Source organism: Equus caballus, chromosome 2 (assembly GCF_041296265.1).
Source record: "Equus caballus isolate H_3958 breed thoroughbred chromosome 2, TB-T2T, whole genome shotgun sequence".
Classification (NCBI taxonomy): domain Eukaryota; kingdom Metazoa; phylum Chordata; class Mammalia; order Perissodactyla; family Equidae; genus Equus; species Equus caballus.
In genome coordinates, this window is record NC_091685.1 from 30,218,815 (window position 1) to 30,345,108 (window position 126,294).

At 55.2% G+C, this 126,294-nt stretch overlaps 1 protein-coding gene and 1 long non-coding RNA gene across 3 annotated transcripts; one reads left to right on the forward strand and one right to left on the reverse strand.

Annotated features, from left to right (window-relative positions):
- Nucleotides 1–23,374: 23,374 nt before the first annotated feature.
- RUNX3 (RUNX family transcription factor 3) lies at nucleotides 23,375–86,170 on the forward strand. Of its 2 annotated transcripts, XM_001501145.4 has the most exons (7): nucleotides 23,375–23,514; nucleotides 23,762–23,827; nucleotides 57,040–57,317; nucleotides 59,154–59,310; nucleotides 67,221–67,325; nucleotides 78,165–78,320; nucleotides 83,098–86,170. In XM_001501145.4, the coding sequence occupies exons 2-7, from the start codon at nucleotides 23,770–23,772 to the stop codon at nucleotides 83,640–83,642; spliced, it is 1,299 nt and encodes a 432-aa protein (XP_001501195.3). In that variant the 5' UTR covers nucleotides 23,375–23,514; nucleotides 23,762–23,769; the 3' UTR covers nucleotides 83,643–86,170. The 2 variants fall into 2 exon arrangements, with proteins under 2 accessions (XP_001501195.3, XP_070107334.1); XM_070251233.1 differs by lacking the exons at nucleotides 23,375–23,514; nucleotides 78,165–78,320 and having other exon boundaries at nucleotides 23,640–23,827.
- Nucleotides 86,171–104,497: 18,327 nt separating this feature from the next.
- On the reverse strand, nucleotides 104,498–111,808 carry LOC138919988 (uncharacterized). The gene is made up of 3 exons (XR_011430574.1): nucleotides 111,631–111,808; nucleotides 106,156–106,245; nucleotides 104,498–104,652 (listed from the first exon to the last, which is right to left on the reverse strand). It is a non-coding gene; the product is annotated as an uncharacterized lncRNA (long non-coding RNA).
- Nucleotides 111,809–126,294: the final 14,486 nt, after the last annotated feature.

Consider the following 126,294-nt stretch of genomic DNA (forward strand, 5'->3'; position numbering starts at 1 on the left):
CCACCTGCCCAGCCCGGGTGATGAGGACACAGAAAGACAGCACGCTCCCGTCTGTCTAGGAGCTCACAGGATGGCGTGGAGACAGGCCCAGCACAGCCAGTTTCAGTGAGATGTGGTCCCTTCTGCAGGCTGGCAGGAATCCAACAAATGGAGAAGGTCAGGAGGACACTCCAGGAGGAGGAGATGGCACAAGCAAAGGCCCGGGGGTTGGACCGGGCAGAGCATGTTCAGAAGTCCTGAGGAGCCTCAGTGGCTGGAGGGGAGCGCAGGAAGCTGGAGAGAGAAGTCAGGCCAGTGAGTACCTGAGGCAGGACATTTCTGCCTCATCCAGCAGGACCATTCCCAAGGACCGGCAGATAGAGACAGGCCGTGGAGGAGGAGGGTCCCTGGAACCCACGGTCCCTTCAGCAGAGCGGCCTTGCCCTACTCACCAGCCTGCTTGGTGGAGCTGGGCAGCCACCGCCCATCTACAGTGGACACCCGTGGTTTGAGTGCCCTCAGCATGTGGCCTCCCTTCCTTTGAGAACCATATCTGGATTTTCTCGTGTGGAACCGCCCCTCCTCCGTGCTCCTCCGTGTCGTTCTGCATCACCTGGTCGGGAGCCAGGTCAGGTCACTCCTCTGCTCAAAGTCCTCCTATGGCTCCCGCCATCCTGGAAGAGCAGACGAAACGCTCACGGGGGCCTTCCGCACGATGGGCTGCAGGCCCTGCCGGTCCGGCCCGAGTCACTCTCAGCTCCTGGCCCACCCTCCCCCTCGCTCCCCTGCTTGGTCACGCTGGGCTTTTCATTGTTCCCAGAACACGCCAAGCCTGCTCCCCACCCCAGGCCTTTGCGTGTGCTGTTCCCCTGCCTGGACGGCTCTTCCTCCGGAGGACAGTAGAGCTCACTCACTCATTTCATTCAGCCTCAGCTCACATGTCCCCTCATCAGAGAGGCCTTTCCTGACACCGGGTAACGCTCTGTCCTCTTCCCTGGCGCGTTGCTTCCTTTTTAAAGCTCCTGGCCGTCTGACCCAGTCCCTCTGCCTTTGTGCTTTGTGGTTCGTTCTCTCTCTGACTCCCCCAGCAGAGGGTTGTCCGTGAGGCCGTGTCCCCAGGGCCTAGGACAGCACCTGTGACAGCCCAGGGGAGGGGGACAGTGCTGGGGGGCAGCACTGAGTGGCCGTGAAGAACCCGGAATCAATCACGGCTTCACATCCCAGCTCAGCCACTTACTAGCGTGTGACCTTGGGCATGTCACTTAACGTCTCTGAGCCTCAGTTTCCTCATCGGTTAAGTGGGATATAATAGCACCCACCCTGCAGAGTTGCTCTAAAGACTAAAGGAAATGAGATGCTACACTAAGACTCTTAGGAAGACGCTTGACTCTGAAAGCTCAGCATGTGTGTGCCGTAATTATTATTGGAGCCGCTTGGGCTAGGGCTCCAGCCATGTCCCTCTGTAAGGGTTCAAATCTTAGCTCTGCAGGCTCTGGCTGTGTGACCTTGGGTAAGTTCCATGACCTCTCTGAGCCCCTGTGTTCCTCATCTGCCAAAGAAGAATGTACTGCCTGACTCGTGGGGCTCTTGAGAGAACAGAGGATTAAGTGAGATGGTGGATGTGGAGCATGTGGCCTGTGCTCGGCACATGGTAGGTGCTGTTATTTACCTGTAACATCAACCAGCCAGGGAGGGACCAAGCTGACAGATGCCTTAAGTGGCTGTATGTCTTAGCTGGCTGGAGCCGTGGGCTGGGCTCAATTATTCATTCAACGAACAGTCTTTGAGTGTCTTTATGGGCCAGGGGCTGTTCTAGGTGCTGGGGACACAACAGAGAACAAGACAGGAAATGACCCCGCCCTCTGTGGAGCTGTCCTTTGCGGGATACTTGTGAAAGTGCTGGACTCGGGTCCAGAGCACAGTGGGAAGAGGCTGGCCTGAGCTGCCGTGTGTGGCGCGGGGAGCCAGCGCTTGGAGATGCGTTGTCTGGGTGATGTGGCTGCTAAAGGTGACGCTGGGATTCTTGGCTGTATTACTGAAGGTAGGGCACCCAGAGGAAGGAGGTGAGAGTCACCTTCTCCCCTGCAAGGCTCACACACACCCCTATCCTGAGCAATAGGGAAAGTTTGGTTCATGAGTGGACCTCCGCATCCGTGCTGCCATCCGTTCTGGCTTCTTCTGTAAGCAGCACCTTTACTCTCCTTTGGGGAACTCCCCTGACCTCATCGCTTAGCAAACACACACGGGCTTTCGGTCCATGTGGTTTGGGTGCAAATGACACCATTCTCCGGCTCCAGAGATGGGCATGTGACTAAGGCCTGGCCAGGCAGAGCACTGGGTCCCGTATCAAGCCACTGGATTAAGGGAGAGCACCAGACTCAAGCCCAGCCAAAGAGAGTCGGTCCTGGGACTTGGCCTAGAACGACAGACAGGGGAAGCGTGTTCCCCTGGGATTGCCAAACGGATAAAAAGTAAAACTTAGGCAGCTGAAGACCACTAAGGGGAAAGGCCTGCCTGAAAATGAGGTCAAGACAGAGGATAGCATGATGGAGGGCTGCAGAAGGAGAGTATAAGAGTCTGAGTCCTGATAATGTTGTTTGAATTTCTGGATCCAGCCATGCCTGAAGCCATATCCTCGTAGTATTTTCACTTAACTATTAAGCCAGTTTGAGAGAGATTTCCATAATATGGAACTATGAGAGTCCTGACCAATACCGTCCAGTCCTGGGCGCTCCACTTGGAGAAGCTTTGATAGGATAGCAGGGGCTTCTCAGAACTGTGTTGTCTGAGGAACAGTTGAAGGCAGGGTAGCCTGGTGGTGAAGAATGTGGGCTTTGGAGTCAGAGCAGGCCTCCTGCTCAGCCCCCTATGAATTGGGTGACCTTCAGCAAGCCCCTTTGTGTCTCTGAGGCTCAGTTTCCTCCTGTAAAATGGGCACAATAACAGTGCCCCGCCTCAGAGTGAGGACGTGAGGTCACAGGAGGAGTGTGCTCAGCTCAGCGTTGGACAACAGCTGCCAGGAGAGCTGACTTAGAGGCCTGGAAGGCCGTGGGGTGGATGAGGGCTTGGCATAGTGCTGGGCAGAGGAAGGAAGGGAGGATGGGGCGGGTAGAGGGCAGAATCGGGACTGATGAGTCCAGGTCCAAAATAGGACCCCAGCTCAACATGAAGCAGCACTTTCTCCCAGTCAGAGCTAGCCCAAAATGGCCTGGGCTGCCTTGAGAGGTAATGACCTCCCTGTCATTGGAGGTATACGACCACTTGGGAATGCTGTAGGAGGGGTTCAAGCATCAGGCAGAGGTAGGAACTGAAGGACCCCTGAGCCACAGCGGGTGGAGAGGAGTCCTGAGCCAGTTCCCTGGAGATTTCAGTTCCAGCCAAACTGCTCCCCGGGGGAATATCTGAAGCTCGGCTCCAGCATCACTCTGAGGAATCCTGGGGCTCCAGCACGTCAGCACGCTTTTCCTTCAGCTCTGCAGTTCCGAGTTCAGGCTCATGCAGTTCCCTGGATCTGCCTTAAGCTGGGGAGCAAATAAATATGTAGGAGCCGTTGTCAGACCACAAAAAGGACGGCCACCCGGACCTCTGGCCAGTGACGGGCCAGCAGTTGGCTCAGGAATAGTCACATGACCTGAGCGAGGCCAGTGGGTGTCAACCCCAGAACTTTTGCTGGAAAGAGTAGAGAAGAAGCCCCCTTTCTACTGTTTGCATAGTTTAGACGATGTTAGAAGTGTTGGCAGCTTCCTTTGCGCCTCCTGGGAGGGCCAGCTCGAGAAGGAAGCCAATGCGGAGGAAAGCAGAACCGAGAGGGAGAGGTCGTGAGGAACGGGCTGGCTCTATGGTGAGGGCTGGCAAGTCTCCATCTGCAGGGTTGGCCTGCAGGCCAGAGCCCCAGGCAAGAGCTGATGTTGCAGCTCAGGTCCAGAGGCAGCCTGCCGGCAGAATTCTCCCTTCCTCCGGGGAGGGGAGTCTTTTTTCTCTTCAGGCCATCAACTGATTAGATGAGGCCCACCTACATCCTAGAGGGCAATCTGCTTTACTACTGATTTAAATGTTAGTGTCATCAAAAAACTGCCTCCCCAGCAACATCTGGACTAGTATTTGACCAAATATCTGGGTATTATGGCCTAGCCAAGTTGACGCATGATATTACCCACCACAGTTGGAAATAACCAACTGAGTCCTGACTGGAGGCAGGGAGCTGGGCCAGGTGGCCCTCTGCCCTTATCTGGCTCAGGGACTCCACCTGGCACAGAGGCAACGAAGGGAGTGTCTCAGAAAGAGTGCTGGATTTAAGGGTCAGACCTGAACACAAATTTCTTTTGTTCTAAGAAAAAAATAATAAAGAAGAAAGGGCAGGTTTGAAGCAAAGTCTGCGTGGAAACAGCAGACGCTCCTCTCTGCTTCTTCCGAGACCCTGTTCGATGGAAAAGCCACAGGGTGTTCCAGCTGGAAAGACAAAGTATGGAATAGAAACATGCAGATTCTGAACTCAGGAAGGTCTCAGAGTAATCTCAACTCTGATACTTGTTGGCTGTGTGACTATGGGGTATTCCTTAGCCTCTCTGAGCCTCTATTTCCTGTCATGGAAAATAGAGACAAGGGGTACTGACATCACCACATCAATCATGCAAATTTGAGGAGGCCAAGTAGGTGAAATTTAAGGCCTGCCTGCAGTAGGTGCATAATATACGTGAGCTAAATCTGAACAGGGTAGAAAATTCAACGAATGCAGTTACTAACATCCATGCTGCACACCGCACTGCGCCAGGCACTCAGGGGCACACACAAGCGGAAGCTGACATCTGGGCTACAGAAAGCACAGAAGAATAAACAAATGAGGTTGGCAGCTGGGGACTTCCTGGAGGAGGGGCATGGGAGCTGGGTCACGAAGGATGAGCAGGATTCCAGCAATGGCAGGAGGAGGGGGCACTTCTAGGAGGAGCAACCTGGTGAACAATGATCTGGAGGTTGAAAAGCGCAGAGCAGGTTCCTTCCTGGCCGGTGCAAGATGCACGATGAGAAACAGCAAGAGGGTTACCCGGAAGGCCTCAGACTCCAGGCCAAGGAGTGGGGAGGGGATGCTTTGGGTCCTAGGGAGCCATGGGAGGTTGTAGACCAGGAGATGATCAGGCATTTTGCATCCCCTGGGGCTGCCATGGGACTGAGGATTCCACCCCAGCCCAGGCTCCAGGAGTGAGTGGCCTCTGGCCACGCCCTCCCCAGGCTTCCCAGAGGCCCAGCGAGGGGGCGAGAACCACGGAGGGAAGCAGACAGCAGGCGGGGCCGTCTGACACCTCGACCACATACAAGACAAGAGGCTTGTCTGATGTGCCTTAACGTGCAGCGCTGACAGAGCAGGCGAGGGAAGCATCTTGATTTCTCTCTTGCTTCTGGCTAGTCTGCCTTGGAATACCGTAGCAGCCTCACTGGGGGCTGGGGGGTGGGTATTGGGCTGTCATTATTCCACCGAGAGTGGCAGGCCCCAGAATTATATCGGGGCCAGTCCCCTAATGGCCTGTGGCAGCTGGCTCTGAGACGCTGGGAAGACCTTTCTCCCTCCTCTGTCCCCCACTGCCTGGAATCTCAACCCCAGCTGCAGGCCCCTTGGCCTGAGGCCTGCGTTGTCCAGTGGCCAGCATTCGAGGGGTGGGAAGGTGGGTCTGGAGTCCAGGCTTCAGACGGAAGGCATCTCTATGGTTTTCTGGGAGCTGACTCTGATGGGGAGAGGATGGAAAAGCATGGAGATTCTGGAGAATAGGGGCAGGAAGAGTCAGGCAGGGTACAGGACAGACTGGGGCCCGGTGACTTCTGAAGCCAGTCTCTGCCTTCCTGGGCCCAGAGTTCCCCACAGGGCACTGGAGCTTCCTGTGCCTCCCCCATCTCCCCACCGCACCGGACCCCCGCCGGCCTCTGGGGCCCCAGGCCCGATTCACCAGCTCTTGGAAGACACAAGATCTTCAGGGAGCTTCTTTTCACCTCCCTCCTGCCCTGAAGGAGGACAGAGGACACCACCTCCCTGCAGCCCTCTGGGAGAGGCTGCCTCTCTGTCCACGCCCCACTACAAGGCTGCTTCCAGATGCTGCCCAGAGAGCCCCCGCCGTGTCTCCCATTGAACCCTCTGCTCCTCTAGGCTGTCCCCTTCTGGTCCCCCCTCCCCAGTCCCAGTCTCACCCTTTCAGGCCTTCGAGCCCTTGGCTCCTGGTGCGTGAGCCAGTGAATGGATGAGTGGATGACGAATATGGTCTGGCTTCTGCTGCCCTCTCCTGCCCTCCCCCACCGCCCATCTGAAATTGCACCTGATTGATCCCCAACAGCATCCTGGGCACCAAATCCTATGGCCACAGGTTCTCTCTCAGCATTTTCCCCTTTGATGACCTTCTGAGCCCTCCCCAGGAGCCCCCTACATTCCCAGTCCCCTTTCTGAGCTCCCCTTCCCCTCCCCATCCCTCAGGCTGGTGCATCCCAGCTTCCTGCCCTCGGGCTGGATCTCTTCAGGCCTCACATCTCAGGGCCCATCCTTCTCTCTTCTGCTTCAGAGCTGTGTGTCTACCAGCCTGCTGGACACCTCCTCCGGGAGACCTCCTCAGACACGGCAGGACCACCTGGACCCCTCACAGTTCTGGACCTCACAGGCTCCGCCCCACAGCCCCCAACAGGCCCCACCCCTGTGTGCCCCACCACCAGCCACCCAGTCTCCAGCCCACAAACCCAGAGTCGTTGTTGGCTCATTCAGCCCAGCTTCCTAAATGTCTTGTACCCACCTCAGCCCCTTCCACGTAGCTATTGTCCTGTTCCAGGCCCGGGTGCCCATGCCTGGCCATCACTGAAGCCTGGACATCTCCTCGCCTCCAGTTCCCCCTCACCTCCCGCCAGTAACTCTTCTCAGATGCGCTCGGAGCCCGTCGTCCCGCCCCTGCTCCATCCCCTGCACAGCTCCCTGCTGCCAGCCAGGGCCAAGTGCAGATGCTGTTGCAAGGAACACGGGCTGTCCCCTTAGAGCCGACCATTGCCGCTTCGGGGCCCACCTGTGCACGGTCCAGGCACAGGCCTGAGACTGCCGGAGAAAATGTAGATAAATTTGAATTTCAGATTCACAATGAACCATTTTTAGTATATCTCATGCAATATTTTGCCTAGTGTGTTTTTATTTGCCAAATCTGGAAACCCTAGGTCCAGAGTCAGCTCGAGCCACGCCCCCGACTACCAGTGGCCTCACCTGAGGGTGGCTAGGTTGACCCTTGGCATGCCACGCTGACCTCCTGCGGTGGGAAGGCCAGGAGGCCACCAGCCCTCCTCCTGTCCCCCCGCACAGCTTCGTTGTTGGGGTTCCCTCACCCCCTGGTTTCCTTCGGGTCTCTGTTCACACGTCATCTGTCGAGAGAGCTCCCTGACTGCCCACCTCCCTCCCTCTCTGTCCCTTTTCTGCTTTCTTCTCCCTGCAGCACAGATGCCCCTGCCACAGCGCGCAGGGCCCTGTCTGCTGTTCTCTACTGTCTGTCTCCCCGACGAGGACACACGCAGCTCCAGGATAACAGAGACCTCCCTTTGTTCGCTGTGAATCCTAGAGCTGAGATTCGTGCCTGGCACACAGTAGGTACCAAATAAATATCTGAATGGACGAAAGCAGTCCAGCCTTCCATTTCGGTTCACTGCCCCGAGGAGCCACACAGGAGGTGGCTGGACATGCCTGCCGGGCTCCAAAAGCCAGGGGGCACCTGGGGCAGCAGAGGGCTCTTCCCACACTCGAAGCCCCAGGGCTAGAGCAGAGCTGGGGGCTCTTGGGAGGGTCGTCACGCAAGGGCGGGCAGCAGCCGGGCTGCAGGGGGGTCTGTACTTTCACAAGCCCTGGTTGCAGGGGCCACAGATGGTTCCCCAGGGGACACTCGTGTAATCAGGGTCCTCATGCCAAGAGGCCGCGGGTGCAGCTGAGACCACATCGCAGGGCAGTCACGCCCCAGGGTGTCCCCAAATGGTTAGCCTTTCACAGTCACAGCTCCTGACTTGTGCTGCAAGCAGAAGAGGGGTCTTAACATTTATTGGGGTCCCAGGCTCTTTTGGGAAGTTTATGAAAATGAGGGATCCTCTTGCGGGAAACTCCTTGTTTTCCGTGATTTTGTGTGTGATTTTCCAAGGTCCCCAGACCCCTGAGGCTTGTGCACTCCAGGGAGGAATGCCCGTCGTGGAACAATATCTAGCCACATGGGAGAAGATGCGTGAACATTTAGGTCTGAGGATGACACTGTGGGAAAGGAAGAAGGAGAGAGAAAAAGACAGACGTTGACTCAAGAGAAAAGACAGACACCCAAACACTGATGGCGTCTCATTCCGGGTGATTGCACTGCTATCACGACAATTCTTTCTTTAGTCTTTTCAGATGTTCGGCCGTGAACCGGTGTCCCTTTGTGATTAGGGAGCGGAGATGAACAGAAGCACAGGGCAGGAGAAGAGCAGTGGGTGGCAGGGGTGTGGAGGGGGGACAGGGGTGGGGCTGGTTTTGTCTCCGGGCCTGAGCAGGGCGTCCGAGGGTTGGAGCCCAGCTCTGCTGGGCCCCCTGGCCATCAGGGTAGTTGACGTGCCTGGCCTGAGTCTTGGTTTTCCTACCCACTGAATGGGGACAGATGGTGAGAGAGAGCGCCTGTGGAAATCCAAGTGCACGGCACGCCGAGAACAGAGCTCGGCCCCCACCCATCAGCCCTGGGCCCCTGCCCGGGCTTCCGGGAGGCAACTCCAGGTCCTTGGTCTGTTCCCTGGAGAGGGAGACAACAGGCAGTGCTCCTGAGGGGCCGGGGCGGGTGGGAGCTGGGAACAGAGCGGGCAACTCCCCCTCAGCCCTCAGGAAATCTGGAGGGCACCTTCTACCCCGGGGACAGAACCATTTTCTGATGGTCCTAGGCCACACAAGGGGCCTCTGGGATGGGCGGATGGGCAAGTCTGAGCCTGTGCAGCTGACCCCTGGGGCCAACAGGACCTACTGAAACCGCCTGCCAATGAGTTGCCCGAATCCAATTCCCTGAGACCTTCCTGACCCTCAACTGATAATAAAACTTCAGAGAGGTTAAGACGCTGGCCCCAGGTGCACAGCTGCCACAGGCAGAGCTCCAGGTGAAACCCCATGCCGTCAGACGCCACAGGGTGATCGGATCCGGCCCCAGGTGTGGCCTCCTTAGGGCCTGGGCCCTCTCCATCTGCTGCCTCGTCGGAATCCACGCTGCCCTGCGAGATGAGTGCTGCGTCACCCCCACTTTACAGGCTCGGGAGCTGCGTCATGTGCTGTGGCTGACACAGCTGCAGTCCCTGGCAGGACGGGGGTTTGCACCCAGGCTGACAAGCCCGTGCCTTTCCACTTGCCAATTCCGTCCAGGGGACCGGGACTGAGCTGCTGCAGTGTGGTGAGCCCCGTGCTGGGCGCCCTGGAAGCGTCGCTTCAGCCAGGCCTCATGAAGGGAGGTAGGTGCTGTTGGCCCGTGGGCAGAACACCCAGCAGCCAGCCCAGGATGCCAGCAAGGGTGCTCTCAGCTCTGGAGGTCCACCGAAGCTGACGGGCTGCTTCAAACAACAGACATGCTTCCTCTCACAGGTCTGGAGGCCAGAGTCTGAAATCGGGGTGTCAGCAGGCCTGCACCTCCAAGAGGCTCTGGAGAAGGTCCTTCTTTGCCTCTTCCAGCTTCCCGTGGCCACCTTGGGCAAGTCGTGGCATTCCTCGACTTGCGGCCACGAAACTCCGGCCTCTGCCTCCTCCATCCTGTGTTACCTCCCTGGCCTCTTTCTTATGAGGACACATGTGACAGCAGTTGGGGCCCACTTGCATAATTCCAGATAATCGCCTCATCTCAAAACCCTTAATGTCATCACATCTGTTGCCGTACAAGTTCACACGCCATCTTTCACCATATGAGGCGACGTTCACAGGTTCCAGAGGCTGGGATGGGGCCGCATCTTTTGGGGGATCAGCATTTAACCCGCTAGAGCCAGGCAGGCCTGGGGGCGGGCAGCTGGGAAAGGCCGCCCCTTTCTCCAAGGATGTGGGACCACCAGGGCGGGGTCCTGGGGGGCCGGTTTAGAGGAGACACGCTTATCTCAGGGGTAGTTGGCACGGGACCCCCAGGGCTAATCTTAGCAGGAAGCCCCCAGCAGAGGGGATGGGGGAGTAGACAAGGGGGGTCTCCCTGCCCTTCTGTCTTTGGCAACAGAGGGCTGCAGACTGCGTGCATGTGTATGGACGGACGCCCCGACCCCAGTCTCAGTCCCGCTTTCAACTAGCTCTCCTGAGAAAACTTAAAAAATGCAAATCTGATTGTGTCACACGCTCACCCCAAGACTTATCAACAGTCCTCACCTCTGGTCACCTTCAACAGCCCCCACCTGCCTTGAGCTGGTCCCGCCTACCTGTTCGGCCTCTCCTGTCCCCGGGGGCCCACGACCTCCTGTCAGCTCCCAAGCCAGGCCCGCCTTGGGCCCCCCTCTGGCCCTTGGCCCATGCTTCCTCTCCACCCGGCCCACTCTGCACAGACCCCCACACTTGGGTCACCTCCACTCCGGACGCTGTAAACGTTGCTTCATGTAAACGAAGCCTTCATGAGTAAATTAAATAAGTATTTGTGATTTACTTGCTGAATGTCTGTTTTCCCATCAGACTCTAAGTCCCACGAGGGGAGAGATCATGCCTGTGGTGTTAACTGCTGTATCCTTAGCACCAAGCATAAGGTATGCACAATACAGAGCTGTTGAGTAAATGAAATGAACGCCAAGCCTGGCTACCCAAGCTCCCCCTTCTTCATTATTTCAGAAGAGCAAGAGCATTCATTCAATCTCTTCTTTCGTGATTCGATCATGTATTCATTCAACAAACATTCATGGATGCCTGTGCTGGGAGCTGCGGACATGCTTCCTGTCTTTGAAAATTCACAGAGCGGTGGAGGGACAAGACATAGGAGGGAATGTGGCTGGAAATACGGAGAGGAACGGTTTCGTGGTGGAGTAACTTCTCCTTGGACAGGGAGCAGGGGCAGGGAGGTGGCAGGGAGGGGCCAGGGAGGGGCCAGGGAGGAGGCAGGGGGAGTAACAGCAGTGGCAAGTCACAGAGACATGAAGCCGACTGGAGCGCTGGCGTCACCACACGTGGTCTGCAAGGCTGGAGCTGGGAGGAACAGGTGGAGGGGAAGACAGGGTCTTCCCCGTGGGAAATGGGAAGCTGTTGAAAGCTGAGGCAAGGGACCGACTGGGTCCGCCCGCACCTACCTGGCTGACAGGTGGAGGGTGAGCAGCTCATACCACCAGAAAAGAGGGGGCTGGGGGTTATTTTGAAGGCAAACTCAACAGTAAATGCACAGTGGAGAGCAATCCAGGATCCAGCTTGGTGACAGGGTGGATGACAGTGCCATTCACGGAAGAAGGAGAAGCTGGGCCCTGATGAGGTCGCTGCGGGAGCTGTGCATTCGCATTGTCTGGGGACCTCTGAGTTCAGGATCTAGTAGGCGGTTGGCTATTTCCACATGTGTTTGTTATTCTCCATTCCCCTCGTTCAGCTCTGCTTTTCCCCTTTCTCTCTCCTGCTCTGTGCACCTGGCGGCTGATGTCGATGGCCTGCCTGGCCTGGTCTCTGTGCCCTCTGGCCTCCCAGCTGGGCTCAGCCCGTGGGAGACCCTGCAGGAGGTGCTCCCTCGCCCCCTGGCCAGCCATGGTTTGGGCAGCGCTGCATTCTCTCACTGAGTCGCCTCCTCTCCCAGAGCTGGTGAGTTCCTGTGCCGTCTCCCCTCCCTCGCCCCCTCGGGCTGGCGTGGTGGTTTCCCGCTGCTGCTGACTCTGGGTGCATCGGCACCCCTTGCTGGCTCCCTTAACCCAGCCCACACCCCCGCAAAGAGCCGCTTCATTAGATGCTCCTCAGTTAAACCCTGCAGGGTAACATCTGTTTCCTGCCAGATCCTGGCTGATGTCCCCTTGCAGTGGTGTCAGTTTCTGGGTTCTTTATTCTGTTTCATCGGCCTGGTTGTGGTCTAATGCCAGCCCCTGTCTGACTTCATGAGTATAATGTATCCTACATCCTGGTATTTGGTGGAGTGACCCACCTCCCTTTCTCGCTCGTTTTTTACTGAATCATCTTGGCTTTTCTTGGCCTTTCTTGGCCATTTATTCTTCCACGTGAGCTTTAGGAATAGTTTATCAAGTTCTATAAAAAATCCTGTTGGGGTTTTGATTGGACTTGCTAATATAATTTATAAATTAACTTGATGGGGCCGGCCCTGTGGCCGAGTGGTTAAGTTCGCACGCTCCACTCGGCGGCCCAGGGTTTCGTGGGTTCAGATCCTGGGTGCAGACATGGCACCGCTCATCAGGCCACACTGAGGCGGCGTCCCACATGCCACAACTAGAAGGACCCACAACTGAAATATATGCAACTATGTACCGGGGGAAAAAGCAGGGGAAAACAAAAAGAAGATTGGCAACAGTTGTTAGCTCAGGTGCCAATCTTTAAAACATTTTTTAAAAATAAATTAACTTGGGGAGAATTAGCATCTTTTAAAAATGGAGTCTTCCCCAACACAAACAGGATATAGCTGGAATCCTTGTTTCAAACAAAATCTCCCCCACAACCTAGAAAACAGAAAGGAGCGGACTCAATACGTACATTACCTCTGCCTCTGTCTATAAAGTGTCGTTGATTGGTTGGTGATGATATGTTTTCTGGTTTGGGGTTTTTTTTAAGCACATGGGCCTACAGGGTCAAAGAGAACAGGAGAAGAGATAACAGCCACACGGGGTAGGGACCTGGAAAGCGTGTGTGTGAGGAGCCACTGAGGTGACAGCCCTGAGAGACCTGAATCCCCATGGACACGGCAGCGGGGACGTCGGAAAGCAGCTCAGCTTCTTACACAGCAAAACCCCCGGAGACTCAGGGACTGGGCACAAGAGACATCAGCGGAAATGGGCGGAGGGAGGGACTGAGAACTGGAGGGGTATTTGAAAGTCTGTAGGAAGCCGTTGGACCCCCAGATCCTCTCGCCTGCCCCAGGAGAATATTTGAGGTTTACTTTTTGGAGAGAGAAAAACAGGGTCTCTGGTCAGGGTGAGGCCAGCCACGTCAAAGGCAGAGGCTGCTGTGCTGGAAAGGAAGGATGGAGCGAACACAACATGTGCTTATAGCCCTCTTACCCCAGGACCTTGGCAGGCAGTCCAGTGCCCTCCACGCAGAGGAGAAGAGTCTGCCCCAGGGAATCAGGGCAGACTGTGGGGGAAAGTCTAAAGATACTGACCGCGGAAATGACCGACCAGACGCCCTCTGTCAAGCCCGGAGTCAGGCAGTCCCACACGATGACACAGAGCTTCCAATCAGAGTTCGGTACCCCACTATTAAAGAGAGGCAGACAGCCAAGGCTCATGAGCCATATGAAGGAAGCCTCCTTCAGAAAGGACCAGACAAAACAGAATGAAAAAAAAAGTAACTTGAAGGAAACAGACTATGCAGGGAGATGAAATATTCTTTTAAAAGTCTATCATTAAGGGGCCAGCCCTGCGGCATAATGGTTAAGTTCAGCACACTCTGCTTCAGCAGCCCGGATTCACGGGTTCAAATCCTGGGTGCAGACCTACACTACTCATCAGCCATGCTGTGGCAGCGTCCCATGTACAAAATAGAGGAAGATTGGCACAGATGTTAGCTCAGGGCCAATCTTCCTTAGGAAAAAAAAATTCTATCATTAATATCCTTGGAGAAATAAGAGAAGGTACTGCATCTATGAAATAAGACTAGGCAGTTATAAAATGTAATAATTAGAAAACCAAAAAGTACAAATTCAGATTGTTATAAATGAGAAACTCAATAGAGACATTGAAAGAAAGAGGTGAAGATCTTTCTCCCAAAAAAACTGCAAAAACAAAAAAATAGAAAATAAGGTTAAGAATTTTAGAGTTCATTGGAATCTTAGATTACTTAGAATTTTAAAAGGCCCAACAGAAAGAGAGAACAATGAAAAAGGAAGGGGAAAAACTATCAAAGAATTAATTCATGAAAACTACCCAGGACTGATCAACATGAATGTTCAGGTTGTAGGACCAATTGAATGTCCAGAACAATAAATGAAAATAGCACCACACAAAAGAATATGGTTATGGAATTTCAGAACACTTGGGACAAAGAAACTACCTTCAAAGCTCTCAGAGAGAAAAACATAGGCTACTTTCAGAAATTAAGAACAGAAGTCTTCAGAATTAACAGCAGCACAAGAAGCAAGAAGACTGGAAAAATACCTTTGAAGAGGGAAAATTATTTCAACCATGATTTCTATACCCAGCCAAACTACCTGTGAGTACAGCTAAAGACATCATCAAATGTAACAAGCTCAGAGGTAAATCTACCTCCCGTGCACCCTGTCTTAGGAAGCTACTGGAAGCTTTGCTCCATCAAAATAAGAGAGTAAACCAAGAAAGAGAAAGGATCCAGAAAACAAGGGCTCCAATGTAGGAGGGGGCAAAGGGAATCCCAGGACGACAGTGAGGGGAGATCCCAGGTTGACAGCTGAGCGGCAGGCCTACAGAGCAACCAGTCAGACTGGAACAGTTTAGACGGTTCCAGAAAGAAGACTCCAAAAAAGATGAAAGGAATGGAATACCTGATGTTATTGAATTTCCCACTAGGAGGTTTGGACAACTAATGGAGAGTTTGGGGATGAATTAGCAGTAAGCACACAGAAAATTATGCAAATGAAAAGTTAAAGAAATTATAACTCCAGGGAAAACAAACGGCTGTGCAATCGAGAACTTGTAATTAGAGCATACTCTCTGACTTGGCTGTGAAAAGCATTTACCAGTTGTAAACAGGTACAAACCAACAGTTAACCTGATCAGCATAACTCTCCTGGGAGATAGAAAGGGTGCAGAGTAAGGAGAGGGTCAGATAAAAGGAGCCAAATCCTCCTCCATTGTGGAAGGTCAGTAAATAATGCCTAAAACAGAAAAGTCACAATGAGCTTAGCAAGCATGTTACTTAGAGAAGTAGAGTGAATATGAAAAGGAACGGTTAAAGGAATTGGAAGTGGTTTTCTCCGAGGAGTGGGAAGGAGAGCCTTATAGAAATATTTGACTATTTAAACCATGAGCATGTATAACTTTGAGAAAAAAGTAACAAAAGCTAAAATAAAAATTAAAAGACAGACGAAACAGGTTTCTCTGGCCTAAGTGGTAAAGAGGACAGGGTCCCCTCCTCATGTTCAGCCTAATCCTAGGCACCTTCCTCCTCGGGGTGGGGGGTGAGGGGGGTCCCTGAGGCACTGCCTCCCGGGGTTCCGACAACGACACTCTTCAAAAACCAATTGCCAACATGCAGAAGCATGCATAGGGGAATCTCAGGCTCTGGGACAAGTGGCGTGGGAGCGATTGGGTACCCCACCTGCTGTGCCAACACCTCACTTCCCTGATGGCATGGCTGCTCAGAAGGACTGAGAGAGGAGATTGGTGAAGATGCATGTGAAACCATGGATCCTCACCCATCAGAGCTGAGAGACGCCCTAGGAATCATACACCCACCCGAAGAGACCCTTCCCCTGAAGGATAGGTTGGCCCGAGGAGGCTCTCGGACCTGAGTGAGCATTGCCCTGGGGGAGAGTCATCACTCCTGGAACAGGCTTCAACCCACGAGAGCTGGGAGTCGGTGGATACGAACCGCAGCTCCCTCTCCCCTGGGGAGCCGTTCTATGAGGTGCTCCACCCAGTTCCACAGAGGGGCCCAGTGGGGCTGAGCTCCAGGTGCCCACAGTGGTACACTGCTGCTGGCTCCTGCACCTCGTATGGGCTGCCTTCCCTTCCCCGTGTCACCTCCCCACTCCCCCACCCCTGCTTCCTTGGATCCCCTCCCAAATAAACTGCCTACACCTTGTTCCTCAGACTCAGAGTCTGTCTTTGGAGGAACCCAAACAAAGAAAACAATCTCACCCCTCCTTTCACAGAAGAGGAAAAGTGACCCAGAGAGGGAATAGAACTGGTCTGATTTCACACAGCAAGTTCCTTGTAGAGCCTGGTATCATGGAAAGAGCATCAGGCCTTGGGCAGGTGATGCAGATCTTGGCCTTAGCTGTGTGGCCTAGGACAAGTTCCTGTCCCTCTCTGAGCCTGGTCCCCCCAAGTGTCAGCCTCTGCCCGTAGCCTCCCCGATCAGGGCTCTTTCCCTGCTGTGGGAAGCCCCTCTTCCTACAGTGCTGCCTCTTCTGTGCAGATGCTCGAGGCGTCCTAGTTCAAAGTTGAGAACAGGCACACACACAGCGACAAGGAAGCCACAGCCCTGGATGGCGGCTAATTCTCTAATTTCCTTGAGGGCTGCTCAAATTCCTGGGATGCTAGATCGGTGGCATACGAGATGCCCCACCATTTCCCGACCACATAATGACACCCCCCCTTCCTTTTGCCTGGGTCAGCAAATTTGCTGGCCGGCACACCCCTGCAAATGGGGTCATTATGACTGAAAGAGAGAGAAAGAAGAGGGGGTGGACATGAAGACCAAGCCATTTTTTAAAAAATTACAACCAGATCCTGGTCTCTCCTGGGACCCAGCCCCCTCGAGGAAAGCAGCAGGGGCTGGGGGCAGGGCAGGAGGTGGGGATTGAGGCCGCAGCTTCCAGCAAAGGCTTCGAGGATTCCAGCAGATGGGGTTCAAATCCTGACCCCACCACTTCCTAGCTCTGTAACCTGAGTCCCTTTTTCTCTCAGGCCCTCGGTTTCCTCCTCAGTACAGTGGGAGATGGGGAGAGTAATAGTGCCCCCAACACACACACCACTTGTTGGAAGAATTGACCAAGGTCATAGGAGCCACGCCCTGGAAGCCCAGAGGTCGGGGTGAGTGTTCTAGCCAGAGGGCCCTGGGTCAGACTGCCCTGTCATGAACCCTGACCTCATCATTTGTTGTCTAGGTTATTTTGGCCAAATTCGTCAGCTTCTCTGAGCTTCTGTTTCCTTAGCTGTTAAATGAGACTAAATAACGCTGTGATAGACTGTCTGGGCTCAAATCCTGGACCCGTCCCTTCTGAGCCGAACTTGGGCAAGTCAGCTGACCTCTCCAGCCTCAGTTACCTTATCTATTAAACGATCAGATTATTGTGAGAATTGAGTGAGTTAATTGATGTCGGGCTCTTGGAAGAGTGCCTGGCACGTGGTAAGTGCTGGTTTATGATTATTGTTATCGTTATTATTATTAGGTTTGTGAGGAGAAGGCACAGAGAGGAAATGGGGGTGGAGGAACCAAGGCCTGGCCCCAAACAAAGTGCCCCCTGAATGGGAAGGGAAGGAGCCCGGGCCGGAGGCCGAGCCTGCGGCGCTTGGAGGCCCCGCTCTGCCGGCCCTGCGAGGGGCGGGGGGGCAGGGGGGCACCCTTCCTGGCCCACCCAGCTGAGGATGCCCGCCTCCGGCAGGGTTTGTGGTCACACAAAGCCGGTCCCTCAGCAGGTCTAAGCCCTGGCAGAGCTCTTTGATGCTAAAAATAGATTATTCCACCAAAAGACCCAGAGAAAGATCGTTTTATGAGCCAAAAGGGGCTGCAGCTTGGGGTTTTCTTTCTGCCTCCGAAGGGCCTGGGACTCTGAGGGAGGGGAGCGTCTTACAGGCAGGCCTTTCCACGTCTTGAAGGAACACAAGAGAGGCCTCTGGGCTGACCAGCATCTCAGTGGCCTGAGGACCTCGCCAGCGCCCTGTCCTGCAACCTGGGACCCAGGTTCAGGCAGCCCTTGGCAGGGGTTAGCCTCAGAAGCTGAGGGAGCTCAGGCCCCTCCCCAGCAGGGCCTCCATGGGACTAGGTGGGAGGGCTGGAGTCTGTGGGGGGCACCAAGGACCTGGGGGAGTTGTGGGTTGGTTCCATGACCTCCCCAACAGCCCAGCTCTGCCCTCCTCCCCTCCACGCTCACCCACCCATCTCACGCTGCAGCCTGGACCCTGTGGCCACAGGACAGTAGCAGCAGAAGAGCTAACCTGGGCCAGGGCCTGCGTGCGCCCTTCCCAGGGCTCCCTGTGCATCTGCCTGCCGGAGGAAGGGAGGGGCTCGACGTCCCGTCTCCCAGGGGAGGGCAGTGGGGTGCTAAGAGGCCCCACTGATGTCACAGGGCTGGGATGCGCCAAAGCTGGGATCTGGACTCACTGCTTGGATCCCAAGGCCCCAGCACCTCCACCAATCTGGAGGGGACTTGTGAGAGAGTGAAGGGAAGTCAAGGGTCCCCGGGACGACTGGATGTGGCAGCAGCAGGCCTGCAGTTGAATCGCTCTTACCTCATGACCACATTGAGCCCTTCCCCTCCGCCAGCCTAGTTTCCCTGGCTGTAAGATGGGAGAACCCTGTCTGTCCGGCGGCTCGGCTTATCCGTGCAGGAGGTAGTGGACGGGGAGCACGTGTCATTGTTTGAAGCAGTGGGGACGCTCTGGCCAGGGAGAGAGGCAGCGCGCCCCTCAGCGGGGGGCTGGGGTGACCCAGCCTGAGCTCTTCCCACAAGTCTCTAAACCCCCTCAGGGGCCCCGTTGCTCCTCCACCCAGTTCAGCCTGCCTTGGTAACAGAGGACTGAGGGCTGAAACGCATCCAGACCCAAACGCGCACTAACAGGGGAACTTCAGGCACGAGGAAGGGAGCTCTTGGGGTCCCTGGTGAGGTGGATGCTGTGGGTAAAGACAGTCGTAAGATTGTCCTCCGTGCCACCAAACACGTGGTGCAGGAGATGTGAAGACACGGCTACACGGGGATGGCAGGGAGGGGTCCAGCAAAGGGGGCACCCTGGAGAGCGGCTGAGGCAGGAAGCTGGAGTAGGCAAGGGAGGGGCTTGGTTCTGAAGGGGGCATCATGAGCAGTTTTTCGAAACAAACAGGAAAGAAAGAGGCTGGGGATGGAGAGGGGAGAAAGAGCCCAGAAAGCAGGTGGCAGGCAGGCTGGGTGTAAGTCCTGCCTCGTCCACCTGCAGACTGGGTGACCTTGGGCAGGTCTCTTCACCTCTCTGACTATCCCTGCAAGCTGGCGGGACAACCACTTAGAATGGATGGCTGTCCTGAGAGCCCACCGTTGGAGACACTGTGCGCAAAGCTGTCAGCATGTGCGTCCCACGTGGTAGGTCCTCAGCTAATGATCCTTTGGCTTGACCTGGGTATTCCCGTCCCTGGGCGGGCTGTGTGTCCTGCAGGGGCTCATCCTCTACCCTGAGCGATGGCCTGTCCTAGAACAGGCGGATGACCTGGCTGGGGTCCTCTGTGCTTGGGCCCAGCCCTATGATTTGCTGGTAGAAAGCCAGAATTTGAACTCCAAGGCCAGCGTCCATCCAAAATCGCTACCCGTTTGGTCCAAGCTGGCTGCGCTGACTCCTGGAGGGAAAACTTGGGGTTAATCCCTGGGATGAGCCTTTTCCTCATCAGAAAAGTGAAGAGAGCCGCAGCTATCCTGCAGGTTGTTGGGAGGGCCCCATGGGTTGAGGGGTGTGCCGTCTTTGTAAACTGTAAAGAACATAGACGGGTCTCAGATCTCCCCCATCGCAGTAATCCAAGGTTGTGGTGAAAATACGAGCTCTGCACACACAGGTGAAGAAAACACACTTCACCACCACTCACAGGGGGAGCTTTCTTAAGCGACCTCCGTTAACCAGCTCACGGGGTTCATTGGCACTTCCGGTGTAATACGCCAATCGACAGATGCCCTTGGCTGGCAGGTCCCTCGCTAGGCTCCACCCCTTCTGCTCCCACCAGCCCACGGAGACGTCAACTTGCCAAACATCAGTTGGGTTTGTTCCCAAACCTGTTTACGCCAGTTGGGTTTTGTTGGTTACAGAGCTTCATTGGGTATTACGCCAGTCCAGGGCCAGCCTGTCCTCAGATCCATTCTACCCCTTCCCCTGTTTGGCTCTGTAATGCAGGAGTCTGATTCCACCAAGCCAGCTGGTTCCAGTTCCATTCCACCCATGGGAGGCACTGGGAGGAGACTGAAGAATGAGAGGAAGAGAGAAGTCCCTTTATTCTTTGTCTCGGGGGCATCTCCATAATGGCTGAGTTATGTGGCTCCAAAGAATGCTAGACTGGTCTACCAGGCTCCTGCTTCTGCTAGGGGGGCCCTGGCAACACCCCCTCTCCCATGTCCCTCTCGCCAGAGGGTAGCAGCGGCTTCCTGCTCTGGCCAGTCTTGGGGCTCCTCACCACCCCCCTTTGGTTTCTTAGCTCTTCCATCCCCTGTGTTGCCGATAGCCCCTGAATTAACTTCCTTCAGTTTCCAACACTCAAAGCAGCTTCTGTTTTCCTGATGGGCCCCCACTGAGGGCAATGCGACGTTATCAATAACACGATGCAAAACCAGAGTGTCGGTTTGTGAAACTAGGTTGAACACCTTGAAAAGACTTGGTCAAGTCAAGTTGCTTAAATATAAATTGAATTAAGTATGGGTGGGACCTTGTGAAAGGTTGGGGGGAACAGTAAATTTGAGATGCTGCTGGATGCTGATTGCTTCGTATGCGTCTTTACATGCACGTTCCACTTTAAAGAGGCCGAAGCTGGAAATGGTAAGCGACGCCTTCTGGGCTGGCTTAAGTCTGAAGAACGAGAGGAAGGCCATTTAAGGCATATTTATGAGTTTAAAGTCAAAATAAAGGGCTTAAGGAACTCAAATACTATTTTGTCATGATTCCCTTCTTCAACCCAATTTTTGGATTAACCTGATCTGATTGGTTCAGAGGCTTCCTCGGTGTCGGATACTTTTTTCAGTGGAGAACAGAGAAAACCCGAGTGCCCGCTGCATGCCGAGGGAATGCACATTCGGAAGTTGAGGAGCGAGAGTTCGGGAACGGGGCACCTGCAGTGTGGCAGGCACGCTCATGGTCATTTCCCATGTAAGCCTCTCTGCAGTTTTGGGCAGTGGGTACCGCCTCCCTCACAGGTGAGGCAGCAGGCTCAGAAGTGAAGCCTGCTGCCCATCTCACAGCTCGTAAGGACCAAAGTCAGGCTTCAGGAATGTTCTTTCTGCTCCCCCAGGCAGCCTCCAGGGGTTCGTTCAAAGTCTGGCCCAGGCTTCTGAGGCACTGTGTGGAGATTATAAGCCTCTTGAGGGAAGGACCGAGCCTGGTGCCCACCAAGTGCTGGCCACATTGCCCCAGGAATGTATTAAACCACCCGATGTGCAGCTGCGCCCTGGTCCAACACAGCCCGCTGCGCCCCTCCTGGTCCTGGGCCTGGACTCGGCTTCCGGTGGGGAGAGGCCCTCAGGGTGACCGACTTCTGGGGGCCATGGGGGGCCCGCTCTTACGTGTGGAAATTGCGTAGGGTGGTATGTCAGAAACTGGAGGTGGTGTTGGCAGAGTGGAAAGAACTCCTGGGCTGGGAAGCAGGCGCCCAGGTTCCACTGACTCACGGGGTGAGTCCCTGCCCCCTGGGGGCCTCAGTTTCCACTTCTGTTAAAGGGGCTCTTCCCAGCTGTGTCCCTCTGTGACCTATGTCACAATGTGGCAGACTCCAAAATGCTCCGAACTCAACCAGGAGGCCAAGGCGCCTCGGCAGGTCCACCTGTGCCCCTGACCCCCACGGCCCTGCCCAGACTGGGCCAGCTGATGGTTACGGTGGGGACCGTCTGTCCTGTGTGACTGTGGGGGTTCCCTACCTGAGCTTACTCATAGTGGAGCCCAAATGACGTCACCGAGACTCAGGCAAGGAAACCAACATCGACCGTGCCCCTACCCAGTTGCCTGTCCCTCTGAGAAAGGTGTTATCCCCATTTACAGCGAAGGAAACTGAGGCCCAGAGAAGGGGAGTGGTTGTCCCACGGTCTTGCAGCTGGAGAGAGCAGAGCTGGGACTGAAACTCGAGTCTGACTCCGGGGCACTGAGGGGTTCCCCAGAAACCTGCTCTCTCCCTGGGCGAATCAGAGCCCCTCCCACCACCCACTCTCCACTCAGGGACAGAAGCCTGAGCTTCCCGGGCTCCAGAGGAGGCGCAGACAGCGGGTTTCCAAGGGCATCTGGCCCCCAGGCCACCCAGTGCAGCTGTGAGCAGAGACGAGCCGCTCCTCTTCCCGGAGGCCCCTCCGGCTCCCTGTTGGCAGCAGAGAGCACCATGCGTCCAAGGCTGCTGCTGGTCCAGCCCCAAGCCTGGGCTCCCTGGGAGAGGCCAGGGCAGTGCTCCGGCTGCAGGGGGCTTTCTGAAGCCTCAGGACTTAGTTTAGAGGGCGCTGTGGTGTCATGGCGGAGGCCCCAGCTGGTGAGTCAGAGGCTGACCTGCACAGGCTGACTCCGACGTCCTGGGCCTCAGTGGTCTGAGCAGTGAAATGGGAGAGTAGAGGTTGAGAGAGAAATGGTCAAAGCCACCGTGCTCCCCCTGACACCTGACCTGGCTTCTGGGAACACAGAAGTATAGAGTTGAGTCATCGTCTGCATCCTTTCCACTTTTGAGTCCCTCTGAGCTTGAACCCTCTGGGACGTGAAGGATTCAAAAAGGGGCTGACAAAGGGCACCTGGGAGGGGAACAGCATGAGCAAAGGTCCTGAGGCAGGAAAGCCCAGGCACGTTAGGCTGGAACAGAGAATCCCAAGGGGATGATGCACCAGAGGGCAAATGAGCAAAAAGGGCCTTGAGTGACAGGCTCAAGCCTCAGAACCCAAATTCTACAGAGGGCCCCTTGGTCGGGCTGTGCCACCCGCTTTCAGGAGGAAGGCCTTTCTTGGTGGGCAGGCCGCCGGGGGACATGAGCGCTGGCGATGCCGCTTCATGTGTTTCCCATTTGTCCTTAATCCCAACTCCCATAAAATCCCCCTGAAGTGCCACCCAGCCACACATGTGGACGCCTCTCCTGGCAACGGTAGTGGTGGACAATGGCAGGGTGTCCGCCACAGCCCGGGGCTGGGGCATGGAGGGGAGCCCTCCGCCCGCTGGTGGCCCTGGGCTCGGGGCAGGGAGAGGGCCCTGTGGGGCTCCCAGCCTGCCCAGGCCAGCAGTGGCCTGAATTCAGGACTCTTCCCCAGCATCCAAACCACCGCCCGGGCCCCTCCAGACACACTGCTTTCAGTTCTGCTTCTGGGCCGCGTGCTGAGGCCAGCCCCACAAATAAAAGCCATCACTTTTCTTCGCTCTCTTTCTTTTTTTTTCCGAAAAAGAGAGAGAGGCAGCCACAAGATCTTCTAAGAGGCCGTGACATCACGGCCCAGGTGACCGCAGCCCAGCCAATGGGCCAAGGCCGCGAGCTGGCTTCTTGCATCCTGTGAGCTGAGGTTGGGTTGACACTGTGAAGGCCTAGTCCCTCAACCACAGAACCACAAGGCCAGGCCCTCACCGCCTTCGGGCCCCGCGCGGGAGCTGGTTGGCTCCCGATCCTCCCCACCCCCGGGGCCGCCCTCGCACCCACTGGGGCCTGGGCTCCGCCGGGGGGTGAGCCTCATTCATTCATTCCCGGTGGCTCTGATGCTGGGCCTGGCTTTGCTCTTGCTGCCCTGCGAGCTCTCCGCCCTGGCTGCCGAAGGCCCCTTCCCGCCATCTAATGATACACTCTGCATACGCTTCTGTTGAAAATTTGTGGCTAGACATTCCTGTGGGACCGGGAATCCAAATTCTTGGGTACAAACAGAAACTTACTTTCCTTGGGGATTTTTTTTCTCTCTCGCTCACACACACACTCTCGCGTTCTTTCCTTTCTTCTTTTTCGTAGCAGTAGGGGGGGAAAACAGAGACAAAACAAAAAAAACAAAAAGCCATACCGCCCCCCCACTTTATTTTCAAAAGTAGCTAGGAAAAAATAAAACAACAGCCAGCCAAGTCAACCCCAATCCAACCCCCTGAAGGGCTGAATTCTTGCCTTCCTCAGAGCGGGGCATGGCATCGAACAGCATCTTCGATTCCTTCCCGACCTACTCGCCGACCTTCATCCGTGGTGAGTAACGATTGCCCAGGGCCCTGGGCTGGCCTTTCCGGGTGGGGAACTGTGGCCAGGCCGCGGGCCACGTCCCTCCACCGGCCAGCCTGGCTGCCTTCGTGTGTACGGCCTGTCTGCCTAAATCCAGTGGAGGTGGGAAGAAGGGCTGGGGGTCTCCGTGGTCGCCTGGAGTGGGACATCTCTGTGGGACTTTTACCCTCACCTGGTGGTGGGGGCAATGGCTACCATAAGACCTCGAGACCTCAAAGGCCAGACTTCAGGGGGTCCTAGGGTGGAGAGGACATGGGGGCTGTCCCTGTGCCCCGTGGCTTCCTGCCTCACTAACGGGGCTCCTGGGCCCTGCAGCCCCAGCCTCCGGCCGGTCCGGAGAGCTTGACCCCTCCACCTGGGCTCAGGCAGACACAGGCTCTGAGAGATGCTCAGCTTTCCCAGAGCCAGGCCGGCTTCTGACGAGAGCAGTGGAGAGGCGGGGGGCCAGGCTGCACCCGGCTGAGATCCCACTGGGGACCTTCTCCACAGTTCTCCGAGTGATCCCTGGGGTAGCGGGAGCAGAGGGAGGAGAAGAAGGCTGGAAGCTTTGGTTGGGAACTTGCACAGCTCCGGGTCGCACAGACGCCGGAGGGCCGTGGGGGGAGCCGGCCTCGCCAAGGTTTGTGGACTTGGTCACGGGGGGGACGAATGTGTTCCTGGGCGGCTTTTATCTCTATTTGCGGCCTGGAGGGATCCGGACCGCTGGGTTGAGCCCTTCGACAGAGATAGGGTTTCAGGATCCCCCAGTGGGAACCTCCAATGGAGGCTGGAACTCAAGAGACGGTTTTCTTGCCTCTGTCTGGCCCACAGGGCTGATGGAGCCTGGCCTCAGGCAACTCCCTGCTGCTTTCTCCCCGACCCCCCAGCCAGAGCCCAGAGGGGGCTGTGGTGCCTGAGATCCTTGCGCCCAAGTGTCAGTTCGGTGTCTACCTTGCTGAGCAGACTTAGGAAAGTTATTTAACCTCTCTGTGCCCCAAACAGAGGCACCTCTGGCTGTGACATCCGGATTGTCTGAGGCTGGGAATGGACTGTGTATGAGGGCAGTGCCTCTGGGTTGTGCATGGGCCCAGTTCTGCTCCAGAACAGAGGGGATGACTGGAATCTAGAATTCTGAGGTTTAGGAGCTGGGGCTACCCTTTCTCGGCTGAGGTGGTCAACTGAGATGCAGAAGTCAGTCTGAATGTCTGTCTGCCCTTCTGCTCATCTGCCTGCCCCCCCCCCCCCCGCACTGGCTAGCAGGGTGACTTAGAGCCAGTCCTTGGGGGCCAGCTCTGGGCAGGGACTGAGGCACATTTGGGTGCTTATTGTCGCAAGTTTTCTGCAAAGGATTGTCTAAGAGCGGGACCCGTTCCTCCTTCCTGGAGAGAAGCTGAGGCAGGCTGTGTGGCTGCGGTCGGGGACTGGCGGGTGGGGGTAGAACGGGTCTACTGTCCCTGTGGCCGGGGCGCTCCCACCCAACCTGGTGGTGGCTGGTGACAAGCAGCAGCCCAGGGTCCGGGAGCCGCGAGCTGTGGGCTCCTTCTTCAAGCTGCTCCTATTATAACACTCTTTCCTTTGTAGCCCTCAGAGCTAATTAAAGGCAGTTCTGTGGCAAGAAAATAAGAGTTTATAAAAACCATTTGCTGGGTCTTTGTAATCTGTATTTCTCCCTCCAAGAGCAAGATGCAGAAATGTAGGTTTAAAACAAAGGAAGCTTGGGGTACAATCCTACAGGGCCGGCTTCCTGAAATGGGTTCCTGATGCCACAGAGCCCTGGCGCTGGCCGACAGGGAAATGAAGGGAGAGGGAGAGGAGAGCCGGCGGCTTTGGGCCCGGCGTGAGCCCAGACAGGAGGCCACTGGGCAGAGGGGCTGACTGCTGGTGGACAGGGATGCAGACGTGCCTTGTCAGCTGGGATCTGTGGGGAGGCCTCGGGGTCTGGGGTCCGAGGCTTTGCCTGCCCTTCTGGGGAGAGGTCCTGTCCATGCCGTCCGGCCCCCTCTCTCCTCCCCAGTTCTATTCCCGGTGCTCCACTTACAGCGTGCTCCCTTCAGGGGCTGTCTCCCAAATTCTGCCCCTGGGGGCTCGAGGGCTGCAGCTGCCCGTTGTGTCCCCAGCCTCTGGGTCCTGCAGAGCTCGGCTCCATGCTGCCCGGTGCAGGGTTCTTACCTTGTTCTGAGCCAGGGACCGTTCAGGAGACTTAGGAAGCCCACAGACCGCTTCTTAGAATCTCATTTTTAGAGACACAAAACAAAATCCAAAGAACCGCAAAAGAAACCAAATCTATGGAAACACAGTTATCAAACTATAAAAAAGCAAGTTTGTGAGATAGTGGCCATGGCCCCTGTACTAACCCACTGAGTGAAAAGACCTCGCAGAGGCCCCGGTAACAGCTGTGTGAGCATTTCAGGATGATCTGTGACAGCCCTGATGAGACCGAAGAGTAGCTATGATTTCTGGCAGCGACAAAATCACTGTGGAAAAAGATGCTCAGACGTTGTGAGATGTTGGTAAAGGGAAAGATGTCCTGTGTTTCCCCCCAAGTTCACAGACCCCCTGGATTCTGTGCAAGCAGGAACTCCAGGCCTGCGGCCCACGACCCTCCGCAGGATGGGATGGAACTGGTGGGTCTCAGGACACCGCCACGCCCAGAGAGCTTTGAAACACCTGGGTTCCCCATCCCAGAGTTCCTCTCAGCTCACTGTGGAGAAGAAGGTGGGGAGGTATTGGACCCCCGCTCTGCAGTTGAGGGCGAGGGGCAGACGAGAAGAGGGCAATGCTTAACACAAAGAGCTGGCGTGCTGATGGCAGAATCCCTCACACTGAGATGGAAGGCGTGCCCCTGTCCCTCAGCAGTTCTCCGTCCTTCCATCTCGTCTCCAAGGACTCTCCCAGGCAGGACGAGGGGTATTTATTCTCTCCTTGACAAATGGGGAAGCTGAGACCTAATGGCTGTGACTTGGACATACTGGGTCACTGTGGGCAAGGCCCTTCCTCTCTCCGGGCCTCGGTTTCCCCATGTGACAAATGCGGGTGATGGCCTGGAGGATGCCCACCCACAGCTCCACTGAGGGCCAGCACCTCTTCTGAATCCATCCCATGAGGCCCTTCTCTGCACCCCGACAGGCAAAAGCTCTCTCCCCAGGACATGGAGGGAGTGGGGGAGGGTACCACTCAGGGAGGAAACTGGAGGAAATGAGCCTAAACTGCCACATGCAGGATTTAGGGAACTCTGGGGACGCAAAAGTTTTCATTTATTCCGTAATTTCACAAAAGCTTGTCGAGGAGTAGAGTTTCGAGGTTCAGGGTTGGGCTCAGGAGTCAGACTCTCAGGGTTCGAGTCCTGACTCTGCCCTTCCCTAACTGTGCAGCCTGGGGCAAGTCCCTTCACCTCTCTGTGCCTCTGTTTCTCCATCTATAAGATGGGGGTGATGGTTACACTGACCTCACAGGGCTCTGGAGAGAATCAAGTGAGTGGGTGCCTGGCACAGAGTAAGTGCTCATTGTGCTAATGTCTTCCTTCTTCTCATGACTGTGAGCCTGGCCTCGTGGCAGGAGCTCAGGCACCAGGGCGACTGGGCCAGGCTCTCGGCCCTTGAAGAGCTCGTGGTCGGATGTGGAAAGAGATGGCTAAACGGAAAACTGCCCTGGGGTGTGATAAATGGAGTGGAGGGAAGAACGGGGGGCTGGGAGATCAAAGAGGGGCACTGGCCCACCTTGGGGAAGAGAGAACTAGTCTTGGAGAAGTGACACTCTAGCTGGTGTGTGACACTCCAGGTGGGGGAGTGTTACCTCCCCACCCACATCTTGCAGGGTGAGGAGGTGACAAAGGGGGACAGGACGTCCCAGCCAGAGGGAAGGGCCTAGGCCAAGGTGTGAAGGCAGGAGAGAGTGTGATGGCTCCGGGCGCCCCCCAGGATGCCTGGAGGGCATGGTGCAGACTGGGATGCTAGAAGGTGACTAGGACAGGCCAGCCTGTGTGGCTTCGACTGTCCAGCCGAGGTGCCCCTTGGCAGTGGTTGGGAAGTAGGCCGGCAGCTCCTCCCTTGGGAGAAGTGGAAAATGGTCTTTCAGGCAGGAGGCAGGCCCCTGTGGAGGCCAGGGGTGGGCACGATGGCCCTGGGCAGGTCTAGCCCGGATGCTCTGACTCAGAGGTCACTGGACATGGAGGAAGCTGCCCAGACCGGAGAGGTCGGTCACTGTCCTGTCCTGAGCTCTGGGCAGTGGCCAACAGCAGAAGACTCTCCCAGTTCTAGCCCTAAGAGTCCCGAATCCCAGGCACCCCAAGACAGTTGGTCGCCCTGAGCCCACGGCAGCCTCCCCCTCCCCCGCCACACTGGGCGATGACCCGACCGACCGCCAGCCGTCCCGCGCCCACCATGGCGCTCACCTGGCGCCACGTCTGCTGGGCCCCTTTGGCGGCGGCTCCCCGGGCCGCCCTGTACACACCCGTCTCCCAGACCACCCTGTCTGTCCAAAGTGCCCCCCAGGCTGGAAGGGCATTCCTGGGAGCCCCCCACCGGCCACAGGGTCTGGGCGGGCGTGAGCCGGCCCCACACAGTGGGACTGTGTGTCCAGCCCTCACCCGCACCCACGACGGCGGCCGGCGGCCCCCAGCGGCCCCACCGGTCACATAGAGGGCCCATTGACGCCGCGGCCTTGAGGTGGCCGCATCAAAGCTGAGGCTTGCTGGATTACCTGAGAGGGTGGGGAGTTTACGCAGGGGAGGGGGGCCCAGAGAGGGATGCCCCTGAGCAAGAAGGCCTGAAAACCTGACCTTCCAGAAGGCTCTGAGAGGCAGGGGGAGAGCAGCGTCCTCTGATCCCAGCCTTGCTTCTGAGCCAGTCTAGACTCCTTGACGGGCGGGGAAACCAAGGCCTGGGCTCAGGGTCCAGGGTGCAGCCGAACCAGCAGGCCGTACTCCTGTCTCCTGGGGATGCATCGTCCGCAGACCCTTCCTCAGATCCACCACCCAGCGTGCACCCCTCTGGTGCTGGGGAGCCTCGCTCAGTGTTCAAGACTGAGCTCAAACACCCTCTCTGTCAAGAGTCTTCCAGGGACCACCTGCAGCCACCAGGGAGCCCTGGGCTCCTCTGAGGTTCCGGTCCCAGGGCCAGCCTCGGTGCCCCCCTCAGTGCCGAGTCGCCTGCCTTCCTCTGTGGAAGTAAAGGGAAGGGAGGGAGGGAGGGAGAGCTTTGGCTTTCAGTGGATTTGCAGCCTGGGCCCTCCATCATAGCCTTGAAATAGCACCTCCTGGAGGAAGCCCCCCGAGACAGCGCAGTGGGGCCATGGGAACTGTGGGACTAGGGCTGGGAGTGAGACCCCGGTCATACCTAAAAAAGTCACAGGGATCAGGAACAGCGAGCCAATCCAGTAGAGTGTTGGAGCTGGCACAAAAAGAGCCCCCCTCCTCACTGTATAGGTGGGGAAACTGAGGTCCAAAGAGGGGTGTGGGCTTGCGTGAGGTTGAATTCAGCAGTGGGAAAATCAGCTTTGCTCGGCTACCTGGGGACCAACCATCTGCCTTGCACAGAGTTACAAGTCAGACAGGCCAGGCCTAAGCTGCTCGGTAGCAGGGACACCCAGCACGTCAGTTCGCCTCTTAGAGTCTCAGTTTCCTTCCCTGTAAGATGGGGCTGGGAGCTCTGACCTCAAGGGAGGTTGGGAAAAGTGAATGTGCCCCTGACCCGAAGCCCAGGCACAGCACCTGGTACACAGTGAATTCTCGCCCAGCACCGTCGGCCTCCTAATGGGCTCCACACCCTCGCCTGTGCCTCCGGTTTGATCACGTGCCACTTGGCAGATGTTCCCACATCTGGTTTTCTCAGCGCTGGAGAGGGGTGAGCATGGAGAGACTGTAGAGGGACTGTCGGGCCCTTTGTCAATGGCTCCCAGGGGTGGGGGTGGAGAAGGGGGCGCTCTTTGGGGAGGAGGCAACATAAAATGTGGTGACAAGCCCAGGCTGAGGCCCAGAGGCACCATTTCCTCACTATGTGGCCTCGGACGAAGTGCCTCACCTCTCTGAACTCAGTTTTCTCATCTTTAAAATGGGAAGAACAAACAGTAGCCACTTCAAAGCTTGTTGGGTGGACTTAATGAGATAATGTATATCATGTGCTTCCTCCAGGGCCTAGGGCAGAGTCAAGCCTTCCATACGTGCCAGAAGTTATTGCTCTTTAATGTTCCCCTCCTCCTGGGCGAGAGAATCTGTCTGACTCTGAGCAGGGTGGAGAAGCCTCAGTTTAATGGCCGCCCCTTCTGAGGAGGCTTCCCAGGCCCTTCACCTTCTCCTTCTCCCCTCCAGGCCTCGGGCAGACCCTGCTCCTGTCCCCACTCACCCCTACCCCCGGTTGTTGGGAGGGATGCTCCTGGGAGCAGGTCAGGCTTGCAGGAGCCGCTCGGTGTTTCTTGCTAAATGGATGGAGGAAAGGAAGGATGGATGAATGAATGAATGAATGAATGAACGAACGAACGAACCAATGACTGACCGGCCTGAGAGGTTTCCAGTGTCTCCCTCACTTCCCCCTGGGCCGTCTGGCTTGTTCTCTGAAACGCTCGGTGGGGAGAGCCTGAGCGCCCGCGTCTAATCGCGGCCAGTTGGCCCGGCGGTGTGAACATTCAGGTTCCTCTTTGGGGTTTTCTTTCACGTCTGGGAAAAGTGCTTTTGGCAAAAGGTTCTGAGTTACACGTGGGCGGACAGAACGGATGCCCATAACTTACGATATGCAGGGGTGACCAGAGTCAGCCCCCCCAAAACACCCTTCGCTGTGTGACATGAGGGCTGAAACTCCACCAGGAGCACTTGGCGCCTTTGGCAGGAAGCGTTGCTCATCTGGGCTTTTTAAAATGCAGAGTCCTTCTGGCCACGCACACTTCAGCATCAGTGAGTCTGCCTGATCCGCTCCCCTGTGTTCAGAGGAGAAAGGTGGCTGGTGGAGAGCAAGCCAGGGATTAAGAGAGAAAGGAAGACTCAGGGCATTCGCATGGAAGAGAATGAAGTGAGAGGGCAGGAGGAGAGGAGAGGTCCATTTTGGTCATGCCCCTGCCCCAAACTCAGCTCGCCTGGGTGCCCAGTGGCTGAGGACCAACACCCCATGGCTCCAGGCAGTGCCCCCACCCTGAGGGTTTCCCTTCCAACCTCCCTCAGTGAACCTGAATTCTTCCCCCCACCACTCCCCCCACGGAGGAAGCAGGGCAGGGGGTTAGACCTGCAGAAGTTCTCCTGAGGCTCTGAGCCCCCTCGTGTCGTAGGTCAGCTCCAGGACAGCTGGAGTAGGGAGCCCCACGTTAGGGGTGTAGGGGGCCCATGGGGAGAGCTTGGTTCTCCCCTACAGGTCAGCCATATCCCTTCCTAAGAGGAAAAAGAAGCCACCTCTGAGAATAAGGCCACGTTAGAAAAAAGACTGGAAGGAAAACACTAAAATGGGATAGTTAATGCTATAGGGGCAATTGTGGTGGGGAGCCTTTATTTCTAATTCTGTTGGTGATTGTGTATTTCCCCAATTTTTAAACATTGAGTATATTACTTGTAGGTATAGGGGGGAAACTTTTTTTTTCTTCAAAGAGAAAAAGAGGAAGAGGCAGCCCCGCCCTCTCAGGAGCAGGTGGGCTGGGCCTCCCGTCAGCCCGGGCTGCAGCCGGGTCAGCCTGCTCCTGCCCAGCCAACGCCCCACAGGCCATCCTTCCTCTCTCTTCCTCTTGCCAAGTTGCTGCGTCTGTCCTCTTCCACCCCAGCCCCGCCCTATCAGGCTGTGGAGCAAGGGTCTGCCCTGGGCTGGACAGAGCGTGTATACAGCAGGTACTCGGGAAATGCTTGTGGTCTGCGCCGTGGCCCCGATCAGGAGAGGTTTCCCTGGAGAGGTGGGGCTGGTTTCCTTGGATTCTCACATTCCTGGTACCCAGGACTCGGGATCTGATGTGGGCAAGTTGGCACCGCTGATCATTCGGCAGACGCTTATTGAGCATCGCCTGCATGCCAAGCTCCATTCTGGGCACTAGGGATTCAGGGAATGAGCAAAATAGCAAAGATGCCTGCCCTTCTGGAGCTGACATTCTAGTGACACGTGGAAAGATTCGCCTCAGGAAAATGTCCCAGGGAGGTGGGCCAGCACCCCTCTGTGCCCTTCCTCTCTATGCAGAATCTTCTGGGACCTCTATAAACGCTCCTCTTCCCCCATTAAATCCTCATCACAGCTCTGGGGGCTGGGCATCACACCTCCATGGCAGAGATGAGTAAGCAGAGCGATAGGGGCACCTGCTGAAGCTGACATTTGTGAGGAGGAGCACAGCGAAGAAGGGAGAGGGGAACCTGGTTTGTCGATGACTTACTGAGTGCCAGGCACTGCGGAGATTCCTTTGCAAATGTATCTCATTTCACTTAATCTCAACAAAAACCCATGTAGTAGGTGTTATTGTTATTATTCCCATTTTACAGATGGGGAAACTGAGGCTCAGCAAAAGGAAGTGACTCGCCCAGGGTTAGACAGCTAGTTACTGGCGAAGCCCAGATTCACACCAAGGTCTGGCTAACATCAAAGCCAGCCCGACAAAACTTGCTCTTCTACCTGGCAGACATCTATTCTTCCTCAAGGTCCAGGCTCACCACCTCCATGGAGCCCTTCCTGATTCCTCCAGACAAAGTGACTCATATCCTCCTCTATGCAACCAGAGCACCTTCAGGCCTTTCTCAAATACTCTAAGAAGGTTTCCCAGAAAGGGTGGAATCTGAGCTGGGTTTAGAATAGGTAGATCCAGCAAGGAAGGAACCTTGGGGGTCCAGGCAGAGTGAAGGGCACGTGCAGAGGTGTGGAAGGAGGACCATGTGGGGAGGGCTTTGTGGAGATGGAAGGCTTGTGGGTCCTGTGGACAGGTTGAGGGGAAAGAGGCTGGGGAGGAGGTGGGCCCAGCCTGGAGGTTGAGCATGGCCTTCAAGGCAGCGGGGGTCCAGGCAGGATCCGAGCTGGGCAGTGATGTGGGGCAGAGCATCCCGGATGCACCGGGCTGCTCTCTGAAATAGGCCAGTGTAGACGTGCGCTTTGAGCTCATGTACGTGTGTGAACAGAGACCACAGAGGCCCTCCCGCACCCGCTCAGAGCCCTATTTTTATCACTCTCTAGACATACATCTGAGCAGCCGAAACACTCTTGTTCTGAGACACGTACAGGGCTCCATGGATGGGCATGTCTGTGGTCTGACAAGGACAAGGCGATGGTTCAGAGCAGTCAAAATGAGACCTATCCTGGGGAGAATCCCAGGACCAGCGCAGGCGACACAGTTTGCAGGGCACAGTGCAAGAGAAAGCAGGGAGCCTTGTTCAAAAATCATTGAGGGCCCGTCCGGTGGCATAGTGGTTAAGTTTGTGCGCTCCGCTTCAGTGGCCCGCGGTTCACGGGTTCAGATCCCCGACACAGACCTACACACGGCTCATCAAGCCACGCTGTGGCGACCCACATACAACAAATAGAGGAAGATTGGCACAGATGTTAGCTCAGCGACAATCTTCCTCAAGCAAAAAGAGGAAGATTGGCAACAGATGTTAGCTCAGGGCCAATCGTCCTCACCAAAAAAACAAATAAATAAAAATGATTGAGAATTTCAAAACGGCGACCACAGGAACATTAAACCAAGCGTGGGGCTCTTCTAGGCAAGGGACCCTGTGCACGGCGCGGCTTGCATGCCCAGGAAGCCGACCCTGCCCAGAACAGCCCTGGTCCTGAAAACAAACCTCTGTCTGCCTTTCTTTCTTTCGTGCTTCGTTCCTTTGACTTGTGCAGGATTCCACTCTTCATGCGTCCACAATTTTAAAAATAATAATAATGAATTAAGCCTTAGGCGAGATCATACCCTGAAGATTTTAGAACCAGCTAGAACGTTAGGGAAAGCATGAATCCACCCAACACCCCCACTCTACCTGCATTTTATGCTGTAGATGGCCTGAAGGATCTATGAAATTTAAAAACAAACTCTGTGCTTTCAACACCTAGAGAAAGCCGTTATCACTCGGTGTATTTCCTTCCAGACTATTTCCCCGGTGTCTGGTTTCTGCCTCTAGAGGGTCTCTTCCCTCCATGGGCGGCGCCATCCTGAGACATACGACGTATCCAGGAACCTCACCCGGGATGTTAATAACCATCGTGCACATGTGTCAAGATGTGTCCAGGAAGGGTTTAGAGCAGAGCCGTCCAATAGAATCGTGTGTGGTAGTGGAGACGCTCCATGTCTGTGCTGACGGATCCGACCGCCGCTCGCCTCAGGTGGACATGGAGGACGTGAAATGTGCCGGCCCCAGTCCACAGCTAGTGTAACCGACTCTTCCGTCTTATTTCATTTTAATTATTTTAATGTAAATAGCCACGTGTGGCTAATAGCTACCTGTTGGACCCTGCAGATCTAAGAATATACACCAACTGTTAACCCAGGTTATCTCTTGGGGTGAGATTATGGAATTTTTCATTTTCCAACTTCAAATATTTGGAAAGTCTTATACACAGCAAGCATGGATTGCTTTTGTAATCAGAAAAAAGCTACTGAAGATTTTAAGTTTTTAATATATTCACTGCTATTAGGGGGGAAAAAACTTTAGATTTCTAAAAGCATATCCCCAGGGAAGATTGATCCTGGCAGAATGAGATCTATTTTTATTTTTCTTATCAATGTGCAGAAGAAAGAATGTGGGGTTTAGAATCAGACACTGTGGGTTTGTCTCCCGGATCTGCCACTTACTGGCTGTGTGGCCACTTAACCTCTGTGAACCTCAATTTCCTCATCTGTAAGATGGGGATATTGACGCCACTGACCTCCTCAGGTTGCTGTCGGGACTGAATCAGACAATGAAGGTGAGAACGCGGGGGGACCAGCTGAGCGATGGAAGCGAGTTACTGGAGATGATTTCTGTAGAGGTGGAACCGCTTGTCTCTGTGAGGGCGTTACTCACCATTTCCTAGAAACCAGGAAATGAGGGGGGCGTCTCTCAATGTGTCTTCGGCGTATGTGATCAGTTGTTGAGCAGAAGTAAAGGGGGCTCTATGACCAGATAAGACTGGGAGTGATTGCATCAAACGATGTTCAACAAAGGGTTTACTGCAGGACTTTTCAGAGCCTTTGATGTGCAAACAAACGTAGGCTTCTCGAAGGGGCTGGAGTGCTGCAGAGACCACTTTGGGAAAAGCTGCCCTCAGGAGAGCTATTAAGCCAACCGTGGCTACAGGTGTGCTGTGCAGGCGGGGAATTCTCTTTTCAAGGACCTAGGCAATTGTATGAGAGTTGAAAGGGAAATTTGCTGGATCCTAAATAAAAAAGGAAAAGTACAAAATTGGAATTAATAAATGCACAGTTGTCTAGAAAATAGAAATGATGACAAGTCAACTCTTAGTTATAGTAACAGCAGTAAACACTTACACGGCTCCTACCGCATGCTGGGCACGAAGCACTTTACACGTCTCCGCTCACGAAATCCTCACAACCCTACAAAACAAATGCTATTATTAAGCCTGTTTTATAGATGAGGAAACTGAAGCCTAGAGAGGTTAAACCACTTGCCCAAGGCCACCCAGCTGGGGTTCAAACCCAGGCAGCCTGCACCCGGAGCCTGTGCACGTCACCACAGCAGGGTCGCTGTGAGTTAATCCAGGCTTTCCTGGATCAAGGAACATCCCTCGACTTCCCTGGGCCCCTCTCCTGGGAAGAGCTGGTGGCACTGCCCTGAGCCCGGCCAGTCAGAATCAGCTCTGCCGCTTTCAGGCTGGTGGGTCACTGCCTCCTCGGGGCTTCAGTTTCCTCGTCTGAGAAATGCGCCAGTAATCATTGGAGGACCAAGCGAGGGGAGGTTTGCAAAACAGAGGGCACGGTCCACTCAGAAGGTGCTTGATGTATGGTGGTCCTCTCCTTCACCCATGCATAGTTGGGGAAACTGAGGCACAGGGGTGGGGTTCGGGGGGATGCTTGGCCAAGGTGAGCTCGGAGAGCACTCCAAGAAGCCAGGCCGACATGGTATGGCTGGCCAGGTCCACGCGAAGCGCAAAGGGCTTCTTTCCATCTGGCAGACGCCCGAGGCGCCCTTCTCATAACAGCACTCCGACCACTTCGGCAGGGGCCTCTCCCTCTGGGCTCCTCTCCCTGGGCCCCGAAGCTCTCCCAGGGGTCCCTCCCACCTTGTGCAGGTTCTGTTTGATCCAGCATCATGCCCCGAACCTACTGCCCTGGGCATCCCGCAGAAATCCCCTAGAATTCCCCCTTAGGTCCCCTCGTGGGGTGAGGGGTATGCACGCAGACACGCCTCTGCCCTGTTCATGGACCCCCGTGCTTGTCGGGGGTCCATTCCTCTGCCCTGAGTCACCTCTGAAACCAACTATACACCAGTCCCGGGCTCAGCATGTTCTATACGTCACTGCTCTCTCACAACCCCAGGAGGTCAATGCTTTTGTCCCCATTCTGCAGAGGAGGAAGGTGAGGCCCAGGGAGGTGAAGTCACTAAGTTCACCTAATTTATAAGCGGTGGAGGTGGGTTTGAACCCAGGCTCTGCTCCCCACTGCTGCTGGGTGGCCCCTGGGCACAGCCCAGCACAGGCAAGGCGGCTCCTGAACACGTGTGCTCGACCGCACACCCCCCCACGGCCCCTGCACCCCTGCATGCCAGGGGCTTTGTTGCTGGGATGGGAGTCAGGCGGCCGACCCTCCCATCTGAGCTGGGTCCCTCCCTCCGTCAGGGCCAGCTTCTCAGAGGGACACAGGGCTCCAAGCTCTCTAGGGGGCCTGCGTTTGGGTTTAAGGCTCTGCAGTTACCATCTTGAAAGTCGTAGTAATTTTATCTTTGGATTGGCGCTTTGTGAGTAAGGTCCGAGGGACAGTGGGGCTTGCGCAGGGACCTGGGGCCTGGGCTCAGTCCCGTTGCCGCCCCCCCGCGGGCGGGGCCTGCGCATGAGTACAGCCAGGAGGAGGACCAAGTTTTGGGGCAGGGCCTGGGTGTCTGTGACGGTCTGCACTCACACCACGAGAATCCCCATCCAAGTAAGTGTGACATTAAACAGCAAAAACAAAACACCATGACAGCTCAAGAGAGATTGCAAAAAAAGGAAAATGCTTTTTTCCTGCTTTTCGTCAGGGACCCTGTGTTTTCATTTTGCACTGGGTCCCGCAGATTAGGCAGCTGGCCCTGCCTGAGGATCAAGGGGAACACACGGGGCCCCCAGAGGTGTGGTGCAGACGAGACGGAGCCCAGCCCAGCCCTGCCTTTTTCCAAGTGTTGCTTTTTCCAAGTGAGAGGAGGAAGCAAGTGCTCCCCCGGGCTCCTGGAAGTCACCCAGTTTGAGGCCTTGGGGACAAGGATGCCCCCCCACAGTGGCTACCCAGAGCTCAGCAGTGGTGCCTGGGGCAGCTCGGGGGTGCACACCAGCTCAGACTCCCGAGGTGGCCTGACACTCTGAGCCGAGGCTCACCCTTCGGCCAAGCGCAAGAGGGGAGCTGGGCTTCTATGCCCCCTGGCTGGGCCAGGACCCTGCCCCAGGGAGGCTCTGCCCAGAGCAGTGGGCCTGAGGTGGTGGGTGGGCTCCTGATGGCCCCTGTCCCCACGTGGACAACGGACTGGTGAGGTGGGAACCTGGCCTTGGCTTTGGGACACACCTTGGTGGATGAAAAGCTCATAGAAGTCCCTGCTGATTGGAGCAGGTGGGATTATGGCTCAGTCAGTGAAAGCCTGGACTCGGGATCAAGGGGTGGTCCAGGTTGGGGCTCAGTCTGTGGCCATTTGGGAGCTCAGATTAGGGCCTCACCTGTGGTGTTCACAGCCAAGACCCCAGTGCTGAGCTAGCCTGACTCATGGGAGGTGCTGGGTCCGTCCTGCCAGAGGAATGAGTAAGTAAACACGCTTTGCCCAGCGGCTGGGACCCTGGGAGGTTTTGCACTTTCAAATTCGCCAGACCTGAGTTCACATCTTAGCTCTGACGCTTACTCCCCGAGGGAGATGCTAACCTCCCCTTCACCCTCTTCCTCATCTGTACAATGGGAGAACAACAGTTCAGAGAAGTAAGGTAATATTCAAAGTGCTCGGCTCCACCCGCGGCCCACGGGAAATGCTCAGTACGTGAGAATCAACTCGATTCCTGAAGCCGCGCAGACCCCTGCCTCCTCAAGGAGGCCCACGCGACTCCCTCTGGCTCTAAGATTTCAGCCTTCAATGTTTTTTGTGTTTTTCTGTATTTTCCAAGTTTTTTCATTGCGCTCATATGACTTGTAACACAGGGGCAGGAATGTGTTGTGTGAGGGGATTCAATTAACGTTATTTATTAGCAGTATTGTTGTAAATGGACAATAAATAAAAGGAGGCAAGTCAGAGTCAGTTCCCCTCAAGGATTCACTGGGGTCCCAGCTCCCTGGAGGCCCCGACAGCATTTGGGTCCTGTACCCTCCCTGACATGCACCCCTGCCCTGCATGCACCCCTCCCCCAGGTGCATCCCCTCCTTGGGTTAGACCAGCACCAGCCAAGGGTTCTGGCTGGGATCCGTGAGTGTGGTGTGGCCTCTGTCACAAGTTGCCCCAGCTCAGCAACCAAAGTCTGGTCACACCCCCACCTTAGGCCCCTAGGCCTGTGTGCCCACCAACCTCCACACTCACCCCACCCCTACCATGTGCGTGTGAACACACACACACACTCACACAGGCAAACACATGTCAGAGGCTGCACCCACTGGAGAGACATCGACTTTTCAGGAACCCCTGCCTGTGGGGACCAAGGGACACCTGGTGGTGTGGTCTGAGGGAGGCCACAGGGGGAAGCTGCTTTGCCCCTACCCAGGCTGGTCCCCGCTTCTCTGACCAGAAAGTCCCTCCTCTTCCTGGGGGTCCCCAGACACCCGCCACTGGCCTGTCGCTGGGCCGGTGCTTCTGGAGGGATGAGGCCTCATGGGAACCCAGGACTGACGGGATGGAGTGGAGGCCCTAACTCAGAAGGAGGTTTTCCAGCTGGGAGAGGTCTCAGAGATACCTGGAGGGGAGCCATCATCTGACAAGTGAGGAAACTGAGGCCAAAAGGGGAGAGGCCTGCCCAGGGTCACCCCCAAAGGTGCAGGTGGAGGGCACGGCCTAGCCTGGCAGACGTGCCCAGCAGGGAGTGCATGGAGGAAGGCAGGCCTGGTCACACCTCTCTGCGCTTCAGTTTCCTCCCCCATCACATGGGGACCACTCAGGGACCTTCCAGCTCCAACAGTCTGATCTTCTGGGAGCTCTGGAAGGCTCCGGGGAGCTCCAGGTGAAGTCCACGTGGCTCCCTGGCTGGTGGGGGAAAGAGGATGCAAATAGGAAGGGTCCCCAGGGACGTGGGTTAACCCCCGAACTCATTTCTGGCCTCTTCTTCCTGTGGGGTGGGTTAAAAAATAGCCTCCCATCTGCCAGGGCTGGGGGCCAGGCTCCATCTGAGGCTGTCAGGTCCTCCCAGCCCAGCCTGGGACTGAGACCTGCCCCCTCCAACCCCCAAAACCAGACTGGCTGCTGTGGCGAGGTGGCTCGTCTGTCACTGTCCTTTCTCCCTTTGACTCAGCGCTGAGCGTCACCACTGCTCTGCTCAAGCAGCCACAAGCCCAGGAGGTGCTCTGAGTCCTTGCTCTCCCATTTCACAGAGGGAGAGGGTGAGGCAAGCGACCTCCCGGGGCACTCCTGGAGTCAGGACCGGCAGCAGGAGCTGGCTGCCCAGAGCTTAGTGAGTGCTTCCCAGTGGTGCCAGGACTGTGCCTCCGTCGGGTAGCAGGCAGCAGGTGTAATGGGGCGGGGTCTGCCTTTGCTCCCCTCTGGATTGCACAGCCCACAGCTCCCCAGGGCAGCATCTGGAGGATGGGAGAGTCAACTTCATGCCCAGTCAGGCCAAGCTGGGGTGGATCCCAGATGCCCTGTTTCTCTTCTCTGTGACCTCGGCCAAGCCTCTTAGTTCTCAGACCCTCGGTGTTCTCATCTGTGAGATGGGAGACAGCCATCCCTACCTCCGAGGGTGACTGTGAGGACACACTGAGATGCACAGCGCCTGTGTGTGGCGAGTTCAGTCGACGGATTATTAACAAGATGAAGGCTACGCAGTCCTGAGACCATGAGCACCCTCAGCGCGTGGTCGTCTCTGAGGCTGTTTCCATTGGAACCGAGCATCTGAGATGGGAACCACGAGCCTTAGAGCATCATGTGGACAAATGGCTGATCAATGGGTATTTTTAGCCCGGGTGGAACCAGTGAGGCCTTAGGCGTAGATGGGGCTTTTCTCCCGAGGAGGTCAAATAATTCTCCCAGTTTCTGCCAAGCCCAGAAAGCTGCGGCTGCTGGTGGGAGTGGGCTGGAGAGCAGCAGGCAGACAGTGTCCACACTGGGCTCCTGGTCCTGGAATCCATCCTAAGGGATAAATCAGGGGAGTGGCTAAGACATCCATACCAGCGTGGTCCCAGCAGTGTCTTCATAACAACCCAGAAACACCCTAAAGGGCCAACCACGCGGGAACACTACGATGGTCCAGCCCGTGGGGTGGGGTCTCCACACTCTTACCCCCACCACACCAGACCAGCGACCAGCGCAGACATGTCTCCTGCCGTCAGGGAGAGGATATAATGACAGGGGACACATATGACACGTTGGTGCCATTCAAAAGCAGGTTCAAAACAACATGTCCTATATGTTCCCAACGTTATAAAAGAAAAGAAGGAAGGAAGGAAAGGAGGAGGGGAAAGGAGAGAAGAAATTAGACTCTACACACAGTAAGAATGCCAGAAGGCCACGAACCAAAACGCTACTCATTGTTCTGGGTGGCAGAATTATGGGTGGTTTTAATTTTCTTCTTTATAATTTTATTATTTGCCAATTTTTCTTTAGTTAATGTGTATTATTCTTACAATTAGGAAAAAAATGTGTTTTGTTTGAAGAGATGGAAGGGGGTTAGAGGTTGTTCTTCCCCTTTCATCTGCCCCAAAACTGAGGCCCATGTGGGAAAGATGTTCATTCGTTCACTCACCCAGCCACTCATTCATTCCTCCTCAGATGCTTCTGGAAACCAGAAGCGAGGCTCAGTTCTAAGTTCCATGGCCACAGAGCTGAAGGTGACCCATCTCTGTCCTCAAGGAGGTCACAGTCTGAGGGTATAGGACGCAACAGAAAGTCCTTTCAATTCATTCCATCAAGGGGCTGTGGGAGTAGTGAAAGGAGGGGGGCCAGGTCCTCCTGGGAGTGTCAGAAACGGTCTTACAAAGAGGGGAAATTAGGACAGGGCTTTGGTGTACGAGCAGGAGTTCTGCAGTCAGAGAATGGAGTAGAGCACTGCTCGCTAAGACACTATGGGCTATTAGAGAGAGAGGAGCCGCCCTTTGTGGGGCAGTGTGTCAGATTAAGCTGGAATGCTCTGTGAGCTGGGTTCTTCGAGGGCCTTGAATTGCCTGGCTCTGCCACTCGATGGTGGGGTGACTTTGAGCAGGTTACTAAACCTCCTGGGCCTCAGTTTCCTCATCTGGAAAATGGGCCAATGACCTCACTGAGTTACTGCAAGAACTGAGAGAGTTAATAATGGTGGCGCACTCAGAACAGGGCCTGGCGTATAGGAAGAGCTGTGAAAACATTTGCTTTCGTTATTTGCTATTAGTTCCACTTTATCCCATACACATTCTGGAAACCAAAAGGATCTTTAAGCTAGAAATTCATGTTAATTCGTTCGTTTATTTATTTCACTCATCCAACAGATAATTGCTGAGATCCTCGCAGGCACCAAGCACTTTTTTAGGCTCTGGGGACAGAGTTGCCAGACAAAATACAGGACACCTAAATTATTTGAATTTCAGATAAACAATGAATAATTGTGATATTTGGGACAACTCTAGCCTAAAAAAGTGTTTGTCGTTTATCTGAAATTCAATGTAACTGAGCACTCTGTATTTTTATTTGCCAAATCTGGCGATTCTGCCTGGGAATGCCGCACCAATGAAAAGCAAACCGTGGCCCCCCTCCCATCCCCGGAGGCTGAGATTCAGGGCCCAAGACCGTTCGTAAGCAAAGGGACGGTCCGCCAGACACCAAGGAAGGGAGACCATCAGCTCCCCATGGCTGCTGGAACAAACGACCACAAATGCAGTGGCTTAACGTAACACACACTTAACAGCTCACGGGTCTGGGGGCCAGACATCCCCCTGACTCTCACTGGGCTGAGATCAGGGTGCCGCAGGGCTGTGTCTCTTCTGGTGGCTCCAGGGGAAAGTCCATCCCCGCTTGTCCAGCCTCTACAGGCCGCGCTCTCCTCTATTGGTGGCTCTTTCCTCTGCCTTCACAGCCAGCAACACTGGGCCACGTCCTTCCCGTGCTACCACCTCTCTGGTCCCCCAGTCGGTTTTCCGTACCACCGCTCCCTCTGATTGTCCTCTTCGGCCTCCTGCTTCCACTTGCAAGGACTCTTGCGATCCATCGGCCAGCCCGGACAACACAGAAAAATCTCCCCATCTCAGAGTCCCCAACCTTCATCATTTCTGCAAAGTCCCTTTTGCCATGTAAGGTGACCTAGTCACAGGTGTGGGGGTTGGGATGTAGGCATCTTTGGGGGGCTTTGTTCTGCCTACCACAGGGGTGTAGAGAAGGCCTCTCCTGGGGGGCGATAGGGACCTGAATGAGGTGGGGAGCTAAGCCATGCAGACAGAGTGTGAAGGGCTCTCCAGGCAGAGGGAACAGCACGTGCAAAGGCCTTGTAGTGGGTGTGACTGGTGTGTTTGAGGACCAGCAAGGAGGCCAGAGTGGCTGGAGCAGGATGAGGGAAGGGGAGAGTGGAAGGAGATGAGGACAGAGAGACAGAAGTGGGGGGTGCCGTGCAGAACCCCAGAGGGCTGACTGGAAGGGGAGAATGGGTGAGGCCCCTGCCCGCTCCTGGCCTCAACTGCCCCCATCCCCCACCCCCGGGACCATCTGTTCTGCTGAGCTGACACCCACTCCACGGGTACTCACAGCAGAGGTCACACTCCTCTCAGAAGTATTGCAGGATGAGAAGGAAGCATCCCAGCAACATGAAGGATTCAAGTTAGATGTTTGCGAGAACTTCCTGTGTGCTTCCTGTCAGTTACCAACCAGGAAGGGTGGTAACATGTGGGAGAGCAGGTCTTGACTGAGGGTCAAGGGGGCCGGTGCCCTCAGGGGCCTCGCATGCAGGGACCAGCCCCACTCCTGGGATGACCTGGGGGAGTGGTGAGTCCTGACCTTGGACTCCCCTCCACCCCGGCCATCCTGTGATCTCGGGATCCACGTCCCCTCCCCAGACCCGTTTCTCCAACACAAGGGAGTTGGACTCAAAGATCTTCAAGGTCCTCCCAGCGGTGACCAGCTGTGAATCCCACACTCTAATCCTCTCTGATTCTAGGGGTCTTCTATTCTAGGACAAAACCTCACAACTGTGTGACCTCAGGCAGGTTACTTAACCCCGCTGAGCCTCAGTTTCCTCACCTGTAAGTGGGGATGATCACAGAACCACCTCTTGGGGGGAGTGCAGAGGAAGGCAGTGTTAAACCCCGTGCAGGGCAGACTCGCGCCTGGCACACAGTGAGTGCTCAATTAATGTGAGCCCCCGAAAAATGCGAGCCCCGAGATTGAGGATTCTAACAGCCTCCGCGTCTGGAGCCTGAGTCCGTGACCCCATCTCCGGGAGCCTGACATCTGCCAGCTGTGGGTTCCAAGTCTCCAGACGCCCCCACTGCCAGCGTGCCCCCCACGCCCTGGCCTCCCCCACGTGCTGGGTGGCATGCCTACCCCACGACCACATGAAAAGCCATTCCCCCAGGGTGTCCCCACACCTGGGAAAACCGGCAGCCTGCCCGGCGCTGGCCCCGCCTGGTGGCTGGAACACCGGGCAAGATCAATGGAGCCCGGCTGGGCTCCCGGTGCCGCCACCTTGTTCCAATCAGGGCTGGGCGCCTTCCGCTCCGGACCCCCGCCCAGCACCGGGCCCTGCCCAGCAGCCCCCGTTTCCAGCCCCGTGACCCCCAAGGAGCAGTGCCCCCACCCTGACTCCCCTCTGGCTGCAGCTGCCTGGACCCGAGCGGTCGACCAACACGCTGAACGATGGGGCGGCCAAAGAGTGCCAGGCCGGGGCGGGGGCCGGGTCTGGTCCTGGCCTTTGCGTGCCAAGGGATGCTGTAGCAGCCTTCTCATCTGCAGCCTCAGTTTCCTCAGCTGCAAGTCAGGCTACTTAAATTCACTCCCTCTGGTTCTCAGGGCTGTTGTGGGAGAAGCAAAAGAGATAAAGGGGAGAAAAAAGTTTCAGAAACCGTGGACACGCCTGGGGCTGAGGAGGGGGCAGAAAGCAGGTGGGAGAAGCTGGTTCCCACTGTGTGGTGGGCTCTCCCATCAGCTCCCCTCTCCTCTACTTGAGTCCTTCTCAACCTTCAAGTCTCAGCTCAGTTGTCACCTCCTGTCTAAAGTATCAGTGACCACCCCCTCGCCCCACCCACCCACCTGGTCCCTCTCTACCCTCTGCCCCAGTCTGTTTTCTTCAACATCCCAAGTCACTATCAAATATTGGTGTGTTTATTTAGCTGCCTCCTTGTTTATCCTCTGCCTTCCCTCCTGGGATCAAAGCTCCACGGGGCTCCACAGCTGTCTTGTCCATTGCTGTGTCTCCAGCACCTACAATAAGCCCTGGCACATAGTAGGTTATTGAGCACACAGTAGGTGCTCAATCAATGTTTTTTGATTGAATGAAGCTAGTGCCTCCTCCTCTGTCTGTTTCTTATTTCTCCTTTTCCTTTCCATCCCTGCTCTTCCCCTTCAAGTGTAGGGCTCCCTGAGGACAGGACTGGGAACATTCTCCCCTGTGCTCCTGGGATGGGGCCAGGCCTCTGTGAGCTAAGGACCTTCAGATCATTGATCCCACCTGATTTGACTGAGGCTCCAAGATGGGACAAGAGGGCCCAGTCCCCCCTTGGGTGTGAGCACATTCTATGATTCCCTTCCGGAAGCCCGCTCAGGAGCAGTCAGAGACACACAGGTGATAAACATCACATTCTTGCCAGTGACAAACTCAGGCCAACAGCAAATGACAAAGAGTGCCCAGTGTCCGAGCCTGTGGCCTAGACATGCCAGGCGGGGATTTATGAGCTTGCTCTAGCCTCTATTTGGCTCTGCCCACATCCTTAGCACCTCCCCAAGGACCACAGGCCTGGTGGGTGAGGAGGGGACACAGCTCATTGCCTAGGGCTGGTGTCACGCTGGGAGCAGATCTCCCTGGTCGCATCCCCCAACCCAGCCATCCACCCCTGCTGGCCTTGGTCCCTGGGGGTCATCTGTGAACCCCAAGTCACAGCTCTGTTGCTTCCATGATGTTTGTGCTCCCCCTGGGGCAGGGCAGGCAGCACAGGCTGCTAGGTTCAAAGCTCGGCTCTGACATTCACCTGCGGGGTGAGCTGGGGCGAGTTGCTAAACTGTCTGTGCCTCAGTTTTCCTAGGGTTATAATGGGGTTGCTAATAATGGTACCTAACACATTCAGTGGCTGTGAGGGTTAAATGAAATCAGACATGTAAACTGTAGATAGCGTTAGTTACTGTAATTGAGGGACCTGGTCCCTGGAGTGAGGCCCCTGCAGACAGCAGGGCACGATTTCAGCATCAATATTTCTTGGTCCAAATCCCAGCTCTGCCCCTTCCTAGCTGGGTCCAGGAGACTTACCGACGAAGTTCAGCTCCTCGCCTGTAAAGCAGGCCTCAGGACACATGCCTGGAAGGCTACCGGTAAGATTCAAGGAGCTCGGTAGGGAGTGTGCTCAGCAGGGTCTGGGTCCCCAGAAAGGCTCCGTGGGGGCCGGCGGGGGGTTGCCTTGATGAGGATGGCTCCAAGGGCCACCAGATGATTCTGCTGAGAGGGAGCTGACAGACAGAACAACTTGGCTGAAACAATGATTTGGCCAAGAATAAACACTCCCCAACCTTGATGCACCACGGGCAGTTTTGCAACTCTATGCAAATTTAAGCATTTTTGTCCATTCTTTTTTGAGAGGTTTGGGGGATGGGGGGGGCTTTGTCTTTTTTTTTTTTTTAATCTTTTGCTGTTCTTTTAAAATATTTTACTGTAAAATATAGTAACAGAAAGTGTATAAAATATAAATATTGTTTAAATAATAATAATAAAACAGGCATCCATATACCTACCAAGTAGCTTTAAAAAAACCCACTAATTGGACATTAGGGCTCCCTCCAGCATCCCCTCCCCAATCATAGCCTGCCTTCTCCATCTTCTCGCCGTAGCGGGGGGACCCGCTCTCCTCGCCTTTGTATTAACCATCATCTTACTTGTCTGTATGTTTTTTGCTTTCAATGTCATTTCCTATTTATAAGAGGAAACTTTTGGGATAAACTGAAAGGCAGCAATAGGGGATGCGAGCTATTGAAGCAACTGAAGGAGTTTACACAGAGAGAAGAGCATGGAAGATGGTCAATTCTCCCCATTTTACAGATGAGGAAACTGAGGCTTGGGGAGGCCCAAGGTCACACAGCTGGCAGGTGAAGATGCCAGGGTGGGAACTCAGAGCTGGTATGCCCTGAATCGCAGACTGTCAGGTCATAAATGGAGCTTTGGTTTCACTCTCTCATTTGTTTAATAAATGTTTACTGTGAGCCAACCCTAGGTTGGACACCAGTATTTGGTCCAGCCTCCAGCCCCATCGAACACTTGAAGTCCCTCTATAATATCCTGGCCTCAACTTGAACACCTCCCACGACAGAGAGCTCTCTACCTCCAGAGGGAGGTGTCTCATTCCACCTCTAGCTGGCTCTCAACGCTTCTTTTCCCTGTATGGAGTCCAATACCCACCGGCCCTAGTTCCATCCTCAGGATCCACGTGGTCCCCTGCCTCCCAGGAGCTCTTCATAGATCTGAAAGCAGAGCGCTCAGCCCCCAGGACGGCTCTTCTCCAGGACGAAGTCCCCAGTTGCTTTAACAGTGCATCATATGACATGGTTTTCAACACTCTTCCCCATGCTGAGGTCCCTGGGGGTGTCACATAGGCCCTAACAGAGGGGGCTCAGGCTGATTTGCCCTCCAGAGGTCTCAGGGGTTTCTGAGCTCACACTGCACACCAGAAGCCCTTCATGACCCCCTTTGAGCAGCAGTAATTACTCGCATTTTGTAGGTGAGGTGGCTGAAGCTCAGAGAGGCCATATGTCATGCCAGGGCCTCTCAGCCTGATCCCAGGCAACGCTCTGCCCTCTAGCCCAGGCTGCCTGGAGGACCCCACCTGCAGCCCTCCTATTATAGCCACCTTTCTCTGGGCCAGGAGGGCAGGCTCTCCTCACCTCCATGGAACATTTAGGAGGGAGGGAGGTTAAAAGTCAGATGCTGGGGAAAGATCTGGAAGCTCCAGGCTGGCAAATCACCTAGAAAGTCAATGCCTCTGAATTCAGGAGATGCAGAAACTCCACAGCCAGCATTCAGCTCCTCCCAGAGCTGACCTGGAGAACAAATCTGAAACCCTGAGCCCGGATCCACACCTGCCTTGACATTTGCGTGTAGATCTGTCCACAGAATGGTCTGTGTCGACACAACCTTGATGTATGCCTTTGCCTGTGTGTGTGTCTATGCAACCCTGTATGGAGGCCTATCTGTGTCTACACTAATGGGTCTGTGCATATGGATGCGGATAGATGTGTCTCTTTATGAGAGTATCTTTGCACACACGTACACTTAACTGTTTACACGTGTGGCTGCACCATAACAGTGTTGGCCTCCGTGAGGGCGTGTCCACATAGATGTGTGTGGGCTGCCAGTGAGTGTGTGAGTGTGCCCATGAGGAGAGGGGGACGTGTGTGTATGTGTGCTCATGAGCATGTGCATTGTATGTGAGCATTCAATGCACACACCCTGTGTGCCTGGGGTCCAGCAGAGTCTTTCCTATCCTGGCTTCTCAGCATTCTATGCCTCACCTGGCCCTCAGGTCCTGAGTCTGACCCTTCCTCCTCATTTTCTAGCCATTTACAACCCCTGGAAAAGGGGCCTTTGTTATAGAAACAATGACACAAACTAAATGTGCATGAGGGAAAGAAGACGTTGACATTGCTGAGCACATGTTTTTCTAAAGAAGGTCTTTAGTTCTCACTGAGGACCCTTAGCTGTGGCTTCCAGACCTGGGCACTGAGGGTGCCCAACAGATCAAGGTGGGCTGAGGAATAGGGGGGAGGCCAAGACCAAGGCTGGGCCCTCCCAGGGCTCATGCAGAGAGAGCTGGGCTGGCAGGCAGGAGCCTCAGAGTCGGGTCCAGCTGGCAGTGAGCATCCTGTGTGACCTTGAGCAAGTCCCTGACCTTTCCTGGGCCTCAGTTTCCCCAGACTTGTCATAGATTAACATGGAATTCTAGAACACTGAAGCTGGACAGTCCCCCTGGGGATCAAGTGTGGTCCAATGCACTTATCACCCTGATGAGTTATCTGAGGCCCAGAGAGAGAAGGGACTTGCCAGGATCACCCAGCAAGGAATAAGGGGATTGCTCCCCTGGAGCCAGTAGCCAGGTCCATGAGCCTCAGGCCCAGCCCAGGTGACAGGTCATGACCATCTTCAGGCTCTGTTCAGCCACAACTTTCTAGGATTCATCTAGGATTGGGACTCTTTTGAGTTTATCAAGGTACAGGTGCAACTGCTTCCCCAGCCAATGAGGGTGACAGAGGAAACCGGGGCACGAGAGAGTGTAGGGAGTCACAAAGAAGGACTTCCAAATGTTTAGGACAGAGAGCTTGGGGGGCAGGACTCCCATTACATCCCACCCCAGACTCAAGACAGAGACCCACACAGAGAGATCTAATAAATTTACAACTATACAAATTTACAAACAGCTATAAAACTGGGACCCCACCCCCACCCCCTAGCCAGGGATCCAGGCCCAGGCCCACAGTTGCAGCCCCCGGCACTGACTGTCTATGATCCTGAGCACCTTCACTCCTCTGGCTTCAGTTCTCCCATCTGTGATTCAGGAATAAAAAAGCCCCACCGCAGGCAACACTACCCCATGGGGCACAGCAAGGATGAAATCCTGCAGAATGCGGAGTGGTAAGACACCTGCTTTGCCATCAGAGGGACCTGACTCCAGATCTAGGCTTCCTTGCCACATGGAAGCCTCTCAGCCTCAGTTTCCACATCTGCTCAATTCACAAGGTCATTTTGAAGTTCATCTCAGATAATGTAAGCAAAGCAGGTGCTCAGAAGACATTACCGCCCAGGCCTGGGCACGTGGTAGAGGCCTGCAGACATGTGGCAATTGGCTGCTGGGGTGACCGTGGGCAGGACTGATTACATAATTTGGGGAGGCTGGTGCACAATGAAAATGCAGGCCCCTTGTTCAATAAGCACTGAAAATTTCAAGGAAGTGACAGCAGAGCCTAAACCCAGTGCAGGACCCTCCTGAGAGCAGGGCCCTTTGCGGCTGCACGGGGCACGGCCCAGGAAGCTGGCTCCGCTTATGGGACATCTGGGCGCCTCAAATCCAGTTCAGGTGACAGGGCTGAGGCCCTTCTGCTGTGGCTTCCACCCCTGTGCCGAGAGCTCTGCCTCTCCCCGGGGCTGCAGCTGGGATCGTGACCGCTGGCCCTGCCACTCTCGGTGGCCATCGAGGCAGCATAAAAGAACGACTGTTCTCCTCCTCGTTATGCCCCGTTTTTATCTCATGCCATGCATACAGCACATAGCTGATTTCTTTCCGCAAAGGGCTGCGCTTTTTTTCTTTTCCAAGGGCGACGCTGGAAAGCCATGTGGCTTTTATTGCTGGCAGGAATGTCTGAGGCGTTCCTTCATGCCCACATGAAACGGAGCCGTAATCTTCATCTGTGCAAGGCCAAAGCCCCCGGTCTCCTCCAAGCCATCGGCCTCTGAGATTAATTAAGGCTTCACAAGGGCTGACAGTCATTAGGACCTTTTTGGGGAGGTGGAAAATCCCTAATGGGACCGGCTGGGCCCAGGAGCCCCTGGGTGGGCGGTGGGGCAAGGAAGGCCTGCAGCAAATTGGAAGACACCCTGGACCAGAGTCAGTGGGAGGTGGCAGGAGGGGATTCCAGACTCTGCCCCTGGCCTAGGCTGTGATCTCGAGGGAGACCCTTCTCTTCCCTGGGCCTTGGTGCCGCCATCTGATAAATGGGAGGTTTGGATGCGATATCTCAGAGGCTTGCTGAGTCTGACATTATAAAATTCTGCATCCTGCCTACAGTTCTCACGCCAGAATTCTAATTCTATTCCATGACTGTAACTTCAAGCATCTGATTCTGGTCCATGAGAACAGAGCGTGGTGGTCAGGAACGTGGCTTCTGGGGCCAGGCAGCCTGGTTGGAATCCCAGCTCCACAGATTCCCAGCTGTGTGACCTTGGGCAAGTTGCTCAACCTCTCTGTCTTCAGTTTTCTCACCTGTAAAATGCGGGTGATAACTGTACCTCCGTCGTAAGAGTACTGTGAGGCATAGATTCGTATAAAGTGTGGTATGAGGCCTGGCATGCTGGAAGAGCTTAAGTGTTGTCAGCAACGATTAGTCAAGCTCAGGATTCTAATCCCATGGTTCCGATCCTATTCCAAATATTGGTTTCTGACTGGCTCCTGTTCTTGCCACCTGGTTAAGGTTTGGAGGCATTTTGAACATGGAAATCCTCTGCCTTTCCTCCACTATAGGGGATGTGAAAGGTGACAGCCACTCAGAGGAGCCCTTTCTCTCCCCGGAGCTGAAGCACCATCCTGGAGCTGGGGAAACAGCGTGCCCTTCCCAGAAGCCCTCCTGGGCCCTAAGCTACCCAGGTCCCTCTCACCCCTCCCCCAACCCCCCCTCCCCAGTGGAAGAGTCCTCTGATGTGATGGCTTTGCCAGCAGGCAGCTCTGCACCGTCCGTCCCCGTCCGTCCCCGTCCCCCCCCCCCCCCCCCCCCCCCCCCCCCCCGCTGTGGACAGAGTCTAAGGCACTGCGACAGCCAGCAGAGCAAAGAGGGAGCCTAGACCCCAGAGCCATGTTGAAGGAAGGGCCCTCAGGTCTGAGGCATTGAACGAGGAAGATTTTTATTCCCGGAGCCTCAATTTCCACATCTGTAAAGTGGGGAGAACAAACTTTCTACCCTGCAGAAGCACCATGAGGTTGGTGATAACTGGGGTAAAACTCCCAGCACAGAGGAGGAGTCCAACAAATTAGGACGATTATTAGTCATAGACCAAAGGGCTCTGCCAGACCATTTCCCGTTTCATAGTCGGCAGAAGTGAGGAGCAGGGAGGGCGGCAGGAAGACCAGACCCGGTGCTGGGAGCCGGAACCAGAACCCACTCCCCTGGCTCCTGAGGGGCCTGCCTCCTCTCCCCTGCGCCAGGCTGCCTGAGCCCACCTCACTCCCTTCCTCCCCTCCCTCTCCTTCCATGAGTTGGCAGCTGCTCACGGTGACCTACCGCAGGGTGGAGCAGGAGCGGGTGTTCCGCGGCTGCAGGGACACGATGGAGCCTGGTGCCACCTGAGGAGGCGGCCAAGGGCCCGAGGTCACAGTGAAACTCATCAGGGGTCCAGCGGGGAGCCGGCCCTGCGCCTAGAGGGACCGCAGAAGTGCACTCCCATCGATCCGATGGGGACGCTGAGGCCCTGAGGGAGTCTCCGGCTGACTCTGGCTTTTCCCCTGAGAGATGGGTGAGGCGAGGCTCAGGGCTGGCCCCGGGCTGTATCCGCGCTCAGCCGGCCCGGGCTCCACATTCGGGCTCCAGCCACCGGCCTGGGCCGTGCCACGCTGCCCCCTGCACTTGCCAGAGCTCAGATCGAGTCTTGCTTCTTCCTTGGTGACTCAGGTCACGTCTCGCCCCCTTTCTGAGCCTCAGTGCTCCCATCTGAAAGTTGGGGGCTATAGCTGAGTCCACCTCCTCGCGGGCGGGTTCTGGGGCCGAAGGAAAGAGCAGAGTGGGTGGGCCTCAGCAGCTGACCCGGTAGCCCGTTCCTGTCCCCCAACCCCGGTTTGAAGGATGTGCTGATTTTCAAGTCCATGGCTGTTTAGCAGGTTTCATTGCCTCTGGCTCCGCCACCATCGTAATAGCTAAGGTTCGTTCAGCACTTTTAATATCTATATACCCGGCTCTTCCCATGACTTTATTCAACCAATGAGGGGGTGGGGTAAGGGACATGTGCGCAATCAGGAGGTGCCTCCGTTCCCCAAATTTGGAGTCAGACCGGGCTTGTAAGCCGCCTCTGGTCCTCCCTAGCCCAGAAAACGTTGAATAAGTTACTCTTCGTTTAAATGCACATAACACCTACCACGTACAATTGCTGTGAGGATGGAATGATGCACTCAAAGCCAAAACTTGGTGCCTGGACACCGACGCCTCAGGGAACTGGCTGTGACTGTTCTCCCATTTTACTGCCCAGGGGACCAAGGCTCAGGGAGGGCGAAAGTTACACAGCCAGTCAAGGGCAGAGCCAGTAGCTGGGTCCCGACCACAGCACTCTCCCAGCTCCCCCTCCCTCCCCTCCGAGTCTGGCTCTTCCCCCCACCCCCCAAAAAAACCGTCTGTAATTTGATAAGCGCACTTGTCCTGCACCTTCAGGAGCCTTCCAGAGAGGCTGCCCTGAGGGACGGCCCCAGAGCTGGACTCTCAGGTGTGAGGGCCCCCAACCCTGTAGGCAGCAATCCCTCGACCATATTGCTGTTTTTCATGACCCTTTCTCACTAATTGTATATATTTTTAGTGCAATATATAATACATATTATTTATAATTATATATGTATAAATATATGTATCTGAAATCGGGGCACAGGCAAGTTCTAGTTTAATTAGCAGGATTTCCCTTCTTTTTCTTTCACATGGAACAATTGATGGCATTTTAGTTACGGTGAAACACAATGCCCCTCCCCTCCTAGATGGCGTCTTTAACGCTCCGGATTGTGAAATAGAGCCATTAGAATGACTTCCATTACCAGAAGAGGAAACCGAGGCTAGGCCAGGGGGTTCACCAGGGGTCCCTCCAGAGGCGAGTGTGGAGACCCGATGGGGAGAAATCACTAGCTTCTAGAAGATAGTCCTCTGTGCTAGTCATGGGACTGGGGCTCCCGTGAGACTCAGGATAAAGGGTACAGATGCCTCCTGGGGAGCGGGGAAGGGGGAAGGTGGCCAACAGTGTCGCTGAGGCCTGTTCCTATTTAGGAAAGTGTCTGCCTGTGGGGGTAAGGGGTGGGGGCCAGCGGGTTTCCAGGGCGAGGGTCTGAGAGCCTAGCGGAAGGCGAGTCCTCGAGATCCAGGCTCGGAAGTCCCTGTGATGCTAAAAAGCCCTCCCATGAGGCAGGTCACAGACAGTCCTGACCTCCCCCAGGCAGACCCAGGCGAACCAAGGGAGACAGGACGGCCACGGACTAGGCTCTGAGTCCTGCAAGCTTTGAACATGCGAACTGGATATTTCACAAATGGCAAGTGTGAGGCTCAGCGAGGGGAAGAGACTCGCCAAAGGGTCCGGGACAAGGCGTGATCAGGCCTTATTTTTCAGTCTAACAACAGTGACAGCTCGCATGGATGGAGCACCCCCTACGTGCCAGGCCTGTGCTAAGCACTCTATACGTGAGCCCATGTGGAGGCCACCATCGTTACCCCCCTTTACAGGTGAAACAGATGAGGCTCAGAAGTTTCGAGCAATTACCCCTAGATCACCGTGACTGGTGGAACAAGACAGAACTCAGGCAGTGGGACTGCGGACCCCAGCTCCTTCCACAACCAGTGGGCCTCTTAGAACGTTTCCAGAGCACAGAGATCCACTGTCTGGCCCCCGGGGGCATCCTCACCCCTCCCCAGGCACCAGGACTCTCGAGGAATCAGACCTGCCCTTGGAAGCTCTCTGGCTGGTGGGGAGCCACGTGCAGGGACCTCACTACCAGGAATGCAGTCAGAGCGCACTCCTAGACACCCTCAGGTGGCAGGAGGAGGGCGCCCCAACACTGGGTCATTCTGACCCCATGGATCCCCTCCCAGGGTGAAGGATGCTGGCGGGAGTGGCCCCCAGAACCCAGGCTCTTCGGGCTCCAGGTTGAGTCTCGGTTTACCCAGCTCTGGGCCAAGATGGGGCCCCACCTCCAGCCCTCCTCGCCCTGCTGCCGACAACTCGGGTGCTCTTAGGTGGAGTTGTTAGAGAGAAAGTGGGCTGTTTGTTCATCTGTCCAGTGGGAGAAGGAGAGGAGATGGCTGTCCACACAGGATGGGGAAGGAGAGAATATCCGCGTGTCCCAGGTAGGGGAGTGGGAGCTGTCCAACTGTCTTTCGAAACGGTCGGGGGGAAAAAAATGACCCTAGGTCTGTCGCTCTGAGATCGGGAGGAAGTAGGTTGGCCATAGGTCGAAATTGGGAACGAGCTGGTCTGTTCTTCTGTGTCCTCCCTGCCCTCGGCCCCCCCAGAAGGGGACGGGAAAGGACTGTGCATTTCTAGAAGGGAGAACGTTCCGCGGGTCGGAGGGCGCAGAGACCCTCGGGTGTCAGAGATGCGAAGGCAGAAAGCGTCCATGGGAAGGGCAGCCTTCTGTCCGACACAAAGCCACTGGTTTGTCCGAGACGCGGCCGCACAGACGGTGAGGAATCGGACGGCACGTCTGTCCAGGAGCGGCAGCGCACAGGAGGCGGCCCGCCGCGCCTGGACGTGGGGACAGACCGCAGCTGGCGCACATCTGTGCGCGTGGCCTGGCCGCGCAGCTCCGGGGCTAGCAGCGTGCCGGCGCCTACTAGCGGTAGCTCCTGGAACTGCTCCCACCCTAGAGGCTTCGGAGACCTGTGGCTGGGGACTCGAGCGCCAACAACTCGGGTCCCCTGGTATCGGCGCCCACCGGCAGCGAGCGCCCTCCCGAGGGCTGGAGCCGCGCCCGGTCCTGTGCCAGGGCGCCGAGACCCACAGGAGCCCCATTCTCAGGAAACTCATTTGTAAACCCGCCGTAGGAAGAGAGGGAGAAATCAGGCGGAGGGGCAATTAAGGGCATGGGTGCAAACCGAAACCACTAGGCGAATCGAATTTACAAATCTCAGACGCAGCGGGCGCTGGCCCCACAGCTGCCCCAGGGCAGCACGCGTCGCCCGCCTTCCCTGGCCCCAAGGTCCTACCTGGCCACGACGCGGCGGGCCTCTCTCGGAGGGAAGCTCCCAGAGGTAGGACGCGCCAAGGCCCCGGTCCCTCGCTTCTTCTGGTTCTGCTGCTAGTGCCAGCGCTCCCTAGAGCGCGCGGGCCTTGGCCCCGGTGGTCTGCCACTCTGAGGAGCAGGCTCTATCAAACGGTCCAGTAAGGGACCCTCACCGTCCCCGCTCTCGAAATGACCTGAGGGGCTGCTGTGAGGCTCTGAGAGGGGTAGGGACCAGCTCTCCAGGTAGTCGAAGTCGGGCCGGAGCCCGTCGGCCCTGGAGCGCACGAGGGACTTGATTTCGTTTGGCGACGATGAGATGGCGCGCACTGGGCGGGGGCCAGATCCAGGGCAGGATCTCATGGCCACCATCGGATCCTACGCTTCTTTGCTCCCGAGGCTTGGAATTCGTCGTTTTGCACCTGTCGAGCGCCGGCAAAAACGAAAATCCAGCCCAGACTCCAAAACGGCGGGGAGATTCGGCACGCGTTCGTTCCCCAGACTCCAGGGAGGTCAGCTGGGGCGACAACCCAGCGTGAACGGGGGCTGGATCTTTCCAGTTGCCCTTCCCAGCCTGCTCGGCTGGCCTAGGGGCGGGAGAGGAAGGGATTGTTGCTGTGGAGCCCTGGGAGAGGTTGGGCCGCGCGGCTGAGAGTGGCAGCGAGGACCCAGGGCCAGCGAGAAGGCATTACCTCCGCAAAGCTGTCTGTGACCCGCGGCGCGGCCGGAGCACACCGCCCGGGGAAGACAGAAGTGGGTTTGGACCCGTGCGGGACAGTTTGCATCCACGTGGTGGAAGAAAATTCCCTTTTTTGGAAGCCGGGGCCCTTAGCTTTGCGGCCATTCCCGCGTTCTCCGCACAGTTTTCTTCTCGCCACGGACTCGCGTCCTCTTCCACGATGCAGAATCGTGGTTACATGCGCGGGGGGGAAAATCAGGGAAAAACACTAGAGTTTTTCAGGCCCCAACGTGTTTTTCAAACAGCCACAGGCCGCCACAACGAAGAACAACAGCCCTGCGCGATCCTGAAAGTTGTCTTGAGGGCCGAGCGGAGAGGAGCGGGTTTAGTCGCCCCCAAGCCGGATGCAGGCCCAGAGGGGACACCCTTCTCTCTGTCCTCGGGTTGTCACCGGGGCCGCCGAGGCCGCACGGGGCTGGGAGCTGCAGAGGCCGCTGGTGCGCGCAACTCGTGTGCGATGGAGCCTCTGGGGTCAAAATAATTTGCAGGGCGGAGGAAGGGGAGTAATGAGAAGTCTCTTTGGGGCAGCTCCCGGGTTGATGTCACCGGCCCTGGAGCCCCGTGGCCCCAGCTGAGTGTGCAGGCAACACAGGCCGAGAGCAGCAGGAGCTGGGGAGGCCCAGGCGCGGGCAGCGGGGAAGGACGCGAGGAGGGGAGCGGCGGGCCCCGCGTCAGGGACGCGCGGCCCCGAGACAGCGGCACAGGAGCCTCTGCAGGGTCTGGACGTTTTAAACAAATGCTTCGCGTCGGGCCCGGATCCCCTGAACTCCCGGGGAGCCCGGAGCTGCCGCGCGGGCTCCCGACCCCAGGCGGCCGCGGGGCGGAGCCTTCCGCCCCTCCCCGTTGGGCGCCCTTTGGCGGCCCCCGGTCCGCCCCCGGCGGCGGTACCGAGGTGCCCGCGATGGGGGCTCCGATTGGCTGCGCCACGCGTCGCTCGGGCCGGCCCCGCCCTCGCGGCCCCGGGGTACTAACCCCGCGCGGGCGGCGGCGGCGCAGCCACTTGATTCTCGAGGATTTGTGTCGGGGCTGCGGCCGCGGAGTCGGCGGGGCGGCCGCGAGCGGGCGGCGGGACCGGGAGGAGGCGGCGGCACAGCCCACGCGGGCCCCGCCGCGGCCGAGGCAGCCGGGACCGGCGCGAGGGGGCCGCACGCGGGCCGCGCGCCCAGGATGCGGGAGTAGCCAGCGGCGGCGCGCGGCCGTCGGGGCGGCGAGGCCTCGCTGCGGGCGGGCCCCGGCGGGCGGGCCCAGGCGCCGCCCCCTGCGCCCTGCGGCCCGGGCCCGGCCGCTTCTGCTTTCCCGCTTCTCGCGGCAGCGGCGGCCGAGCAGGCACCCGCGCCGGCCGCCCCCGGGGGAGCCGCGCCGCCGCCGCCGCCCGGCGCGCTGACGGCCGCTGGTATGCGTATTCCTGTAGACCCGAGCACCAGCCGCCGCTTCACACCTCCCTCCACGGCCTTCCCCTGCGGCGGCGGCGGCGGCGGCGGCGGCGGCAAGATGGGCGAGAACAGCGGCGCGCTGGGCGCGCAGGCGGCCGTGGGCCCCGGCGGGCGCGCCCGGCCCGAAGTGCGCACGATGGTGGACGTTCTGGCGGACCACGCGGGCGAGCTCGTGCGCACCGACAGCCCCAACTTCCTCTGCTCCGTGCTGCCCTCGCACTGGCGCTGCAACAAGACGCTGCCCGTCGCCTTCAAGGTGAGTGCGGGGCCCGGGCGGGAGGACGCCGGCAGAAGCCAGGGCCCCGGGAAGGAAGGGAGGGGACGTGGCCCGCGACCTCGCGGCGAGAGCGGGGCGACTGGGCCCCGGGCGCCTTCGGTCTCGCCGCGCGCTCCGCCCGGGGACTTCGGCGTTCCCTCTCGGATGCAGCGGGCGGGGATGACTTTTAGCGGGTTTGCCTCCTCCGCCTTCGGGGAGCCCTGCGGAGAGCCGTTCATGCGGAAACGCGCGGATGGCTCTTCGCTCCCCCGCGACCCCGATCCCTCGGACACAGCCCTGCGGGCGGCGGGCGAGAGGAGCCCCCGGACCAGGGCGAGGACCCCGGAGGTGGGGTGCGGAGGGTGGATAGGGCCTAGCCTCCGCTGCCAGCACCCCTCCTGCAGCGCTTCAGAAGCACTTCCTGCTCGCACCCTCAGCCTCTGGCTTCTGAAATTTTATACCGGGCGACTCTAGGCCGGGATTGGGGACCCTCATCCCTAAACGGCTGCAGCCGGGATCCCGAACGTCAGGCAGAGATTGGGGGCGCCTCCACCCCCGGCAGCCCCCAGTCATTCAGAGGATCTTTTTCTCTTTGCCAGGGAGTAGGCGACTGTTTCATTTTCATTTTTTTTTAAGGGGGCAGCGAGATGAAACGAAAACGCCTTGGTTTTCCCCTAAACCTCACAGCTGCCGTGAGAAAGGGCAGGGCAGGAAGGGCCAGCAGCGGCTGGGGGTGGAGGTGCCCGAGGTGGCTGGAAACAGCGGCTCCTGGCAGCTGAGGCCGTCCTTGCTCCCATTAAGACGACTCCAAATTGGAAAAAAGGATGAGTGGCTCTTTGAGGTCTCCCGGGTGACATCTTAAAATACCAGTGGGGAAAATCTCCCGGGGAGGAGGGGGAGGGGGAGGCCCGTGTGACTTTAATCCTCAGATCGGAGGTTTTACTGTCACTTGGAGCTTAAAAGGAATCTTTGAAATTAAAAGAAGACAGGATGTTGACAGGAAATCTGGCCTTTTTAATCAGACCCCAAACATTTTCTCCTTGAAATTTTTACCATCTGGATCCCTGGTCCCTGCACGCGGTGGCCACGTTTAAATGGCTGTGACTGCGTTTGCAGTCTGATTCCTTTTCAAAAGGCATCTGCCTCTCCAGGGTCCTTGGGGTGGAAGGGTGGGGTAGACTGTATTGGGGGAGCATCTCCACTCCCATCCTGCAATTCCCAGCAGGTGCGTTCTCCTCCATCAAAAGCCCCTCTCTCACTTTAAAGGGGTTTTCTGGAAACACCAGCTTGTTTTGCATTTTGCATTTTCCCTGCACAACGAATTCAGGCTTTGCAGAGGCCCGTAGACTGGGCCTGGGCCCCGTTTCAGGGCCAAATTTCATACCCCAAACGGCTCTTGCATTAATTGAGTGTGGGGAGCCCTGCCGTTCTTATTGTTGTTGATATTATTTTTACTTAGAGACTTGGTTGCTAGGAGCATGTTGATTCCTCTTTCGATCAAGCCGAAGGGAAGAGGGAACCTGCCCCCCGCACGGTAGTGACCGGGTTCATTCACAGCTCTCGAGCTTAGATTTAATTTAATTGAAAGGATAATTTCTCGGGACGTGGCTTAACCATTTCATCTAGCATTTGGGTATGGAAGGTAGAGATTTCGTCATCTTGTTTTTGTTTTATTTGGGAGGAAGATCTGTATGGTTTTTAAGCCTCTGTCTACCCCGAATTTGAGAAATCCGCAGTGCGCCTGGGACTGGGGGGAGCTGCCTGGCCCAGCCCCTCCCCTCCTCCCCCTCCCCTCCCACTACCTTCCTAAGCTGTCTCCTGCCCCCATGCCCTCAGGTGGTGGCGCTGGGGGACGTGCCAGATGGAACGGTGGTGACCGTGATGGCGGGCAACGACGAGAACTACTCTGCTGAGCTGCGCAATGCCTCGGCCGTCATGAAGAACCAGGTGGCCAGGTTCAACGACCTGCGCTTTGTGGGCCGCAGTGGGCGAGGTGAGCGGAAGGGAGACCTCGCCAGCCCACGCCGGCAGTGGCAGAGGTGGGGGAGCTGAGAGCAAAGCCTTGGGGTCCCGATGGGGGCCCCAGAAACAGGTCTCTCCAGGCCCAGCTCTGCCTAGAACAGTGGTTTGGAACCCTTTAGGGTGTTGCGGACCCGTTTGAGGGTCCCTTGAGGGTCTCGCCAGAAAAAGAGAATTTTCTCCCACTGGAGCCTTCCGTGGCTCCCCTCTTTCCCCGTGAAGTCTCCAGTCTCATAAGAGACGCTGAGAGAAGATCGTGGATTAACACATTCAAAAGGGGCCTTCTAGGTCTTTTTCGATAGATGAGCTTAGAGGCTGGGTTAGACAAATCCTCCGTCTTTGGGGCCCAAGCACCCCAGCCGCTCTCCCCACTGGGGCGGAATCTGCCCCCCCCCACCCCCAGCCTTCGAGGCTGCCTCTCCCCAGCTGTGGTCTCCTAAAGCCACAGTTTCCCCAGGCCTTTGAGCCTTCAGGCGGTTTAGAAAAGCAACAAAGCCGCGCAGGAGGCTGAATGTTGGAAAGCACAGCTTGAAGGCTGCCGACTCCCACCCCAGAATCAGCGCTGGTGTGCCACTCTGCCTGTCTGATCTACCTCACGCAGTATGCAGGAAGGCAGAACCAGACGCCGCTGTGGCTGCCGCCAGGGGCTGTGGAGTGGGAGGCTGCTGGGACCTGAAACCCATCATCACTTCTGGGTGGAGGAGTCCTAGAAACCCTGCCCAGGCGAAATGGAGAATCGAGGCTCGCTGGCCCTTTAAGACCAGCTTGCTGTACAGTGGGGAGCACCCTTCCCCAGCCCCTGCCCCTCCAGCTTTGTTAAGAAAGTCAGCTAGGTTCCCCTGCTCCCAGTCTCCACAGAGGCTGAGGCAGGATTGTACTTTTCATCACCAATAAACAAGACCTTCTCAAGGTTTTAGTTCCCTCTCAGCCGCCAGCCCTGCTCAGAAACGGGCATCTGGGCACCATTTTTTCCTCCCCAGCCGTTCAGTGTATACATACAAATGTCAAACATATTTTGACTTTTCAGCATTAATTAAAACCAGGGCATTATTTGCATGTAATAACTGTTTACTTGTTACTTTTTATGAAACTGAAATAGTTTACATTCTTTCAAACATTTCCTGTTCCTGTTGGCTCCCTTCCCCACGCACAGATTTCTTTCAAACGTTGCCCTTAACTGGTTGCAGGTTGATGGATGGAAAATGCTTGCTTTTATGAATTAAGCTTTCATTGCTGCTCCTCATTAGTCTCCAAGCCCCTTTTGTCATCCCAATCTCGCAAGCCTTTTGCAACTTAATCCCAGCCCCAGCAGTGAGTGGAGAGTCACTTGCCACTGGGCGGGGGTGAATGCAGCTCCACTCTGGGCGGTGGCCGGTCCGCCGGCCCAGGTGGTGGCGTGGGGGAAGGCCCACTCTAGCTGCAGCCCCTTTCAAGGCAAGCAGGAGAGGTCAGTCCCGGGAGCCCAGCAAGGCATCAGGAATGTGGTACCCTACTCCGTCTCCTGGGAGGTGAGATACAGACAGAGATGAGATGGGGATGCTCTGAGTTACCAGAACCTTGTCTGGCCATTCTGCTGCTAAAAACGGTTTCTTTGTGGCATCTGTGCCCACAGACCTGCCCCCACCCTGCGAGGCCTGCCGGGGGGAGGTGAGTCTCTGAAGCATCGTGCAGCAGCATGCACTTAGAGCAGGCACCGCTGAGGCTGGGATTGTGGCTCTGCGAGAAGCAGGAGGCTGAGTTTATGAGCCATCCTGGCAGCCCTTCTCTCCCCAGTCTCAGTGGTCCCGGGAGACAGGACGAGGCCTGTGGGAGTTCCGAGCCCTGTGGACAAGACTTTCAGACCTCGGGGGCTCGTGGTGTTAAACAGCCTGGGCTCCTCATCCAGCCGACCTGGATTTCACTCCCAGCTCTGCCGGTGACTTGCTGGATGACATTGGGCAAATGGCTTAACCTCTCTGTGCCTCAGTTTCCTCATCTGTAAATGGGGATAATGACGGTACCTCCCTCCTGGGATTTTGTGAGGATTAAGGAGATTGGTACGAGTGGATCAGATGGTACATATGGAGAGCTGGATACATGTTAGAGATTTGGTTACTTCAGATGCCTGGGACAGGAGATCTTTGAAGTCCCTTTGAGTGGTGACAGTCACTGATTCTCTTTGATGGTGTGGTTTGGGCGGGGGTGGGGGAAACCCAGAAGGTGTGAACTGTTGAGTGGGAGAAGAGGAGGCGGCTGGCGTGAGGAGGGGGGCGCAGGGGCCTGCGGCGTGCAGCAGCGCGTCTGCCGGGCCCATCCTGCCATCGGGAAATTCCCTCTGAGAGAACAGATCAGAGATTGACACGGACAGTTTGGGCCGCTTTAGGAGGTCGGGGTTGGGGATGGAGGCTTCCCCTGGCTCTCTGACTTCTGCCAGGACTGAGAAGCCAGATGGAAACTTCTGCTTGTTTCTTTGCTTTTATTCCTTGATTCTGTCTGAATTCCAGGAAGATAGCTTTCCATGAAAGACACACACACAGCACGTGCCAGAGCGCTCGCCATGAGCCTCAAGGTGTGAACTGTGAGGGCGTTGTGTCTCCCACGGCGACTAGGGCCGAGGGTCCCACCCTGCCAGGCGCAGCGCCCCGTCTTACAGTAAAGATTTCGTAACTTGCCCTTTACCATCCTCCCATGAAACGTGTGGATAACGCAACCCGCCTCTTACGTGCGGTTTCGAAACCCATGTAATTTCATAGCTATGATGGAGGAACAAAAGGAAGGGAATCTGTAATAAAATATCTACTTGAACATGTAAATGTCGGGACGAGACTCCGCCACCAGGTGGACAGACACCCGCGCCTCTCAGCAGACCCGTGAGCGCCACGGCAGGCCAGACAGGCCAGGTGTGCGTGACTCAGAGTCTGAACGCGACACAGCCATCAGTGACATGATTTTCTGAAGTTGTGAACAGTTCTTGGCAAAGTTCTTAACAAAATTTAAAAAGAACTGTCTTCCCTCCTGGAAAATTCAATAGATAATTAAAAGTGTGGGGAAAAATTTGCCTTGTTCTATGTAAAAGTGAGTTAGGTTTGTGGCTCAGTGGATCTTTATAAGCAAGTTGTTCACACCCGGCAAGGATGAATACTTCGTTAGTGTTCAGCACTGGGCTTTTGCGTCCCCCACCCCCTACCTCCCACCTGAGGACCCCACGCCACAAATCTCCAAAATGCCTTTGAGGAGGCGGCCACTGGCCTAGACAGAAATGAAAAGAGCATGAGTTGCTCGCCTGTCGTTAACTGGTTGGAAGGAAACCGTAGTGTGTGCAGAGAGATTTGGGATGACGTGTGTGGGTGCAAGCGTAGGCGGACCACTGGTGGCAGAGGAGATAGATGGCTTCTTGGCCGATGTTGAGAAAACCCAGAGGTCCCCTGAGATGTGTCCCCTCCTGCTGTCCCTGAAGCCCCTGTGCTTGGGGCTTATCACACAGGAACCTGGGCTGAGAGGGACAGGGACTTGCCCAAGGGACAGGCCTGGCTGTGCATGCTGATTGGTCCAGGGCTCCAGGTCCTGCGGGAATGTCTGGGGCCACTCAGAGCCCCAAGGGGCAGCTATTTCCAGACTAGGACTTCTCCCCCTCCCTCCGGGGCCAGCCTTGGAGTGCCTTGATCTGCAGTTCCTGGAGTCCTGGCTGATGGCAAGTTAGCCCAGGGTTCCTGCACAAAGTTGTCCACCTCCTTCGTCTTTTCGGCTCCCTTCTGTAAGGCGGGGAGAGAGATGGGTGCGTGGGTTTGCCGCCAGGCAGAGAGGCGAGGGGCCCTCCAGGAGACAGCTTTCCCCTACTGGTGCATCATGGGGTCCCTGCCTCCTGTGAGACCTGACACCTGCCCCTCCCTTGCACTCCTGCTCCCAGCTCCAGCCCCTCCCTTCCTGCCTCCCTCCCTCCTCTCTGCGGGTACCTGGGAACGGGTGGTGCCAGGCCTGGAAACCCAGCGGAAGCTGAGGAGGGCTGGCGGCCTCAGGGCTGGCCTGTGGTTTGCTGCCAGGTGGGCGTGGGGACTTCTCACTCCCTAGGAGTGGGTCCGTAGTGTCTGGTGGAGGGGCAGGCTCCAGCACATCCGAACCTCTCTGGGCCCTGCCCGGATACTGTGTGACCTAGGCAACCCGATGACCCTCTGTGAGTCTCAGCTTTCTCATCTGGAAAATGGGAGCAGTAATCTCTGCCCTTAATTCATTTAACAAACATTTATTGAGCACCTACCATGTGCCAGATGCTGTCCTAGAGGCTGGGGACACGGCAACAAACAAGACGAAACTTCTTGCCCCCAGAAAGCTTGCAGTCTAGTAGAGGGAGACAAAATAAAATAAATGTGTAGCGGATGATGAGGAGGAATAGACATGATGGGGACATTCAGGCAGGTCGAGTGGGAGTGGAGGGTCCGGTGATGCTTCAGATTGAACTTCCCACCCTTTCTGCCCCATGGTCCCCTTTGGCAGTCAGGCGAAGCCCACATCCCTTTGTTAAAATAATGTTTTTTTAAAGAATAAAATAAAATACAAAGGATTACAATAGAAACCTATTATATTAAAACATAACAAAACGTTTTTAAAAATTGTGCTGCTCTGTTAATGTGTTAAATAACAAGATCTAGCAACGGGCCTGATGATGACTGATTTTGAAGTTGTGATGAGCACAAAAGATATTTAGAGAAACCTGCCCCGTCTGTAACGTGATATCCGTGTAACGTAAATGTCTGTGACGTCTGTTGGTGACAAGGTCACAGGGACTGCTGTAATGCTTCTGTGGTTTACTGCCTATGTTCATACTCGAGAGAGATGCTAAATTTCAACGAGCCCTTAGGGACGATGCAATTTGTTTTCTGTCCCAGTTCCTGGGCCCACTCGGTTCTAAGAGGCGGCCACAGATGCCAAGTTAAAAACGCCTACCATAGATAAAGTGACCGGGGGGGGGCCTCCCAGAGCCGGTGACTTTTCAGTGGAGACCTGAGGCAGTGAGGTGAGAAAGAGTGGCACTTCAGGAAACTGGCCAGCGCTGCTGTGGGCCAGGGCCACTGCTCCAGGGGATGGGGCCCATCCAGCCTGGGTGTTCGACCCTGTCACTCGGTCTCTGGGCTGTTTACCTAAACTCCCCATCCACTTGGCACCCTGCAGCACCAAAGAGGTGACGGAAGGGTCAGAGCCCAGGAGAGGACCTGACTGGTTGGGGGTTGGGGTCCAGGAAGAAAATGACCTCAGAGTAGGAGGAAGGGACGGTCCCCAGGTGGGCAGGGGCCCTGAGGCCACCTGCCTGGCATTTTCCTAGACCTTCTGTACTTTCTGTTCCCAGAAATCATGGAAAGTGCTCCTGTGGTCTGAGAGTGAGGGGCCAGATTTGTTCCTCTGACCTAGGACTCCAGGGGCAGGTGTGGTTTGCATTTCCACTCCTGCCTCCAGCCGGCTGGCTCAGGAAAATTCTTCTAGAGAGGCCCCTGTTTGAGTCACACCTCCATTTAAACCCCAGCCCACCCCCAGGGCCCCAGTGTCTCAGAAGCCCTTGTGTTTCTTGGTGTGGCCCCAGCAGCTGGGCTGGTTTACTTGTCTGCTGGATTCTCCTGTTTCTGGGGCTGGAGTTTTCACTTGCTCACTGGACCAAAAAGGCCCCATCGGGGTAGAGACAACCGTAAGCTGCGGGTCCCCGCCCTGAGTTCTCAGTTTCCACCTGTGAAGTGGGGCTGTCAAAGTCTGCCTGCCCTGGAGGATTGTTGGGAGCACAGGCACAGCAGACGGGCCCACTGGGGCTGCCTCACTCAGTGCCCACCCTGGGCCAACCCTGAGGGACGCAGGTGCACTAGGCCATCAGCCCCTCCCCTCGGGGAGTCCCCAGGTCTGTCCAGAGATGGGGGTGCTTGGAGGCAGGGGAAGGGGAAACCAAGTCCGACTTGGGAGATCAGCGAGGCTCCGCCCACACGCTCCGCTGTCTCAGAGGGCATGGAGGCTTTGATGGAGAATGGGACAGGAGGGGCCCGGACATCAGTGGCGGTGCTGGGACTGTCGGGTTGCCCTTTGAAGAAAGCTCCTGGGGCCAGCCCGCTGGTGCAGTGGTTAAGTTCGCACGTTCTGCTTTGGCAGCCCGGGGTTCGCCGGGTCGGATCTCAGGTGCGGACATGGCACTGCTCATCAAGCCATGCTGTGGCAGGCATACCACATATAAAGTGGAGGAAGATGGGCACGGATGTTAGCTCAGGGCCAGTCCTCCTCAGCAAAAAGAGGAGGATTGGCAGCAGATGTTAGCTCAGGGCTAATCTTCCTCAGAAAAATAAATAAAAAAGAAAGCTCCTTATGTTCTACCATTCCAACCAGTAAACCCAGGAGAAGCAAAGAATGAAATGCAGAAGGTAGAAAGAACACTGTTTGTGGAAGGTAAACCTTTAAAACCTTTACCTGCTTGTTCCCTGGGGAAGTCTGCCTCAACATGAAAACCATCGGAGAAATCACAAATGAGAGGGAGAACCGAAAATGCAAAGCAGCTTGGTGTCAGAAAGTGACACGTGAGGCCAGTGAATGGGGAAGACCGATCGCCACGAATAGGACATGGAAAGTGTTAACACACTTAATCTAGAGCGATCATTCCAAGGCCTGAAACCTTCATAGCAAAGGACAAAAGAACAGGAAGCGATAATCTGTGTTGGATTAGGACAGACGATAACGCTATAAAACGTTTCAGTCTCACTGGGAACAGAAGAAAGACAAATGAAGTCAGGAGCATTTCAGATCTTGCGCTGGATAAACTGGTCACGGTGCTGCTGGCACGGCAGCGGGTGGGACAGCGGGATGCGGCTTCACACCAGTCACCAATCATGGTGACTCTCTGGAGAGTCACCTCACCAGCGACATCAGGGCCGCTAAATACGTCCCAACCCTCTGACACGATGAAATCACCCACCACTTCTTGGAATCTGTTCTAAGGAAATAAGCAGAGATGTAGACAAAGATTTTTATAAACAGAAGGTCATTTTCGTTTTATTTTAAATGGTAAAAAGAAAAAAAAATTATTATTTTAAAAGTTTTTCCCCTCTCAGGAATTTTGAATGGAGACTTTGGAGCCAAATGTCTATCTAAAAATAGACCAGAGTTCTGGAAATAACAGTTGTGTCTACAAATGAAATGTCTGCAGCTCCCAGATCAGTCCTTTTCAGCCCCAGCTGCACACACCAATAAGAAATTAGCAGCGACATAAATGCCCGAGAGTAAGGAGGTGGATAGATAAAAGATGAGGCTTCAATGAGTTGAAATATTTTGCAGCCATTAAAAATCAAGTTTAGGAAGAATTTTTAATGACATAGGAAAGTGCTTACGATGTAATGTTAAATGAAAAAAACAGGGCATGAAAATATGTATTTTAGTATCCCTATAACTATGTAAATACACAAACGCACATAAAAAGGACTGGAGGAGAAAACACCCAAATGTTAACAGTGTTTATCTTTGGCCAGTGGAACCACAGGTGATTTTTCTCTTGTTTTTTATATTTTCTGTGTTCTCAAAGTTTTCTATAAAGATCACTAGTTACTTTCAGGAAGAAAAAAGTATATAGACCCATCCTTGCTCCCCCTCCCCGGATCTTGAGGGTCTCTGGATGGAAGGAGCAGCAAGAGCAAAGGCCAAGAAGCAGGGAGGAAGTCATTCAGGGTGAGCAGGACGTGGGGCAGGGGAAGGTGCCAGATCTCCCAGGGCCTTGAATGCCGACCCCAGCAACTTGAACTTTACCCAGAGCGCCATCGTCTGCCCAGGTTCAGGAAGGAGAGAGACCTGCCCCTTGGGGAAGGTTAGGGGCTTCCAGGGGTGATGCGCAGCAGGGTATTGTGAACAGCTCCGGGTGCCAACGTCCTGCCTTTGTCCCCACTCCTCCAGGAAAGAGCTTCACTCTGACCATCACTGTGTTCACCAACCCCACCCAAGTGGCCACCCACCACCGAGCCATCAAGGTGACCGTGGATGGACCCCGGGAGCCCAGACGTAAGTGCCGAGGCCACTGAGCCCCCTGGGCAAGGGCGGCGGGTCTAGCGGGGAAGGGCAGCAGCCGAGGCCAGAGAGATGGCACTGTGTCCTGGGACCACCTCTCTGGGAGATTGTGGTCTCTGCTGTACGTGCCCACACACTGCGTGCCTGCCAGCAAAGCCCTGAACATTCTGTGCTTAGCCCCAGACCCCCAGTAAGGAGGCTGGGAGGGGAGGTGGCAGAGTCCGCCTGACCCCGTCCCCGTGGGGTGGCTGCCCGCTGGGGGCTGGCGGGGGGAGTGTGGGTTTGCATCTGTTAAGGAAAGGACAAGGGTGGGACGGCCTTCAGATAGGGTGTCTGTGGGCGTGCGGGTGGGTGTGGGTGTGTTCGGGGCCGGAGGTGGGGCCAGATTTGCTGTACTCCACCCCAGCTTCCTCTGCCAGCGGCTGAGGGAGGGAACCACCAAAAGCAGGAGTTGGTCTGGCTGTGAGGCCACATCCCCTCTTCGGAAACTCCTCTCTGAATCTCAGTGTGTGACTTAGGTCTCACACAGCGCAGGCGCTCTGAGCCCAGGACCCACACTCCTGAGATCAGGAACGCTCGTTTGAGTCTGCGGATATTTATTGAGCACATACTATGCACAGAGAGCCCTGGTCTTTGCATTTTAACATCAGAGGGTTTGTGTTGAATTGCTTCTGCCTGCCGGAGGCCCTGGATTTGCAGTCAGCTTAGGGAACCTGGAAGGGCAGCTGCACAGAGTGGGCCAGAGACCTGTGTTCACTGAATGAAAGAGTGAATGAATGAATGAATGAAACAGAGGACCAGCTTGCCGTCTCTGGACTGGCTGCTTCCTGAGCTCTGACCAGAGCTGTTGTCTGGACTGCCCCTGCCGGAGCATTTTGGCCTGGTGGATCGAGAGCTGCCCAGTCTTCCTTTTTCTTTCTACTTGTGGCCCTTTGCAGTTTAGAAAATCCTCTCAGAATTGCTATCTCCTGGGATCCTCGAGGCAGCAGGCCAAGGGGTCACCCACTTCCAGCAAGGTGAGACTCCAAGCCTGGGGTCGTTGTGAACCCGGCTGGGACCTCCCACTGTCTTAGGCGGAGGAGGCGCCTGGTCTTCTGGAGGCAGCCTGTGACCGACCCCCCGACAAGCTCCTGGTCTCTCCTCAGTGCCCAGGAGGCTAAGAATGGGAGTGTGGCTGTGCCAGTGTGTCATCAGTGAGGGCCACCAAGGCCTGGCCCTGGGCCGGCCCTCTCTCCTTGGGAATTAAGCAGGCCTGGCTCCCCATCTGTCCAGTTTCTGGGCCCACTCCAGCATCCTGGGAAAGGCCCAGAGCTGGGCCGGGTGGCCCTGGAAGGGTTTTCCTCCAGGCCTCTCAGGGCTACCTGCTCCGGCCTCCCTTGAGCTTCTGTATGTGGCCGTCCGGCCGGCAGGCATTCAGCTCCCAGCCCGCACCTGCTCTGGCTGAATTTCTGCTGGGATTGGATGTGGACGCGTCCGTGCCCCTGGCCTTGAGCTGTGTGGCCCTGGGCAAGTCTTATCTCCTTTTGGCTTTAGTTTTGTCATTTGTGAACCGGGTCAGTGACCCCAGGAGTGTCAAGACGGTGATGGCTGGGAAGTCCTTGTGAGTCATAGTCCATGTGAGTCATGGTGGTGTGGAGAGCAGATTCTGAGCCATTTGCCTGGCTGGGGGCTTTGGGCAAGTTGCTGACCTCTCTGGGCCTCAGTTCCCTCCTCCAGGAAGTGGGATGAGACACACACACACACACACCCCTCCCCCACTGCAGGCCTGGAGATCAGTGAGGGCATGTGGATAGCACTGACTATAGCAGAGGGAGGGTCCTTGTGAGTCACTGGATCCGTGGTGTTAAGTTATCACTGGTACCTGGCCTCCCCCAGCGCTCCTACCACCACCACCATTAGTCAGTGGTGGACCTGTCTGGGTCAGCAGCAGGGTGGCTGCAGAGAACCCCAGAAGTCTCCATTGAAGGAGGCAGCATCCTGCTCTCAGCCTCAGGAGCAGAATCAGGGTGGCCGAGCTGCAGCTGGGCTGGTGAGATGCTGCCCCATGGAGGAGCCACTCCGCAGGGCGGCACGCACCAGCACAGGGGCACGGAGCTGGTGTCTCAGAGCTCACTGGGAACATTCCCAGGGGCCCAGAGTCCCACAGACCCTGCTCAGCCCAGAGCTGCCCACCCTCCCCCACTGAGGCCCCTGGATGAGGGCGGAGGCTTGGCCCTGCCCTTGGGAGCCCCCAGTCCTGAGGAAGCTCCTTCCTGGGGTGGGCTGTTGGGGAAGGGATGGCACAGGACAAAGCAGCTGAAGCTGGAGGAGACGAGGCAGCAGGAGAAAGGGAAAGAAGCTGGGCCGGGAGACAGGCTGGAGTCGGAGGCCAGGCTTGCTGTGCACCCTGAGGCAGATGACATTCCCCTCTAGGCCTAGGCTTGGGCCAGATCAGTGGTTTTAAGGTGACTTGTTCAAACAAAATCTTATCAAAAGCTCATTAGTAGGAAAGAGCGGACGTGGGCGGGGCCAGTTCTCCAGGGCTCCCCCCTGGGGACCTGCTGCTTGGCACCCCCCTCCCTGGCCCTCAGGCAGCACCCTGATTCCAGCTCCAGCCTGCCCTTCAGTCTGTGACCTTGGACAGATCCTTCCCCTTTCTGGGCCTCTGTTTCCCGCCTGTAGGAGGTAAGAGGCCAGCTCAGCTGCTGCTGGTCACCAAGCGCTCCCTGTGAGGCAGGCCCTCTGCGCAGTCTCTGTTAGCTGATCCTCGACAACCCCAGGAGGAGACGGGCCGGGAAAGCCGCTTGCCCAGGGCTGAGCTGCGGTGCACCCTAGGGCCTCCAGCCGGGGCTTAGGGAAGTGAGGGCCACGCCTCACTGTGCTCATCTGTCGAATGGGGACGATTTCATAGCATCTCCTCTGGGGAGCTGTGAGCTGCCCCCGGCCCGCAGGAAGTGCCCGAAGGCCCCCGTGGATTGTCGCCGGAGTTCCTTTCTAGGCTCTTCTCCTGCCTCCTGACCCCCCACCCCATGTGAGGACCAAGCCTTCTGTGGGGTGAGGTGGAGTGGGGCCGGTCCCAGGAGCCAAGGAGTGGGAGTCTGCAGATCCCCAAAGCAGGGCTGTGGGTTCTGTGGCTGGGTCGTTCCCCTCGGGTGCCCTGCGGAGCGTGCCCCATCTGCAGCCAGGTGGCCGGCTGGGTTTGGAGGCTGGCTTGGTGGCTTCCTGCCTGTGTGGCCTCGGTTTCTGAGGTTCTCAGTGCTGGTGTCCCTCGCAGTCACTGGGGGCTGGTTAAAAGGCAGATGGCTGAGCAGGATCCAGGATACGGGCGGGAGGCCGTGCAGGGCCTGGCAATTCTGGTGTGGACCACAGTTTGGGAACCGCTCACCCCGTCTTCCAGGCTTAGCAGGTACTGCTACCTGGAAGGGTAGGCAGGACCCCATTCGTAAACCTGTCTGAGACAGAGGGGGTGCTTCTAGCATCTCGCCTGCGGGCCCTGCCTCCCCAAAATGTCCATGGAGTGATCGCAACCAGTATTTTCCTGGGCACCTACCATGTGTCAGCCACTGTTCTAGAAGCTAGGGACACTGTGATGAACCCTACAGATGGGCTGTGGCCCTCTTGGGTCTCACCTTCTAGGAGTGGGGAGAGATGGTAAACAGTTGTCTTGTCACCATCATGGCCCACAAGGCACCGCCTCATCTGTCCCCCACTCTGGCCACCCTGACCAGTCTTCGAACTTGGCAGCCACACCCCTGCCTCAGGGCCTTTGCACCACTATTCCCTCTCCTTGGAACACGCTTCCCCAGACACCCCCAGATGTGTGGCTCACTCCTTCCCACCCTGAGGTCTTCATCAGACTTCTCAGTGAGCTGTTCCCTGACCACCCCATTTCGGTCACACACACAGCCCTCCCCTCCCCCACCCCCCCTCCCCGTATCCTTCCTGGCTTGAATTTACCTGGAGCAGTAGTCACTTCTGAGACGCGCTATAGTTCACGCACTTACTTCATTTATTCTTCACCTCCCTCCACTACTGTGTACTTTCCATGGGGCAGAGGTTCTTCCCTTGGCTTTGCCAGGCATGGTGTAGACCCCGGAACACCCTGGTGTAGACCCCAGAGCTCAGACATGAGCACACAGTAGGTGCCCAGTAAATCTTTGTTGAATAAACGAAGTGAACAAATGATCAGCTAATGTAACCAGGTTGTGAGAGGTCCTGTGAAGAGAAACGAAGCTGGGGGAGGGGTGGGAGTGTGGGCGATGGGACATGGCAGGGGGACAGGGGACAGGGAGGCCTCCTGAAGAGGTGACATTTGAGCAGAGGACTGAAAGACGAGAGTAAACAGCCATTGTGGCTGCCGGGGGCTCAGAGGGCACAGGCAGGAAAAGGGACCCTAAGCTGCTGCTGGGCCTTCAAGGGGCCTAAAGTTGTCACAGCTGTGTCCTCAGCTCCAGGTGTGGAGGGCGCGGGGCCGCCGGGATTGAGGAGAGGCAGTGGCTCCTGGCCTCCGGCTCCCAGGACCCCCATGGTCCCCAGGGAGTGCAGCCAGCAGGAGGGAAGGGGTTAACCTCAGACCTCCTGGGTTCCCCTAATCAACCCCAGGCCGCTGGAAGCCCCAGTCGCCTCCCTGCCCGCTGGCCCCCCGCCAGCCCCACTCCCTGCCCAGCCACGGACCGCTTTCATCTGCTCACAGGGGGCCGATTCACGGCAGGCCACCCCGGGCCCAGCACCCGCCTGCCGTCCGCACGGTTGTTAAGAGTCGGGTGTAAATCTCCTGACAGGCCACAGAGTGGGCCCCGGGCCCGGGTGCCCCACCCACGGCTGGGCAGACAGTGGCTGCTGTGTCTGGGTTGTGGCCACACCAGGGCCAGGCCGAGCAGCCGAGGAGGCGGCCGAGTGGCTTCAGATGGGCCCACATTGTTCCCCACAGACGACGCTGTTCCAGTGGCCCTGCCCAGCTCTGCTGCTCCCCACTCCCGGCCTCCGCTGGCCTCCTGTCCCCATCCCACCAGCTGAGGCAGGACGCTGAGCTGCCCTCTCGCCAGTCAGACCTCAGTGCCAGCACCCAGCTCTCTGCTCTTGGAGGTCCTGGGGAGCCAGACCTCAGCAGCCAAGCTCCACACAGTGTGCTGACCATTCAGGTGTGAGCTTGACCACGTGCCACCACGTTCCCATCTGTAAAGTGGGGGTGACGGCCCCAGCCTCTCAAAAGGTTGTGGCCCTGGGAGACGACACGCATGGCCCACCTGGCATAGTGCTTGGCACCTGGCAGATGCCTGCTAAAGCGGTTGCTGCTCTCATCACGGGGCTTCTGTTGGGCCAGGGTGACGACGGGGGATGGCCCTGATGCTCCCTTGGTTCCCCCAAAAGCATCAGGTGGCTGGCAGATGTGGGGGCCGCTGTGCTGGCCCATCTGCTGGTGATGAGGGATGCCCTGGGGATGGTGGTGAGGGAGCCCCCAAACCGGAATCCAGCCCTTGTCTCTGGCTCTCCCATGCTGTGTGACCCTGGGTGAATCACACAGCCTGGCTGGGCTCAGGCTTCCTTCCGCCGCCCCTGTGAGGTTGGGCCCCCCACTGTATATTGGGCAGAGGGCCGTGGAACCCACAACGCCTTCCCCGAGGGCTGGCCCCCCGTGGACTGTTTAATTCCCGCAGCCTGTCCTCCTCCCTGGGAGTTAGAGTACCATCTCTGTGTAACAGATGAGACAGCTGAGGCCCAGAGGGTGAACATTGGCTGGTACAGCCCTGGGCCACCGGGCTCTGCCCCCATAAGCGAGGGTCAGTAACCAAGGCGACGGCTGAGGGGCTGCCTGGGATCAGGCGACCCTGCCTTCTTTCCTTCAGGGGAGCTTGGCTGCTGGAGGCCGACAGGCAGCCCAGGCCAGGTCCCCTGGGCCGAAGTGGCACTTTCCCCATCCTCCCTGTAGTTGCTCTACTTCTAAACACGCGGGGTCTGTCCTCCAGCTCATCCTCACCTTCGGGGGTTAGCTGGTATGATAAGCACTTTACAGTGTGGAAACTGAGGCCCAGAGGAGGAGAGGGACTTGGTGGGTTAGAGCAGGGCATGGTTAGAGTTGGACTCTCAGGGCTGAGCTGCAGAGCAGAGCAGCAAAGGTGGGGTCCACTGAGACCATCTCCTCTTCCTTTCCCTGGGCCTGTCCTCCTGGACCTACAGAGAGCCGCTCTGTGCCCTGGGCCTGGGCTGGGCCCTAACACCCATTGTCTGGAGCCCCTGATTTTCAAAACCCAGGCTCCTTTCCTGAAGGATGGGCTTCGGGAAGAGAAGGTGGCCAGTTGCCTTCTGTGTCACCTTGACCTGTCACGGCCCATCACTGAGCCTCAGCTTTCTCACCTGTTAAGTGGGGACAGTAGCCCCCCCTCATGGGGATGTGCAGGGGGAGACAAGGCCGTGCGTGTCAGCTTCTGAGGCCTGGAGTGGCAGAAGTGCTTGGAGGTCGGCTGCTGTTTGCATTTCCGCTCCTCCCAGCTACTGCTCTTAGCCTGCAGAGGCACTGCGGGGGCTGGGTGCTGGGAGAAGGGGCCTTCCTGGAGGAGGGGCTCTTGGGCTGGGCCCCAGAGGACAAGAAAGCATTCCTGGCAGGGGCTGCACCTGAGCTGTGGCCCTGATGTGTGGGAGGTGAAGAATATTCAAGAAACTCTGGGAGAAGCAGCAGCAGGAGGTTGTGGTGGGTGGGCCCTGGAGCGGGCAACCCTGCCTTCTTTCCTTTGGGGGACCCCGCTCGGACCCGTGGCTGATCCTTGCAGTCTTAAAACAGGGACTTCAAAGCTAGAGGAGCCCCAGCGAGCAGGCTATGCAGAAGGGAAACTGAGGCACAGAATCTGCACAGACTGGGCCCCAGGTGACCAAGTGAGCTGAGCCAGAGCTCCCCACCCGGCTCCCACTGTGGCTGCCGAATGAAAGAGGCCTTTCTGCAGGCCCGTCTTTCCTCGGGCACAGGAAGTCCCCTTCTGCTCCCCGTGGACGGCCTGGGCCCCGTGGCTCTGAGACTCTCTGGCGTCCTGGCCACGTGGAGCCGCCTCAGCTTCCCTTTGCCCCTCCCTGGCAGTGGCTTCAGCATTCCACAGCCACACAGAAGCAATTCCTGAAGTGCCGTTAAAACTCCCCTCCTCCTGAGTGCCTGCCCCATGTGAAGGCAGAACAGCAGACTGTGGGGGCCAGGTTCTCTGACTCATATCCTGGGTCCCAGACCAGCCACTCTGCGCCGGTCTCCACTTGAAACCTCAGTGGCCTCATCTGTACAATGGGAGCAAAAAGGAAAGTGTCAAGAGAAAGCGCGCTGGGCTTGGCATTGGGGGTCTGGGTGCCCAGTGCTGGCTCTGCATCCCAGACACGATTTAGCCTCCTGGCCGAAGTGTCCTGGTCTCTAATGTGGGGGTGATGACCCTGCCTCCCTTGGCACAAGCAGAGGCAGAAGTGACAGTGGTGATGGCAGTGACCCGTGTGCATGGAGAGTGTCCACAGACCTTGTTTGGCTGACAGCACGACCTGTGAGGGTGCCGTGATGGGGGCACTGTGGCTTAGGGTGGGGGACAGGGAGTGTGACTTGAGTGAGGCCACCAGGCTGCAATAGCAGGGCCCATCCTCAAACCCAGGCTGGCTGTGAAACCCGCCCTCCTTCCGCCGGGCCGCAGGAGTGCCTGTCAACCATACACAGTGTGACTCAGAGACGGGACTTTATTTGCCAGTGACGATAACAACAAGGCCTGAGGTTTTGCACTGGCTTTTGTGTAGCCTCATTGGCTGCCTTCAAGCTTGTGGGTGACTAAGACACCCAGATCCTTTGCACCCAAGCTGCTGTCAGGTCAGTCTGCGGTCTTCACGTCCATCCAGCCGCCTTTCTGCCTGTTGAGATTGTTCTGAATTCGTTTGTCCTCCAGCTCATTCACAACACCCTGGCCTTTTCGGTGGCCTCAGTAGCAAGGGCAGCATTTCCTCCGAGGCCTGCCAGGGCTGAGGGCTGAGCCCTACGACTCTCCCCTGGAGACCACCTCCCGAGGGACAGCCTTCACTCAGTCCTCAGTGACTAAGACGACACAACCAACCAGAAAGAGGAATCTTGAACCTGGAGCTTGCAAACTGGCAGCCCCCTGTGCAGGCCAAGTCCTACAGAGTGGCTGATGGTTTTTGTTTTCTTTTTCAGTATTTGAATTAATTGTCAACATGTAAGACATGGGAGATCTCACATAAATGCAGGTTTGTGGCTTCTCCTGGTGAACTGAATGTTCTGGCAACACTGGGCCCACCCCTGGCAGGGTACCGGTCAGCTGGGCTGCGTGGCAACGGCCCTTCTCCAAGGCACAGCCTCTCCAGTCTGCCCCAGTCCCCACCCATCCCTCTTGCCTCTTTTGCATGACTTGCCTGGACCCCAAAAGCATCTGAGTGTGTAGCCCCAGCTCCAGCCAAACTCACCTCCTGCCCATGTCTTTCCCTTGTTGCCCAGGGTCCTGGGAGGCAGCACTGGGGGCCTGGCTGGAGGCCAGCTGGTCTCATTCTGGCTGCCATGTGTCCCTGGGCCTCCTTGGAGGAGAAAGTGGGGTCCCTGGCTCTTGGTGCCTTGCCGAGCCCATCGCGGCTCCCAGGACTCCCTGCTCCATTCCTCAGGGCTCCCAGGTGCCCCCTTGATCTGTGGTGAGGTGTGCAGGCAGCTGGGGGCCTGTGGGTACCAGAAACCATGACATCCCCTTTTGACGAGCAGAAATCAGGCCCCTTCGAAGGCCTCTGACTCGGTCCCCTCATTCCCAGCGGGGGCGACAGTCGCTTCACACTTTGCCAGGCCCCCAGGGCACCATTTTCCAGGCCTCTGAGAGAACAGCAAGTGATTGAATTCCACTTCTCATCTTCTTCTCTCTTCTTCTCTCCATGTCAATCTAGAAAATTCCACGTCACTCAGACCCAAGGTCTCAGGCAAGCCTTCTGCTCTTCCTTAGCCCCTTCCCACGCTTCTTTTCCAAGGGATCCCAGGTCCAGGAAGTCCTTCCCCCTTCCTTGCTGTGTGACCTCAGGCAAGCCTCTTCACCTCTCTGAGCCACAATTCTCTTGTCTGTGAAAAGAGGGCTGGGCCACCCTGCTGCCTGGCCTCCTCTGTCACGTCCTGTGGAGCAGTGAGCCAGCCTCCGATGTTAGGCTGATCAGGAGAACCCAGGACTCTTGGGCCCTCCGAGTGAGCCATCCATTCGGAGTCTGCCCTGGGGAAGCGCCCAGACACAGGGAGGGGTGGATGGGGACGTGCCTGGGAGCCCGTGTCCGCTGGAGAGGAGCGGTGAGTGGACTGTGGCCCGCGGATGTGACAATCAGGAACAGGGACGCAGGAGGCACGGCGCGGCGGTGCACGCTTGTGGAGCCCTCCCTCTGCCACAGGGAGGGCCCCAAGGGTTTTGCAGGGACTCTGCTCTTTCTGTGGGGCCGGGCTGCTCTCCCCATTTTACAGAAGAGGAAACATGATGCTTCTATGTGTGTCTGGAAAAGCGGGTTACAGAATGATACAGCCGGGCAGAGACCATTCAGGACAGTTCCTTGAGAAGCTTGCTGTGTGTTTCCTGGCATGTGAAACCCAAAACAGGCTGGAAGAAAGACTCCAAACCGATCACGTGGAGGACTTCCGGGGAGGGGGCGGGGCCGGTCTGTCATGCTTTGATTTTTGTAGATGTTTATGTGTTCCTTGAGAAATGTAAAATGAGTCGTTGGAAAAGTGGTGTGTGCGTGCGTGTGTGTTTGTGTCCCTGCAAGCGTGATGTCATTCAAGAAGCCTTGAGGGGCCGGCCCGGTGGCGCAGAGGTTAAGTGCACATGTTCCACTTCAGCAGCCTGGGGTTCACCGGGTTCGGATCCTGGGTTCGGACATGGCACCACTTGACAAGCCATGCTGTGGTAGGCGTCCCACATATAAAGTAGAGGAAGATGGGCATGGATGTTAGCTCAGGGCCAGTCTTCCTCAGCAATAAAAGAGGAGGATTGGCAGCAATTAGTTCAGGGCTAATCTTCCTCAAAAAAAAAAAAAAAGAAAAAAAGAAAGAAGCCTTGAGGGTGCCCCAGCTGGCTGTTTGAAGGCAGAGGAATGGCCTTGACCCCGACTGCACCTCTGGAGCGTGGGAGACGAGGCTGGCATCCTTCCTGTGCGGGCCGTGGCAGAGGGGTAGTGGGAAATGGTGGCAGGTTCTCCAGGGGGTGATGCCCCAAGCCAGGTGTGCTGGTGCCCTGTCCCCAGCTTCAAGTCAGAGATGGCAGCGCAGCCCAGACTCGCGCCCCGCTCCGCTTCCCAGCATCCTGGCCAGTCACCCCTTCTGTCTGAGGCCCAGAGAGGAGGAGGCATGTGCTGGGTCCCGGGGTGGCCCAGGGCTGGAGCAGCTGGCAGTCACATTCCGGCTCCCAATATTCTTGCGGATGTGTGTGGAGAGGGGGTCTGAGATGCTGGTGGCCGAGGGTGGCAGCATTCCTGGGTTCCCCCCTGCCTCCCGCGGGACCTGTTTGAGCCCCTCTCCTACCCCATTGCCGTGGGTCCCGTTCTGCCACAGAGTGTGTTGTAGGGGGCTCCGTCACAGGTTTGGTTTAAACACGGAGTTCACATCTCAGCTCCACAACTTACTGTGCCTGTGGCCTGGAGCCCCCTTCTGAGTAACCCTGTTCACACAGGAGGGTGGGACCACGGCAGCCCCCCGGCAGCACAGAACCATCCTTCCCTGTTCAGAAAAGAAGGCAGTGGTGACCTATGGGCTCCCCCTGTGGAGACACTGGGTTAGCCCTCAGGAGGGACTTCCCAGTGGACTAGGCATTTCTGTCCCCCCTCCCGAGACCCTCGGGGACCAGCTGCTGATGAGCTCCCCGTGCTCCTCAGGGCACCGGCAGAAGCTGGAGGACCAGACCAAGGCGTTTGACCGCTTCGGGGACCTGGAACGGCTGCGCATGCGGGTGACGCCAAGCACGCCCAGCCCCCGGGGCTCACTCAGCACCACAAGCCACTTCAGCAGCCAGGCGCAGACCCCCATCCAAGGTACGGCCCCGCGGGGGCTGGCGTGGGGGGCAGGTGGACAGGGGACCTGGAGGAAAATTCGTCCGAGGGTCGTGCACTGTGCCGCCCTCGTTTTGTGAAGGAGGCGGCGGGTGCTCACTCGCTCTGCAAATATTCCCGGGGCCTGCTCTGTGCCCGGTCCTGGGCCAGGCCCTTCATTCATTCACTCCGCAAACATTGATTAACACCCATGTGCCATCGTGGTGCCTGGCCCCAGGGATCAGCATGACCAGACAGCCACAGTCCCTGCCCTTCAGGAGCCCCCGTCCCCTGGGGGACATGGGCACTGATCCCACAGTGCCCCCACTAAGATTGGGCAGGACTTGCCCAAGGAGCCTGCGACAGACACGTCCCTGCTGAGGACACCCGGGTCCCCCAAGCCTCGGGTTTCTCATCTGAAAGTGGGGTGGTGGCGGCCACCTCGGCCTGGGCCCGGGAGACTTTCAAATGACATTCCTGCACTCAGGCAAACTTTGTAAGCCAGCGGGTGATGTTGCAGCCCTGTAGAGACGCAGTATCACCTGGGAAGGGTCCACCCACCCAGAGACCCCTCCCAGACAGGAAGGCGGAGGGAGGCCTCTGAGCTGAGGCCCGAGACGAGGTGTCTGTCCCCGCTGCCTGGGATAGACAGCACGCACAGTCGAAGCTCGCCCTCGGCAGGCCTTCCAGGGTACACAGCCGCGGGGCACGCAGCAGCTGCTGGGCAATGGCGGGGTCGGGAGTGTCTGCTGCTCTCCAGGTTTTCTCGGGCAGTGGGCTGGGGCGCAGGAGGCTAAATCACGGCTGGCCCTCAGGCCAGGCCGGGCAGAGAGCGCTTGTCACCAGTGCTGCACAGAGGCAGGAGGGCTGGCTGCTGTCCGCACTGGGGGGAGGGGGGGTCCTTCTTTCTCGGGCCTCCAGGGTTAGACCCCCCCCACCGGGCAGATGAGTGAACTGAGGCTTCAGCAGTTCCAGGCCACCCTTGGGCTCCACAGCACCTGTCCCCAGGAACTTCCTGCACTTCCAAGGGTACAGGAGGGGATCCCGAGCTGGAAGAGCCTGGGGTGGAGGTGCAGTCCGACTCCCGCCTGCTGCACACCCCTCTCCTTCACGATGCTCCAGGCTGAGCTGCACCGGCTGGGTCTGTGCGCAGGGAGGCCTGGCCCCCAGCCCTAACATGAGCGTCAGGCACGGGGCTGTGGCAGGGGACCTGATGCAGCCCCTCGATGCAAAGAGAAGGGCCTCCCCGTTCTGGCCTAGGAAGCTAAGCCCCCAGGGTGGGAGAGGCCCCAGGTCCAGCTGCTCTGAGCCCATGGGCTGTCGTGTGTGAGGTAGGCAGCAGCTCTAGAGCCCAGGGTGGTGCGGGGGGATCTGAGCTCAAGAGGCAGTGGGAGGAACCCTGCACTCTGCTCACGCCCACCCCTGCCCAAAACTGCCTGTGCTCCTATCCCCCAGGGCCGGCATTTGTCAAGATACGGTAGCCTGAGCCTCCAGGCCCTCCCCTGCGGAGGGCAGAGCCGGGGCCCTGTGGGTATCGGGTCCTAGCCAGGGAGCCCTGCAATCCAGCAAGTGGGGGTGAACAGTGGCCTCCTGTTTAGCAGCTCCCGTGGAAGGAGAGCCCCCCTCTGCCCTCGCACACTTGTGTGGACATGGCCTGGGAGTCAGTGCCTGAGGGAGCCTCTGGCAGGCCCAGCCACCCGCTGTCCAGCCCCAAAGGGCCGGGCCGGGCACCGCAGCAGGCAGAGCCCCTGCCTCCACCAGGCTGGGAGGAGATGAGGTCAGGCCTCTGTGGGACGGCGGCTGAGCCCGTCCTTCCCCTTCTGCTGCGTCCTGAGGCAGGACCCCCAGCCCCTCCTGACCTCCACACAGCCCTGGGCCTCGGGCGGCTTGTGTGGCCCTTCACCCCAGCCTGGCCTCCGCTGCCCCAGGCCTGTCACCTTGGAGTGAGAGGAGGGCCCTGGATGCCAGGACCAAGGAAGGAGCGTGAACTTTGCAGTGGGGGACCTGGCCAGGAACTTCGGCTTTACCAGGCACTGGCTGTGAGATCTTAGGCAAGTCGCTTCACTTCTCTGAGCCTCTGTTTTCTGGTCTGTGAAGTGGGAAGAAGGAGGTACCTGCCATAGAGGGGTGTTGACAGGGCCAGCTTGGGGAGTCGCTGTTTCTGGCGCTCCCGTCCTGGCGGGAGCAGCCTCTGCCTTCAGACCTGTCCAGAGGCTGCCTGTCAGGACACCCCACCAGCACTTCTCTTGTGCCTGTTAATAGCTTTGACCTCAGACTTTGGTCACTGGCAAGCAGGGCCGAGGCCCCCAGCCCTCCGTACCCCAGCCCCAGCCCCCGGCCGCGGCCGCCCACAATGGGGGCTTCTCCCAGCTCAAAGGGCCCATTCAGCTGCCACGCAGCAGCTGGGGCAATTTGGAGAAGAAAATAAACATTTCCTCCCAGTGTTGGGGTTGGCTGCTCGACAGCGGCCTGGCCAGCTCTGGTTTCCTGGGGCTACTGGGCTGGAGGGGCGGGGGCGGGAGCCAAGGGGGTGCTGAGGGCAGACGCTTCGCCCAGCACCCTGGGAGGGAGGCAGGAGGGGACAGTGGCAGGTCTGGGCAGGCCGCCCACAGCTGGGTGAACTCCAAGGGCCGCACACACCCAGGCCCACCTCGCACAGCCTGGGGTCCCCGTCTGGGTTTTCTCTGGTTTGAAAATGGGGCTCCTGTGGGGCGGGCGGCACTCACTTCCCGGGGCTCAGAGCGGAGGCGGTGGCCTCACGCTCGCCATGCTTGGGGTGCCAGGCACCGCCAGCAAGAGCTTCTGAGACGAGGGCGGGCACCTCCCACCCCCTAGGCTTCCGCGCACCGCTCCCCAGCCAAGGGACCTGTGAGGGGAGGGTCCCAGATGTTCCAGAAAGCTCCACTCACCCTGACTCTCGCCCCTGTCTCCCCACCTTGAGCCCAGGAGGAGCGTCCTTCCATTCTGATCCACACCCAGGCCCGGAGCCTGCTGCCGAGGGAACACTCCCGGCTGAATCAGGAAGACCCCAAAGCCCAGAGAAGTCACAAGTCTCACCTCAGGGCACACAGCCCCTCAGGCAGATCTAGGGAAGCGAGAGGCGTGAGGGCACCTGCGCCCATATGAGTCCCAGCAGGCAGGGCCCCTGGCACTGGCCAGGCCAGAGGCTGGTCATTCTCCCTCTCCTGGCTTTTACCCTTTGCTGGGATGGGACACAGGGGTTGGGGCCAGACAGACTTCACCTCGGGACCACTGCTAGGGGCTCGTCCACCTCCCCGCTGCTGCCCAGAGTCGCACCCGTGGCCAGAATACAAGGAAGGCCCGTGTCGGGCTCCTCTTTGCAGGGCCTGGAATGGGCCACTTCTCCTGGGTGCCCAGAACATGAGGTGTCACAGCCTCCGCAGCGCCAACCCTCATCGGTCCTACTCCATGCCCAGTCTAAGTGCTTTACATGTAGTAACTAGTTTCATTCCTCAGAACTGTTCTTGTCTCCATTTTTCATGTGGGAAGACTGACACACAGAGAGGTTAAGTGACTTGCCCAAGGACACACAGCTAAGAAGTGTCAGAACCAGGATAAGTGTCTAGCCACAGACCACACAGTTAACTTCCATTCTCTGCTGCTTCAAAGAGGGGACGGCTGCCTATCAGGCACATATCAGGGCTCAGAACCAGGAACAGTAGGGTTTTGTGCCAGGTCCAATGTGCTGTGTGACCCTTAGGCAAGTGCCTCACCCTCTCTGGGCCTCAATTTTCCTACCCAGGGAGTTAGACTCAATCCCGAAGTCCCTTTGAATGCTGAGGTTTTGGGGATCTGTGATTTTAAAGGTGAGGGGCAGAGACTGGGACAGCCTTGTCTTTGAGCACAGTGAGGAGTCAAACTCTTGGGGAAGCCAGGGCAGGGCCTGGGCGGGACACTGGGTCTCCCTGTGACAAAGGCAGGGTCCAGGCCGCCAAGCCCCTCCAGCTGCCATCTCGCTTTGCTGCCGAGGCAGGTGAGGGTGGCATCTGATCGTTGTCTGGCTCCCAGTCTGTCAGCCTGAAGGGCAGCCCTGGACACACAGGCCCAGGGCGAGGGGCCAGGCAGGATGGACAGAGCTGCTGCGGACCCAGCCCCCACGACACAGGCATGAGCTCAAGTAACCCACCTGAGTGCCTCCGGGCAGGAGAGGGCGGGAGCCGCGCACGCATGCCCAGCAGAGAGCAGAGGCCTCAGATGAGTTCCGTCCTGCACGACATCAGGAGCATCCATCTTTCTCCCTCGCTGCCTGTTTCCTTATCTGCAAAAGCCCAGCCCACTCCAGTCTCGCGGGCCCCTGGAGACCCTCTGCACATCCGCGCTCTCGCCAGCTCTTAACCATGAGGGAGAGGGGGAGGCGGAAGCTGCCGGCCAGGCTGCTGGAGCCTATGCTGGCCCCTCCCCGGCTCCCCACACCCCCCCACCCCGGCCCAGCTGGGCCCCCTCCACCCCTCAACCGGCCTCTGTGGCGCTCGGCTGTGCAGAGGATCCCATGAGGGGAAGGAAAAGCCCCCTCCTTCTCCACCTGCCGGGCAGGCCCCTGTGGCCCACGCACCTGCCGTCACCTGCTTCCCAGGTGGGGCCACATTCAGAGTCAGGCGGGCTCCAGCCCCCGAGCAGCCCAGGGCAATAGGAGCGGAGCAAGGTCTCGAAACAGGGATCCTCCAGCCGGGCCTGGGGAACCGGGGCCCCTTGGTGGTCCTTAAAGAAGGGCCCGGGGGGTGTCGGGCTGTGACTGACTGCCCTCCTTGCTGTCCTGCAGGCACCTCGGACCTGAACCCTTTCTCCGACCCCCGCCAGTTTGACCGCTCCTTCCCAGCGCTGCCGACCCTCACGGAGAGCCGCTTCTCGGACCCCCGGATGCATTACCCGGGGGCCATGTCGGCCACCTTCTCCTACAGCGCCACGCCCTCGGGCACGAGCATCAGCAGCCTCGGCATGGCCGGCATGCCAGCCACCAGCCGCTTCCACCACACCTACCTCCCGCCGCCCTACCCTGGGGCCCCGCAGAACCAGAGCGGGCCCTTCCAGGCCAACCCGGGCCCCTACCACCTCTACTACGGCGCGTCCTCTGGCTCCTACCCCTTCTCCATGGTGGCCGGCAGCAGCGGCGGTGGTGACCGCTCGCCCACCCGCATGCTGGCTTCCTGCACCAGCAGTGCCGCCTCCGTCGCCGCCGGCAACCTCATGAACCCGAGCCTGGGCGGCCAGAGCGACGGCGTGGAGGCCGACGGCAGCCACAGCAACTCGCCCACCGCGCTGAGCACGCCGGGACGCATGGACGAGGCCGTGTGGCGGCCCTACTGAGTGCCCGATCAGAGCGGACGGCTCCTGTTGGCCGCGGGAACTCCAGGAACCTTCCCGACTAGTGGCTGGCCCAGCTCCAAGGCTCAAGGCAGGAAAAGGACTTATACTCCTGGGCCATCATGGGCCCAGGCTCCACGGTCCTGGGGCGCAGGGCTGGTGGGGGACTCAGGGAGCATCTGGTCCAGCCACATCTTTGTACAGAGGGGTAGGGACCTCCCCCAGGACACTGCCCCAGCCCAGATCCTAGTCATCTCAGCCCACATTCCTATGGGAAAACTGTCCTTCTCTTGCCACCTCCTCTGGAATGACCTGGCTGTCCCCAGCTGTGCCCGGTGCTGTCATGGGGTCCAGGTCTCCTGGGACAGAGACCATCTCTGTTCCGGGGAGAGGTGGCATTTGCCTACCTGGCTTAGCCTTTTATCCACAGGGCCCTGGAACGCCCTCCCCAACCCCCACCTTCCTCAGAGACCCTGCACCCCGTGGGCCCCGCCCTCCCTCTGCATTTATGCAAATCGAGTCAGAACTGGAAGTGCCCCCACCCTGCGGAGGGGCTCCCCTCACTGTATAGATGGGGAAGGAACCCACCCAGAGGACTCAGAAATGGCTGGCAGAGATGGGATAGAACACCCCCAAGCCAGTCCCCTCAGCTCTGCTTCCCCACAATTCCTAACAGCTAAGAAGCCCCCATCCCCGTCCCGGCTGTCTGTGGGTCCCAGGCCCCAGAGTCGAGTCACCCATGGCATCGGGTCCCTAACACCAGGGAAGACACCTACAGATGGGTCCTCCATGCACTTTACCAGCCTGAGGCATTCACCTTCTGTTCTCTTGGTGGGGGCCAGGATGCCCCTTCCCCCTAGGCTGGTCTCCAAATTGCCATTTTTGGAGAGAGCACAGGGACCAGATAGGACAGGGCCTGGCAGAAAGCACTAGCGTGAGAGGTCATGGGGTCAGATGTCAGCATCCCGGTCTCACCCAGGTCCGGCCAATCTGTGCACCCCCAGCCCCCAGCCTCATGGGACGGCCCAGTCAGCTCTTCCGGCCTCTTGACACTGCTCTCCATCTTCAGCCAAGCTGTGCTCTGAAAGCAGTCTTGAACAAAAATTAGTTTTTAAAGCTGATTGTAGAAAAAGAAGCTCCAGTCAAACGTTTTCAAACACACAGTCTCTTACAGGTGAAGCCCCAGGGTAGTGAGCAGGGTCCCCGCCCATTCTGAGAGTGTGGAATTGCTGGGGTCTCGGCACCCCCTCAGGAGGTCACCTTCCTTCAGCAGCATCCTACCAACCTCCGCCAAAAGCCGACCCTGGTGGGGACCACGGCAAATGCTGGTGACATTTGCCCGAGGGGACGCGTGGGTGTCCTGGTAGGGCTGGGTGGGGTGTGGGCGGTGGGGAGCTGTGGCTGTGTGACGGCAGCACAGAAGAGCTGCGAAGGGCGCGCCGGCCTCCGCCCCAGCCTCACTGTGCCGGGGGTAGAGGATCGCCCCTTCGTTTGCACGTGGGGAAGCCCGGCTGCCCCAGGCTTCAGGCTGCCTGGATTCTCGTGTGAGTTCTTAGTTCCAGGGCTTAGTGGAAAAGGACGAGCAAACTCTTCTAAGGGCTAGAAAGCGTGTGGTTTTCAGTAATTATTTCAGCCACATCCTCTGTGGACGTGGAGATCTCCCCTACAAAATGCTCCTTAGTGGTCGTTTCTGTAACAGCACTTGGCCTGCCATCCCACCCCCAAACTGTAACCACATCCAGATACCCACACCGGATACACACTTGGGCAGGCGAGGAAGTCCTTCTGGTGGTCTTACTCGGACTCCTCCTGCTACAGTTTCTCTTGTCCTGTGCTCACTGGAAAGAGCAGTCTCCATCTCATCAGCATGGCTGCTGGGGGCGTCCTGCTGACCCCCGACACCCAGGGCCTCACCACCCCTTCTCAGGAAGCAGCTCCAAATCCATTGCCCTTGGACCTCCACTCCTGTTCTCTGTGGTTGTAGACTGGCTTCAGGCCCACGTGGGAGGCCCCCCTTGGGTTCCCAGTGCCCAGCACTTTGTAGCCCTCCCCACCCCGCAGATTACTCCCCCTTCCTGATATCCAAGCCCTGGTGGGGGCAGGGACAGGAAATAAATTGACCCCCAGCCCACCCCCTAGGCGAAGGTGATGGCAGCCATGCTGGGTCTGTCTTTTAAGGCCCGTAGTGGGTGGACAACCCGGGCTGGTAAAAATAGGTCCTTATTTACAAGGCTGCTTTAAGGTTGTGCAAGGCAGACACACAGGTGTAAAGCACAAGGAGATGAAGAGCTTTTGACACCACGTTACTGTAAAGCTGTTGGTGGTGGGGACAGATCCTTTGTGACATATTGTCATGCTGAAGCGTCAATACCTGCCACAGTCATTTCTTCCGTCAAACCGTCCCCAAGCTGGGAAAAGGGTGGGGAGGGGTGGAAACCGCTTTGCACTATAATTTGCTGGTGTGTTTGTTTTTAATGCACAACTTGCTTGTACAGTAAACTGTCTGTCTTCTGTACTATTTAACTGTAAAATGGAATTTTGACTGATTTGTTACAATAATATAACTCTGAGATGTGTTGAAGGATCGCAACGCCAGACTTCTGGGGCTGTGTGCGTGGGGGGGGGGGGGTGGATGGAGACCACCCCCAGGAGGCAGGGAGGAAGGGGACGGGGGCCCGGGGCAGGGACAGGACTAAACCTTCTGCTCTGAAGGTGACCAGTACTTCGGCCTTCCTGCATCCAGCTCCATCAGGAATGGCCACAGAGACCACCAGGCCAACTGCAGCTGGTGAGGCCTTCTCCTGGTGTGGCTGGAACTGCAGGGGAACGTCAAGATAGGTCTTCAAGGTGCCACCACCCCTTCTCCCCTCACAAGTGGCCCTTAAGGAGGCAGTGCATCTGATCCAGCCTCTTCCCTGGGCTCGGCGTGAGGAGGGGGCAGAGGCAGGTGGAGCGTCAGGCAGCCTTGGGGAGAGCCCCCCCGGGGACCTGAGTTTGCTGGAACAGTGGCGAGTTAGCAGCCATCAGAACTACAAAGCAAGCAGCTACGTCAACTCCTTGTTCTGCAGACGAGGCGACTAAGGTGCAAAGAGGGGTGTCATCTGGCCCCACATCTCCCCAGAGATGTTTGTGGCTGATGGTGAGGGCTGTGGGTGTGATGGTGTGAGGACCTGGCTTGGCAGCCAGCAAGAGGCCTGGACCACTGTACCCGACCAGTTGGGCCTTGTGGGGGGCACTTTTCATAAAACAGACCTTATTTTCAAGTGAAATACTTCAAAAGCTAATCCCAAGACTTGGCCCTGTTCGGTTAGGTTGGTCTACCTGAAACCCAGCGCCTGACAGGAAGTTCTGGTTTCCCCAACCTAGACCCTTGATCCCGCCCCTCCGCCCCACAGCGTCCCTCCTGTCCCAGGATGGCCTCCTGCAGGATCCCAGCCACAGCTGCAGAATCTCTGCTGTGGGTCTGCTCTGAGCGGCGCCTGCCTAGGCTGAGCAGGGCTCGTCCCGGAGCGGCATCTGTAGGCCAGCACTCTGCTTCTGTATGTGTGTTTATTTGGGGTCACTTTGTAGGGAATGAGGGGACCGCAGTTCAAGCCCCTCCCCACCAGCCACACTTTGGTGCCACAGCTGATGGGAGAGGCACCCTGGCCTCCAGAGACCCCCGCTCAAAGCTCCTTCACCTTCACCCCAGCGGGCACAGACCAGCCCGCCCAGCCTCCCAAGGAGAAAACGCCCAGAGAAGGCCAGGACTCGCCCAAGGTTTGAGAGCCCAGGGGAGCGCTGCAGTAACCACAGCGGCCTGTAGGTGGCAGCAGGCAGGGAGAGAGTGGCTGGTCGCCTGCAGAGAAGGGAGTGGGGGCTGCCTCAACTGCAGCCAGAAGGCAGGTTAAGTCCCAGCAAGACCTTCTAACCTCAGGGGGTCATCTGCGGAAGGGCCTTGGAAAAGTCTTGATGTGGAAGAGGAGTTTTCTTTCCTCCTTTAGCTACGTGGCTGTGGGAGGTCCCTGTGCCTCTCTGAGCCTCCTTATTGATTCGTGAGCACCCACTGTGGGCCAGGTATGCCGTAGGATCGCAGGTCCCCTGATCCTGAAAGGGCCTGCTTTGGGACCGGGCTTTGCTCGGTTTGAAGCAAAGGTTGACATCCCTGGGCCAGCAATCCCAGCCTCCTGGAGCCCTGGCCCAGGTCCCCTCTACCCCCCTGAGCCACTAGCAGGAGCTCAGGACGTGAAGCAGCCAGCCCAGGGTGATGAGGCCATTTTGTTCCAGAGTCTGGGAGCCCTTGGACTCCAGAGTCGCATTTTAGCGGCTCTAGAGTCCTCCGATTCGGGCTGGACCCACAGAGTCACCAGCCCCAGCCCCACAGCCCGTGGCTGGCCTGGCGATGGGCTGAGAGAAGTGGTACAGGCCTTGGGGCTCCCAGAGGTGGCCTCCTGGGGCTGGGCTCTGCTTGGCACCTCCTGAGGGGGAAAGTGGCCCCAGATAGCCCTGTGACTGCTGGGCTTCTGGCCGTGGGGATGGCTCTGGTTTTTATTCTGAGAAATGGACATCCTGACATGGTTTCACTGGCCCGAGATAATGACCTGTGCCCAAAGGGAAAATTCTGAGGGTCTGAGGGGACTGCTGCGAGGGCTGACCTGGTGCAGGGCCAGCACCAGTGTTATGGGGAAGGGCAGGGCTGGTCACAGACCCAGGCCTGCCTCACCCCTCCGCTGCCCCAGGCTGCACCCCATAAACACAGCCTCCCAGGCCCCCCAGCCTGGCCCAGGGGCAGCTCTCAGCCGCACCAGACGCCCAGCGTGGCCACGTGAGCAGGGAATGCACCTCAGTGGGTCGGTTCATTTCGGGGTCGTAAATGAAATGAGCTGTCCAATGGACGGGGGTGGGGGAGCAGAGTGAAAGCAGGAACTGTTCCTCATGGAAACCCAGAGAGCCCCTCGTTCCTCCCCACGAGGGCTGGGGAGCCGGGCAGGGATGGGGGCCACATCCCCCAGCATCTGCATCCGCACCTGTGTGGTCCAGCGGCTAGAGGAGCCTGCAGAGCCGGGTTCCAGGCTCCCTATTTTTAGTTCTGCAGCTAAACGTGCACTGTTTGTTTTATGTATTTATATTCGCCCGTGGAGAGAGCCTGCCCTGGGCCCGGCCTGGAGGAAGACCTCGGCCGAGGGGAGTGGAGCAGCCCTAGAGCCAGCTTTCTGGAGCCACCCTCCCTTTGTGCCCACACCGACTGCTGGAAACAGTTGTGGCCTCACTGGTGTCCTATGGCTGGCAGCTGTTTGGGCCACCCCACCCCGCTCTGCTCATTGGGCCTGGTGTATGCGAGGCCTTGGCCAGAGTTCATTCACTCATTCACCAAACATAATCCAAGGTCCGCCCCACCCACGGGTGCCAGACAGCAAGGAAAAAAGGCGAGTAAGTCGGAGCCATGCCCCTGGGGAGCTCAAGGAGCAGACACACAGGGAAACAGGTGTGCTGACCCGTGGGATCCAGAGTGTGGCGGAGAAAAGAAGGAAAGACCAGCAGAAATTTACCAGGCAGAGAAGCAGCAGGAGGGCCTTCTAGATGGAGGGAAGCGCGTGTACAAAGACCTGGAGGACAGGAGCATGGCTGGGCTGGAGAGGATGGTGGGGAGGTTGGAGTGACAGCGATGGGATGGGGAGACCAGCAGGCCCAGGTCATGGGGGCTGAAGGCCAAACTGAGGGGCTTGGTTTGGTCCTCTACGGGCACTGGGGGGCCAAGCTGAGAAGTGACAGCACATGCTGATGGGTGTGTGTTGGAGAAGATCGCCATGGTGGCGAGGAGTGTGGACTGCATGGGAGTGCAGAGACCTGTTCACCGGCTACTGCGATAGTCCAGGCAGGGAAGGGTGAAGCCTGTGCAAAATGGTGGGAGAAGGAGCTAAGTGTCCTCTAAACCATCTTTAGCACTGAAATCCCAGGAAAGACTCTGTGCCCCAAACCTCAGTTTCAAGTGTCTCTCAGTTTCTCAGCATTCGTGGCATTAATGGAGCCATTGGGGACAAGGTCTTGATAATAGTTTTTGTTGTGGCCGACTGTGCAATAACAACAGCCCTGCCCTCTCCCTGGCTCCCCACCCCACAGGTTTGTACTGAAGCCTCATGTCGTGCCTCCTGACAACCCTCTGGCCACACCCGAGGTCACATGCAGCCTCTTTGACTAGAAGGCCCAGGGCTCAGAGGCTGGTCCAGCCACCCTACTCTTCTCTGGTCCAAAGAAGTCATGGTTATGAGAGCCTGAGTCCAAGGGTCCCAAGTTCTATGTATTAAATTTTAAAGTCACATTTTAAATTACACTAAATAATACATAGTCATGGGAGAAAAAGTAGATAATACAGACTGCCAAAAAGAGCACAGAAAAATTACCCATTATCCCCCTCCTCCAAAGATAACCGTTGTTATTTTTTTCCCTATCCAGATTTTTATTTTCTATAAATATATAAATACTTTTCTAAGAATAAACATTTTTCTAGCCAGGTACACATTGTATATACAGTATATCAATTAATATAATTTAAAAATAGAAATAAAAGTCATCTAGAATGAAATCACTGGAAGGATGGGGTTATTGCTGTTTTCTGTTTTCTTTATATTTTCCAGTGTTTTCCAAGTTTTCTACAATGAGCATTTTTGTTAGAGGGGTAGTGTATTAAACTCCTAGACCTTAATAAATATCCAAGCAGGAGAGTTCAAGATCACGCTTGGGCCAACTCATTTGACGTTAGCTGAGGCGTCACCTCTTCCAGGTAGCCTTCCCTGATAACCCCATGCTGGGTTTGGTGCCTTCTCTGTGCATTTATCTTTGGAATAATAATAATAATAATAGTTAACAGCACATGCCAGGCACTATTATAAATATTTTGCCATTTTTAACTCAGTCCGTTGAGGTATATATTATCATTACCCCCATTTAACAGATGAGAAAACTGAAGAACAAAGTCGGAATTCCCTCATAGTCCTAACAAGGGCAGAGCAATGCCTGAAAAGGTTGAGTGTAAGTTTCCCATTGGCTGAAGGTATTAGAGGCTCAAAGTGAGAATTAAGCTGACTTTAGGAAAAGGATGCTATTTCTCGAACACCTGAGTTTGTGTCCCATGACTCATACTTGCTCTAAAGACAAATCATCAAGGGAGAAAAGGAGGAAAAAGCAGTGAGAAAAGGTCTCTTTTTTTTGAAAAGCAGAACAGAAAGGACACAAGGCTTTCCCTGCTTCTGAGGGTGACGCGTCTGCCTTTCTGAGTTGTGATTCTGAGATTTCACGAAGCGTGAAATCGAAAGACAGAAATCACTGTCTCTGTTCCCTCCAGTAGCCCCCAGCCGGTCCTGCCCCACTCTCGGGGACGCCCTGTGAATGAGGCCTCCCTGGAGGTGGGTCCCAGGCCTCTTTATGGCGGGGCTCCTTCACCCTGGATATGCGCACAGGGGAAATATCTGCCGAGGTGTCAGTCTTCCCCTGCCTCAGTCAAGTTCTATTTCTTTTTCCATGAAAACAAGTCGGTCCTCAATCACCGACGCCTGAAATTAGAAAAATACGAGGTCCATATTATCATAAAACTATTTTAACACGGTGGGGCCCCCTCGGTTGCAGGAGGGGTGGCCGAGAGTTCCACAGCCGCCCCTTCCAGTGGCAGCCCCTAGAAATGCTCAGAGGGACGAGAAATTTGGTTTTCATTAGCGGCGAATGTGAGGAGTTCTGTCGCTCTGAATGGACCTTTGATTCCGGCTGCCGGTGGAATCTTTCCAGGACCAGTGAGTTTTGTTTTGTTTTGGTTTTCTTTCACATAAAATGGGCCAGGCCCTTCTAGCTTATATCTCCCCGAACTACGCGGGAATGGGGCAACACCCCAACCTCTTGACTTCTAAAGTCAACAGCTGGGGCCAGCAGGAGAGGCACCCGAGACCATTCAGCTTTATTGACTCTGAGGTTTTATTAAAAATGTTATGTTTCCTTGAGGTCTGCGCCAGACCCAACAAGAAGACCGGCCAGTGTGGGGCTGGCACGAGCCACCTGGAAGGCAGCCCGCCTTACCTGCTTTCTCCCAACCCAGTGACCCCAGAAATGGCCTCCACTTTAGAGGCTCCACAGAAAACCCTATTTCTCCCCATGTGTCTACTCCACAGGAAAGAACACCGGCCAGCTCTTTGATTCGTTCAGTACGTTTTGGTTGAGCCCCTACGACAGCTCTGGGTGCAGCCGTGAACATGTCAGACAAAGACCTCAGCCCCATGGGGTTTATGCCTTCGTTAGAGAGGAAGGTCATAAACAAACAAATAAATATATTGCATGATTTCAGATAGTATTAAAGGCTATGGACAATAAAATGGGAGGCTGTGATGGGGGAAGACAGAGTTGGAAGGCCGCATTAGGCGAGGTTCCTCCCGGGTGACTGCAGCCCACCATGAGCGTAGCCAGGAGTAGCCCAGCCTCAGCCGCTCTGCTGGAGGAGTGTCTTTACTGGGGCGGATCAACACGGTGTCTGGAATTCGGTAAGCAGCCATTGATCTGGCAAAGATTCTCTTCACGATGTCCGACAGCAGAGGGGAGGCAAGGCAGTTCGCCCACGTGGCGGGGACAACAGGACAGCCTCAGGGCCCTGCCCAAGGGCTATGCTAACTCTCCATTCCCATCATACATCACTGCCAGAGCCTCTCTTAGCTCAGAGTCCCAGAAGCAGATTCAAAGATAGGGGTTTTTGTGGGGTGGGCTTTCAGGAGAAGTGGAATGAGGGAAGCAGGACAAAGCAGGGGAAGCGAGCTAACCCAGGATGTCTTCCGCCTGGAGACTGGCCTCACGCTCATCTCCCGGGGGCCTCTGGAGCATGGAATGCACACTGAGTTGCCCCGCAGGGAGTTGGACTTTTGTTCTCCCATGTCAGTTGGCCAGACAGTGTGGCTGGCTGACCCCCTGGAGGGGGTGTAACCAGCCCGGTAATATAACCTTACTATTTGGCAGAGAGAAATTCTCTAGAGAAGGGGGCAGATATGAGCTGTTAGCAGCCACTACTCCTGTGATGTCACCATGGTGGACCTGGGTGATGCCTGTGGTGTGTCAAGATGATCGAGGATATTACAGGGAGATTCTGCTGGTAGGCTGCCCGGACCCTCCTCACTGGGCCAGTGCCCCATTCCCCTGCTGCTGGGAACCTGAGGAACGGGAAGTGGCAAGAACATGCACGCTGGAGGGTGGGAGACAACCCCGTGAGGATTCAGGGCTCCACCATGTTGATGAAGCTGTCAAGGAGCCAGTGAGCCAGGGCATGCCAAGCCAGCCCCTCTAAGATAAAAGACGAGTTGCTGCACCTGGCTCCTTCTACCACGCAGTAGGCCAGAAAATGCCACCCCAAAGAGGCGTCCATGTCCTCATGTCTGAAACCTCTGACTATGACCTTATTTGGAAAATGGGTCTTTGCAGATGTTATCAAGTTAAGTATCTCAAGATAAAGACGTAGTCTTGGATTATCCAAGCAGGCCCAATGACAAATGTCCCTGTAAGAGACACACCAAGAGGAGGAGGGAGCCATGTGCCCCTGGAGACTGGAGTAGTGAAGCCGCGGGCCAAGGACTGTCTGGAGCCACCAGAGGCTGGAGGAGGCAGAGAATGGATTCTCGCCTGGAGACTTCAGAGGGAGCACAGCCCTGCCAACGCCTCGAGTTCAGACTTCCGGCCTCCAAAACTTTGCGAGAAGAAATTCTATGTTTTTGTTTTTGTTTTTTTAAAAAGATTAGCCCTGAGCTAACATCTGCCGCTAATCCTCCTCTTTTTGCTGAGGAAGACTGGCCCTGAGCTAACATCCATGCCCATCTTCCTCTACTTTATGTATGGGACGCCTGCCACAGCATGGCTTTTGCCAAGCGGTGCCATGTCCGCACCCGGGATCCGAACCAGCGAACCCTGGGTCGCCGAAGTGGAAGATGCGAACTTAACCGCTGCACCACGGGGCCAGCCCCAAAGTTCTACTGTTGTCTAAGCCACCCTCTTTGGCCTCTTCAATTTTGAAGCAGCGAGCACCACACCCGGGAATGCTGCTCTGACCTGTTGATCATGTGATCAGGAAGCTCTCCGTTTGTTTTTGTTGGGTAAAATCCACATCACACAAAATGTACCATCTGAACCATTTGAAGTGTACAGTTCGGTGGTGTTAAATACATTCACACTGTTGTGCAACCATCACCACCACCCATCCCATAGCTCTTTTCATCTTGTAAAACTGAAACTCTATATCCATTAAACAATAACTCCCAGCCTCTGGCAACCACAGTTCTACTTTATGATTCTGACTACTCTAAGTACATCATAGAAGTGGAGTCATACAGTGTTTCTCTTTTTGTGGCTGGCTGATTTCCCTGAGCACAGTGTCCTCAAGGTTCATTGATGTTATGGCATAAGACAGGATTCCTTCTTTTTTCAGGTTGAATAATATTCCATTGTATGGATATACCACATTTTGCTCATCCATTCATCTGTTGATGGATGCTTGGGTTGCTTCCGTGTTTTAGCTATTGTGAATAATGCTGCTATCAATGTGGGTGTACAAATATCTCTTCAAAACTCCACTTCCCATTCTTTGGGGTGTATACCCAGGAGTGGAACTGCTGGATCATACGGTAATTCTACTTGTAATTTTTGAGGAGCTGCCATATTGTTTTCCACAGTGGCTGCACCATTTTACATTCCTACCAACAGAGCACATAGGTTCCAATTTCTCCCCATCCCCACCCACATTTATTATAGAAAGCTATCAGTTTTGACACAAAGAAAGAGATAAGTCTGCAGAGGTCCAAGTTACCATGCAAGCTCCCTGCTGTTTAAGCTGCATGACCGGGAAGTTTCCACGGTGCTCGAGAAGGATATTGGGTGGAGTCTTCGGCAAACTCCAGTCAAAGAGTGCGGTGCAGACTGCTCGGGGTTTCAGGGGCAGAGAACGACTCTCCTTTTGAGAAACAATCCCCGGCGTGCTGCTAGACCCTGGGAAAGACAATGCCTGCCCCTGAGACTCCAAGCAGCCATACTCACCCAGCTTCCATTGTGAGCTGGGTATTATCAGATCCGCAAGTCACCGCATCGGGAGGGCACAGAAGCACTCCATTGTGGAAGGGAAATGATATACTTGGAATTGGGAGTGGGCGGGTCCAGTGGGTCCACATAGGTTCCATGAGGAGGTGTGCTGGACCCCCATGCCCCCTCGTTCTGTTGCATCTATACCTATCCCTCAACACACACCTGTGGCCTCATGGTCACAGTTCCCTATGACCAACTGTCAGAGGACTAAAGGACTCAGGTGTAGTTCATGGGCTGGTACCCAGGACTATGAACAATAGACTCGATCATCTCATCATGGAGGAAGACGTGCCACGTCAGCACTCTCTCCCTGGTTGGTCAGCAGCCCGAAAGGACAAGATTAGAAGATCTTAGATGGCATGGTGGCTGAAGGTCCAGCTAGGGAAGGAACAATTGGGCGGAATGTGGGGGAGACGCCTCAACACTCACAGAGGGCTTTTCCATTTATGAAGCCCCACCACCCATGAATCACTGAGTCTCGGGACCCTGGGAGGTGGGTCCTTCGTGACTCCCCTGGGCTGGGTTTCCGCATTGGTCCTGGCTACCTCGGGCTCTAGGAGTGGGCACCTGTCTCATGTTGGGCTGCCCAGAGTGCACTGTGAGAAGAGGATTCAAATGAAAGTGAATTTCTCAAGACAAGCCACGAACAGGGTGCGGGTAGTGGACACGAAGAGTGAAGGAATCAACATGAGCCTGATAAGGGCAGCACTCTGGAGTGTTAGCTACACCTCAGAGTTTGTTCCAACTCGGGGCAAGGGAGCCAGGCTTGCATACACCTGCATGCGCACCTGTCAGTCATTATCATGCTAAGATGGACCCAGGGACATGAACGCCCCAGCACTTCTGGCTCTGTGTGTGTGTGTGTGTGTGTGCGCACGCACGTGAGCGGGGCAGCTCCAGGAGGTCTCCAAGGAGAGTAGAAGTGCAGGTGATCAGAAACAAAGGCACAGAGGAGGGATGAGCAGAGACAGAGCGGCAGCTCCAGCCTCCTTTCCAGCTTGCCCTGGCATTGCCCCTGCACTGGGTCACATGGTCTCCCCCCCAAAATTCATGTCCTTCCTGGAACCTCAGAATGTGGCCTTATTTGGAAATAGGATCGCTGCAATGATCTTATTACTAATTACTGATGAGCAATGATCTTAATGACTAATAGTCAAGATGAGGTCACACTGGAGTAAGGTGGGCCCTTAATCCCCTGGGACTGGTGTCCTTATGCGAGGAGAAGAGACACAGGTTGAACATTATGTGAAGAAGAAGGCAGAGGCTGGAGTGATGCCTCTGCAAGTCAAGGGACACCAAGGATTGGCGGCAGCCACCAGAGGCACGGCATGGATTCTCCCTCAGAACCTCCCGAAGGAACCGGCCCTGCCGACATCTTGATTTCGGATTTCCCATCTAGGATTAGTTTCTGTTGTTTGAAGCCATCCAGTTTGCAGTGCTTCGTCACGGCAGCCCCAGGAAACGAACACACCGGAGACAGCCTGGGTGACGGGCTCTGACAGGGAGGCCAACAGGCCTGCACTGTCGTCATTCACCCAGAGAGACTCGGAAGGACACTTAAGTTCCAAAAGCAAAATGAGAAAAGGAAAAACCACATTTCCACCGCCTTCCAGGAGGGAGGAGCTGCCACCCAACCCAACAGGAACCTGGTCCTGTTTGTGGACAGGAGCGCCATTAATCCGGGCTGGAAAATATGGCCAAATGCTCCTGAGGTTGTTTTTGGAATCTCATCTGGCCAGATGGGAGAGGCGCTGGGCCTGGCAGCTGGACCAAGGCCCAGTTAGGGGAAAAGGAGGGTGTGGCTGGGTATCAGGTGAGCTTGGAGGCGGGGGATCGCCCCCCTTTGCTCCCAGAGACCTGTTGTCCATGAATGAGGCCTCAGAAGAGCAGAGGAGGGGAAGGCTGGCTGGGGTCTTCCAAGTGGCCCTCTGCGAGGGAGACCAGTCTCCATCTCACCTCGTCTTAGCATCTTTTACCGAACTGAGCATCTGCCCAGGCTAGAGAAAATCGTCAAGGAGCAAGAATCCAGAGAAACAGCATCTCCCCAACCTTACTCACTCGAGTACCACCCTCCCACTTCTTGCCATATCTGGCACATATCAGCTACACTAGTATTTTACTTAATATTTTTCTTTAAAAAGTTGCATCTTTCTAAGTCTCTTCAACAAATGATGCTGGGACAACTAGATAGCTACATGCAAAAGAAGGAAGTTGGACACTTACCTCACACAATATACAAAAATTCACTTGAAGTGGATCAAAGACCTACACGGAAGCATTAAAGCTGTAAAACTCTTAGAAGAAAACATAGGGGTTAACTCTTCATGACTTTGAATTTGGCAATGAATTCGTAGATACGACATCAAAGCACAAGAAAGAATAGACAAATTGAACTTCATCAAAAGGAAAAATTTTGTTCATCAAAAGACTATTGGCAGAGTAAAAACACAACCCATAGAATGGGATAAAATATTTGCAAATCATATATCTGATAAGGGATTAATGTCCAGAATATACACAGAAATCCTAAAACTCAACAACAAAAAACCAACAACTCAATTCAAAAATGGGCAAAGGACTTGAAAAGACATTTCTCCAAAGAAGATCTACAAGTGGCTAACAAGCATATGAAAAGATGCTCAACACTATCTGTCATTAGGGAAGTGCAAATTAAAACCACAATGAGATACCACTTCACATTCACTAGAATGGCTATAATCAAAGAAAAAGAAGAAATTGCAAGTGTAAAGAGGTTGGAACCCTCGTACATTGCTGGTGGAAATGTAAAATGTTGCAGTCACTTTGGAAAACATTCTGGCAGTTCCTCAAAATTTTACCTCGTGACCCAGCAATTCAGCTTCTAGATATATACTCAAAAGAATCAAAAACAAGTAGTTAAGCAAGGACACAATTATTCATAGCAGCACTATTTGCGATAGCCAAAAAGTAGAAACAACCCAAATGTCCATCAATGGATAAGTGGGTAAACAAAATGTGGTGTATCCACACAGCGCAATATTATTCAACAGTGGAAAGGAATGAAGTGCTGATACACTCTGCACGTGGGAGAACCTTGAGAACGTTATGCCAAGTGAAGTAAGTCAGGCACAGAAGACCACATATTATATGAGACATCCAGAAGAGTCAAATCCACGGAGACAGAAATCACGTTAGTGGCTGCCAGGGGCTGGGAGAGGGGGAATGAAGAGTGACTCCTTTGAAGGTGATGAGATATTTTGGAAATGGATAGAGGTGACAGTTGAAAAACATTGTAAATATATTAAATGCCACTGAATTATATATTCAGTGTACAATGAAATTAACAAAAAATGGAAACAATCCAAATGTCCATCAGGGGATGAGCAGGTAAACAAAATGTGGTATATCCATACAAGGGAATATTATTCAGCCGTAAAAAGGGATGAAGTAGTGATATGCGGTACAATGTGGGTGGACCTTGAGAACATTATGCTACGTGAAACAAAAGACCACATATTATATGACTCTATTTATATGAAATATCCAGAGTAGACAAATCTGTGGAGACAGAACGTAGATTACTGGTTGCCAAGCGCTAGCAGGAGAGAGGAATAGGGAGTGATTGCTAAAAGGTACAACGTTTCTTTCAGGGGCAATGAAAGTATTCTGGAATTAGTGGTAATGCTTGCATGACCTTGTGAGTATACTAAAAACCACCATATTGTACTCTTTGCAAAAGGGTTAATTGTATGGTATATGAATCATATCTTTTTTTAAAAAAAAACTGTCTTTGGGTTTGGAGAAATTGGGGACCAAGCAGCATGACCGAAGCTTTTACTCTTCAAGACGACAATCCTTACCTCATAGGCCTGGTGAGCAGGCTAACGAGCTAACGCTGTGATTCTCAGATTTAGGTTCTGGCAGAATCTCCTGGAGGGTTTGTTAAAATGCAAACTGCTGCCGCACCTCCAGGGTTTCAGATCCAGCGGGAGCCCAAGAATTTGCCTTTCTAACAAGTTCCCGAGTGATGCTGACGCTGCTGGTCCCCGGACCACGCTTTCAGAACCACTGAATCGATTCGTGTAAAGTGCTGGGTCTGGCCCCGGAGCAAGGCCTCAATATCACCTGAGCACGTTTTAATTATTCCCACAACCATAACAGGGAGGTTTGCGGGACCAGGGTTATTATGTTAGTTTTCCAGTTGGGGAAAATGAGGCCCAGAGAAGGCAGTGACCACCCGGAGTCATGAGGACAGGAAGCGGCAGGGCTAGGACTTGAGCCCAGGTACGGTGGTTCAAATTGAAGGCTCCTTACCAGCCAGGAGCAAATACACTTCCCTCTGAATTCCCCACAGTCCCTGAAGGACATGCTAGGTCCACTCCAGGCCCCAAACATTCCAACTCTCTCACGCCATCCTCAACAAACTCATTGCGATCGCCATGCCCATTCCGAGGTCTGATCTAAACCCACAGCTCTGGATTTGCTTCACTGTGGATGCTGCTTCCTGCCACCCCTGCCCCTAGCCCCTGGAGCAGGTCTCAGCCTGGTCCTCCCCGCCACTCCCTGCCTTGCCCAGGGATCCAGGCCTTGGCCCTCCCCAGGGGCAGGGAGAGTTGAGGTAGGGCAGCTCAAACAAGTCACAGAAGGAAGGGTGGTCCCAAGGTCTCCAAAGTGGTCACATAATGATGCTCACAATTAACCCCTCAGAGCTCCTATAGAGCCATTTTGCATTGTCATCTCAGTTGCTCCCGTCAATTTTTCAGAGCAGTGGCTTTCTCAAGGGCCGCAGTCAGGCGGGCTGCAGAGTGAGGTCTCTCCACGCCTGGTCTGTCACTCGCTCACTCATTCAAGTATTTCCTGGGCGCTTGCTCCGTGTCAGAAGAGCGCTGGGCTTTGAGTGAACACAAGGTGATTAAAACCCAGTTGCAGGAGCTCACAGACAGATTGGGAAGACGACGTTGACCCTGAAAGTCATCACAGGGGTGACCTTCAACAGTCCCCAGAGGGCCCAAGCCCAGCCTCATCTGCACCCAGAGAAGACTGTCCCAAAGCAGCCTGGTGTCTGAGCCACGCTTTCCCACAGTGTCCCAGCCCTCTCTTTCCAGACTGAGACCAGAGGTAGTAACACCTGGCTGACCCCAGAGAAGTGGACAGACACCACCTGCCTGGGGACTGGATGACCAATGAGAGTGCTGGCCATGAGGGGACGGAGGCAACTCTGCTTTATGGGGCGTAATCATCTGATGAGCTGCTCCTCAAAGGAAACGGCTCCATGAAGGAAGGCGTTCAAAAGAGTAACAAGGCACTGTCTTTCAGCGGTTCTTAGAGGCACTGTCTCACGTTTTGCTATCTCTGGAATCGGGGTGTGTCTTACAATAGCTCTTGGCCAGGGGCCTCTGGAAGGCGTTGTCCCTGCCTGCTCCAGCCAAACATCACTCTAGGACGGGTTTCTGTGGCTTGGAAGAAAACCCTGGAGACAATAGACGAGCATTCTTCTAACCTCTAGGAACCGAGCGGCTGTGGTTCCGGGTGGGGAGAGGGGGGAGCAGACGTGTCCAGCAGCATTCCGCACACAGGTCGGGAGGGAGTCGAGGTGGAGCGAGTGCTGCACCGGGCAGAGCCCTGAGGGCCCAGTGCCAGGGGCTCTCAGTCCATCTGCGGATTCTTCTAAGAAGTGCTGCTTCAGAGCGTCCCTTGGAGGGCAGGGGAGGGGGCGGGGGGGGGGGCTAAGAGGAGGCTTCCGGGGGTGCTGGCTATCTCCCCCCTGATCCATCAGCGGAGTGCTGGTAAACCAGTCTCTGAGGGGGACAAAAGCCCTGAGTTGTTGCCAGTTTCCCTGGTGTAAATGCTCCCACTATGGCTGACTTTAAGCGACTAACAGTTTAAAAACTGGTTTGCAAAATCCTTGACTATTTAACCACCGGCCCACCAGTGGTCACAGCTGTATGCAGGCACAGAGAAAGACTCATCAGATATAATTTGTGCACGTTATCATATGTAGGCTTCAGCTCAATAAAATGTTTTTTAAAACATGGACCCAGCCCCGTGGCCGAGTGGTTCAGTTCGTGTGCGCCGCTGCGGCAGCCCAGGGTTCCACCAGTTCCCATCCTGGGCAAGGACATGGCCATGCTGAGGCAGCATCCCATATGCCACAACCAGAAGGACCTACAACTAGAATATACAACTATGCACTGGGGGGCTTTGGGGAGAAGAAGAAGAAGAAAAAAAAGGAAGAAAAAAAGAAGATTGGCAACAGATGTCAACTCAGGTGCCAATCTTTAAAAACAAAAATACGCACAGAGAAAGAGAGAGAAATGTGTGTCACCGACACTTGCTGGCACAGAGGACAATATTATGTGAAAAAGCATGGGCATTGGTCACTCTGGCAGATTTTTGAATGTGAATTTTATTTTCATCTAAATTTAATTTCATTTCATATAAAGTTATTTTCATATAAACATTCCTTTAATGTATGCACAAGAGTGGTATACACATATGAGATGAATCTAAGTCTAAAAGAGCTCTTTTATTAAGTATAAGAAAGTACTGTATCTTAGTTTAATTGACAGCATTTTTATTTCCTAGGGTATGTAAAATAGTGATGTGTCTATATTCAATGATGTCGTAGATTTGTCGAAATATAGTAATGTGTTTTTTTCAGTTTTGTGGCTGTTCTCGAGAGTTAGTTAGAACCCTGGAACAGGAATCAAGAGATAGGTTCCAGGTCTGGCCTTGCTGCTGTGTGACCTTGGGCAAGTCAATTATCCTCTCTGGGCTTCAGTTCCCTTACTTCTAAATTAGGGATAGTAACACTATCTACCTCATATAGCTGTTGGGAAGATTAAAGGCAATTCTGTATGTGGCATGGTTTAGCACCGTGCGTTAGTCACGCTAAGAGATCAATAAAGGGCAACTAATCATTGTCATTGTCATTTCTGAGACTCTCCAAGCCTCCATCTGTCAAACAGGCCCAAGTCCCAGGTCTGCTGGGAAGATCCACTGAGCTGATGTGTATAAACGTGCTGTGCAAACTGGAGAGTGCTCTGTGGATGAAGAAGATTAAGAACAGTCTAAAGAGTGCAAGCAACAGATGTGAGACACAGCAGGGCCACAAGACACGTCACGCAAGAGAAACAGCGAAAAGAGAACCAGGAAAACCTGCGCCGAGGCTCAAACCCACTTGCACACGTGGAAACAGCCGTCAGTCTGTGGTTAGACCCGCCGTCCCGGCCTGGCCTCTTGGTCGTTTCAGAATGGAGAAGTGGCCATGGGAGCGGGCTCCGCATTGGTAAGGGCTGACGTACGGGCTTGGACAGAGAGTGGGGGATGAGGTGCAAGAAGCTGAACTGAAAACGTCCCCGGTGAGGCGCCTCTTGCCATCCCGCCCGCTGCCCAGCTGCACGGCGGCAAGACCGCGTGGCCCGCGGCTCGGGAACACAGCCTTCACGGCCAGGAGAAGCTGGGTTCAAACTCCACCTCTGCCCTCCGCTAGCCGAAGGGGGTGGAGCCCTCTCCTCTCTGAACCTCAGATTCTCTAGCTGAGAAATGAGGATAATAATACCTACTTTGGGGGTTGTTGGGAGAATTAAATTAGATGATGCATGCAAAGCACTTAGTAGGCCCGGCACACTGTAGGTGCCTCAGAGAACGTCTCTACGACGTGGTGCTAGTGCTGGGGAGGCAAAGTCAAGTCCAACAAGCTGTGTACCCCCAAAGAATCGGGGAGACAAACAGGGAAATTCACGTTGAACATGATGTCGTTAGTGCTAAATAGAGAAGGGAGCATGAGGTGCCACAGAAGGGCACAGGGCACTGTCCCCCAGCATGCGGGTTCCAGAAGGTTCCCTGGAAGAGCTGAATCTCATCAGAAGGGTCAGGGTTAACTGGGCAGCCGATAAGGGGAAGGGCATTCGTGGCAGATATGACAGCTTGAGCAAAGACAGGGAGCATGAGGCCACCAACTGTCCCAAACGAAGGGCTCATGCTCCAGAGACAAGCCCCCCGTCTCTAGGTTGGGAGTCCCAGGGACACCAATGTTTTTCCCTTATTCTAAACCAACATTCATACTCAGCTGGCAGCGAAACGGGCTGTTGCTGCCACCTCTGGAGTTAAAGAGTGAGCTCCCCAGCACGGGAAGCATTTAAGAACAATAGTCACTGGGCCAGGTCCGGGCCTCCAGCCTCAAACATGTTCCTCTCTGTGTTGCAGGGGGCTGATGTCCGTGGGCTGCCTTGCCAGGCTCCCATGCTGGCGGGTTTCCAGCTGGTTCCGCCAAGGCGAGGCACTTGGGGAGAATGAGAGGGAGGGAGCGAAGAGAGAAGCTAGACTATTCCTCTCCGTTCACATCTGCCCCAGTGGGATGCCCAGCAGCAGCCACATTTCCTCTGTGCTCCAGCTCCCACCCAACGAGGTTCCAGCCGGCACAGGTGGCTGGGGGTCTGAGCTCTTCAAACCCCGCCCCTTCCCAGTCCCTCCATCTCCTGGGTGGGGGCAGTTTCCCACAGTGGCTGACCTCGGGGTTGACTCATCACCCCTCTCTGGCTTCACGGCTCTCCCGTAACCTGTGTGACCATGTCCCTCCATCAAGTCCCCTTATCTGAAATCCCTGGGCTGTTTCTGTTTCTTGACGGGACCCTAAATGACACAAGCCCTTCCCAGGGCCACGTGACAGGACTTCACATCCTGGACAGGAGGCTGATTAGGAACCCAAGCCTCCCGCCAGGCCCCCCGGCCCCTCCTACACCAGGGCCAGCTCCCCTCTGAGGGGCACAGACGGGCCAGCTCCACCCGGGCATGTCCTAGAGCAGAACCTGAACCCCACCCCTCAAACCACCAGAAAAGTCCACCAGCCTCTCACAGTGACCAGAGCAGAGTCAGTCCCGGAGAGCAGGCGGCCGCGCTCGGAGAAGTGCCCTCACCCTGCAGTCCAGCCTGCCATCCCACTGCCAGTCAGGAGGGGCCTCAGGGACCCTCCGGGCCAGCATCCCTGCTCCAGGGGGAAGAAACTGAGGCTCAGAGAGGAGGAGTGACTTTGTCAGAACCCAGGCCTCCTGGATCCTGGCCCGGTGCTTCCCCCTCTGGTGTTACCTGGGCCTCAGGAATCAGGGTTCTTGGGGCCACTGGGACAACTATGTCACCCAGCAACCAGGTGCAGCTGTGGCCCAGCCAGCCCACTTCTGGGGCCCCACCATTAGGAATATGCCCTCCACAGGCCGAAGGGTGTCTGTGCAGTGGGGGCAAAAGTGAAAAGCTAAACATAACCCAGGTGTCATCAGCAGCAGGTTGTCACAAAGGATGGCGCGCCCACACCTTGTGCTCCTGGGCGACATGAGACCAGCACAGGAGACCCGCTCCCTGCACATTTCCACAATGGAGAGCCCATCGGGGCGCCGGGAGAAGTCTGAGCTGGTCAGTGCGGGTGGGACAGGGGCTCTGCTGCGGGAAATAAGTCGTTTTTCGGTGTAAGCCCTTTATGCTGTGTGTGTGGCTGCCACAGGCATAGCTTTCTTCCAAAAACAGTTAATACAGTTGTTTTTCATATTTCATTGAAAAAATAAGACAGAATGAGATTGAGCTCTGTGTGCCAACGTGGAAACGTGTCCCTGATAAATGAACTGTCACTACGGGTGGTGTCCCCTATGAGAGGAAGAAAAATTTACTTACCTGTGGAAAGAAAATTGCCCGGGAGGGGCCACACCAACCTGTCAACAGGGGTAAGATCTGGGGAGGGAGAGGGAGGAAAAAGGGCTTTGCTTTTTACTCCATATGGCGCTTCTGAATTTTCACATTTTTTCAATGAACTTGTTTTATTTTTGTAATTAAAAGAAGAGAGGAAGTGGGGCCAGCCCGGTGACATAGTGGTTAAGTTCGTGCGCTCTGCTTCAATGGCCTGGGGCTCACAGGTTCAGGTCCCTGTCGTGGACCTACACACTTGTTCATCAAGCCATGCTGTGGAAGCATCCTGCAAACAAAATAGAGGAAAATTGGCACAGATGTTAGCTCAGGAACAATCTTCCTCACAAAAAAAACAAAAAAACAAAAAACAGAGAGAGGAAGCAAACGTATTTTCAGTTAAAAATCCCTGTGGTTTCCTAGGGTCTCCTCCGGTCTCCCGGCCCATGGCTGGCTCAGCCTGACCCTCCTCTGGCAAAGGGAGGAAGAGGAACAGCCTGGGAGCACCGCCTCCAAGCTGCACACAGCCAGGCCTGTCCTTTTAGGATGCCCAGAGAAGGAGAAGAATGAGAGAGAGGAAGAGAGAGAGGGAGGGAGGGAGAGAAGGAGCTGGCAAAAGCCATGGAGTCGGGTAGGTCCACCCCACACAGCGAGGATGCCGAAGGCCCCGTACCCTATCTGCGCTCTGCACCCAGAGTCTTGCTTTCAGTCCCTCATGGAAGAAGGATCCAGACGAATGCAAGGGTCGGCAGGTGGGAGGTAAGAAGAGTAAGGGGCCTGGAGCATCACAGTGGAGGATGGCTGGAGGGACCAGAGAGGAGGCCCAGATGGCTGCAACGTGTCAGCGGATGAGACGTGCGATGTGCTCCACGCAGTCCTGACAGAAAGGACTGGAACCCGTGGAAGGAGACCCCCGGCATAGAAAGCAGGGCTCCATGTCGGGAAGAAGTGCCCACAGACCTGCCTCAGATGGAGCCAGCTGCCATGATGGGTGGGGAGAGAGCGTCCTGTCATCGGAGGAGATCAAGCGGAGGCTGGGCCCTGCCTAGCAGGACACCATAGTCACAGGAAGGAGGGGTGGGTTCTGTGACCTCCAGGGTCTGTGATCCCATGGCAGGAGGAGCCAGGCCGGGGACAGCCCACGTTTGCTGAGTTCTCACTATGGGCCAAGCGCTGTGCAGAGGGCTTTTCAAACACCAGGGCCTCAGCCGGACAGCAACGCAGAGGCAAGGTGCTGCCGTCCCCTCTCACAGACGGAGAGGGCTAAGGGAGCCGGTCCTGTCCACTCCACACCACGGGGCAGTGGGGGGCACCATCAACCTCCGAGAACCCGGGGCTCTCCAGTCAGCAAGGGCCGCTCTGCCTCGCCCACCCCACTCCCTGCCTCCCCGCCCTATCCCCAAGGGGACACTTTACCAGTCTGTCTGTGTCTTTATAAAATGCATTGCTATAATTTGCACAAAGGCATTGTGCTGACTTCTTTAGTATTCTATTTTACTTTAACTTTGAAAAAAATAAGCCGTCAGAAAAGTGGCAAGAAAAACAATAAATCCCACTATCCCTCTCACGTGGACTCACCAGTTGTTAATATTTTGCAACTTTTTTTTTTCCTACCTCTTATGGAATTCTGCTGCATGGGGACCCCTCTGCCCCAATGTTGCGGGGCCTCCCGAGAGCAGGGACGTTCCCTTACATAACCTGCAACAGCGATCGCCTTCAGGAGAGTCTGCCTGACACAGTACTGTTCCCCACCAGAGTCCACGTTCCACCCGCCCACCGTCCCGACACTGACCTCACATCACTTTCCCGCGGGCATGTTTCCAGTACATGGAGACGCCTTCGTGCTGGGTTCTCGTTCTCTTTTCTGCTTCTTCCGCTGAGCCTGCAAGGTGGGGTCCCTGCACATCCCTGCGGCACGCAGCTGCCTCACCTCCACCTGCTGCACGCCCTCCTCGTTTCCCTCCCGCTACCCCAGTGAGGGACCCCCTGCCACAGATAAGGCTGTGATGGACGTCGGCGCACCAGCCCCAGACCAGCACGGCTCCCACTGCAGTCCACTGACAGGTCACCCGGGTTCTTGGGAAAATGCAAAGTCGGACTCAGCAGGACGGCGCTGGGGCCTGGAAACCTGCCCTCTGACCCAGTCCCAGAAGATGCTGACGCTGCCAGGCCGCCGACCATGCTTGGAGCTCTGAGGCCCTTGGGCATGGGCTTATGTGTGCTTTTTGGGGGGTGGGAGGTGGGGGTTGGACCCAGGAGCACAATGGCTGTGTCTCTGAGCTTGTGGAACCTAACGTCACAGAGCATGGCTCCGGTCTGAGCGCCACAGTGGCTGCCCTGTATGTCCACGCTCCCACGAAGGCCCCAGCTCTTGGCTGCCTCCCTTGCCCCACCCCCAGACCCCCTTCTGCCCCGACACAGAGCCCATGGCTAGTGACAGAAGCAGCAGCTTCCCATGGTGGACGCAGCTCCCTCTGGATACCCAGCCTTGAACAGCAGCTGGAGGGCTGACGGACCTGCTGCCCAGCCTCCGGGTGAGTCCCACACAGTGTGAAGAGAAAGGAACCTGGTCTGAGGCCCAGCATTCCTGGGACTGAGCATCGGTCATCACCACGGTCACGGACCTCATCCAGCTACCCTGCTTTCAGCTCTCCTCTGCTTTGCACACTGAGGAAGCAGAGGCGCAGAGAGGTGGAGCAACGTGCCCAGTGCTGCACAGCCAGAAGGACGGAAAGACTGGAGCTGACTTCACCCAGGAATGAAGAATAAGGACAAAGCCAGCTATCCAGGGAGCTTAAAAAGTGAGAATTCCTCCGATCAAACTTATTGCACTGGGAGCAAAAGACATTTCTAGAAAGACCCGTCTCGCAAAGGATCATGATCAGTGGATGGGCACTGGACGTTTGGGGTGTTTTGAGGGTGTGGGACCTCCAGGTCGACCCGCCTGAACCCCTGCCTCTGCTGGGGGCACCCTCGAACCTGCCCTGGAAATGCTTGCCGAGCCTCTGTGGGACCTGGTCCTGGTCCTGCCATCTCAGCGCCTGTCTGGGCTGCCCGCATCTCCCCCCATCTGTGGCTGTCAGCGCTCCTCCTGCCACTTGCTTCCCAGGCCCCATTTCTGCCCTTGAATGCTGCCCTGCCTCTCGTCTTCCTCTTGGGTGCAGCTCCCAGGCACGAGGGGCTTGGGGCCGTGCCTCGCCCTCCGTCCCCACCAGTGGCCCTGCCCGAGGGCCCCTCCCACTTTCTCACCTGTCCAAGCCTGGAAGCCCCTCTGCTCCCAGCAAAGGGACACATGTCCTCAGACACGTGTGCCCACCTCCTGAGACCTTGCACACAGGCCCCGCCCGAGGGTAGAGGCGCTGAGCCACATCAGCAGCCCCAGCGAGCCATCTACTGTCGTCCCTGCATCTCCATCCCTTGTGTCCTGTAGACTCCGGCCCTGCCTCCCACCCCTCTCTCCACTCTGGCCACCCTGGCCTTTTGTCCCTCAGCCACACCAGTTCTTCCCTCTGCCCATGACACTTCCACTAAAGAGCTTCATCCGCTGACCTCCCACCTCTCATCCTCTGTCCAGATGTCACCTCCCCAGAGAGGCCTCAGCTGACCCCCCCATTCAGCAGCCCAGCCTCCAAGGCGGGCTCCATCTGTCTGGCCCAGATCTGTCCGCACCCTCATCACCACCCCTGGAACTGCCTGACTGGTTTCCCAGGTGACTATCTGGCTCCTACTGCTGGAAAGTCGTCTCTGGGGACCAGGACCTCGTCTGTCCTGTCCTGCTGTATCCCCAGGTCCTAGAGAAGGGCCTGGCATGAAAGCAGATACGTTATAAATGCTCGTTTCAGGAACAAATAAGCATCGTTTACAGTTTCCATGTGTTTTCATGTCCACAACATGCTCAGTCCCCACAAGCCTGCAGGGTAGGGAGTTTCTCTCTGCTTTTGTCAACGAGCAAACTAAGGCCCAGAGAGGTGAAGGGACTTGCCTGAGGTCACGAAGCCAGGAAGTGGCAGAGCTGGAACACGAGCTCATGTCCTTCTGACACCAAACCCCTTGGTCTCCGACTTAAGGTCATAAATTCCGTCCTGGTGACACCTGCTTTGTGCTGTTTCTCCTCTCATGCGAGGAGGCTGCCCTGAATCTCTGCCCTGCCTTGTCCGTCATCCAGGGGCTGCTGTGATCAGTGTCCATTTAGGGGCCAACAATGCCCCACAGGGGTCAGCTGCACTTTAGTTCAGAATCCACGGCAGCCCGTCCGGGCCACGTGAGCCTGGGCGGCCACACCCCTCTTGGGCTTCAGTTTCCTCGTCTGTAAAATTGCATCACAAGAATCCTCAGCCTGCTACAGAGTCGGAGCTCAACAAATGGAGATACTGTTATTTATTTCTACACACTAAAATATATACTAAATAATTCCAATATATACTAAATACTAAAATATACTAAAATATATATTAAAATATATTTAAAATATATTTAGTATACTAAAGTATACTAAAATAATTCCAATACGAAAGTAGAACCTCAGTACATTCCTGTTACAAAAAACATCGCAAATAAAGCAAAAGAGCTCCTGGCAACCACTGTTGGTTTGGTGAGTACTTTCCAGAACTTTTTCTCCTCATCTGGAGGGATGAAGGTGGATTTAAAATAATAAGCACCACCATTCTGTGTCACTCGGTCCTAAAGAGATTTTCCCACTCAGAGATGTCTCCAAGTTCATCTTCCGCGGGGTGTCCACTCTGACCCTCACTGTTCTGTGACAGGAGCTGGGCAGGCGATATCCCCATTTTACAAGTGGAAAAACTGAAGTTCCAGAAAGTAAATGACACCTGTCCAAGGTCACACAGGAGAAAGGGGTGGGGCCACATCCCCAGAAGGATATTCTGGCTCCGGGTTGGCTCAGCATGAGTTTTCTGGGATCAACCACCCACACAGGGACAGCCTGCTTGGCACAGCTTCATCCATCCATCCATTCATTCAATCAGCCCTTGCCAAGGGCCCGCCATGAGCCAGGCCTCCTGCGGGGGTAGAGATTCCAACAGTGGCCTCCGTTAACTTACATTCCAGAAGGAGGGTTGAGAAACCTATAGCTGCTCCCAAGACAGCACAGATCGGGAGAGAGATTCAGATGAGAAGAAGAGAGGATCGTGGCATCTATACCGTTTATAGTTTGCGAGACAAACATCCATTTCTCTTGTTACTATAAAGAAATAAAAACACAAAGCCAGAAGAAGTCCACAGACAGAGGTCCAGCCAGGGAAAGCCAGAAGAGAAAGGGGGCAACCACAGGGCTTCAGGGGACCCCAAGATGCCCCAGATCGGAGAGGCCTGGCTCGCAGGCGAAGTCTCAGCTGTGAAGCCGCAAAGCAGGGGAGCGGGGAACTGTCGGTGGCACTCAGACCCCATGACAAACGTCCCGCAAACCTGAAGGTCATTTCCTCCTGCACATGGAGGTATTTATTTTACATATGTGGCCAAACGCGAGGAGAAACCCAGGCGTTGGAGCAGAGGGGCTGAGAGAGAAAGAGGAAGAAAGAAAACAAGCCAAGGTGGTGTTTTACGAGTGCCATTAAACCCCTCGCACGAGGAGGTAGGTGGGCCGCTAACGAGGACAACTCCGGAAAATCTAGGGGACCAAGGCAGGGGAGACGCAGGAAGTCAGATGAAAGTGGGGAAAAACGCACAGGTGCTTGCACACACACACACAGAAAGAAAGCTGTGCTGAGGGAAAAAAAAGGTGTGCAGGGAGAGGAGAGGTTAGAACTCTGGAACCATCCCAAGAAGAATCGCTCTGTGTAGAACCTTCTAGGGTCGGGGGCTGTGGACAGCGAGGGAGAGACGCCACTGTCAGGTGCTTGACTCAGCTCCCCCAACTCCCCAGGGTCACGGTCACCTGCGGGGAGCCACGGGTCTCACTTCCTGTCCCCCACTGCCCCCTCCCACGTGGCGTGGGAGTTTGTGCAAGACCTGGTCTCACACACACACACACAGTCATTCACACACACACACCACTTCCATCTCTTTTCCTCTGGGAGAACATCTTGACCAACCATCAAGACCATCAAAAGGCGTCCCGCTTTTTCCAAAATTGCCAGCCCCCACCCCGCGGGCCGCAGAAGGAGATAGTCTTGCCCACACGTGGGGCGCGGAGGCTGATGGTGCTTAGAAGCACCGAGCACAGCACCTGGTACAGAGCCTTGGGAAACCGGAGGTATTGTTGTTGCTCATGTCGTGTTATTATCGTTAGCAGGGACCTGGGAAAGCCTGTGTGGGGGGGCCGGAGGTACAAAGGACAGAGGAAGCTGGAGCAGGAGTGAGGAGGGAGCGAGAGCGGAGCAGTGTCCGGCTGTCCCAAGGGGCCGGGAGGGAGGGTCTCCCATGGGGTTAAGGCCTCACACCACTGAGGGAGCCCGTGTGGGGCCTGAAGTCACTACAGGTCACCCAGACTGGCGGTCAGAAAGGAAAAGGAGACGTGGATGAGAGCAAGGACAATGGGGACAGCGCAGCCACTGCTGAGCATGGGGGAGGGGAAACCCAGGAGGAGGGGCGGGTGGCTGGAAAGATGCCCGGTGTCCACTAAGTTGTTCACGGGAGCTTTGCCTTGAACGGTGTGACTCTGGGCTCCCCACTGACCACCCTGAGCCTCAGTTTCCTCTCCGGGAATCTGGGGGTCTCATCTCCCCACAGATCTATGGCTCAATCTGACGTTACCCACCATCCCTACCAAGGGCGTTCCCCTCGCCCACAGCCACCGCCCCTCGCCTCGGAGCTTTTACAGCTCGGGGCGACGGCCAAGAATTCCTCCTAGTTGCCTCTCCCTCCAAAACAAACCAACCAGGAGCCAGAGTCGAAGTGTCTTTTGGGTCTGCTGCCTGGCCTCCTTGAAGCCCTGCCCCGTTTCTTCAGGCCCAGTTACACAAAACGGCAGCTTCTCTGACAGCTGAGAGGCAGCCCTGAGTCCCAGGCGGGCCCCGAGGAGGGGGTCCTTCTGGAGAACAGGTAACCTGGCGAGTCCTGGACTGGCGAAGGCAGATGTGAAATCATCCGAGGCCACACCCCCGCGCCCCAAGGCTCCCATCCAAACTGCAGACCCTCGGCAGTGACTCTGTCAAAGGGACATCTGCCTGAGGGGGCGCTGGTCCCAGCCCATAGCCCATGAGCCGATGTCCTGGCAGCGATGCCGTAAACTGCCCAGCGTCTGAAGGACGGGCCGTGGGGGTGGCATCGGGGCTGACAGCCTCAGAATCTGCCCCCAGTCCACGCTCACCTGCTCCTTCAGGAAATATGAGCTGGAAGCTTCAGGAACCTCGACATCGGCCACCACCCCCCGCAGCCCCGCCAGGGCTTCCCAGGTCAACGGGCACTGCCAGGGCGGGGAGCCAGCCACGTCACTCTGTTTTCTGGGGGAGCCCAGGGCAAGTCTTGCTCCCCAGCCCGCCCAGGGCCACTCGGCTGGCAGGGTAGCCAGGATGGCGGGGTGCCCGCATGAGCCACACCCACCCCTCGTCCTCCCTGCCAACCACACCCTGTGTCTGATGCCGTGGGGACAGGGTGTGACGGGACTGCGGCCCTGCATGCCCAAGTCACAGAATCCCTGATGCCTTCCTGAGCCCACGTTCGCCTCCAGGTGACTCGACTTCCTTCTTGGGGACTTAGAGTCAGCAAACAGCGGCCGTCAGTGACAGCGGCCGAGAGGGGGCTGGGCCCGGATTTCCACGTGTCCGTGCCACCCAGTGGTTCCTAACCAGCGGGCACATCAGGACCCCCTGGGGCAGGGTGGGGTGAGGAGCTTGGTGGAAATCGACTGCTCAGGCCCACCCCAGACCTACTAAACGGGATCCCCGATGCCCTGGCCCTGAACTGGGCTCCTGGGCCCCCTAACAAGTGCTGTGGGGACACAATTCTTAAGGCACAATCCCAAGAGCCAACAGATCCAGGATAGAGCGCCCATTCAGCCCCTTATGAGCTGTGCAGCCTTGAGCAAATAACTACACCTTTCTGAGCCTGTGTTCTCTTCCCTAAAGTGAGGATAATGCTGGCACCGATCCCACAGAGTTGTGAAGGAAACACGAGAGAAGTCAGTACAGCCCTGAGCACAGGGCTCTGCACAAAGTAAATGCTCAGTAAACACCAGCTGTCATTGCTACTGATACTGGGTGGCAGAGCCCCCCGTTGACAACCACCTTGCTGCTTTCAGACCAGAATCTCTCTGCCCTACCTTGCTGGCCAAATCAACTCTCCCAGTCAGGGTTGCCATACGCTGTTGCATAGCTTGTGCACTGCACAAAGTGCTGTCACCAAATTGGGACTAAAATTCAGCCTGACTCCACTACACTGGTTGGACTGGCATGTGAGCTGTGCCCACAAGGGGCACGTTTTCTAATCTGCCCAAAAGTACCCCACAGCAGTGACTGGTGTTGCAGAGGCCCAGTCACTGCCGGTCACAGGACCTGAATCAGGGTTTTCCAGGTATGGTCCTCCAGCCTCCGCTCAGGCACCTTCAGAAGGTGGTGGCTAACGTCTGGCTCCCAGTCCCTCCCTGCCAGGAATATCCCTGTCCCCAACCCCACCCACACCTCCACTTCCACAGTTCACACGGGCTGCAGAAACGTCAGAGCCTCTACCTGCCACAGCCACTGTCATCGATGGGGGTTGAGGGGCTGGCCCAGGTGGAAGAGAAGAGAACCTTGATCCACTGGGGCCTGGTTTGTAAAACTATATATATATATATCTGGAAGACAGTTCGAGAAATTTGGAAATCAGTTTATTGTTAGATGAGAATAAGAAATGATTGTGAATTTTCTCAAGTACTGAGTTGTGTAGGAGACTGTCCATATTCTTAGGAGATGAATGTTGAATTATTTAGGGGGAAGTGTCATGATGCTTACAACGTCCTTGGAAATGTTTCAGCCAAAATATCTGGGTGGTAGATATAGACATGCATGGTGAACTATTAGTGTATCTTTTCTATATGTTTGAAACTTTTCATAATAAAAATGTTTATATAACAATAATAATAATTTTTTTAAAAGAAATGGTGAGAAGGGGGCTCCAGGGTCATCTGGATTGTCTTTGTGCTTTCTCCAACCAGCACTGCTGTCTTCACCTTGGGAAGGGACCCTCCTGGGTGACCTCTGCCTTTAGGGGGGGTGGGGGAGGTCCTCCCAGGGTGACACATTAGAGCCACTCAGAACCTGGTGCCCTGAGAAGGGCAGGTCATCACCGTCTCTGACTTGGTGCCCCCAGAGCAGTGACGATGAGTCGCTCACGTCCCCTCACCCCTCACCCTAGGATGCTCCTTGTGGAGTGAGAAACTCAAGAAGGCTGTTCCTCACTATATTTTGCACAATCAAAAAAAAAAAAGGAAATAGCCTAGCTGTCCATCAGTAGGGGACTGGTGACCTTAACGGCTGTTTATCTGCACATTGTGACATGAAACTTTGTTTGTGATATTCTGAGTGAAAAAGAAAGTTGCCGAGTAATATGTATGATACGGTGTTTTTAAAAGAAAGCACTAGATATATGTGATCACCGTGTATTTCTAGAGAAAGATCTGGAAGGTGGCCCATGGAACGGCTCACAGATGTGGTTCTGGCCAGTAAGAGTAGGTGGAATAGGAGAAACGCTCACTTTTCATGTCAAATACATCTGTGTTTTTGGAATCTGTTTGCAATCCTAAATAGCACATGTCTCAAGGCACTGACTCCGTTTCAGACACTATGGGGACACTGATACTCACGTAGCACTTCCTATGGGCCAAGTGCTATTCCAAGGGCTCCATGCACACTAACTCATTTAATTCACACATTATTACTACCATCTTTCCCAGTTTAGAGATGGGTGAGGCACAGAGCAGTTAAGTAACTTGCCCAAGCTCACACAGCCTGGAAGTGGCAGAGCTGGAATTTGAACCTGAGCAGTTGCTCACTCCCGATGGTGCCAGAACAATTCTATCACATCCCCCCAGAGGCCTCTGCACGCATTTTTTCATTTACTCCTCACAAAACTCCTAGAGTGGCTCCTTGCCTGACTCAAGTATTCCCAGAGCAGCTGAGGAGGCTGACACGAGACAGCCCAGGTACTGACATGATCGGAGGCTTGTGGGAGATCCATGTTCTTCTTTTCTGAGAAGGAGAGGGCGAGGGCACTAGAGAAATAAAGAAGATGTACGCGTGTGCAAGGCCCTATATGCTCTGTGGCACTTTTCTTTCACAGACTACTGGGACCGCGGAACATCAGCCCCGGAAATCAAGGCCCAGCTGCTCATTCGACAGATGAGGAAACCGAGGCCCAGAGACAGCAAGTGCCCAGAGCCTGGATGCGTTTGGCCAGGGCCCTGCAAGGGAGCGGGGGAGAATAAAGGCCAGGCCTGCCCTCCGTGGGGCTGCTGGCCTTGCTCTCTGAGGCCATGAGGACGAATCTTGAAGTCCCGTCTGCTTCACAAGCGCTGCAAGTGGGGTGCCGCCCCGAGGACCCCATCCCAGCTGGGACCCAATGGCTCTGGCCCTCACCCCACCCCCAGCGTTGTTGGGGCCTGGACAGAAGTGTCACACTGCCCCGGAGCCACACCTTAAAGTTCTGAGAATAAGAAGTGGCCCGACAGCCCCGAGGAGACACACCCAAGTATGCGCCGTGGCAGATCTGGGGCGTGAAATTGCGGGTAATTTTTATTTCCTTCTTCGTACTTTCCCACAGTTTCCAAATTTTTATTCAGTCAACGTATATCGCTGTTATAATGAGAAGAAAAACACTGTACTTCTTTTTCTCCAGGAGAAGCCAAGGACGTGTCACAGGAAGTATTTCAGCCGGGGAGCGTGGAGTGCGCCACCCTCCTTAAAGGAGGAGGGACAGGAGGGGGAGAGAGGTGGAGAACTGGCGTTCGAGGGGCTACTACACAGCAACCGAGGTGCTGGGAACGCTGCATCCATCGTCTCCTTATTCCTCACGACCGCCCTGGGAGTTTGGTGTGACGATCCCATTTCCCAGGCGGGGATACCGAGGCACACAGAGGGAAAGCAGCCTGCTCTTTCCGCCTCACCGTGCTGGCTTTCCACGAGGTGGCAGAAAAGGCAATTGCAAAACCAGTTTGGTTTGAGAACGTCCGGAGGACCTATTATCTGGTGCCTCCCAGAGAAAAGTCACCAGTTCCTCATGATACAGACGCCCCCCAGGTGTCACCGTATTGTAGCCCAGAACATGGACTGGTGTCGATTATTTGCCATTTCCTTGATGACAGGGGACCATTTTACATTCCATGTACAGCATTTTGTCTGGTGACATTAATGCCTCATGTAGACAAAGCTGAAGTGGACTCGGTCTACCATTTGGTTGCCAGCAGCCCTGAAGATTGGGACGATCCTTTGGGAAGCAACAGGTGACAGTGGAGAAGAGCTGTAAACAGGTGAAGACCTTGTGACTCAGGATTTCCATTCCCAGGACGTATTTCCGAGAACGACTTCAGCAGAAACAGAAAGCTGCGTGCACACAGACGTTCGTGTCAGTATTAACTACAATAGCAAATCATGTATAATATGACAGTGCGATGGGGGTTGCTACCGAGTGACCTTTTACAATGGAGAAAGTTTATCCAGATGCGGTAGCCGGCCTCCAAGAGGCCCCCCAGTGATCCTTGCTCCTTAGTTGCAGGCTCAAGAAGTCCCCTCTCACACTGACTTGGTGGTCAGCGGGATATTGTGGAAGTGATCATGGGTGACTTTCAAGAAGTCATAAAGGATGTTGCAGCTTCCCCCTTGGTCTCTTGATCACTCATTCTGCGGGAAGCCAGCCACCATGTCATGAAGAGACTCAAGCTGCACTCCAGAGAGGCCCACGTGGAGGGGTGCGCCATCTTGGAAATACATAGCCCCAAGCCCCAGTCAAGCCTTCAGATGATGGCAGCCCTGCCCGACAGCCCAAGCGCAGCCTCACAAGAAACCCTGAGCCAGAAGTGCCCCGCTGAGCTGCTCCTGACATTCTTACCCATAGAAACTACAAGAGGGGATCAATGCTATTGTTTAAGTCACTAGGTTTTGGGGTAATTTATTCCACAGCAACAGATAACCAATGCCCAGTACAACAGACTCCCATAGATCAATAAAAATTAGTGAATGCGACCCTCAGCAACCTGGGTGATTTCGCAAACATGATGGTCAGCAAAAGAAACCAGATGCCGAAGAGGACATCCTTTATGATTTTATTGATAAAAAGCCAAAAACAGGCAAAATTAATCTATGCTGTCAGGGCGGTGGTTCCCTTTGGGTGGGGGAGGTTAGCGATTGGGACCACTGTGGGGTGCCTCCAGGTGCTGACAATGCTCTGCTTCTTGACCTGGGGGCTGTTTAGTTTAGATTGTGGTTGTGTTTAGTTTGCAAGAATGCATCAAGCTGCACATTTATGATGTGTGCCTTCTGTACGGACACTGCATTTCAATACAGAGTGTTTTTAAATGATATTTCTCCTCACTGTGTAAAATCTAGGCACCTCTGATCCAGCGCTGGTCGGTGAAAAGGGCAGAACCTCAGGGGAGCCTGGATGCGGATTTGCAGCCCAGAAAAATGCACACCACATGGAAGGCAGGAAAAAATGAAATGTTTGTGTTGGGAGGCAGGGATTCTGGGTAATTTAAAAATCTTTAAGGATTTCATTGAAGAATGTATTGTAGTGTCTTATCAAAGAGAATGAACAAAGGCCGAGACGCAGAATACATTTCCCAGGGCTGTCTAACCAGAAACTAAAATGTAGTCCTCTAAGGAGTAAGCTTTTTATTCACCAAAAACTTGGCCACCCACGACAGCTCCTTCCCAGAGATCTCACGAACTGTTCAAGTGCGGCTTCTGTAGCAGAATCGGTTATGGAAACTCCCGTTTTCATTAAGGCAGAAAAGTGGAGGCCTCAGCTCCAGGTTCGCGGTCCGGCCGGGCTTGGACGGCAGCCACGCCAAGCGAGGGAGAAGGTGTCGGCGACACGGTGGGCGGACAGCAGCAGGATCGACTTGCGGTGAAGTCAGAAGGAGACCAGTGGGCCTGGGGGATCCTTCCCGGCTCTGAGAGTAACAGAATCAGAGAGAAACATCACCCTCAAAGCCCCAAACAGCTGCCGGCTCAGAAGAAAGTGGAGTGAATTCTCAGGCTTCCCCGAGCAATGAACTTCACACTTTCCAGAAGAGGGTCCACGTTGTTCTCGGTAGAAACCAAATTCTCCAATATTCGGGAATCATCCTGAGGACACAGAATCTGTTTTGCAGCCCCTCCATAGGCCATCCTCCAGCTCAAGAACCATCGGGGGCCCCACGCCTGTAACCCTGAAAAGCTGTGCCCCATCCGGCCCCAAGCACAAGTCTACTCCGTGTTCCCCAAGACTGTGTCGCCTCTGGCCTCCAGGCCAGGCCCAGGGGCTCCCTCACCTGGGAACTCCCTTCGCCTACCGATCTTTACACGGGGCAGGGCTTTCTAAGCTTCAAAGCCATGGAAGAAACCACAAAGGAAATCTTTGACAGATCCATGCTACATAAAAACAAAAAATCCCTGTGTGATTAAAAAATACAAGCAAAATTAAACGATAAACAACTGGAAAAAATGTTTGCAGCAAATATACCACAGATGGGTGGTTAGAACCCTTAATTTATAAAGAACATACATAAATCAATAAAAAAAAAAAATACAAAGATGCCCATGGATAAAGGGGCAAAAGACATGATAAAAAGCAAATATGAGCGGCAGTGAACATTCAGGGGGAGAAAAATGCTCAATCACTCTAAGGGCGAAAAAATGCAAATAGCAATAAGATAATATTAAGTTAACGAACTCATTGCCGCCTGGGGCTAAAGCACAGAGAAGGCATCGCACAGGCCCTGGTTGGGGGGGAGGGGTCTGCTTGGTGATGTTTATCAACAGCCTGAAAAATGTTCCTCCAACTGGTCCACTTATTTTTTTGAACCATTTCCTTAGAAACTTTCCAGCAAATAATTTGGTGATATGTATCAATCTTCTTAAGATGTGCATACTTTTGGTTCACATTTCTGATTATTTCCTGCAAAACCTAGAAGTGGAAACACGGCCGAAGAAGAGTGTGCAGAGATGTCCACTGCAGCGTAAATGTGTCATAACGCCAAGCTGGGAACAACCTAAACCCCGCCGGGGCGGAGTGAGTCAGTTGTGAAATGGCCATGTGGCTGAGAGCACGGGGTAAGCGGCCTTGGAGTAACCGAGAGTTCCAGATGACGTGGGAAAGCGCTCATGAGATCACAGCTTTGTAATGGAAAGTAAACTCTAAAATTCTTAAAGAAAAAAAAAATCCTAGCCTGTAGGCAAGAAAACACACAAATGGGCTACCTCTGGGTGGTGAATTTGGGGGAAATTCATATATATGCTTCTTTACTCTTTTCTGTACTTTCCAAAATTTCTACAACGAGCAGAACTACTTTGATAATCATTTCAACAGTTCAAAACCTTTGCCGAAAGTATTTTCCTGATGCACTGTTGATTTTCCTAGCGAGAAGCCATGGCTCCCTTTATGAATCGGCCCCGGGCAGGTGAGTGAGTGAGTCGTGCTTTTAAGTCTCTTGTGAATCGTTTCCCACCTTCTCTGCTTTTATTGCCTGGTTATTTGTGTTGCTCTTTTCTCCCTTGTGATCCTGGAAGCCCCGAGAAGGCAGAAATCACGTGTCTCCATTTATTTGAATCCAGCCAGTGCCTTGCACCCAGGAGGCGCTCAACAGTGTTATTTCTTAATGAATAGAGCATCTCATACCCTTAAAGCGTGTTTTAATGTGAGATAAAGATTCTGGATGTCAAGGATTATTTGTTCAACCCATTCCTGATAAAGTCAGGGAACTCCCTCAAAGCGGAGGAGAGCGGATCAAGATGCCGTTCCAGTGGCATCTCCGCCCCTACCTGGTTTATGCCAAAATTTGCTGTCTAGTCCCGAGAACACTCGCTGTCCTAGGAGTCCCCATTCTGCAACTAATGCCCTATGGGGCCTTGGGCAAGTCGCTCACCCTTAGTTCCTTCACTGACAGGCCAAAGGTGCTGGAGTATTTCCAGCTTGCTGTACCCATAACTTCTAAAAAGCACATGGTAATCGAAGTGGGTTTGGAATATCAAGTTGAAAGGCGTCATTAGAACATTGCAGAATTTTTCTTTAAAACAAAAAATCTCTATTGATAATCAAGTCAATACTGTGCTCCAGTGAATTGGGCTCCATGTCACTTTATTTACATTTTTGTCTTTATCTCTGATTTTTGAAATAATTACATTAAAAATAGGCTACCTCAAGAATCAAGGATCATAGGAGTCTTGGAGCTTGTGTAGAGATTAGGAACAATTCCTCTGAAGCAAACCATTTAAGCGAATGAGTGTCCCATGAAGGAAGGGACTGGAGAGAGACCTGGGCTTTTCTCCTCCTGCCCCTTCCTTGATCAGGGACATCTCCCGTCAGTCCACAGCAGGACGGTTTTGCCAGCTTACAGTGACCTCTGCAGACAGCAGGGAGTTGCTGGTCTCGCTGAGCCAAGGACGTGCAGCGGCGGTCCCTTCTGCTCTCCCTGCCTCCCACAGTCCCCTCTCACCAGACAGGACCCTCCCTTTCACACAGAAAATGGAGCACCCATGCACTTAGCGCACAGCGTTGGAAGCACTGAGTTCCACCTGCGTTGCCCTCACCTGCCTGGGAGCTTCGGAGGCTCGAGCTGGGCTGGTGCAGCCATGAACTTCCTGAATGTCCACCAGGAAAGTCCACGTGGGGAGCCTGGCCCTGCGCTACTGGGCCAAGAAATCAGCCTTCCTTAGTCCCGGCTTGAGCCCCTCCCAACACAGGGGAGGGGGGACAGTGTGGAGCCCTGGAACCAGATGACCGCTATCAGCTCCTCAGTGTGGCCTTGGGCAAATTATTGAACCTCTCTATGCTTATCTTTAAAAATGGGGATAATAGATTGTTGACAAAATTGAAAGATTTGAAACATTTTATTTATATACAAATATATTTTATATAGTTATATTTAATATAAACAGCGTAGTAACTGGCACATAGTGTTTAATGAAAACTATCCATTCTTATTTGACTCAGGAAATCAGAGAAAGAGGGAACACTGGAAGAGACTGAAGGGCCTCCATTGCTTACTGTATAAGAAGTGGAATCAGAAATGTGTCCCTGGCTTTCCCCGTTTCTCCCCCAAAGGATGCCCCAAGCCAGGGGCCTCGCTTGGTGCCACGGCTCCCCCGGGGGAGCATTTTCTCGAGTCTGCAGCCGGGGTTGGAAGGGCCGCTCTTTTCCCAGACCACGTCATCGTCGAGCTCCGGGCGCGGGCCCCTCCCGGGGGCCGTCCCCGCCGGTCCTGTAAGTCCGCCCGCCTTCTCTCCGGGGGCCCTGATCTCAGTCTGCAGGGATCTGCCCGGCGTCCGCGCTGTCACCTGCGGGCGCCCCGGGACGGCGGCGTCCCACACCTGGGGCAGCGGCGACACACCGAGGGCCTCGGCAAACAGCCTTCGGTCGCAGGGACGTTCGGGGGCCTCCGCGCCCCCGGGCAGGGGTGGAGCGGGGAGGAGCCCAGGGACCACCCGCAGCGGGGCCCCTGCCCGCCCAGCCCCGCTCGTTCCGCTTTCGACGCGCTTCGTGCAGCTGCCGTGCCGGCCGCCGGGAACCGAGGGTGTGCCGATGCTGAGATCTGCAGGAACCCCGGCTCCGGGTCTGACTGCAGCCCCAGCGCACGGGCGTCTGACCTCACGCGGGGCCCTGCCCCGAAAAAGGGCGCGAGCGAGGCCCGGGCGGCGCCGATGTGCAGATTAGTGGCTGCGCGGAGAGCGCCCGTTCGACACAGGAAGGAGGGCAGGAGGCCGGAGGTGCCTTCGGAGCCCGCGGCGGCCCTGACAGATCTGATAAAGAGGAAGGAAGCCCGCGACGCTGCGGCACCGGGCTGACAGCTCCCCAAACCGACGCGGCCCTGCAGCTGGCGCGGCCGTTTGCAGCCGCGGCGCCGAAAGGAGGGCGCCTGCGCCCCCTGCTGGCCGCCTTGGAGTAGCGCCCATCGCCGAGTCGGGGCGCACCCGGCCGGGCGGGTCCCTCCCCCTGCAGGTGGGGAGCGGTCGGGGAGGCAGGGCTGGTCCGGCCCGGGCCCTCCACCTTCCGCTGCTTGCAGGAGACCAGCCCCTGAGAGCAAACGCATGAATAGATTTGCGCCAGCTGCAGCTCTGCTTACCAGGCAACCCCATTACCTCGGCCGTCAGGGGTCAGAGAGCTAAGTCCCCCGCAATGGGAAAAGCAGAAGCGCTTCTAAAGGTCTCGAGCACGATCTGCATACTGCTGCATTCCTTGGGCTCTAATTTTGGCTCTGTCACTTACCTACTACGGGATCTTGAACAAGTTTCTTAGCCTCCCCGTGGCTCAGTTTCCTCATCCATAAAGTGAGAATCATAGTCTCTTTCTCATAGGATTGTTAGGGAGACTGAGTTAATATATGTAAAGTGCTTAGAACAGTTCCTGGCTTATTGCACGTGTTTGTTAAATTAAAGTGTTTAAATTTCAGCGTAGCTTGTAGACTTGTCGCAGTTGCTGTAACTCGTTCCTTATTCTGGGGATTTTCTGGCTGTCTTTCAATCGTTGATTTCTAGTTTAATCCCCTGTGGTCAGAGAACATACTTCGTATGATTTCATTCCTTTGAAATTTGTTGAGGCTTCCTCCATGGGCCAGCATATGGTCTACTTTGCTAAAAGTTCCACGTGCACTTGAAAAGAATGTGCATTCTGCAGTTGTTGGATAGAGTATTCCAATGTCAATTATGTCAAATTGGTTAACTGAGTTATTCAAATCTGCTATTCCCTACTTGGTTTGTGTGTGTGTCTGGCTTTTCCCCTGGCTTGTTCTCAGTTACCAAGAAAGCTATGTTAAAAATCTCCAATTATGATGGTGTATTTGTCTATTTCTCCTTTTAGCTTAGTTAACTTTTGCTGTATGTATCAAGGCTATGTTATTAGATGTATATAAATTTAGGACTGCTGTATCTTCCTAGTGAATAAAGCTTTTGTCATTATAAAAGCTATTACAAATGTCCTATATTACAAAATGTTCTGGGGCGGGCCTGGTGATGCAGTGGTTAAGTTCACATGCTCTGCTTCAGCAGCCCAGGGTTTGCAGGTTCAGATCCTGGGCGCAGACCTATACATCACTCATCAAGCCACGCTGTGGTGGCATCCCACATACAAAATAGAAGAAGCTTGGCACAGATGTTAACTCCGGGACAATCTCCCTCTAGCAAACAGTGTAAGATTGGCAACAGATGTTAGCTCAGGGCCAATCTTCTTCACACACACACACACAAAAGTTCATCTCTAGTAATACTTCTTGCCTCAAAGCTTGCTTCATATGAGAAATGGTTACATCTGCTTTCTTTTGTTTACTGTCAGTGGATTCACTATCCCATCTTTTAATTTCAACCTTTCCGTGTCCTTATAGTCTGCTTCTTATAAAAGTCATATATTGGGTTTTGATTTTATTTTTATCCAGTTTGACACTGACTTTTAGTGGATTGTTTAGCCCACTTACATTTAATATAATGGCTAATGGTGTAGGGTTTATAGCTAACCTTCTGCTGTTTTTCCAGTTTGTCCTTTGTTCCTTTAGTCCTCTTGTCCTGCTTTTTTTTTTTTTTTTAAGATTTTACTTTTTCCTTTTTCTCCCCAAAGCCTCCCGGTACATAGTTGTATATTCTTGTTGTGGGTCCTTCTAGTTGTGGCATGTGGGATGCTGCCTCAACGTGGTTTGACGAGCAGTGCCATGTTCGCGCCCAGGATTCGAACCAATGAAACACTGGGCCGCCTGCAGCGGAGAGCGCAAACTTAACCACTCGGCCACAGGGCCGGCCCCGCTTGTCCTGCTTTCTTTTGGAATCTTTGGATTCTTTTTAAATTCCATTTTCCCCTTGAATCTTAGGTTTTTATTCTTCTATCTTAGTCGTTACGCCAGTGATCACAATATTTACCTATGATTTATTATAGTTTTCTTAAATTAGTACTTTTACCACTTGCCAAATAATGTAAGGATCATATAAGCACCTAACTCCACTTAGCTTCCGTCTACCCTTTCACCACTGTTACATATTTATAATATATAACCACTGTTATAAATTCCACATGATATAATTCATAGCAGTTTATGTCTTCAAGACCCTATTGTTCGGTCAATATTCTTTTACATTTGCCTACATAGTTAGCCCATCCCTTGTTCTCCATTCTTCCTTCCAGTTCTACACTTCCACCTGGGGTCATTTTCCTTACGCTGAAGTAGTTCCTTTAGTATTTTTCGTAGCACAGATCTGCTAGTGCCAAATTCTCTCAGCTTTTGTCTGTCTGAAAATGCCTTTTTTACCTTTGCTTTTGAGAATATTTTCACTAAGTCTGGAACTCTAGGTTGGCAGACTTTTTTTTCCAGCACTGTGAAGATTTCCCTGTCTCCTGGTTTCCGACGTTTCTCCTGAAAAGTCAGCCTTTGGTTTCATTATCGCCCCTTCAAAGGTTGTGTGTCCTCTCTGGCATCTTCAGGATTTTGTGTCTTGGTCTTCAGCCGTTTGATAATGACATTCTCAGGTGTGGTTTGTTTTTATTCCATATAGCGTTCGCTAAGTTTATGAATCTGTGGGTTGATGTCTGTCAACAGTGGCAGGAAATTCTCAGCCATTACTTCATCTAATGTTGCTTCTGCCCCGTTCCCTTTCCATCTGGGACTTCAATTACACATATCTTTAGACTGCATTCCATGGGTCTCTTACACTCTTCTTGTTGTACTTTTGTTTTTTTGTTGTTTTGTTTTTGCATTCTTTTTAGTCTCTTTGCTTCAGTTTGGATTTTTTCTGCTGACCTACCTTCAAGCACTAATCATATCTTCTGCTGTGTCCATTCTGCTGTTAAACTCTTGCAATGAATTCTTAATTTCAGATTTGTCCTTTTTAGCTTTTATTTTTAAAGATTTTATTTTTCCTTTTTCTCCCAAAGCCCCCCAGTACATAGTTGTATATTTTAGTTGTCAGTCCTTCTAGTTGTGGCATGTGGGACGCCACCTCAGCATGGCCTGATGAGCAGTGCCATGTCCATGCCCAGGATTCGAACCGGCGAAACCCTGGGCCTCCAAAGCAGAGCGTGTGAACTTAACCACTCGGCCGCAAGGCCAGCCCCCCATTTTAGCATTTTTTTTTTTTTTTAAGGATTGGCACCTGGGCTAACAACTGTAGCCATATCTCCCCAAACCCGCCCTGTACACAGTTGTATATCTTAGTTGCAGGTCTTTCTAGTTGTGGGATGTGGGACGCCGCCTCAATGTGGCCTGACGAGTGGTGCCATGTCCGCACCCAGGATCCGAACCCTGGGCCGCCGCAGCAGAGCACGTGAACTTAACCACTCGGCCATGGAGTGGCCCCTTTTCAGCTTTTTTTAAAAAAAGAAAAGCTTTACTGAGATATAATTTAAAAGCTGTAGAATTCAACCATTTTAAGTGAACAAAATGGAATGACTTTTAGTAAATTTATAGAGTTGAGCAACAATTAGCACAATTCTTTTTTTCCTTTTTCCCTTTTAAGGATATATTTTGGATGACATTTAAATTGAACTTCAATTCAAACACAAAGGAAATCCACATCACTAACTTTGCCAACCAACTTAATACATTGATTATCCAGAACTCTAGCAAGGCAGAATTTGTACAAATTGTATAAATTGAGATATAATTTACACACCATACAGTTCACCTTTCTAAGGTATACACTTCAGTGGGTTTTAGTATATTCACAAAGTTGGGCTATCATTGCCATTATCTAATTCCATTTTCGTCACTCCAAAAAGCCCCTGTACTCACCAGCAGTCACTCCCCATGCCCTCCTCCCGCAGCTCCTGGAAACCACTAATCTGCTGTCTCAATACACTTGCCTATTCTGGGCATTTCATATAAATGGAATCACACAACATGTGGCCTTTGGTGTCTGGCTTCTCTCACGGAGCAGAATGTTTCAAGGTTCATTCACATTGTATCTTGTATCAATACTTTTCAATGGCTGGATAGTATTCTATTATATAGAATATATTTGGTTTATCCATTCATCAGTTGATGGATATTTGGGTTGTTTCCATTTTTTGGCAATTATGAATAATGATGCCATGAGCATCCATGTACAAGATGACTGAACCTAAGTTTTCAGTTCTCCTAGTTATAAACCTAGAAGTGGAATTGCTAGGCCATACGGTAGCTCTGTATTTACCTTTTTGAGGAACTGCCAAACTGTTTTCCAAAGCAGCTGCACCATTTTACACCGCCACTAGCAATGCATGAGTTTTAACTTCTCCACATCACTGCCAACGCTCACAAAGTGTCTGTCTTCTTGATTACAGCCATCCTAGAGGGCGTTTTGGTGTTTTTGATTTACACTTTCCTAACGATTAATAATGGTAAGCTTCTTTTGTGTTTATTGGCCATTTGTATAGCTTCTCTGGAGAAATTCTATTCCAATCCTTGCTCATTTTTACAAACTGGGTTGTCTTCTTTTATTGAGTTGTAAAAATTCTTTATATATTCTGGATACCAAACCCTCATCTAATATCGGTATTTAGTTCCATTGTCCCAAGAAGATCCCTAATGCCTGTTTGCAGTCAATTCTCCCTCCCACCCCCAGTGCCAGGCAACCAGGAAGCTGCTGTTTGGGGAAGCCCCTCCATCTAGTTTGTCTCTAAGTACTGAGACTGCGGGAGATTTCACCTGCCTTTTGGAAGCCCGGGCTCAGCTCTGAGCATGCCATGTGCAGCTCGGGAGTTCAGCAAATGTCCTGTGAGAAAACCAGCCACGTGTTTGGGGTCTTGGGTTTCCAGGGTGCCCTAAATCAATGGGACTTTCTTTTCTCCAGTAGAGTCCCCTCTGCAAGGGTCAAACCCAACCCTCAGTTCCATCCCAGAACCAGCA

Excerpts from the sequence above, each read along its gene's own strand:
- RUNX3 (XM_001501145.4), top strand. The coding sequence starts at position 23,770 with ATGGCATCGAACAGCATCTTCGATTCCTTCCCGACCTACTCGCCGACC. Across the intron at positions 57,318-59,153 it reads CGCTGCCCGTCGCCTTCAAG|GTGGTGGCGCTGGGGGACGT; the intron begins GTGAGTGCGGGG and ends CCATGCCCTCAG. Across the intron at positions 78,321-83,097 it reads GGCGCAGACCCCCATCCAAG|GCACCTCGGACCTGAACCCT; the intron begins GTACGGCCCCGC and ends GCTGTCCTGCAG.